This window comes from Cyanistes caeruleus, chromosome 4 (assembly GCF_971803275.1).
Source record: "Cyanistes caeruleus chromosome 4, bCyaCae1.hap1.1, whole genome shotgun sequence".
Classification (NCBI taxonomy): Eukaryota; Metazoa; Chordata; class Aves; order Passeriformes; family Paridae; genus Cyanistes; species Cyanistes caeruleus.
This window is the reverse complement of record NC_141704.1, coordinates 57,942,012-58,061,252: the sequence shown is the minus strand read 5'-3', so window position 1 is coordinate 58,061,252 and position 119,241 is coordinate 57,942,012. Positions and strand designations below refer to the sequence as shown.

Sequence of the window (119,241 nt, the reverse complement as noted above, 5' to 3'; positions counted from 1 at the left end):
CAAGATAGAGGTATGCATAAAACACAAAAAAAAAGGTGCTAATTCTTGGAATGAACCTTGAACTCCAACAATCTTGGAATGAAAACTTCTTTGAATGATTGTACAAGACCAACCTTCATCCAGGACACGGAGCACCAGGATCCAGGCTTATAAAGACCCTGATCCAGGCTCTTTATGCACCAGACTCCCTCCTGATATTATCAGCACAGTGATCAATGCCAAATAGTTCATAAATTCAGTTCCTCAAATCCCTGTTATGAGAAAGCCTGGATGTTGGATGGAAAACTGTCCCATGAGAATTGGAAAGACCTTTTTTAATATCTAAAAGAATAAACTTATTTTCTGCACCTGATTCCATCACAGAGCATTTTTCACACAATTTTCATCACTGAAATAAAAGTTCAAAAGCTGCACCAGGTGTGCGTGTTCAGTCTTGCATTCCGTCAGAAGCAGCTGGAGGAAAAAATACTTCATATTAGGAAAAGAAAAATCAAATACTTTTAAGCCATTAAGATAATCTGGGAAGCTATTTTGGATCCATTAGAACGATCATGAAAAGCTGCTGATGAAAGTGGAAGGAGATGTCAAGACAGTTGAAGAGGTTAAGTCACTTAAGAGCAATTTTGTCAGATCTTCATTATGGTTAGATTGTTGCCCTGACAAGACAGACAGTTCCAGGCACCATAGTTCTCACTAAGGTATAAAATAAGTGAATGATTAAATGTGTTCTGTATGATTGTGCATGTCCCTAGGAGGTCTTCTGGATACTGGCAGCCTTGAAGCAAGCTTCAAAAACAGAGAAACACCAATGAGCAAATCTAACTACTGTAAACAGACTGTTAGAAATCAGGTACATAGGGAAAGGAAAGCACTGTCCCATGGTGCACATGACAGAGTGACAAAAGTAATGTGGAGTTTCCCATTTCCTTAATGCCTCTGGCAGTGATGCCCCTGAGAGAGGAAAGGTTTCAGGGGAGATGTTAACTCTAGGAATCACTCAGAAAGAAAAATGCCAGGGTGGCCGTAGGGCCCAGCTCCCAGCGGGCAGTAGGAATCTGCCATGGCAATTTCTTTGTTCCCAGCCGCTCCCATTTTCCTCAGGAACCTGTTTAATATTAACTTCTACTTCTGAGGCCTGGAGGGGGAAGCACCAGCAGCATGCTCCAGGTCACGGGCAGGCAGACAGGACTGGAAAGGCAGCTAACACTGCAGCAGGCAGAGGAGTGAGTTATACACTGCCCCACACTTTCTTACAAACCTGTCCCCAGCTCTTCTCCAGGGCTTTCTCTCTTGCCAGTCACCTACTGGCTGCTTCCAAACCCCATCATCACTATTGTCAGCCATATATGACACTGCAGAAGCCTGCTGGGAGCAATTCCAGAGCTGGGATATGCACAAGACTGCAGTAATGCCCTTGGAGACCTGTTTGACCTGCCTCATTTTGTCTCAGAGACCCACAAGTTCATGCTGGAAAGCTGAGTTAAAAATCCAACAGGCTGATTTTCTAGTGGGTTTAAGGAAAAGAAATGAGAAATCAAGCAAAACATCCTTACCCCTGACTTACCTAAAATGACAGGCTGGACTTGGGTGCCCACTGTGTAAGATCACCTTGAGATGATGTTGATAATTGGAAACTGAATGACCAGCTTGGTTACTAACCCATCTTGCCTGACAGTATATCAAAACCTTGATGGTCCAGATGGATTCCTACAATATGCAGTCCTTCCAAATAGATTTAATGGAAAATAAGATTATGTCAATATGATTTGTGTGTATTTTTTAAAAATGCTATTTTACCTACACATTTTCTTTCAGTACAACTGGGTCTTTCAGTACCCATCCTCCCAGGAAAAAGATACTGTTCACAAAATCTTCAGCATCCATTTATGGTATCGGAGGATGGAATCTATCATTCCTGCAATTAAATTCCCTCCAGACTGGGTAGCAGAAGTCAGAGGCAGATTGTCTTTGTAACTCAGCAAGCTTTGTTTGAAGTTTCCTTGGACGTGTTTAGTTGAAGAGATTGGAAGGATGTAGAAAGTGAGACACAATTTGTTACTGCTGAGTTAAACAAAAGTTGCGAGAAATTTCTTTTGAAAGGGATGAGTGTAAAGTGCAAATACTGCTTTAACAACCTACGTTTTACAATTTCCTGATTAATGGATTGCAGTAAAATCAGTTCCCTGACACTAATTACTTCAGCCAGTTTTATGTTGTGCATGGAAGCTGCACAGAATCATGCCTGTCTTTTAACCTGTAAATCAGTTCCTTCATGACCATCTAACTCTCAACTCTGATATTTTCTGCAGAATATAAAACTGAAACATGTACAATACCAATGCAATAGATATCAAAGTATCATGGTTATATTAGGAGGGGACAAACATTAATTTCACAGTCCTTGTTCAAAGATGCCCTTGAGTTGCTAGACTGGATTGTCTTTATAGGAGGAGACTACAATAGATTTTGTTGTGACCTCAGCCCATGTTCTTGGTGTAGCCAGGTGTCTGCACCGTAAAAAACATAGCCACAGCTGTCTTTAGACATACAGCTTTCCTTGCTGGAGAGGCCAAGAGCTGAGTAGAGCTCTCGCCCTGGGAAGAAAGAGCTTTAACAGCTGCATTTGGCAAAGTTGTGGGGGAGGCATGAATGTGATTCCTCTGCTTTTTAGGAATAAGCACAAAGGGGCTCAGTCTGCAAAGGCATTGTTTTACGGAGCAAGGAATTCACCGATTTAAAAAAAAAAAATCTAATAGGAAAGGAATCTGTAAAATGAGAGAAGTCTTTTAAAGACCAAGGGGAAAATCTGGCTCTGCGTGAACAAAAATAATCACAGAAGCTTTCCTGGCCCTGCCATGAAGCGGCCCCCTGCACCCTGGGCAGGGAGCAGTTGTGGAGCTCAGCTGTGCCTGTGGTTAATAATAAATAGACTCTCTTGGCCAGGAGTTCTGGCCAGAGCACCCCCTCCTCCGCCTCCTCCCAGGGCTGCCCAGGCACTGCTCCAGTACCCACCCAGCCTCCCTCCATGAGACGGACAGCCAGAGGTAAGAGACATCAGGCCATCGCTCCATGAGCTCGGATACGCCGGACGGGGCACAGGGGAGGTGGGAGGAGAGCAGGTCCATGCTCGAGCTGCCTGAAACGTGCACTATGAATGTGCAAAGTTTGGTTACAAGGCAAAAGGTCATACGGGTCTTGCAGCAAAACTTGCCAAGCTTCAAAAATCCTTGAGCCAGCTCAGGATGAATGTTGGCCGAGCTTCCCGTGAATATCAGCTTAGCCCTGCTGTGTTTCAGGTGGTGACCAGCTGGTTTTTACCCACTGGCCAGTACAGCTTGGGCACTCCTTGGTGTTGTGCTTCAGAGTTTGGGGCGTTGTTAAAATTCAGAGCACAACTCGAGCAGCTCAAGCGATCCCTGGCGTAACCCTGCTGGCTTAATGAATTTATTCTGAAACTGACTTTACCCCAGAGAGCGAGGGGCGTGGAGGCACACACACAGCCATACCAGAACATTTGCACGAACCCATGAGCAGCTCAAGCTGCTGAGCTTAGCATGAAAAGGATTTGCAAAGTGGAAAATCCTAGTGTTTCAGTCAGGTGTGTATTGTGTCTTGTTGATTCAGTCCCACATTTCTTAAATTACACAGCCCAAGCTGTCCTGTATAGTCGAAGTCTTTAGATTTGGATAAATACACTCTCCCTGGGTATAAGAATTTTCTATATTGCTGAAGTGCCACACACTGGGTACTGAGACCAGAGCCATGTTCTTCGAAGTGTAACATGAACACAGCACTGTATTTTAATTAATTTGCCATCTGAATTAACAATAGGCACAAAGGACTGAGGAAGGGAATCCTTTCTTCCTAGTGAAGGGGTGAGGAACAGGGAGACTGGAGGGCTATGGCCAAAAGCCCAGGGAAAGTATGTGAAGCAGCCAGGCATTGAGTGAAACTGCCCTGAGGCCCAGACCAGACCACTCTCTTAACATTTACAGCTCTCTCCCCCTCTTTCTCTGTTCGGGAATGAATTTAATTAGAGTGAAAAGGAGTTGCTAAGAGACCAGAGGAGTTCTGGAGTTTGTTGCTGGGGCTGAATTGCCACTCTGCTTCCAAGGCACTGTGCTAAGAAGGATGATGTAACATGAGCCTGCATAAAGCACTCCCGGCTCTAGGGAAAGCTGCTCTCTGCTCCTTGCAGTTCCAGTCTGGTTTGTCAGTTCTCGGCTCCTTTTTGAGCTGCTTATTTTCTTCTAAACACCAGCAAAAAACAGGTTCATATCCCTGTTGCACTGTTCTGCCTTGTAGATTCCTCCTCGTGACCCTTCACGTTGAAGGTGGCAGTGGATGGGCCTGACATCTATCATGAGCAGGTTACTTTGGAATTTAAAAGGTGTTCTGCTTCAGAATTCTCCCTAGTTTGCTACTCCTCATCCTTTCCTCTGCTCCACCACGATTTCAGCCCAGCATTGATAGTGGGCCAGGTGACCCCTTCCAGCTCCATTTCTGCAGCTGAACATTTTGTTTTGACACCCTGGCTCATGCGTGAAACACCAGGAGATTCCAGGCAGTCTCTTAGGCAAGGGCTGTCTACCTTCCAAGGTCTGATGTGAAGCTGATGTGTTCAGCTTCTCAGGCTTACATCACTGCTGCATTACATCCTTCCTTTTCACCTGACTTCTGTTATCTCAGGCCCATCCACACCCACAAGATGATTAGGAAGATAACCTTCAGCCTGGCAAGACACGTGTCCTCCATGGCTCGTGGGACTACCCAGGTGAGAAGACTTCTGCATGGTGAGTAGTGCATTCTGCAACAGTTCCTGAGTGGAAAGCATTTTCCTCATCTGAATTCAGCAGAGACCTTGCTGGCAGTGTTCTTGGAGCACAGCAAAGAGCCACAATAGTCTTGGTGTGTGGTAGTCTTAAAATATATTGAGTTACTATGGTATCCTTGGTGCTTCCACTCTTTTAAACGTATTTCCATCTTTAGGTGTGGTTGCAGGGCTCAGTTTATTCACAATAATGTTGAAGTAATGTTAGTGGAGCCAGTAACCATACAGTTGCAAAAATTGTGGCAGAGGATCCTTCAGTGATGGTGATGAGGATTATAATTCATCTTAACACAATGTTTTGCACACATTTCACTTACATAAAACACAGCTCTAGTCTTCTTAAAGTTACTTGTAAATTCACCCCAAAGGACAGCTGAAGAGGGGGATAAATTTGTTGTGATGACGACAATTTGCTTTTTATAAAACAGCTCAGCAGTTACTGCAAATACCCACACAAATAACTCACTCTTCTGTGTTTATTCCCAGGTGGTTATGTCAGGATTCATCCCTCTGTACAGGAAGCTCTGGTGGAGGGGAGACCCGTTGTAGCCTTGGAAAGCACCATTATTACACATGGAATGGCCTATCCTCTGAATTTGAGGTGGTGGATTTTGATGTTCCTCATTCAGTGAAGTTGTAAGAATGAAGCACATAATTTACTGGATTGGTATCGGTATTCTTGGTCAAGCCAAAGCTGTTGCAAGAGCAAAAGGAAATGTCAGGTTGCTAGGCATGCAGACTGTGAGCTCAAGTGTAAAACAATTGTATTTGGACTTCTAAAGACAAATACGGAGAGCTTCGGTTATCTCCTTATCCAACACCTTAAATTTCTGGCTTTCTTTAAAATGGAGCAGCAGATAATGTCACTTGTTCTAAAAGAGAGCTATCAGCCTTTTCAGCTGCATAGTTTGTAGAGACATTGAAAACACTCTGCACCTTCTTTTCCTGTATCTTTTGTAATGCAAAAAGGATTGAAACACAATAGTGAAATCTGTTCCTTAGCCCACTCAGAGCAGCTACTGTGAGAGCTCCTGGTCCCTTTCCACTGTCTTCTGTACCCTGCACAGAACCCCCCACGTCTACTCTTTATTTATCAGTTTTCAGTAGATGTGTGTTTCATCTACTTTTGAGTTTGAGTTGCAGTGCCAGAAATCGTTGCACTCTTCCCTCCGTCCTTGCTTCCAGAGAGCACAGAAAGGTTTTTGGTATTGATTTTCCATCTTGCTTTTTACCTGGCCAATCTCTCTGACATTCTGTCTTGAAATGAAGCTCTAAAAACTCGATTTTGGGGAAGAGGTAGTTTCTGCAATTAAAGATTGCCAAGCATATGTCCAGATAGCTCAGAAATGGAGAAGAAGCTGCTCCTAAAAAAGATAGTGTATAAATTATTCAAGTACAAAATCTGCTAAACCTAGGCTTAGTCTGCAGCCCTGGAGTACCCTAAGGCAGCAGATTTTTGGCACTGTTGTTACTCTATATCTCACTGACTGTATTATGAAAAATAAATCCTGGTCATTTGAGCAGGACTTGGACTACCTGGGGTTTCTGTGGATGTCTATGATGTCAGAGAAATAACAGGGAAAAGACAAGAAAAGTCTTACTTTGAGAAGATCCCTATTTTGAGTAGCATATTGTACAACCAGATTTACTTGTAGTGATTTTTCTCAAAAATGAAGCACAGAGCTTGGACGTTATCATCCTTGAAGATGGGACTTCTGCAAGTTCAAGTGCAACAATTTCTGCCATGAGGCAGGTACAAGAAGAGCAGGATGTAGCTGAAATCACAAGAACTGTAGAACTGTGAATGATGGCCATCAAACATGACACTTTTCTTGCTTGATTGTTTCCATCTCTAATTTTGTGATTGTTGTTTTGTTTATCTTATTTCAGCATGGCCAGAGAGGTGGAAGAAATTGTAAGAACAAATGGAGCAGTGCCAGCCACTGTAGGTATTTTAAGGGGCCAAATCCATGTGGGACTCACAGACGAGGAACTTGAGTTCTTGGCAAGCAGTAAAAATGCAGTTAAAGTGTCTCGCAGAGATTTTCCTTTCATCCTCAGCCAGGTATGGTGTGCAAACTTTTAGTGTGGTCTTTCCTAGTAAAGTATAGTTGCTTTTCTAGCAACAGCATAGTGCTCTCCAGCTTCAAGCCAGGTGGCTTTTAAACCTCTCAAAAACACCATGGAAAGTGGTATCTTATTGGTAAACACAAAAGTGTCCCTAACTAGAGTCAAAATACAAGAGTAAGGGAATGGCATAGATGAAATAGGGCTCCTGAAATGTCATTCTGGTTCTGCTGGCAAGCCATGGGCACTTGGCTAAGAATATTCTTATTGGCATGATAGGACATTATCACATTGCATGTAAACTATGTGACACTTTGGCCATCCCAGGCTTAAAGTGACAGCTAAAGGTGCCACTAGCTGCCTGTGCAACACCCTGGACAACAAAGGCCTCTGCTTTCAGGGCAGGAACAGCTCATACAGCAGGGATGAAAGATGATTTGCAGAATCACAGAATATTCTGAGTTGGAAGGGACCCACAAGGATTACAGAGTCCAGCTCCTAAGTGAATTCCTCTGCCTTTTTGGCTAAAAGAGTATTTGTGTTAGAATTTCACTGGTCAGCTGCTCACACTGCTGTGTGGCAGACCACAGCTTCTCCATGTCACCCTGGGGGCTGAGTGTGACTGGTTGTTCCCTGACAGGGCCTGTCCGGTGGCACTACCGTGTCTGGAACAATGATCGCGGCACACAAAGCAGGAATTCCTGTGTTTGTGACGGGTGGCATAGGAGGTGTCCATCGGGATGGGGAGAACAGTAAGAACATCAACACATTCTACTTTTCCCTCTGTTGCTACAGTTTTATTCAATTCCTTCTTTTTCCTCTTTCCCAGCCTGTCCTACAGTGACTGCCTGGTCAGAAGAATAAAGTTAACATTCTTCTTGATCAAACTGTGGTTGCTTTCTCCCTGATGTCCCCTTTCCAGAAGCCTCAAAATGTTCCTCTTGAGCCCTGGACAGTTGTTAAGGGGGTGGAAATTTCTCTTTATCCCTTGTTTACACGGGGTTATATTGATGTTGTTTGCTGGTGCAACAGGAGATGACTGCACCTCTCCCTCTTTGTAAGGGCTGGAAACCTGATACTGGCTGCCAAGCACAGTGTTGTTATCAGCTCTCTCAGCTGAGGAGAAGAAGAGCCTTGCCACAATAGAGCGTGCTCTGTGTTAGAGGTGTGTGTCTGTGCCCGGTCTTGGTTGTACAGTTTGTGGCTTTTAAATGCTTTCTCTCTTCTCAGCCATATATATTTCCAGCACAGCCCAAGTGCAGTGCCCTATTGTATGCCATCCCTTTCAGATGTGGTGTAAATCTAGAGCAGGGAGTTTCCTGAGGTCAGCTCCTTTTTTTTTTGCAAGCACTGTCAGTTCCAAACTCAAAGTCTACTTCAGTGATATTGCATCTCCTTGAACCTTGTCCTTGCCATACAACACCTTTTTCTTTCTCTTCTACCAAATTTTTGCATGCTCTTCATCAATGTGATTGAAGAGCTGAGAGTACAAGGCTGCACACCTGCCCTTAGCCATGTAACTTCTTTTTGTCAATATCTCTTTCAATGTCAACACCTAAAGACATGATCTAAACCTTTAATATTTGCTTGTGGATCTGAGCAGTTTTAAAGTCAGGCAGTGGCATCCTGGGCATATGTGGTTTTTTAGGAGGTCAGATCTCATCAGCTTGGAGCACAACACAATCCCCACCACCGTGCTGCTTGTCCCTTAACAGCTCTGGATGTGAGTGCTGACTTGACAGAGCTAGGACGAACTCCGGTTGCTGTTGTATGTGCAGGAGCCAAGTCTATCCTTGATATTGGCAGGACACTGGAATATCTGGTAGGTAGCATGGGCTGTGGTGTCTGAAAGCAGATAACGTTGTTCTTTGTGCACAGAGTACCCGGTGGCATTGGGATGGGTCCTAAGCCAAAGATTTTCAGAAATTGCTACTGAGAGGATGTGAAGCCATATTTACACTCCTGTAGTCCTGGGGCTTTACAAGCACTTGGCTGCACCCTCACATAAATCTATCCATGTCCAAGGGGCTGTTCCAGCAGCTGCTCCAACTGAGGTCAAAGGTAATGCTAGCCATGTCCTTTTTCTTTGGCATTAGATTTGCTTTTCTGGGATGATGCTCCCAGAAGCTGATGGATCAAGAAAGCTAGATCCATCAAACACTAAAAATCAGAATTAAAAAGGAAATCCAGATAATTTTCAGTAGTCTCCTTTTAAGGCTTGGCATGTTGGAAACCACCAGGGACAGCACTTCAGGTGACAGTCAACGTCAATGTTTCTCAATAGTAAGCGGAACTCATTTATATCATGTCAGTTCATGACATGTCTTCAGATCCCAGGGTGTTATCTTGGACCCAGGATGGTGCCAATGACAGCTGCATGGCTTTGGATCAGCCCTGAGCACACACAGAGGATGCCCATGCCTCCCCTGCCTCAGTGAGCCGGAGCTGATCTAGCCACTTACCATGTCTGGCTCTTGGTGAGAGTATAGGATAGAATGGGATGTACAAAGATAACCATGTCCTGTGCCAAAGAAAGGCAGTTTCTTTCTGGGTGGAAGGAAAATGTCCCATTCTTTAGTTGGTTCCCCTTTCTCTCCACTGATCACCTGACTGTCTCACCTCCACTGCTGCAGGAGACTCAGGGTGTGTGCGTGGCTGCCTTTGGAGAATCAAGAGAGTTCCCGGCCTTCTTCTCACGCCAGAGTGGCTTCCAAGCACCATATCATGTCCGGGATGAAGAGGAGGCAGCTAAACTCATTGGTGTGTGGAAATGGCCATGTAAGGTCTTGGAAAGGAGGGACACAAGAATTACCCTGGATGAGGCACTTTATTTAAGTCTGCAGAAAAATTTGCCCTGAAAAATATGTCATCCCACCTCCCCCATTCCTGCATCAAAACTGCTTTGAAAATACAGTAGCAGAGAAGTCCAGTCTTTACAGCAAGTAAAACTGCAAGCCAGCTGCAGCCAGTTGGCATGCTCATTCATGTTTTATTCTACCTGGTGGAGGCAACACATAATAATATATCAACAAAAACAACTTCTGGGCCTTTAGAAGGGAAATCATTTTAAAATGAAAAAAAAAAAAGCCTTTGCCCCTTTTACTGTACAGGCAGACTCAAAAGAAACAGGCAGTTGTGAACTGGTTGGTGGCTGGAAAAGATCCTGATCTTTGGTCAGCTAAGAACTGGAGCTTGGCCTCTGAGGCCTCCTACACCTTGTGCCCACTGTTCTCTGTCCTTTTCCTGCAGCACCTGACTTCTCCAAGGATTGCCACTAACAATATTCCCATCCTCTCCCAGACAGTGCTCTGGGGCTGGGCCTGAGCAGTGGGGTGCTGATAGCAGTGCCCTGTCCCCAGGAGCGAGCTGCCGAGGGCCAGGCCATGGAGGAGGCCATCCAGCAAGCTCTCAGCCAAGCCAGGTGAGAAGCAACCTGAGCCTTTGCCTTTACTCTTGGTCTTGGGGGAGTAAACAAATGCAGGGACACTGCTGCAGGAGCCTTAGCACAGCTTAGCCCTGGGCATGGGTGAGCCCACAACTTATTTTCAACTGTACCTTTATCTAACCAAAGCTTGTTTACAGGACTTGTTATGGTATGTGGTTATGGAGATAAAGTATCTGCTGGCAACAGTGCTTCTCCTCTGATGCCATTTCAGCTCATCTGTGGGCATTTTCTTTATATTTGCAGGTTCAAAGGAATCACAGGCAAAGAAGTGACCCCCTTTTTGTTACAGAAGCTCACAGAATTAACTGATGGGAAATCATTGGACTCCAGTATCCTCTTAGTAAATGGGGGAAAAAGAAAGTACTCAGTGTATTTCCTGTCTCTTCTGATAATGCCTGGTAGGAAACACTGTCACTTTATTGATGGTCTAGCAAGGAGCAAACACTTCAGTGTCTGCAAACAGAGGAAAGTTTAGCACCTGCATCCTGATTTTTCAGGAACTTCCTTACTGCCTTCATCCCGTTTTACATTAAAAATTGGAGGGCAGCACAGATGGCAGATGGTCCAGAGCCCAAAGAAATCCCTCACATCTGACCCTGGGGCTTGCCTGTAATCTCTGGATACTGTTGTCTCTGCTGGGGCTGCACACTGGAAGGTCCCTGGGCTTCCCAGAGGACTGTGCTGTACATCACATTGCCTTATCTAACATTCCCTGTGGGTACAGAGAGAGAGACTTGGAGGACAAACACCCCTGGGCAAGCAGGAATCCTACTGCACAGCCAGGAGAAAGCAGAGTTACTGGCTGGGATGCCAGGGTAGGATCTGGGAGAGCCAGATTCACATCCAGGCTCTGCTGCCAGCCCTCTAGGAGACCTGAGCCATCAGGGCAGAATGGTAAAGGCATTTTTGGATGTAAGAGCTATATGCAGCCGCAAAGTAGGGCTTTCAAAGCCTCTGATACTCTGCTCCCAGTGCAATTTGCTAAAAAAAATTGCTTATAGTGACTTGGCAAAATCTCAGCAGGTATGTCTTTCTGGAGAGGCTGACCAAGATCCTCTAAGGTTTTTAGGCTCTCTGCTGTAATTTAAGTACTTTGCCTTCTCTTTTCTCTGTGAAGCCTTTGCTTCTGTGCCCCACCTGTCAAAGACAGGTTTCCTCTCTGTGGATACTGCAGGAGGAAGGTGAACAAAACAAACAAACAAAAAACCAACAAACAAACAAACAAAATTTAAATATTTTTATATTTAAAAGGATTATGGTTTGGGAGATCAAACCTATCAAGTCTCAGCCTGTATTTCCTGCTTTCTCCCTCTAAACAGCTCCTACATAAGCTTCTAACAGGTCAGACTTGCTGGTGTTTTTAATTTTCCTCAAACAAATGCCAATCAGACCTTGCACTGATCCAGAACAATGCCAGAGTGGGCAGCTGCATTGCAGTGGCCCTGAACAAGCTACAGAAAGCCAGAAGGAAGAGGAACCAGCCTGGGCGAGAGGACATGACCACGCCCCAACCAGTGAGTCCTCTGCTGGCCTCCATATGATGCCTCTCTGCTGACAGCACGAGATAAATTTATATCTGTTCCCAAAAGTAAAAGATGACTCAGCCAGGGACCAATCATTCTCCTTCACACTCTCAGACATTCTCCCTTTAGTTTCCCTTGTTATTCTTGAAAGATAAGTGTCTTCTCCTCCTCCCCCTATCCACATTTACAAGGAATAGACACTGACAACTGCCTAATCTCATTAAACCTTAGACCATTAGGGCCATTAAAACTTTAATCACCTTTTCACCTTTTACTATGCCCTTATGTACAGCTTCAGCTCCACAGCTCTTAGTACCAGGGAACTTGTGACTACAGGAGTAGACCTGGAAGAGAGTGGGGAGAGATATTTTGAGCTGCTGAGCCATAAATGTTTATAAATATCTCTTTTTGTTGGCCTCCTGCTCATGATTGACAAAATCACAAGAGTTACTGCACATTCTGAACAAGATCTACTATAACCCTAATACTCTTCACTCTCTTGGATTTTGCCTGTGCCATGTAATTTGCAGGAAATCTATTTTAGATGGTCTTTAGAGACATGAAAGATTTTCTAAAACCCATTTGCAATAAGATTTGTCAACATAAAAAAGGCCAGTGACTCCAGAGACAACAATCCAGCATTTGATGAGAAAAAACAGCTGTATGTCCCCAAAGAATCTGGAAACTTCCTGTTTGTGGAGCTGAACTGCTTATTCTGGCTTTGTAGGACAATAAAAGAAGTGGTCTGTACAGTGTCACTGGGTATGGCAATTTCTCCTGTGAGCTTGCAAGAAATTACTGCATTTTTCTGCCCACTTTATCCCATTTTCTTTGCTTTTTTACACACCAGTGCTTGAATGTTTCTAAGGCCTGGTGTATCACAGAGAGAAACCATCAGCATCCCTGTGTGTCCACTGTAACATCCCACCTGCCATGCTGGGGCTTCCTGTCAGCAGGCATAATTCACAAAGCAGCAAAGAGCAGAGATTTTGATTCTTTCTGATTGGGATTGCACAGACTTGTCTCTAGCTATTCAAAATAAGCACTGGGCCTTACACTGTAAGTGAGAGAGCTTTCAAGAGGGTGGGAGAAGTGACTAGGCAAAGCAAAGAAATTTGGAAACCTTTTCCTGAAGTCCTTCCAATCACTTTTTACCTTTCTTCCCCCTTAAAGGTGGTGATTGGCGGTATCAACGTTGACTTTATAGCCAAGGCACAGAACCCTGACATCCTGGTACTGTATCTGCAGCAGTTTTTCTTATCACCAATGTATTTCCAGCTACTTTTACAGGAGTGCCAAGCCAAAGGGGCTGGGGAGAATGTGGTGTCCACGTGTGATACCCACACGTGTGCATGCACACACTTGGGGGTGTAGTGCTGCATGTTTGGTAAGTTGTTTAGGTGGATAATGGAGTGACATATACTGACCTACTCTGTCCCCATGGTGAAAATCACCATCCCTGACACTCAAGAGAGGGACAAAGCAATGTGTCATCCATGCAATGTCCCCACAGGGGGGAAATCCCCAGGTAAGAGCCATCTCTGGCTGTCTGAGACTGCCTTAATATGGGAAGCAGCACAAATAGGAGCAAGAGTCTCTGTGCAGAGTAGTCATGGAAGATTTGAGTCTCACACACAAAAAAAAAAAAAAGAAAAAAAAAAGAGATGGCTTTAAAAAGTAGAACATTCAAGTGTTACCAGACTCCCTTTGTCTCAATTTGGGTTGAACAAGAAGCAAACAAGAAGCTAAAGTGGACCAAACTTGGGACTCCCCCATGCAAATGACAGCAATTTGCATGGCCTGTACAATTTCTGTCGTGCCGTACAAAGTACTGCGTACTGAGGTGGTGAAGCTTGGCCAGAAATTGTTCAGTGTCTCAAATTACTCTGTGATGACAGCCAAGGCAAGGAGCTTCTGCCATCAGATGGGACAGCCTGTGAAGACCTCTCAGTCAGATAGGGAAAATGTGCTGGGGAAGCTGTCTGAAAGGAATTTGGCTATTTAATGATACAGGGGCTAAACAATGTTATAATGGTCAAGGGTAAAGTATTGCTGTGGCATCAGTTATGAAAGCTTGCAAAAGCAAAAGTTCAGCTGCTTCAGCTGTGATGTAACCAATACCATACACGGTCCACACTCAGCCATCAGGACAAGGAGCTGAGCTGTGTCCAAGGAAGGATAGGCACGCCTTGGCATGACAGACAGATCCCTGTCTTGGCATGTCCAGATCCCTGGACCACCTACAGCATGGTGAGGGGGCCCAGGACCAGTGTAGGTCCTGCTGGGAACAGCTGATGAGGGAAAAAGGGGGCTTTTAATGTTGAATAAAAAAGTGAGGCGTCAGCTGCCCTTCTGCCTTCAGCGAGCCCTGGAGCTCTTGCTGTATCGTAGCTGGTACCCAAGTTCCAAGCTGCAGGAGGATTTGGGAACTGCCAGCCAGAAGGCTTCTGCTGACATCTGCTGTGGTTAGGCACAGAGGAAAAGCCCCTCTCAGTATCATTGTGTTGGCTTTCTAAAGACAGGTTTTTTTTCAAAGTGCTTGACACCCAGCAGAGCCCACCTTTATGCCTGCTGGATTTGTTGCAGAGCACTGGGTACCACTCAGCCCCCGTCTCAGCAGGAAAAGCAGCTGTATTCTGACCTGGTTGTGATTCCCACATAGCTTTCAAGACTACCCAGGAGCTAAATGCTTAATATGTAACTATCTGACCTGCTGAGAAGGATGAACTATTTTGCTCAGACAAAGTTGCTGGGAAAAGCATTATGGTCATCATTCTCTCAGGATACCCAGAAGTTGAGCAGAGTCTCATTTTTACATTAAGAATTCAAACCTCTTAGGACATGGAAGAAGGTTCCAGAGACTTTCTCAGTTCTCTGAAACTCTGCCAGAAAGCATCAGCCCAGCCTCATTTCAGATCACATTTAGCAAACCCATTTTCACCTAAATTCTTTAATCTGAGCCAGCCCCACCCAAACCCAAGAAGAGATATTTGAATATCGCTCAGACTTGGAGTTACAACTGAGTTGGCAAAATGTGATGAGAGCCACTCATTTAATTTCTTTAAAAGCCAGCTGCTGGTTTCTGTCTCACTGTACCCACCTGCTGCTTTAAAGAGAGATTTAGCATCTTCATTTTTTTAGGCCCTGTGGGGTTGTACAACAGGAGAGGTCACACACAGCTGGATCCCTGAGCAAGAGGCTGCTACATCTGCTCTTAGGGCAAGGCTTGGCATAAAAAAGACACCCAGAAACTCTGTCTCTGTGGCATATGGGGAACTAAAAGAGAGGATCAGGCAGCAAAAGGAGCTGATGAGTATTTTCACCATTCCTGCAGGCATCAGTTTTCAAACACAGATAATGGAATTACATAAACTGCAGTTTGTGCTTATTGCTGATGTCAGCTAGCACCTTCTTTTAAGACTGAAATAGGGACCAGTGTTCAAAGCCATGTTGTTTGATTTGCCTAGAAAAACACCCTTGCTCTGTATTTTGGGGTGTTGGGGTTTGGGGTTTTTCCCCCTTGGCTGCCTATGTTACAGAGAGTGAGCTTCAGAATCAAAATAGCCAAACTCACTTTGCTTTTGAACTCTGAGGCTCTCAACAGGATCCAGTTGCAGATGGAAATATCCTCATTCCCAACAGTACCGGTGGCAATTCCCAGGGAGCACAAGCAAAGGCAAGGGAGGGACATTTGTGTTAATGAGGAGTGACAAGCAGTGCAAAGATGAACAAAGGCCATAGGTTACTTATATACAGGCAGTTCTGCTCAGGCAGCCTGATCACTTTAGGACTTGGAGAACTGCCAGGCAGAAAAGCAAAGGTATCAAAAATTAGCACCAAGTCTTACAGACTACAGAACTGGGGAGAGTCAGAGCTAAGAAAAAGAGCCTGAAGATCGGATGAGAGAAATAAAAGATCATATTTAGATGTGAGAGCAGCCTCTCACAGGGCTGGATGCAGGAGAAAGCACTGTGTGCAAAGGACAGATGTACAGCTTCATGGAGGGGGAAAAGAATCCTTGGGAAGCTTCAGAATGAATTTTGAGAATGCCCAAGCACAGGAAAGGGTTGGGGACAGAATATTCCTTACAGTGAGATGTCAAGACATTTTCTTGGTTAGAATAGACAGTGGTGTTTACAAGCAAGAAAAATGTCATGTGCAGGGGTGTTCTTGTGGTCCTGGGTTGGTGTAGGGCAGAGGGGCTGGGTCAGGAGCTTCTGCACACAGGAATTAGGATTGCCAGTGACAAGCTGTCTTCAGAGATGGAGAACAGTTTTCAGAATTTTATGGAACAAGAGCTCTAAAACCATTTGATAGTCAGATGAAGCCCAAATTGATCTGAGCACTTACTGATGTAATTCTTCTGGCAGAAGAATTAGAATGAGATGGGTGAGCGACTGCCTGTGTTCTGACTATTTGTCTGTGACAGAGAGGGAGATGGACACAGGAATGGAAGGCAGATGTGAAAGAAAAGAAATTGGTAGAAGAAAGTGGAGAAGGTTATTTTTAATGAGGGAGATGTTTGGGAAGCATTGGGTGAGGGAAAAACTCTTCAGTCTCTGAAACAGATCCTGCCATGTATAAAGTACAGAGGCAGTACAGGCAAAGATAACAAATCTCATTTTACATTCAAAGAGGGAAACAAACAAACAAACAAAAATAAATTAAATAACTCCCACAAGCTTCTTAAGGTGGGAGCTAAGTGGCCTGTAAGGCAGAGCCCAAGCAACTTTGGAGTCCCAGGTCGTTGTGAGCAGGTGAATTCGGAGGGCTGCTCACAGTGGCTGAAACACTCATTAGCCATTCTAGGAGGTCTTGGTCTATCAAGTACGACCAAACTAGCAATTCATGGGGAGATCAAGTGGGTCTCCCCTCCTTGAAAGCAGGCTTTTTTCTTAGAGACTGAAGTCAGCAGCTGGCTCTAGAAGTTTGTATTGCCCTCAGTCTGTGAGCTGGATGCCCTCTGCTCCCTCTGATTGCTGATCTATATTTTAGCAATATCAGCTTCACGTGATAATGGAGAAGTAGCAACTATGCCAAGCAGCCCTCTCAATTTTGCCAATTAACAGTTCTTTCTTCCAGGGCGGTGGGCAAACAAATGCTGGAAGAGTGAGACGAACCTTTGGTGGTGTTGGAAGGAACTTGGCAGGTGCCTGGTGCTGGGGTTTGGCTGTGGGTGCATGCCAGCTGTGATTTGCCCTTTGGTGTTCCTTCAACAGTGGGAGAGGGTGAATGTTGACAAGATTTGGGGCACATTAGGCAATATGCTAGTGGGCAGACTGCATATTATATACTGCATATACTCCATATACTGCAACTGGGAAAAGAAATAAGAGGGGAGGGAGTTGAGATTAGGAAAAGGAAGGTCCACAAATATGAAGCTGACTAGCACATGGTGCAGTAGCCCTGAATCAAAGTAAATAGCATCAGTATCTCCAGTGACTAGTGAGCAGCCTCAGATTTAATTAATGCCAGCACACAGACACAGTAGAAGTATGCTTAGAGCAAGAAGCTGAAAGGAATAATCAGAGCTCCAAACTGATAAACCACATACCCTGGGCAAAAGGAGCTGGGGTACAGGAGTTACTGTAGAGGAAGAAAGGCTGCAGTCCTGTCAATGGGAAAAGAGCACACATTGCCTTTGTGGCTCCACCACAAGCAGCAATAGACCAGTATTCTTGTACTGAAATTAACAGGGAACAGATTACAGAAAGATTTTAGGATTATTCCAGCTTTTAGACATTTTCCAACCTCCTAACACGTATCTACTGTCACTTCAGATCATTAATGAAGAAACTTGAGTGGGAAAAATCCCCAAAAATACCCACGCCGCCCACGGAGGTACAATCTGTGGTGACTTGAAAGGAGAGGAGGAAAGGTTTCCCATTAATGCATTGAGATTCAGTGGTTCTAGTAAGATATCATGGTGGGAACAGCAGTGTGGGAGGGCCAGCAGCAGAAAATGCTGTGCTCAGAAGCAGCGTGGGAAAACCCACGTGCCTGTGATGGTAAAGGAGATGACGCCAGAAAAGAGCAGAATTTACTTCCCCCTCTTTTCCTCCACTCCCAGATGTTCCAAATAATCCTAAATTTCAGGGTGCTGGTTCAGCTCTCTGTAGGACACCTCACTCAGCCCTAAGCACTCATTTGCAGCAGCTACAGCTCAATTTCATGTTGAACATCCTTCTAGGCAAGGACTGATGAGCATTAAGTTTTTCAGGAGAGGGCTTTCCTAGAGACACCCATGCTGCACTGGCTGTCACTGTGTTCACAGTACTCTGGTGGCTTTGTCAATACTTTTTGTTTCCATTTGGTTTTTTAGACTGTTTAAGCCGTCTTGGACAAGCTCCTCTCCTTTTATCAGCTGTGGGGAAGGATGAGCATTTAGAGTCTGTCCTGCACTACTGCCACCACATGGTACGTTGCACGGAAGTGGCACCCCAAAAACACACAGGAGATGACATCACGTAGAGAGAAAATTCTTCCCAACCCTGGCAGACATCAGAGCCATCTTCCATCAGGCTAAGAGTAGGAATAATGCAATTCTTCTTTAGCTACAGGCAATTAGAAGGCAAGGAACCACCTCTAAAACACAGGCTGGGTTTATTTTGGAGTCTGAACCATGGGCTCTGAATTCAGCTACAGAAAATGGTGCTTGAAGGAGATAGAGGTAAATCAGGAGCAACCACGTACAATTCTAGTGATGGTGAAACACAGCAAGAAATATGCTAACCTTGAACCTGAGGACACACAAAGCATTGCCAAGATTGACCTGGTTTAGTTAAAGCCCAAGAGAGAGAAAATGTGAAACTGGAATTGCAGGTTGGACACCTCCCAAGCTCAGAGGAGCAGGATCCTCTACAGAGCTGCAAACACCACTTACCTGTGTTTAGGGGAATACTGGACTTCAGCAGCAGCTTGTCCACAGGTCAGGGAGCTGGAGCAGCAGGAGCTTCCCTGGACAGCAAGGCACAGTATCACCACCCTGGCAGGGAGCAAAAACAGCCAGGAGAGCAGCTCTAACCTAGGCTGTCAGGCAACTCCAGGGAGAAAAGGCAGGACTGAAGGCAAGGCAGGGTGTGAGTGCTGGGCCAGGGTCACTGACTACTATTAGTGCCTTGTGGCCCTGGGATCCAAACAGAGCCCATGGGGCCTTGGTTCTGGCTACCTGAGCAACGTGGCAAATGAAGAAATGAGAGCATGAGCTCTATTTTGGGTTATTAAGGCTTCTCCATGGCTGGTCTATAATCTCTTCTCTACACAGCACAGTTTGTGCCATCCAAGCGAGCAGTCTCCCAAGGGAAGGGGGACTTGCTGGCCAGCCACCAAGCACTCCATGCCTGTAACAAAGTTCATTCCCACCAGTGTTGGAGAGAGGAGCCTTTCCCTAAAAACTCCGGTGTCCCTGTCAGCTCCTGAGATAGATACATTTCTCCATCCACGTGTTCCTTCTGAGATATGCCCTGTGCTCCCTAAGCAGATCATTCCCAGGAGCCACAAAGGAAGGACACCCCACAGCTCTCTGCCCCACTGCTGCAGAAATGGCTCCAGGGTGTGCTCAGAATCAGGCTGGGCAGTCAGTGAGGTGTCCAGCATAAGTCACAGCTGTCTGCAGAGTGCCACCAAGAGATGCTGTCCCACACAAGCTATGAGAAGGGGTGACTGGAGCAGGCAGGGCTGCAGACCACTTCTGTTACAGGAGACAAAACCTGTGGAACTGCACGGCAGAGACCTGCCACTCATTTACTAAAGGATTGCTTTAACCTGCAGCATTTGTTGCATTGCAAATATTAACAAATAGCCACGTGCCAGCATTGTCTAGGCTGAGATACTCCTGACAGGGCTGCTTATCCCAAGGGAGAGCAGTGAGCTGGGCTGGAGAGCGGGTGGGCACAGAAAGAGTGAGCTGAGCGTGGCAGGGAAGAGAGGAACACGCTCAGTGTGTAATTGTCCTCCCTGTTTCAGGACATGAGCGGCGTCCTTCAGCTGGAGGGGAAGAGCACAGCCACTTACTGTGCCGTGATCACCAGTGCTGGGGAGCTCAGCGTTGGCTTGGGAGACATGGACATCCACCACCAGATAACAGAGCAATATGTATGCACTCCCTCAGATTCGTCAGCTTTTCTTATGAGAAAGAGTGTGGGCCTGTGACAAATGGCATCTGGTGACGTTTGTACCAGGAGGGAATGGGTGTGCAGAGGGCATGGGAGATGCTAAGGTTAACCCTGGCCACTGGCACAGCAGCATAACAAGTCACCAGAACCCTCTATTACTGCTGACCCAGATGGGGTTTCTATCTGTTTCTGGTTTATAAATACCACCACTACCCTCATCTATGATATGTAGGCCAGAATCCTCTTCATTAACTTGTCCAAGCTAACTTATAATTTCACATCTTAAAGCCAACAGGAGATCAACCTGATTATAACCCTAACCCTATTCCTAATGCATATTTCTCCCTTTAGGGAAAAGCAGGGGAAAAAGTGGACAGAACACTGGTTAAAGCAAGTTTTCCTGTTCCCCCCTCCCTAGTATCCCTGCTGTTTCTACAAGCTGAGTTGTATCAACAGAAACTGTTGCTCAGCACATCCAAACATTCAAAAACATCAGGGAAGCATAATGGCAGCAGTGATTAAGGAGTGATTCAGTGAAAGCCCCATCACTGCACCCTCCTTTCCTACTCAACCTTTTATTGACAGAACAAAAGCCTGTGCTTCATGACTGACAGCAACATGGAAGTTAAGTGCAATATACTTACCAGTGGCATCTCTGTGAAGTAGAGCCTTCCTAGAGAAAAATCTGGTCATTACTCCCACTTCCATCCCCACTCTGCCTCCCCCAAGCCTTGGCACAGAAAACCACTACATGAGGGATTAATTCTCCTGAGCTTTACAAAGCAGCTGTGATCAGTGGAAAATCTGAACCGGTCTTGTGCTGCAAAGTGGATTTTGGCAGCCCCTCTTTCCAGCAGGGCTGGCAGAGACACGGGGGATGCTGCTCAAGTGCCCACAGCACTGGCCTGGCAACCCCAGCAAGTGGCTGTGCAGCCTCAGAGAGCCAAAGGAGAGAACAGCAGCTCTCTACTCCACTGCTGCACTCTACCCCATCCCTACGGGATTCAGTGGGGCCCAGGAGTAAAACACACTGCTGAACATCCTGTCTTAGGAAACACTGTGCAGAGAGGACATCCAAATGATGTGCACAGCGAGCAGAGGTGGAGCCAAGCCAGGCATGGCCCAGGGAATCCTACAGTGGCATTAAACAGCAGCATTCCATTTCCCTGCAGTGGTCCAGTGAAGACCAGCAATTATCTTTCTCTGCTGGAGGGGCCCTGCCAGTTGAGCCCAGCTCTTGATGATGGCCAGGAGTAGAGGAAGGAGAAAGGGAGGACATGAGGCAAATGGAAAAATCCATTTTCCTTTGGGAATCACTCTTTTAGACTCATGCCTGCACCAAAAGGCTGGAATACAAGTCAAAATCCTACATCAAGTCTGACTAGCAATGATTTCGTACCTCTGCAATGACTCAGGCTGTCTCTCCTGTGTGTCCTGGATTTTAACTAGGTGTCCCAGTTCAAGGAGAACCTGTGTCAGGCCCCGCTTGTTTGCATTGATGGAAATGTGCCTCTCTCCACTATTCAGTACGTCTGCCAGCTAGCTAGAGAGCACCAGCTAGCAGGTAAGGAGAACTTGCCCTCACAGAATGTGTGCCAAGACAGTCCAGGCACATCCCTGCTGCTTGCTGGAGATGCCCACTTGCTGTCTGACACGCTGGGTTATTCAGCACCCCTTTCTGTACTCTGCCACTCTGCTTCAAATGGATAAAACACTTCAGATTTCCCTGGAGTTTTCCTCTTTCTACAGCTGAACCACATTTCCCGAGGCATAGTTGGTGAAGCCCTTGAGCACTGCCAGAAGGCCAGGGAATGCTGCTCTCTGAGCCTTTTAATCTCAGTGCGAGTGGCAGCTTGAGCACTTCTGCCAGTTTCAGCAGCAATATAGTTTGCTTCTCAGAAAAAACACTAAAGTATTTTTTGAGAGGAATTCTCTTCCATTCCTGTAAAATAAATTCCCCCCTCCACTGGTAAGCTGGGGACCTTTCACAAGGCTTCCTAAACCTTTGGAGTTACACCTTTCTTTTTAAAAGCAAATACCAAAGAAGGATGTGGTGATCTAAAAACCTGGCAGAGGCTCCAAAACCAGCTAACTGGAGTAACAAAAAATGGGGTCTGGTTATATCCAACAGCCAGAAGCAGCTGTCTCATTGCTGAACCCTGAGAAGGAAACCTTGAGAGACCTTGCCCCAAGTTTGGGGGAAGTAGTATTTAAGTGTCTCATAATTTAAAAGTGTAACTCTAATTGTGCAGATTATGCTAAGTGCTCTACACTGACTGTTGTGACACAGAGATAAACCACTAATTAATTACTTAACTAACCAACTGCGTTGTTGTTTTGAAGTGTGCTATGAGCCAACAGATGAGAACAAGGCCTCCAAGCCGTTCCTCTCAGACAGCTGGAAAGCACTCACATACATTTCTCCCAACATGCAAGAGCTGAGAGCAATAAATCGGACCCTCGGGAACCCTCTGCCAGCAGGTACTGAATACTCAGAAGAGTCAGTCAGACTTTTAGATAACCTAGAACCTGGAGAAGAGCATTTTCTGCTTCAGCCTCTATTACAGGCAAATTGGGTTATAACATAGTGGGGATTCATAAGTGCTCATGGTATCTTGCACCTTACTGCCATCTCTGTGTGGGCTGTATGGACTGATGGCCTATCAGAGACCACAGTAGGCCTGGGATGGCTCCTTGCCCAAAACTAGAGGTGCCATTTGCCTCACTTCATCACCTAAACAGGAGTAATACCTGGTTTGTCAGCATGCCCCTGAAGCACGATGCTCAGAGGACACCTGTCCCAGAAGTACCACCCTTTGCAGAAATGACGTGCCCCACCAAATGCAGATGGAAATCCAACAGCATTGAGGCAAGGAAGTCATGCTCCAAGACAGCTTTTTGATCTCTACAGGCATATGCTCAGTCCCTTGAGAGCTGGGTTCCTCAGCACAGAAGTACAGTGTGGAAGTCTAGCTCTGGAGAATTCCATGTTTCCCATAATATAAAGAAAAAAAAATGTTGCCAACCACATTTCAGAAGTGCCCATAAATAGTAGTAGAGGTGCTCATAAATAGGCTGTCAGCCCCCAGAAAGGCTGGTTGAGGACCTTTGGAGTTAGAGCCCGTTTTCCCCTCCCCTCTCTCCCTAGAGCTGCCATCCAGGCTGGAGGATGCTGTCCGGACTGCAGTGGCCCTGGCCAGCCCTTTGCTGGCCCACCTGCACTGCGTGGTGGTGACCCTCGGCGCTCACGGCGTCCTCCTGTGCGGCAGGAGCCTGGGAGGGAGCATCTCCCTGTATCCAGGAGCTCATGAACAGGTAAGGGCATGGAAAACCAACTCTGAGCTCTCGGTTCCTTCTTTCCTGGACCATATGGCGCTGTTGCTATTTCTGGTGTCATGGCAGCAGTCCTGGGAAACAGCATCGCTGCTGGAGAATGTATGTGTTTGGGGGGGTGCAATACACAGCTCTGAAAGAAAATCAAGTTGTCTGTCCCTATACTGCTGGCTCCTAGCAGCAGTGTTTAGAATCAGCTAGAATTACATGAGCTCATGTGAATATTCATGAGTGAGAGCTTCATTTGCAGGAAGCTTCATTTAAACGATCGAAGTGTGAAAAAAGATTATTGCCTTTTTTTCAGCCTTTTCTCTTTTTTGGTTTTTTTTTTTGTCACCCATGGGGATCTGGCATCAGGCACATCAGGCTTTATCAGCTTGGGCAATTCCCACTAAACTTCGCTTTCCTTCCCCCACAGACGGCTGCTGCTGGCAGGCTCTGTGCTGCCCACTACCCCGCCATCCCCATCAGCAGGGAGGAGATAGTCAACGTCTCAGGAGCTGGTGACAGGTACATCTCTCGCTGCTTTGTCCTCTCCAGCTCCATGTGAAAGGGCCGTAATCGGATTCCTTTGAAATTCCACTGGAAAGCCACGACACCCTGCTGCTTGAGGAAGAGACACTGTGGATGTGGGAAAAGCGCTGGTTACAGTGATTCCTTGCAAGGCTTGCTAAAAATGTCCCCCGAAGCATCTTGGAAGCCGGGCTTGCCATTATTAGTTTTGCTTTTCTCCAAGATCCAAGCCTTTCCTGGCAATCTAAGAATTGTGAATTACTCCGGGCTGAGCCGCTAAAAGCAATCCACCTTACATCAAAGCTGTCTTACTAACTGCCTTACTTCCACACTTCTGCAATGGAAGTGGAACTGCCACTCAAGAGCTAAAATGGCCCTGTAAAAGCGTATCATCAGGTTCTGCATTTGCCTCTGGCAATTTTAAAGCTCTTGCTTCAAAAGAGTCGGCTGTATAATTTGCCTGGCTGTTCACACAATGCCGTACATAGAAGTGGGAAATGACAGCTATTATTCCTAGCCCCAGTGATCAATTCTCAGTCTGTCAGAGTAATATTTTATTATGCTTCTTGTTAACTTGACAAACTATATGTAGCAGTCAGGTTGTTTTTTTCTTCTTGCTTCATAGGCTGCAGTAATTGATTCTGTCCTTTCACTGCCTTGGGCTAGGCCAAAAGCCTGATATTTCCTTTTCCCTTTCTACTCTTACCTAGCAATAACTCAACATAGCAGCACTTATTTTTTTCTCTTATCAGTGTGCAGAATGAAAAGGTTTTCATGGGATTTTTGGATTTTTTTTTTTTTTTTCATTTTTTAACATAGGGAGTCTTCAGTATTTTACTTAAAATCAATCAACAACTTCTTGCCAAGCTGGTGAGACTGCTCAACACCAGGACATGCTGTTTGTGTCCCAGATCATCTCTAAGATGAGCTGACTGCAACTGCAAGCTGTTCTTCTCCAAAGAAGACCAAATGGTTGTTTGAAGCAATAGGTGTAATAACAGGAGAGGAATGAGGGCTGGAGGAACATGGTGGGGTCAGCCTGACCTGAGGAAAGCTCAGCTTTGCTCACTACCTCAGGCAGCTGTCCCCAGCCAGCCCCTCCAGAGACACAGCCTCCCCTATGCACCATCTGCTTAAAACACAAGTACTCCTTATTGCAGGACAAGGGGATTTTCCTAGAGGCTAATGTAAATGAAATGTGTTTTGTAGGGGTTTCTTTCCCTTTTTAAAATTCAAGGGAAGATCAAAGGTGAGATAAAATGCATCACTGCCAACCACCTCCACTGAGTTACACTGGGGAACTTGCAAGTTTGTTTTTCCTTTCAAGCCCATCTTGGTTTGGATAAGCTTGGGGCCCATTACTGCTCCCATTCCTGAAGTAATATTGGTGTGGAAATTCCTCTCCCCAGAGTCCCCAAGGCCACGTGGGGGAATTTTCATTGTCGCCTTGTTCATCCAGAGTTTTTCTTCCAACCCCATGAACTCTGGAAATCCCTGTTCTACAGAGTAAGAGTGCCAAAGCAGACTGGAAATGCCAGGACACTGCAATGCCATCTCCACAGCATATAAACTGGTTACGTGTCCCAGGCCCAGCCTGGTGGCACTTTCAGAGGACTATTGTAAACACAGAATGGTTTGGGTTGGGAGGGACCTTTAGTGGCCATCCTAGTTTGAACCCTTCTGCAATGAGCTGGGACATCCTCAACTCGATCAGAGCTCCATCCAACCAGGAATGGGGCACCCACTGCATCTCTGGGCAAAGTGTTCGTGTTTCAGCATTCTCATTGAAAAGAGCTTTTCCCTAATATCTAAAATGTAACTCTTTCCCAGCTTAGCCTCCGTGAACCTTCACACTTTAGAAGCACTGGTCAGGGGACAGTGCAATCCAGAAACAGTGACCCAGGGCACTTCATGCCTCCCCTCCACCCTGAGGCTCTTCTACATCTCCAGAGATCTGCCCATGAGCTGAGCATGTGTGTGCTGTCTGTTTGCTCCTTGCCCCCCGCTGCCATGACAACGTAACACCACATGCCCACACATGGCATTGCTAGGGGATGCTCCCCCAAATATTTACTCTCAGCTCCTGGGGCTGTTGAGAGATTGAACACTTTGTGGAAGTCAGTCTTCTGTGCCTTTGTTATGGATAAAAAAATGTTGATGTAATTAAGTGGAGTGCAAAAAAAGGGCTCCTTTTACCTCCCCTATGGATGTGCTTGATTAATCCTCCCTGCCATCACATTTTCCTGTCTGTGCTTCTTCCTCTAAAATGTGATTGTCTCCTCCTTCCCTTCTCCTTTGTCCTTTCCTAGCTTCTGAACATTCATACCGTAGTTGCTGTGAATAGAGCATTTGCTCCCAATCTATCCCAAACACTGCACTCACATCACTTTTACTGGGAGATCTCAAATGAAAAACCAGAGCAAATGTTTCCCAAAAATCCGACTTTCCAATGTAATTTCAGCTTTGGATTTCTTTTTCCAGCTGTGCCTATTGTCCCTCTCACAAAGATAGGGAAACTATCTCTCACCCCATCCAATCCTTTGGGGAGAGGAGGCACCAATATAATGAGGACATAATGAAGTACCAAAGAGCAGAGAAGTGACAAAATAACTAGAGAGCAGGGGAAAATTAGATAATTCCCTTCTTAGGCTCCTTTCTTTTCTCCTGCCTCACCTGGAAAACAGAATAGAAAACATGGTATGAGAGGAAGTACCCCTCAGCTTCTCAGATGAGAAGAACAAAAAATGCAAATAAAAATTACACCATTTGATACTCTAAAAATAGATATAGAAAAAGAAAAACCCATTCATTGTAACCTCAGCCTTCCTGTACAACATATTCTGCTGCTCTAAGCGCTGGTTGGGGTCCAAATGAAAGCTCTTGCAAATGAACAGCCACATTCCTGGGTTCAAAGCTGTTCCTCCCATGTTCAAAACCATCTTTCCTTCTCTCCACAGCTTAATGGCAGGAATCCTTGCAGGGATGCTTGCTAAACATGACACAGGCACGTGTGTCCGGATGGGTCTGCTGGCTGCCAGCTTGTCTCTCCGTTCCTATGAGCCCATTTCCCCAGAAATCAGCACTTCCAGTGTCAGCCAGGAGCAAGTCAAGAGCAGGAGCTGGCCAGAGGCGACTGTATGGAAGATGGACTAGAACACTGTGGCTTTCTCATCTATCATCTCATTGCACTCACAGCATTCCTATTTCCAGGAACTGGACTGTGTTTTGAGCTTTGGGAACAGTCATCTGCTTCAGTCCTGAGTAAACCCTCAGGAAAGGAGGCCCCAGCCCAGGGGACTTCTGTGGAATAGAAAGCTGATTTCTGGTCTTTCAGACCTCCTGGTTTTCTGACCTCCAGGCCTTCTAGATACTCTACTGAGGGAATTTTCTCTTCCTCCACCTTGTGCCACTGCTGTCCATTATCATGGTAGCTCCTCTGTCATTGACTCCTGGATCTTCAGGACCATGTCTCTTCAGCTGGGCCCAGCAGCAACATCTGCTCTAGCTGCTTACTCTTTCCTATCTTTCCTATCCAAGAGGTCCCATGAATCACAACCTGTGGCAGGGTGCAGCTGGCAGGATAACCCCATCCATCTTCCCAAGCCAGCCAGCACACACCACACCTTATTGCTCTGAATTCCAATGCCCCTTTCTCCAGTTCCAATGGAGAAAGTAAGCAAGACAAAGTAAAGAAGAGTGACCAGGGGCCAGCTGGTGGCCTTTAAAAGATGACAGCCCCTTGTTCCACATGCCTTCCTCTGAACTGGGGGCTTCCTTCCTTCTCTAGTCCCAAGTATCAAGTCAGAAGTGAAAGAGATCAGAGGGAGCCAAGACATCTCCAGTGGAAGCAGTGAGGAAATGTCAGCTCCTCTCTCTAAGCATGCAATGTGCATGGGATGCAGCTGTGGGTGCCAACAAATTGGTGAACACTGAAACTCATTAAAACTGATTTCTAGTAGAGCTGAGTCTTGGTGCTGGCTGTTTCTTGAACCTGACTGATTGTAAACCTGGAGTACAGACTCACCCTCCATTTCATCCAGAGACCACTGTCAGTGAGGCCCCTTGCCTGAGAAGCAGATCCCTGGTGTCTGACACAGCACTGAGGGCAACCAAAGCTTGATCAGGGCAGCTCGAACACCACTCTCCTGGGTGGGTTCTGCTGTTTAATGAGTGAGCTCCCACTGCAATAGATGGAGGCATTAACTGGGTGCCTTTCCTCTACCTAAGACTACTTCCACCGGGCTCGTAGCAACTCCTTCCCTCTGAGCCCACCACCTTTCCATCAGACACACAAACATTTACCATCAGCTCTCCCTTTACCAAGACCTTGCTTGCAAATGTGGTTCAGCTGAAAGATTGTGTGCTCAGATGCCACACACCCAGGTGTGCACCTTGAGCAGGGACACAGCAGTGGCTGTGGCAGAAGGGTGCTGGGATGTTTGGGAACACAAGGGAGAGGGATTGGGGCCCACGTAAGCAGCTGGGTTTGCTCACAGGCTGGGAGGTGGGACACAGCAGGGGCGGGGGAAAAGGGCTGTGCCCCCAAGGTATGTCCCTGCACTATAAAAATTACTTCAGCTGGATCCAGCGTCAGGGGAATAAAGCAGCTTCCACCTCTGCTACTGACTCCAACAGGCTTGTCCAGGCAGAAGGACCCTGAGCAAAGGCAGGACCTGAAGATGAATGTCCAGGCACTGACAGTCACCACACTCTTCCTGGTGCTGCTCTGCTCAGCCCCAGCACCATCTGGGGCACTGGGGAGCCAGGCCAGCAACCTGGAGAGGCAGGCAGGGGCTGGGGGACCTGAAGAAGCCCCTTGGCCACCTGGAGATGGAAGAGACAAGCTGCCTGGGCAGGGCTCAGAGAGGAGCCACCCTCTGGCCAATGCATGGAAAGTGATGAGAGAGGCACAGCCCAGCTCCAGGTCCCCCAGCAAGGCCATGGCCAAAGCCCTCCTGGGCAGTGGGGAGCAGGTTCCCCCTGGCAAGCCCTGGAGGCTCCCGCTGCAGCCCTCCCGCAGCAGGATGACGAGGCTGAGCCACCACCTGAAGGACTACGGGAAGTTCAACAGTGAGAAGGTGAGCACTGCCTGTCCTTGGACAGGGTTTGTGCTGGGGGGGTTGCAGGGTGTCAGGTGAGCAGAGGTAGCAGTCAGGATCAGACAGGACTGAGGGCAGCAGGAGCATGCTGAGCATGCCACGATCCTGCAAACATCAGGTAGAAAAGGTGTTTTTGAGGCCATTCCTCATGAGATGCATTTTAAGGTGCCAGTCACAGCACGGCCTCACAGCACAGCATGGGTCTGGGTGCTGAGAAGGGAGTTGGGCAGTGACACCCCCAGATGCCCAGCTGGTACCTGGCAAGGCTTAGAGCAGAGCTGATGGCTGTGAGCACAGGTGGTGAGCAGCTGAGGAGGAGAGTGCAGGTCTGGCTGCAGTTGTCCCCACGTGCTGCCCTCAGTCCTGCTCCAGCCCCAGCCCCTGCTGTATTCTCCAAAGTCTCGTGTTTCCTCCCTGCAGTGCTAACAAAGCTCTCCACGCTCTGCAATGGGGGCACCGTGCCCTGATGCCCCAATGGGCACAGCTCCTCTCAGCACTGCCCTGAGGGAGGCACAGCCTTTCTCCACCCATGGGAAATGTGCTCCACAGGCTCAGCACAGCATCCCACAAATAACCAACTTCCCCTTTATCAAACCCAAACCTCACTTTGGTGGCACACAAGTGGACCTTGCCTTAACCACAAAGTGCCGGGTGATGCTGTGCCAAATGCCACTCAGCTACCACAGCAAAAGAGCAGAGCACTGGAGGGGTTTGTTGTGGCTGTGGGGGCCAGCTTTGAGTGCTTCCAGCCAAAACCAGTAATGAACTGCCCCTGGATGCACTTCCCTGGGGCCCAGCCTCTCCAGCTCCTTGCAATGAAGCTGCTGCTCCAGACCCTGGTGAGCTGCTTGTCCTGCTACTGCAGAGATGATGCAGCTGTGACTGGGCTGGTCCTGGCTGCCATGGGCATTGCAGCCACTGATTTCCTTCTCTCTGCAGCACTCCTGCCACAGCATCCAGTCCCGGCCCTGCCAGAAGCCCTCTGACTGTGGTGGCTGCCTGGGGCTCTACACCTGCAAACTGCCTGCTGGCACCTGCAACCTGAAATCTGTCTCCAGGCAGAGAGGTGAGCTCTAAGTCTCCTGGCAACTGGCACCAGGGATCCCCACGTGCAGCAAAGTGCAAGCACATCCCCTTGGCTGCAACACTGCAAGCCCAAGTCTGACTGCCCTCTGCACGGCCGGGTCTGGTCTCTTGACTGCCCAGGGCTGGCTGGCTGTCCTGCCAGCAGTAGCTACAGAATGAACAACTGCATGGTGGATGGTACATTCCCAAAAGTTTCTGGAAGGGCTGGGATCTCACAGGTGTCCTGAGCTATCACAGGACACCAATAGCCTGTGTGGAAAACCAAGGAGGGGTACAGAGCTTGGGATTCAGCCAGTAGATTGGGAGTCAGCAAGTGCAGTTCTGCACGTCACGGGCCCTGCAGAGCTGCTCACACTGGTGTGTGAGAGCTGTTTAATTAGGCAGGAACTGTCAGGGAGCAGAGATCACAGCTTTTAATGTTTAACCAGTGTTCTGATTCTCCAGTACTCTTTGGAAAATCCATGCTGCCCCCAGACTGGCCTTTTGCCTCAGCACGTTTGTCTACACCCATGCACACGTGGTCATAGAATAGAAACTCATCCAAGGCTACTAAACACAGAGACCCAGCTCTGGTGCAGGAAACTCCTGGCATGTAGAGTAGGCAAGTTTAATGCTTGTGTACAGTACTCTGTGTGTGTGTGTGTAGGGCATGCCCAGTGTATGTGCTCTGTTCACAGTCTTCTCTGATCACCTGCTGCTGGCAGCTTCCACAGGAGAACACACAGACCCACAGTCAGACCCAGCACAGATGGTTTTACGGCTTTTCCTTACAGGTGGCTTCCTCCAAAGCATACAGAGCCCTTAGATGGAGAGTCAAGCTCATCTCAGAGCAGCACAGCTCAAACTAAAGCTGAAGAGGTTGTCCTGCAGCTGGAGATCAACACTTCCTATCCAAGTTTCTTTTTAAATCCTTAATGACACATTTGTAAATGTTTCTTTCATTGTACTTTTCATGCTGCTGCTTTTTAACACTCCCTTTGGATTTTGTACACTATGTAGGCTTGATTCCCACTTTCCTGAGAGTGGCCAATAAATGCACTGAGTGGTCATGAAGCCCTGTGCTGGCAGAGCCCCCTTGGAGCTCCCCAATGAGACAAACAGGGCTATTTCACAACTCTTTTTAATTTGAGCCTTTAACTGAGGCAAGAAATATCCTTTAATTTGAGGATATTGTAAGTAAAAGCTGCCAGCATGCTCACACACCAATTCAAGCTGAGCTAAATGTTGGGCAAGCTGGGATTCCTCCCCACTCCTTTCCACAGCTCCTGCCAAGGAAGGCCAAGTCCCACACCACTGAAAACATCACTTAAGGAGAGGAAGGTGGAGTCCCCAGGAGCATGGGGAGACCTGCTTCTGAAGGCTGGAGCTGAGCCACAGATCAGCTTTATTTAGCATCCCAGAGAGCTTTGCAGTCATCCTGGCCACCTTTACATGTGTGGAGGTGACCCCAGTTTTGCAAAGCTTCATAATACTTCCAATAGAAACTCCTTCTAAAACAAGAACCAGAGCACAGCATTTGATTCATCTCAAGCCCCACTGCAGTTCCCTTCAGTGAGCCACCACCACCTCCTGGGACTGAAGTGGCACCAGTTTTGTTCAGCATACCCAAGGGGCAGCCCCGCCACACTCCACCTGGTCACCCCTGAGGGACCCTGACCCTGGGTGGGGGCAGGGAGTAAATGCTGCTGGCTTCTCTGAGCCCCTCTATTGTTGCTTCCTCTGCTCCTGCACAGAAGTTGGGGGTCACAGAGCTGCAGGTGCTGCCCGCCTGCCCCCTCCCTGCCTGGTGTGACACCGTGGCTGTCCAGCATTTCCTGTGCTCACCACAGAGCCACAGAGAGGCTGAGGTGGGAAGGGACCTGTGAGGGTCACCTGGGCCATGCCCCTGCTCAAGCAGGGCCACCCTGAGCCATTTTCCCAACCTACCTGGTTGCATGGCTTCAAAAGATTCACAGAGCAGCACTGGAGCCACTGCTCTGCTCTGGTGTGGGATGGAGATGAGGTCCTCTGAACCCCACTTTCTGATGGTCAGAAAGGTCCTCTCACCTGGCAAAACCCATGGACCATAGGGATCATTTTCAAAGCCTCTGGGAGTCCTGTGCAGCCCAGCGCAGCACAGCTGCAGACAAGGTACCCATATGCAGCTTTCACCCTGCAACCCCACAGCAGCTGGGAAAGAGACTCTCCTCCAAAGCGCAGACTCAAGGATGCTCCAGGTACTCTTGTCCTCACAAGCAGTGCAAGTGTTAACAGCTTTCACACCAGCAGCAGACACTGCCCTTGTCCCTTTCCCACTGTGCTTCCCAGCAGCAACACCCATGACAGGAGAGGAGAGCCCATCTGACCTTTGGGAAGCAGGTCTCCCAGATGAGATCCTGCAGGTGAACTCCACCTTGGGCTCCCCTGGCAAGCTGCCAGGTGAGGGATCGAGGCCACCCGGCCTCTGGGACTCACAGGGAAGCTGAGGGCCTGCCCAAGTCATGGGTCCAGCTGCTTGATGTCCTTTCTGGCTCATGCTTGGCACTAGGTGGGACGGTGGGAAGACACAGCTCAGTGAAAACACCATGGATCCACACGCCTTTTACACAACTCGCTTTTAATTACACTGCATGAGGAAAGGCCTCTCCTCGTGCCAAGACTCCCTGGTACAGCCATCCAGGGAGCTGGCTGGCCCATCAAGTCCTCAGTAGGTTTAGTGGTTCCCCCTCACCCTTTTCCCTTGCTTGGAAGCTCCTGGTTAGTCCATACCATCCCTGCAGCCCTCAGTGTCCTTGCTTAACAGAGACCTGCCTTCACACATCTCTCTTCTTCTGCTCCAGACCTGAGCTTTGCCTGCTCAGTCCCATGGGAGTCCCGCTTGGGCCTCCTGCAGCACCAGGCAGAGAGGAGGCAGGGCAGGAGTCATTGGTTAATAACTGTTCTAACCTCAATATAAATAGAAAAATACAACCAAATAAAGAATTGACTAGCTAAGAGATCCGATCCGCCGGGATGCCTGCAACGTGCTAGTGCAGAGTTCAGAGGGAGTGCTTGGTCCAGTGCTTGCTACTGTAGACATCCAGAAACCTGTCCCGGCAGCCCTGCAGCCATCCCATCTTCCTGCAGCACCACAGGTCTGTGCAGCACGTCCTGGCCGTGGCCAGCGTGCCGAAGGCTGCTGGCTCCTGGGAGCAGGCTGAATGGGAATGGTTGATAAGTCTGATTTATTGCTGCTAAATGGTAAAGCCATTCTCTTCTGTGGAATGAGGATGTGCTTCGCTCTTACTTTTTGTGGAGGAATTTCATTTTGCTGCCTGAAGAGACAAAGAAAATGGACTCCCCACAGTGACAGATAAAACAAGTCTAATTTCCCACTACCTCCGTCCAATGCAGTGTACTGGCCCTGCTGCCATCCCTGGCTCCTTGTCCACAGCCAGCTGCTCTGTAAAGCTGGAAGCAGGGGCCTGCAGAGCTCTGCCCATTTCCTGGGAGCAGTGCTGCAGGCTGGGACCTTGCAAGCTCACAGGGACACCCTCCAGAGCCCATTTGTCCAGAGCACACCAGCCCCTCATGCTCTTAAGTGGTCAAGAACAGACAAGAGGATCAGGGATGATCTTAACACCTGATCAAACTCAGCCACGGTGTCCAATGACTTATCAAGGACTTCTAACCTCAGTCTGAAGCTCTTGGCTAGTTCCCCTTACGGCAGAAAATAGATTCAATCTTAGAATACTTCTGGGCAGTTCCCACTGCTGATCCCAGAGGGCAAATGAAAGCAATGAAAACTGTGTCAATCCCCCCATCAGGACCTGCATCCACCATCCCCAAGTCACTGGCTGCTCCATTGCCCACCTGTGTCCTTTAGAAGGCAGATCATGGCCCAATCTTTGGTTCTCCACCAGACTCAAGACAAGGAGTGACCAGGGCCTGAGCCAACAGCGTGCCAGCACAGGGATACATGGCCAGGCACTGGATGCCACACAGTCACTGGCCCTGTCACCCTTGGGCAGATACTGTGCTGCCCAGCCTGAAGGCAACAAGAATCCCAGCCCTCCTGAGAAGCCAAAGGTTTTTCTGGTTCCTTACCTAGGCCTTTCAGGAACCTATTGACTCCACTCTGCTCCCCACTGGGAAGTGTTTCCAGGTACTCCTGAGCCCGTACCTCAAACAGACCTGCAGGAAGACAGAAATCAACAGCTTCTATTTTGTATCTCTATAAATCCAAGTAAGAATGCCCACCTGAAAGTGTGCTGTCTCAGCTTACCAACACATTATTGCACAGGAGGGAGAACAACTCACCCCACCTCCGCCATCAGCTGAGGCCAGATTTGGCACAGAAGCTTTGGTCTGCCCCCTCCCTCCCCACTGCAAGGCTGACTGAGCTGCTGTACCTCACTCAGGGTCCAGAATGTACCTCCCTTCATCCTGCTGAGAGCACAGGGAGTGACATCATCTGGAAAATCATCATGCAGCATTTACCTCTTCTACTCAGCCACCTATTCAAGCATCCCCTGCTTATTAATGCTTGGGAGGAAGCTGCTAAGCCAGCACAGAGTAGCAGCAGGGATAAGAAATTCCAGCTGCCAGTAGAGCTGTTGGGACTGTGGGAAAACAGGAGTGAAACCACAGAAGCAGCTCTGGGAAGGAGATGAGCATCCAAGCTTTCTACTAGACAAAAGAACCATGACCATGAATCCAGCCCATTTTTCCTCTAGACACAAGAAGAGGACATGAGGGACTGCAAGAATAAACGTCATTCCAGCAGTGGAATTCAATGTGGCATGGAAGAGGCACACAGGTGGAGGATACTGCCAAGGTGAAAGTTGCCTGTAATCCCAACCCCATGAAGAAACCACCAGAATAATCCCTTCTGGTGCTCCTGCACACACTGCAGCCTCCAGCCACGGAACAGGGGACGGAGGTGGTGGCTGGGGAGGATCTCCCTGCTCTCGTAGGAACAACAGCAGTTTCCACCACAGCAGAGCCCAGTCAGAGCCACTCACCTCTGACCCCCTGCTTCCGCAGCTCCCGCTCCTGAATGAAGCCCCCAAACATCTGTGTCTCCATGAAGACCTCCAGGAAGCGTCGGAGGCTCTTGGAAGAGACGGATTTGCGGAAAGCCTCACGCTGCAGGGTCCGCTCCTCTCGCTCTGCGGGAGTCAGGAAGAGGGAATAGTGGCCCACAATCTCCACAAAGAAACGGACAAAGGCCTCGGACACCACCTCGTTCAAAGGGCTGGTTTCTAAGGGAAAAATCAAGAGGCAGTGGTGAGGATGGTGCTGTAACAATGTGCTAGGAAAATCTCTGGTTAAAAATTCCCTGGCTTTTTTCAGATCCAGCCTGAGAAGAAAAGGCTGCTCAAGGGAGGCAGCATTCTAGGAAGTGCTTGTCATGGAAGTAGACCAAATTGCTACTAATTTGTAAGATACCAAGCTTTGTTTTGGTGCTCACTTCACTCTGATGGGATGGGGGAGACAATCAGAAGAGTAAAGGTGAGAAAATTTATGGGCTAAGATAAAGAGAGTTTAATGGATGAATCTAAAACTGTTCATGAAAGCAAAGCAAAATAATTGATTTATTCAGCAGCTCCCATGGGCAGGCAGGTGTTCAGCAAAGCAGGGCTCCAGAACACGTGCCTTGGGAAGACAAAATGCCCTATTTCCAAATGTCCCCCCATTTCCTCCTCCTTCCTGCAGCTTCATATGCAGAGCATAACTCCATGAACATCACTCCATGTGGAACATCTCTTTGGTCATCTGGGGTCAGCTGTCCTGGCTGTGTTCCCTCTCCTCTCCTTGTGGGCCCTCAGCCCACTCACTGGTGGGGTGGGATGAGAGGCAGAAAGGTGTTGGCTCAGTGTGAGCTCTGCTCAGCAGCAGCTAAAACATCCCTGTATTATCAACACCATTTCCAGCACAAATCCAAAACACAGCCCCATACTAGCTATGGAGAAAATGAACTCTGTCCTAGGCAAAACCAGCAAATTCTCCAGGCTCCTCTGCAGCAAGGAGATGCCCATACTGTCCCCCTGAGAGAGCTGTCTCAGCCCAATAACCCATGAGCCACATGGCCATCGCCGAGTCTGCAGCTCTGCAGGTGACTGTTCCCTGGAGGAGCCTGCATCACTCATGGCCAGCAGCAGAGAGAAGAAGCCTATGAAACCCCACCTGAGTACAGGTGTTCACTGGAATTGTAAGGAATTGTAAGCAGAGCTGGTAAGAGATAAGTACTGTTGCACTTCATACAGAGAGCTCTGCCCCCTGTGCACAGGAATATTTCATAGAGCTTAACAAAATCCTGATCAACCTCCAGTACCTGTGGTGCTAAATTCAGTACAAGCCTAGTTCTCCTCTAAGAAGTGACAGAAAAAAAAAGGGGCAGGAGAAGACATGGTTTTAAGCTGAAAGGCACCGTGCCTTACCCTGCTTGCCATTGACAGGGCCCTCCTCCTTGTCACTTGCCAGCTCATTCCTCTGCTCCAAAATGTGCTCTAGGGCAGCCTGCAGCTTGCGGGGCAGGATGGAGTCCTCATCTTCCATCTGTAACAGAGATCCTCCTCATGGACCTGGGCTGGGACAAAAACATCTCCTACCCTGTCCCCAGCACAGCAGGGGGAGCACTAGAAATGAACCGTGAGGAGTGGCAGAAAGCAAATATGTTTGGCACATTCCCAGCCCCACCCAGTGCAGTACTATCAAGAAGCACAAGAGGAAGGAGAAAGCAGGTGTCTTTTCCTAAATGTTCCCCTGTTCTGGAGGAATTTTACATGTCTGACCCAAGAGGTTACCGGGCAGGGCTCACCATCTGCCCACAAGCACTGGCCCCACCACAAAGAGGAGGTGTGTGAACAATGCTGGCACGTGGCCAGGTGAGCAGAGCCCCTGCTCAGGCACCAATCCTCTTACACAGGCATAAGGAATTCCCAGGGAGCAACAGAGCCAAGGAACTGCCAGTGACTGTGCAGAGCTCCCACCAGCCCTGGCTGAGTTGGCTGATTCAGCTTAAGCCTGCAGAAGAGAGGTGCAAGGTAAAGCATTACCCCAGAGCAAAGGCAGCTGGCAGGCGAGGGCTGTGGGAGGGCTTGGCCCTCACCCACACGCTGCTCCCTGCAGCAGGAGGAGCACTCAGCCCGTCTTAGTCACGGCAGAGACCGACACTGCCAGCGCTGCTCACAGAGCTGCCAAAGAGCTCTGGGAAAAAAGAGCTTCCTGGGCCAGGAGTATGTCTGCTCATTTATCCTCTCCCCTTCCTCCTTCCCTTCCCACTCCTCCTCTCCACAACAAAGGGAAGTGAAAATCAGAGGGCAATCTTGCCTGCAGAGCAACACACAGGCTCCCATGTACCACCTTCCCCTTCTGAGCCATCCAGCAAGGACCAGAGTGAGGAACCACAAGCTCCCGAGGCAGTAAGGATTTCAAAAAATCATCGAGGCTCCCTTCCCACTCAGGGAAGAGTATGTGATGGGAGATGAGCTGATAGACACAAGCTGGAAGAACCCAGCAGACAGTGCTGAGCCAAGGCCTTCCAGTTCTGCCCTCTGATTACAGGATGACACTTAAGGATCCACAGCACTCAAGTGCCACCATTTCCCCTCTTAAAAAAAAACAAACAAACAAGCAAACAAAAAACCCAGAAAGAAGTAACTCACAACGATTTAGTCCTCAACACCTGTGGTTTGGGATGCTGATGTTACATATATACACACCAACCCCTATAACGCTGCCAACCACAAGCCCTGCCTCAGTTTTTGAGTGGGGAGAAAGTGATCTATCTTGCCAGGCAGGTCAGCAAACACAGATGGAGATAAGTTATGGAGGAAAAAGGGGAGAAAAAGATATGAATTAGCTTTGTTCACCTGTCTCAGAAACCGATTATTTACAAGGTCAACGACGAGGACCTAAGAATGAAAGAGCAAGAATTAAAAGGGGAAGTAATTATTTCCATTATCAGAGTTTATCTTACTCTGTAACTGCTCTGGAGGGAACACTTCCCTGCTCCTCCTACCCACCACTGCAGCTGCAGGAGGCACCCAGCATGACCCAGGAGCAGAGCCTGTGTTGTGGCTTTCTGGGGATGTCATTGCAAACCACAGCACAGCTTGGACAACAGGAGGCTGTGCTCCAGGCCTGGCCCACTGCTCCTCACTGCATAGTCAGACTCTCATCCTTCCTCCCTGTGTGCTGTGCCGCTGTCTCCTGGGAGGCAGGGAGGGAAATCCCTTCCCAAGCACGTTCAGCCTTGCTGTGCTCACCCCTGTGCACCAGGAATCCAATTCTTAGTTTTTAATTTATTATTTTTTATTTATTATTTAGTTATTAATTATTGCTACCATGAGGCACCTGTGTTAACCCAAGGAGCAGGTATCCTGGCCAGCTGCAGCAATCACACCTAAAGTGACAGGATTTGCAAGCAGCCCTGAGAGAGCACTATGCAGAAACCAGCATAAACTGTACTAAAACCATCTCCTACCCTCAGCAGCCCCACACTGGGAGACTTCCAGCCTTCCCAAGCTGTGGCCAAAGCAGAGCACAGACTTTGTCTCCCCGGGAGAACATCCAGCTCCACCCTTACCCTACACTCACAGCAGCCAGAGGATGAGAGCTCCCTGGCGCTGCCAGAAAACAGCTCAGCCCACAGGAAACAAACCCAAGCAGGGCGCAGTGTGGATGCAGGACTCACCTCCTCCACAGGCAGCTCCTTCAGGCGGGGCAGGGAGCTGGAGAGGAGGCCGATGAGGAAGGGGGTGGGCGAGCACACGATGTCGATCATGGAAGGTGGCAGCACGGGGATGTAGGTGTGCTGCCAGGTGAAGGGGTACAGTAGGGCCACTGTGGCGTGGCAACACTTGGAGAGAGTGCTGGAAGACAAAACACAACAAAGACAATGGTCAGTCAGGAAATGAGGGATGCTTCCTAGAAATCAACTGTTCCCTGATTGCTCTCTAATTACTAGGGGCTTTCCCTCATTTCTGACCCGTTTTTCAGCTTTAGAAGCAATGACTTCTGAAAGATGACCCTATACCACACTCTTATGACACGAGATAGGTCCCACTGAATCGGAGATCTGCTGCTCCAGTGTTCTGATGGAACATATCAGGCAAACACAACACCTTCAATGCCACTGCCTTTCCTAAGAGAAATGAGTCCATTCTCCCACAGCTCTCTGGCAGGAATCAGGCAGAATATCCAGTTAGCAGATACTTGCAACAGGCAGAGCTTGCCACAGGGCACCAGTTATTCATCTGTTCTGGGTCTGGAAGCATTTTTATGTGTCAAGAGAGAGGGAAGGCTAGCTGCTGCAAACCCTGTATATATAACATCATTTGGTTTTACCAGCATCCGGCAGAGGAGAGGAGGGAGAGGAAGGAGACTGGTGCAGCATGCAGGAGTCATGTGGCTACAGAAAGATGCCCAGCTGGCTCCCATTAGACTCTGTGGCAGAATTTATATTCAGCAAGCTGGGTTTATTGCTGACTTGAAGAGGAAGGGGTTCAATGGGTGTGGACTTGAGCTTGCTCTGAGAAGTGAAGCCTGCTTTCCCTCCCCACTCCAGTTAAGTTTGGTGGATGTGCATCCCTGTGCTGTGTCACTAGGGTGGGTGAGCAGAGTGGTGTGGCTGGGGGACAGCTGGCTGCCTTCCATCACAAAAGCTCAGGTTAGCAGAATAAAATTGTAGCTGCTGGGACATCAGTGTGACAGCACAAAGTAATCAGGCAGCAAACATTGTTAAACACATGACACTTTTTGGAGAAAAGGAGATCCCAGTGAAGAGGCTGGAATCTGCTTTAACCTGAAAATTTTATTGCTGACAGCAACAGGTAGGGAACTGGCACTTGGGAAAGATGCCTGGGATTTGTGTTCTGAGGAAGTTTTCACAAAATGGGGATGGTTTCCTCTATCTTCACTCCCAGAGGACTGTCTTTTTTAAGGGGATACTCTAAAAACAGAGGAAGATCCTTCAAGGGCTGTGTTACAGACTGACAGCTTTAAGCCTTTAAATGGGAAAAACCCTTCAGTTCCGAATCCTTGTTTGGGAAGGTGTGAGTGCATCCCCCTCCCTGCATTCACTCCTCCTCTGTGTTGCTGCTCTCCAGCTGTGCTTGCCATCATCAGCAAGCCCACACCTTGCTGTGTCTATCACAAATGCAAGGTAGATAATGAATCTGAGAGAAGCAAAATTAAAGTAATGAGAAAACACAGAGCTAGCAAGAAACAGAAACATTAAAAAAAAAACCCACCCAGAAAAACGGTGGGAATAATATCAAAGTAGATGATTTTTGTTGTATCTTTCATACAAGCTAATCTTGAAAGGAATTGCAACAAAAGTGAATGTGTGGTCTGAGAAGTGCACTCCAAGCTAATGAGATCCTTTAAAAACCATCTCCTTCAAAGCTGGGCTACTCATAGGTTTCAGGTCATGTTAGCAGATACAAAAGCAGGGGCTTCTCTTCCTCTCCATTACTGCAGAGCATATTTTCCACTCCTCAGTTTCTGACTGATAATAGACCTGGTAACAGCAGCAGCAGCATAGTGAAAGCTGAAAGAACTGCACCTTTCATCACTTGTGCACAGCAGTGGGGCACTATCACCACCCACTGTTCCTCTCCTTTGAGGAGAGGGTGAATATGGAAGTGTTAGAAGTTTTACATTTGTCACCAATCCTCTATTTTGAAGGTGTATCCAAATTTTCTGCCTAAACATGGGACCTAAATTTATAGACAGCATGTGAAAACCTATGGAAAACATCTCTGAGTCCAGGTAGCTCCACAGAGGAACAGTGAGCAGCTGAAGTATGTGGTTATTTATGGCATGGTGAGATATTATGGCAAGCTGTCTCCTGCTATATTTATGGTGCTTGTTCTTCCCTCAGCCCAGCTCTCGAGTCCCAGCGAGTACACATGGTACGTGAGAGATTGAGTGGGAGGAGAGATGGCTGAGCTCCAGCGAGTGGAAGTCAAAGACAGAGCTGTGTTAAGTCTGAAATTGTACACACCAGGCAGTGGGAAGTAAAGATAACTTCCCCTTCCACCCTTCCATCTGTGCATGACTCATCGCCTCCAGGGTGAAACCCAGTAATCTCTTGCTCCCAAACATTTCTCACTGTGGAAGACCTTTCCAGGGAACAATACTCGTAGGGTTGAGGTTCTGTGAGCCTCCTTTGTAGGCAGAGCAGTTCAGGGATGGACGCTGAGGTATCTTTTTCACACATCAGACTCGCTCTGCAGGTAGTCTCAGGGAGCTGCAGGTTGCCAGGAGCCCAGGAGAACCAAGGCCTTCTGGAGTGACTCAAACCTAAGCTCTCTCTCTTGCACTTGGCACTGCAACAAGCACTAAGGGACTGCTGATTCACACCAGCCTGCTGAGCCTTGCAAAAAAATCCAGCTTGATAAATCCCTTTTATGCCACCTGTGTGACTGTGTGCTCTTCAGCCAGCAGCCACGTCACTGCAGCGTGCTCTGGGAAGTGCCATGTGCTACCCTCAGGCCACACAGGTTCAGTCCAGCTGATCAAACGGGACACAGACACCACTTTTTAAGACCTTTGGTTTCATGAGCAATCTTTAAAATGCTGCAGGTCTCTGAAAAACACTTTCAAAATGCTAAGCACATTTTCATGGATTCATTCAGCATTCTGCAGGGAATGTGGTTGAGCTGCATGTTGCCCTCCACTGAGACTGAGATGTCAATAGTACAGAGGCTAAAAACGACTGAGGTACACAAAAACCCTCAGAGCTGTCCCTGAAGGGCTGATTTGGACACAGACTGACACACAGATCTCTCTGGGTAAAGCATTCCCTTGGTCAGAACAATGATACTGCAGCAACCTGTGACACTGGTTTCCTTGAACAACAGCCTTCCCATCACACATCACTCTGTGCACAAACCCACCCCAAAGCACCCTGTGCACAAACCCACCCCAAAGCACCCTGTGCACAAATCCACCACACAGCCCCCTGTGAAGCTTCTGCTCCTTGGTAGCCACCTTGAACACAGGCAGTCAATGCAGAAGCTGAACACAACAGCTGCAATTACACAGAATCCCTTCTTCCTCTCCTGGGAAAACTTGCTCCAAGACTAGCTTGACTTGCTCTATAAGGCACCTTGACAAATTGCAATAGCTTCTGTGGAGGGACATTGGCTGCTCAGCCTGGTTGCTTTCCACTCCAAAGGCATGCATATGTGATAAAAAGCCCCCAAAGCTGACACCCTCTTTGGGTTTAGGATACTGCATGATTTCTGAAAAACACCATTGAATCAAACACCCTGCTTTAGTTTAATGCCAGGAAGTCCTGTGGTCCTTGCACTAACCAAACTGCTCAAAATATGCTGGCATTTGGCAATTTAACACTGTTCAAATATGTATATTTAGATTTATTTTTTTTTATAAGCTCTGCCACAGTAGGATTTGTTTTGCAAACACCTTCAGATTTCTGACACTGTGTCACATCTGGATTTACTTATGATGGATTACAGATCTGGTTGACAACATTTAGCAGGCACAGGAGCCTCCAAGCATTGTCCCATGACTTCACACAGCACTGCTGCAAATCCCACCAGGAGGGTGCCAAGTTCCACCAGCTCTCTGGGGACCCTCACTGACTCCCACCAATGTGGCAGGTTTGTGCAGGTGAAGAAATGAATCTTAAGATGATCTGAAGACACAACACCATTATCTGACATCCAAACTTCATCCTTGGGTTTCCTCTTCTCCCTAATCACAGGGCAAAAAGGGAGAAACCCATGAGGCTGGTATTCACAGTCCCAAATTTGTTTTTGTAGCACATGGTAAAGGGTTCTTCCTGATGATTAATTACCTTTTGCTGGGGATGACCACATTTAAAGTGTCTACTCTAATTCTTTCAGATCTGCCTTTGATAACAATGACCACTTTGTGTTGTTGATACAGCTGTGGTTTCTGGCAGAGACAGAGGCAATTGCTTGAGTTGGTCAGATCCACAACAAGCTTTTGAGCTCTGGAAAAAGGACGCCTTGATTTTAAGCCCGTGCAAGCTTTTCTTTTTAAAAAGCCTTCTGAATCACAAAGATCTCCTGGTCAGGCCATTAAAAACTGCCCAGCTCGAGGTACCTTGTGACATCAGGTGATTTCAGCTGAAAGATGCCTTCTAAAAGGTTGGCTGGCAGCGCCTGGAGCTGCATGCCAGGCAACATCCCTCTGAAACAAAAGCAGCTCTCATGTTGCAGTGTCTAACCTGTGCCACTGTCTCCACCGCCCTAGGACTAAAGTTAACAGTGCAGGAATGAACAAAAGCTGGGAAAAGACTACACAGGCCAACACAATTTTAACTAAGTCATTTTCCCGGGTTGCGAGGCAATGTATAACTCTGGTATCCATAGTGACAGAGAAAAAAAAAACCCACCCAAAAACTAATAAACCAAATTCTTTCCTTTTCCGCTGCCAAGCTGTGGATTGACAGGTATTTAAACACTCAATGCTCATTCTAAAGATGGAAAAGACAAAGTATTTCACTTGCTGTACACTTGTTAGATGCATTTTTTGGCTCAGCTTGAAAACATTTCACAGTTCATGCAGTATTTGGCAGGAGACCTTTCAGCCTACTTTTCCCACAGACTGATTTTATAGCAATTAAAGGACGTAAATAAATTGTTCACATAATTTCTCTGTCACTCACACCTTCTCAAACATGGACAGATAGTTATTGATAGTGCCCACATGAAGAACCACAAAGATGAACGATAAACCTAATTTATTGTGCATCTTTCACTCTGTCACCTGCACTCTTCCCATTAATCCATCTCAGCTGGATTATTTCTAGCATTCCTAACCTCTGAGCAGTTTCCAACAGCTGCTTTTATAGTTTTTTTTCCTTCTCTTCAGTTACTTCCAAAAAGTGCTTCTTTTCTTTCCTCTCAAACTGGCATTTTCACTCCTAGAGTGAATACTACACAATACTCATTGAGTTCAATGTGTTCCTGTCCCAGGAAAAATATAATTTGGACAGAAGATCCTGTACCTACAATAGCATCAACTTTCAAAACACAGAAGGTCCATCTATGAGTAAAAGAGACTGCTCGCCTTTGGACAGGCTCACAAAGCCAGTCCATTCAAGTCAATGAACTGGATTAAAATACAGTAGTTACTTAATTTTGAGGGGCATTTTATTTGTTTTCTGCATGTTTCATGCCTTTACATGATAAATTTGGGATAATTTCCAACCTTTTGCTCCACAAAAATGAGCCAGAGAATCTTTGTATTTTGTAAGAGGAAAAGAAAAAGACTATCCTGAAATTGCTCAGAGCAAGGTCTTCTCAGAAACATCAAATACTAAAAGTCTCATAGAGAGTTGCCAAATCTATGGTAAATATTTGAATCTGAGCCCTGTGGTCTAACAGATCTTTTAAACACAACAATTTCTTTTTCACAGGAAAAAAACCAAAACTGTTTATGAGATATTTAGAGATTCTAGAAACTAAGATTCTATAGCTGCTTCCCATTCTCTTTACAGGCCTGTACAGCTGGATTCATTCCTAAGGACTCTAGATATCCTGACAAAAGATACAGGGGTGGGAAAAGAACACCAAAACCCATCAAGGTGTTTCCAGTTAGAGATATCACACCTCATACTCAGAATACATGGTATTGTATTCTGTAAAGATGTAAAGATGTGATAGCAAAAGATTTGTTAAATGTTCCTTCTAAAGTGATGTCTCAACCCTCCCCCCACAAAGAAGTTCCCTGCCATTTCCTGATACCACCCAGCTCTCATGTAGAGATTACAATGTCAATCTGCGTCCTTAAAAAATTTTCTCCGAATGCAAAATTTATCCTACAGAGAAAGAGAAAAATATTTGAGAGCCTGTGATCATAGATTATGTCATAAATCATATATGTTTCACAGAGATCTAGTGTTAGAATGAATACTCTCACTTTCAATTCAAATCTAAATGCTCTGCACGAAATGTGTGGTTTAAGTATCCAGAATACGAAGTCTCTACACACATAATGTATCGGTGATTATAAAGAGGCAAATTTTCCCCTTTCTGAACCAAAACAGCTGCCAAAACTTGCAAGCAGACAGTGCTACGGCTTCCCTCTCCCCAGCCTTTCTATTCCTGTGATGAGACTGCCTGAGCTCTGCCCACAGAGAGCCCTGGATCCATGTAGAACAAAGTTTTCCCCTTCATTTTCCTCTAGAAGGGGCCTCTCCATTCTTTGCCCCAGTGCTCAGTCCCAGAGCTGCAGGCTGCTGCCTGGAAGTTGTGAAAACAGACAGCTTAGGGGCATTGTACACTCCTGAAACCTGAGCGTGCTCCTAAGTGTCATTACTCATCCAGGCAGCTTTTCTTTCCCCAGCCTTGGCGAACTTTCCTCCCTGAATCCTCAAGTGCTTCAAGAGCTGGAGAGCTGCCAGCCACCAGCTGCACAAGATCTTAAAGAAATCCGGACCCATTTTCGTAATTTAGGAGAGCAAACAAATACATTTTTAAAAGAGCAAATTGAACATATTCAAAACAGAAGGGGGAAGTCCTCTGTCTCATTGCCCCTTGCCCTCCTTTACTTTCATCCTCATAAGAAAAAAGAAGTTGTTAGAAACTGATACGAAAATACAAGCTGAAAAATTAAGAAAATTTTGTGACATCAGGGAAAAACTCAGAAGGGACAGTGTGAGATCTGCACAAGGCTTGATCCCTGGAAACCCAAGCACAGCTCAGCCAGGAACACTGCAGCATCGTGGAGCAAAAGGAGGGGTTTTGCTTAGCACCAGGAATCTGCTCCGAAACTGTCTGGAGGAAGTGGAGCTTGCTTCTCCCTGGGGATGAGAAGCAGCACTTTTTGCAAGCTGCAAAATGAAATTATGGTTCATGGCCTAAGTTCCCCATTCCTGGGAAGAACAGCTCTGTTCACATTGTTACGAGGCTGGAAAAGGGCAGAGAAGAAAAAGAACAAAGCAGAGAGATCTGTCACTGCAGCCTTCCCAGACTCCCTTCCTTGCCAGCATTTTCTTTAGGGAAATGCAAGAGGGTACCTGAGCTTGTCTGCAATAAAGATCACCCTCCTTTCCAGCAGCAAGGAGGCAAAGACTCTGCTCAGGTGCCGCACGCTGAGGGAGGTGAATAAGGACTCGAAATCAACATGCTCCAGCCTGGAGTCAAGCGGCCGCCGCAGCTCGATGACCTGGTGGGGACAAAAAGAGCACAGGTGAGCTCTTGCTGCCCTCCCAGAGTGTGCCAAGCAAGGACCCAGCAGGTATTGTCACAGCCAGCACTGACTGCACTGAGCACCACACAGCAGTAAGTTCTCCAATACAGTCCTTCCAAAGGCCTCCCAGAAATCCTTCTCCCGGATGAAGACGATACAGAGTCCAGTCCAACAGGCACAGCATGAGATCAACCACAAGTTCTTCCCACTGGACTGAGGACAGGGAGCTCTTCAGAAGGAGAAAAACTATTTTGTGTCCAGCTAGAAGTGGTTTTCAGGCTTTCTGGTATTCAAACAGCAAAATGTCATGGAGCCTTTCAAATCTACACTCTGACTTTTACGGTTACAATTTTTTTTTTTGTTTTACTGCAAGAATCTGGATGCCTAACCTCCTGACTGTATTTTTTATAACAGTTACAGACAAGAGTAGACTGTGGATATTTTTCTTTGTTCATATCTACTTAAATAATGCCTGTCATAGCACCTTAGCACTTCATACTCCTTATCTTAGACAGATGCTTATCTAAATTGATTTTGAAAGCCTCCAACACCACACATTTCATAAATCCCACAAGAAAATTACTCTAGTTCTGAACTAGCCTCACCAACACCAAGCCTGCAGCTGAAACATGTCAGTGGCAAATTACTTCAATTACTTGTTTTCTTACTTTCAGTATCCACTCAGAACAACTGGTCACATTCCTCTCTGTAGGAAACTTCTTGTGTATTGAAAGGTTATCACATGTCTTCCTTTGTCTTTTGTTTTCTTTATTAAGTAAACAATTTCTCAAGATTTGCCTGTATTCTCTAGGTCACTTAGTAAGCAGAACTGCCCTTCTGGGGCTTTCTCCTAGTGGTTGCATGTTTTGGAAAATGATGCTCTAAATAAAATTCCATCAGTACTGGAAAGTAGAAAAGTTGCTTTCCTTTATTATTCATCCCTTCACTTGCTATTGCAATGAAGGATTTTATCTAAATAATACCACACGGTTACTTTTGCTCACGTTATGGCCCACTGTACCACTGGATCCTTCTCTGAAGTACCGTTGCTCACTCAGTTACTTTCATGTTCTATTAGACTATTCCTTTCTTCCTCTCAGAATTTTGCTCTTGTCCATATTGATTTTCACACCAAATCTTCAACTGACAGAATCATAGAATCATTTAGACTGGAAAAGATCCCTAAGATCATTGAGTCCAATGGATCTCCACCATGACACCAAGACCACAGTGCCACATCCAGTCATTTCTTGAACACTTGAATGTGTTTCTTGAATTTAGGGCACTAAATTGAATTGAATTGAGTGGCGCACTTTGAACTTTTAATCCCTCGCTCTCCAAAGTGCCTGCCCCCATCCCAGTGCTGTACTGTGCACATATGAAGTTTATGCCATCAATCAGATAATTAATGAACAGAATCCCAGACACAAACCAGCCACAACCTTCTCACAGCACACCACTGGGACTTTGCTCCTCCAGCACACATTTTTAACCAGCTTTGCTTGTTCTCTGCAGTAATGTCATTTAGTTGGGACTGTTTTCAGTTGGGTTGAGGAGAATGTGCTCATGTAGTGGTCTGCTGAAAGCCCACAGACACAACTTTATCAACTTTTTCACTTTCCTCTCTCTCACATTCAAGGCATACCATGCCCTGCAGCAAATATGGCCAAAACTACATTCAATTTGTCTCCCTCCATCCTCCCACAGTCCTTCATTGCTACACCCTAAAGCTCTGCAATCTTAAAACTCTCCCGCTGTCCTCACACCACATCATGTGAGATGCAGCACAGATTCTCACCTCCACTCTGTGAAAATGCCATTCTCAAAGGCTGCAACATTAGCTTGGTGAGGTTTTAAGGATTTTTTGACCTGATCCACACAAGCAGAGGTTCTGTAATAAGGATGCTGGAGCACGCTGTACAAACCTGTCGTTAGGATGTTGAGTGTGGTGTCTTTGAGCAGATCCAAGGTCATATGCTGGGCAGCACAGGACCTGCTGTCTGTGCCTCCTGGCCTCAAGGCCAGTGTCCCATTTCCTTTTGCTATATTAGTCTGTGTGCTTACATTCATTTTCACCATAGGATTTCCATTTTGATTCTGAGGTCACTGAAGTCTCCATTCCATCTCCTCTGCTCCCCTGTTTTATTCCGCAGCTTCCCCCACAGCTGACAGATCATCTGTTCTTGAAAACCCCCAGAGCTATGCCATGGTCCCAACTTCCAGTTGCTAGTCCTGCACCATTTGCTGGCATGCTTCCCTCTCTCTAGGAAGTGTCTTTACCTCTGTTCCTGAGCCTGGCAGGAAATTTTTGACTGTAATTGTCCTGCCCAGAGCTGGGAAAGGTGCCTCCATGACACTCCTCATGAGAGGCTGCACCAGGGCTGGGGAAATGCCCCGTCTCTTCTCAACCTCATCCAAGATCTGAAATAAAAGCATGAAGACACAAAGACATGCAAATCAGGAGGAGGGAGATAACACCAGGATAACACCTATCTATGTCTTCTCCTTAATCCAGTACTGAGATGGAGCTTTGTATCAAAAGAAAGAAGGCAAAAGGTGCACCTGAAGACCCTTGATTTCACTTATCAGGGGAAGCACGGTTCCACTGAGCTCACTGTAAAGCTGAAAATTTGCAAACTACCCACTACACTCAGAGTCAGGACTCCACCTTTTAACCTGTCTTGCATTCTGGGAGTTCTGCTGAAGGAAGAAGGCAAGAGCTGACAATCTAGTTTTCCTATTAACTGTGCTTTTGCTGCGTTCTGGAATTAGCATGTGGTTGCCTCACAAACACCATTTCAGATCCTTTCTTCAGCTATCAGCTTCCCTAATCCTCATTCATTCAGATGCTGGCTTCACTTTCAGGTCCCTCTTGACCTACAGCAGAAATTCCCTCTCTTTCTCCCCCCTCACCTTAGAGAAGAGATTGAAGCATCCAAGGCGACTCACAATGCAGTAAACTTCTGGGAGACGCTTCCCTTTTCCACTGGGCTTTCAGGACAAACACAAACACACAGACAAAAAACACCAAGGAAATGTCAGAGTTGTAACTACTGCAAAGGAAGAGTGACTGGTCCCTCAGTTCTCACTGGTTGACATAGAAACTGGCATGCATTTGATAGCATGGTGATGATGACAACCTGGCTCAAACCCTGGCACACCAGAAACTGAGGAGAAATGGCCACATCCACAGTAAGGTCCCAGCTTACCCCAATCAAATGACAAAGGCAGAGCAGACTGATCTACAGAGACAGCTCTGAACCTACAGGACCAGCACAGGTTTAGACAACTGTTTAATAGTTATCCAAATCTAAAGAGGATAAACCCTGTCTTTGGCTCAGGGATGAAACAACAGTCCATGGTCATGGTAAAGTGCTGGTGCAAGGAAAATGCAAGGGAGTTATGTCTGGAGTGGAGGATGGGATGCAGAGAGGGACTTCGGCAATGAAAAAAAGAGAGCAAAGCTGCTCTGTTGCCTCTCTTTCCATTCCACATTGAAAGAGAGGAGCAGCAGCTATCCACTTTTCAGAATGGGTGCTAGTAACACCAACCCCACAGAAGGCTGCACCACTAGGAAAAGAGAAAAACTCAGGGATAATTACCAGCAGCCTCCTACAATACCCAAATCTCCTGCTTCCATCTTCCCCCGTCAGGACAAATGAGAATGTCTCACTGCAGAAAGAGAAACCAGAATGACAAGATACCCATCAGCCACATTACCAGTCTCAGACACACAAACCCAGTTAACCCCCAGTATTTCTGCATTTCCCATACACCCCTCTCAGAGCTCTGCCCAATCTTCTACCATAAAAGCTCTTGTACTTAATTAGCTTGATATAGAAAACTGTTTCTCATGAATCAGGATACAAAGTACAGTACTTACCTGGCAAACTGATGGATGGGGGCCCAGTCTTTTGCATCAGGGAAGCAAAACTGGGGAATAGCTTTCAACTGATCTTCTGCCTCACGCATGAATTTGAACGAGCGCTCAAGCTAGCAGAATAGAGAGAAGGAATGTTTCCAATTAGTCATGAGGGGATGGAATGACTTCAAATATTTTTCCTGTGACAAATGAAGAGGTGATGACAGAAGCTAAGCTTCTGCCTGGAAGATATTAAAATTTCCATGATTCTGGCTCACTTAATCTCTAGATATCTCAAGGTAACTCTGTGCTCCCAATTCCACCAAGCCTGGCCTCTGCAACACCTGCCTCTGCTAAATTGTGCCTCTAATCTGGGACACAACTCCAGGCAAGGGGCAAGAGAACTGAAGTCTGAGAGGAGCTCTGGTCACATCCCATTTACAAACTCTCTGTCACACTGGCTCCGTGTTTCTTCAACTCTTCCTTCCCCATTTTGAGCTAGGCTGTCACCAAAAGCTGATCCTTCCCTTTCAGAACAAGTATTTTCTCCCAGACTTCAGTTTTCTTTAAAGAGGAAAGGGGAAGAAAGGGAATAACTACATAAAAGCCATAGCCAAGTGCAGCAAAAGATCTAAATCAGCTGCTCTTTCAGAAGTGAGCGATACCATGACAATTCTCAGGCAGTGACTGAAGCCCTCCCACTATCTTCAGTCTCCCTCAATAGTGACACAGCAGAGGGGTCAGCGATACAACGTGTGGTCAGCAGAGAAGCTGCAGCTCCTCCAGCTGTCCAAGTGCACCACTCGATCCAAGACAGGTCAGGCAGACCTTCAGTGGGAACTGCTGGGTGACCTCAGGGATGTAGGCAGCCCCAGCCTGCTTCTTGTGCAGTGACACCACGACGAAGTACTCGAAGAGCTGCCTCTCCTGGTACTCGATCAGGTCCCGCTCCAAGGTCTGGTACCGCGGGGCTTGCTTCAGCCGGGATTTCACGTGCACCAGGCGCTGGCTGTGAGCTATGGAAACAAGGAGAGATTCTGACTTAGTCTGGCTCTTTGCAAGGAGCATCAACAGTGCTCTGCAGAGCTGAGGGACAAACCTGAAATCACCTCATTGCAGTGGTTCTGTCGGCATCTGACTAAGAGGTGGGAACCACTTGGAAGCTGCAGATAAATATTGACAGAGATGGGCCATAATCTTGTGCTATCACCCTGAAGAACTCTGGCAGCAGAAGGATTTCATGGATAGCTTTTACAGCTGAAGCAGCCCAAGATGAGATATGGGACATGATGTAACAGAATGTCCAGGCATTCAACCTAGCACTCATTTATGCATTTTTCAAAGCCAGCACAGTGAGGTGACTGACCACCATTGTTCAGAGAAGGCTGTGGGCAGCAATCCCCACGATTTTACAAGACCAGCACTTGGGTCAGGCCAGGGCTCTGCTGTCTGAGTAATGCTGGGGACTCCCAGCTCCAGCACACAGGCTGGGCTGTAGGCCAACAACAAAATACTGTGAAAAGAGGTGCCAGTGAAAAATGCTGGCTCATGCCAGTTCTTCCTGTGCCCAAAACTAATCTCTCAGTGCCACGCTTCTACAAGTTCACCCAAGACAATGGGAAAACAAGAAAAATTGCCAAGCAAGCTGTAACTGTAACACACACATGAGCCACGGGACAATAAACATTCCAGCATGGAAAGTAATGAAAAGTTGCCTGCTGAGAAGAGACCAGATGAGGTTCCCTGAGACCACCCCCCCGCTTCATTTTACAGTTGCATCCCAAATTAAATCTCCATGATGTCTCCCTTATCCCTGCTACAAAAGAAAGAAAGAATTAACTACAAGCAGAGACTACAGCATTCTCACAGCTTTGCTTTTTCGGAAGGTGGGTGGCAATGCAACTTTTTGACAGAAATAACAACCAGAGACACTATAGGAACTCAAATACATAAGATATCTGCTTGGGAGACAGAACTTCCTGAGAGATGGAATATACTTGTTGATCTTTTGTCTGGTAAAGCTGTGCCACTCACGGACTATTCCAGACAATGCAATTTAAAGCAATCTTGAGGTGCCTCTCAAACCAGAAAGTGTAACAAACCCTGGACAGGTAAAGCCCTGGAAAGATGGCTGGCTTAGACTCCTTTCTCTTGTCACCTACTATGTTAATTGCTCTAGGGCTGTAAAGCTTTCAGAAGTGGTTCCTGTTTCACCAGGGACTTGAAAAGGAGCAGTGTCACAGCAATGCTGAGTGCTTCTGAAAACCTTGCTCAAGATCTTCGCTGTTTATATTCTAAAGATACCAGAATTTTACTGCTGTCATCATGGCAGAGTTTGTCTTCCAAGATTTTTCCTTTCTGAAGGTCAGCACTTCCAGCCCTGACATACAGCCTTATGATTTACTGAGTCTCAGATCATGTACAGTGACTTGCAAGCAGAGGCAGCTGGCTGGTGTGATTGATATGTAACACAAAATGTACAAAGTCCCAAAGACAAAAGACTTGCTAAATTATCTCACTTTCCTATTTAAAAATAGGGACGTCAACAGTTCAACAAGGCATCAAACAAAATACAGGTGTAGTTAGAGCAAACAGCAAGTGGCAGAGCTCCTGTTCACACTTAGGCAGATTTGCATAGTCACTCAGACCCAGGTCTGGATCTGGATATTGTTCAGAGCCCAGGGCTGCTGGATTTGAGGTGACTTCATATGATCTCCATCATCCTCTCTCTAGGGAGTTCTGAGCTGCAGTTACAGAGAAACACAGGATGATGCACATGATTCACTATGGCAACCAGCAGCAGACGAGTTCAAGTCTTCCTGGCCACATCTACACATCAGCCTTTCTCAGCTGAATCTGAACATGGTCTGTATTTCACGGCACCACATTTCAGGAGGGTTGTGAATGGAATTTCTGCACCATCCTGGTAAAAACCCTCTCTCCTGCCTCCAGGCTAGTCTTAGAAAAGGTAGGCAGTGGCAGCAATTTTCAGCTTGATCTTGCTACCATACCAATACAGATAAAAGATTTCAATGCAGATGAAAGCAAGAGCATACAGTAGTTCTTGAGTGGGAAGCTCTGCTCACAAGAGGGAACTCATTCTGAGCTTTCACTTCTAAAAACCTGGAAGAAGGTGAGAACAAGCACTCCCACTCACAATGCAGTGTGGCTGACACACAGCCCAACTGCTGCTCATGCCTGTCCTTTCAGCTGGGAACTGAACTGACCTGCTATCCAGATTTGATGTGCATGTGAGTCAGGAAACTTTGGAATGTGAGGGAGTTTCCATCTTGCATTCTAACTCTGCCAGCACTTTGAATTTGCCACACAAATTCCCAAAAGACAGCAACATCCCCAGAATGTCCAGGGGTTAATTATCAGTACAAGGCTTCAGGAGAGTATTTTGGAGACCGGTACACTGCATAATTCTACAAGAGTGAAGAAAGAAATGCAGTGCTTTATCCCAACCTATACAGTGCAGGAGAGTTTAACCAGCAATAAATCACATAGAGCAAACTCTGTTTTCCTAGCTAGCCAGTCTGGCTGGTGGCTTTTCTCCCATAGTAAGCAGGTGGTGAGGTGTCTGGACATCCAGTGCCATGCAACACTGCTTCTACCAGTCTGGTCACACATTTCTGACTCTGCACTTAGAGAAATCTCACTGTATTTCCTCAGTGTCCAATACTCCTCCTGGGAAAGTCAGTCAACAAAGAGCTTTGATGGGAGCTGGAAGAGATGTTTGTTTTGGGCTCCCATAGCCCTTTGCCCATAGATTTTCTCCTGCAGTATTGAGATCTCTGTCTTCTATGCAGAAATAAGGTCCTTCTCCAAAGGCAAAACACAAAGGAGAGATCTTGTCCTAGGTGCTCAGAGCAGGGTTTATCAGGAGCCATTGCCTTACCTTTCAGCTTCTCTTCAGTGTCACTGTCTGATTCACTGTTTTCATCTGTAACTAGGAAAAAAAAAAAAGAAAGAAGATGAATTAAGGAAAGTCTGTTTACAGCTCTGCATTTCTTGTCACTGGCATGAGAAAGCTGGGCCTGGCAACTTCAGGGGGAAGCAGTTTAAGTCCCAAGGGCCTTGTTCTTTTCAAGGATGCACATGCCCACAGATATTCAGCTTACCAACCCAGGTATCTTCCCATTCATTCAGGGGAAAAAAAAATCCAAACAAACAACAAAACAAATTTTGCACAGAGTTGCATAAAGAATAAAATGCCAGAACGGTATTTTATCCAAGTCTGTATAAGCACAATGCCAAGGCAAAATACTCATTAATATGCAGTAGTTTGTGAGACATGGGATAAAATCAAGAAAAGAAGTAAAGAAACAAACAAAAAAAAAGTCAGGCTGAATCAGATTCAAGGTCTATATGGTCCAGTAATCTATTTCTCTGAATGATGCTTTAGGGAGGGATATAAAAAGTCTGGGATGCTTCCCCTAAAAGTTCATACAAACACACTCATCCACCCTGTGGCTGTCTGTGCTTTATGAAATAGAATAAACAGTAACAAATAATTGTGGGAAACAAATAGAGGTGGTTGCCTTTTGCTGGAAATTAAAGTGTTTTGGAAGAAAATCCTGTGTTGGAAAGACACAATCATTATTTTTACAGAGATGAGATGCTTAAAAATAATTGTTCTGAAGTGTCTGAATGCTTTGGGCAGACTGTTAATTGACAATGGGAGGCTGAAAGTCTCCATCCTGCTATGATGGAGATGGTCCTACAGTCAGTTGTAGAAACCCTGATTCCCAACTGAGGCTATTTGTTTATTGGGATGGTGAAAGAACCAGGGCTGTTCCAAAATCTCCTGTCTTCCATTGGACAGTTCACTGAAGCAACACATTCCCACAAAATATTTTGATCTCAACAAATCAGAGTTTTTGGACAGAACATTCCTCTCCACAGCTTCCAGCATGTTCCAGAAATAAACATCAAAAAGAGGGGACATGTTTGGTGTGACCTGTAAGGTTATCATGCAAAGCCATGGAATGAAAATGAAGCAAGAAAAACAGAAAACTTCCATTTTAACCAAAGTCTTTTGGGGCAGAGGAACAGCCCTTATCTTACCAAAAAAAAGAGTGGAAACCCCAACTGAACCTTAGTTCGGGCTGGAAGAAGTGCTAGAAAGTGTCACATAAACCACTAAGGCAGTCTAAAGTGCCAGGCAAGTCCTCAGAAAGTCTTAGATGCAGGATGATTTGAAGCTCCTTTACCTTTCCCTGAATTGCTCTCTGTAGACTGTGACAGTCTCTTGACACGTTTCTTTCCCCTCCGTGCCTCGTAAATGGCATTGATTTTCAACACAAGCTGCTCAGCAAACACACAAACAAACAAGGTTAATTTCTTCCCCAGGCAAGAAATCAAGTTAGAATTTCATGCAAAGCGCTCTTTATCCCAACCCTGGCCATACTGAAACTCTTCACTTGATGGTGCAGGATACACAAGTCCCAGGATCTGTGCTGGTACACTCTGGTACAGCAGGAGCCCAGGTAACAAACCCTGATGAAAGGCCACACCTTAATGCACTTCCACGCTGTGCAGCTGTATTAGCTTGATAGAGTCCATCTCTCCACACCATGATCCATGCTCCAGGGAGCACCAGAGGGTCCCTTGACAACCTGTCCTGGTCTGCAGGTTTGGAAGTAGAAAACTGGCTGGAGGATGACTGAATACATTGAGAAGGGTGGAGGCCAGTGATACTGAAGTATTTCACACCAGCGGTTTCCTTTGCAAATCCTGTAATCCCTGTGCTCCCAGCTGACCAAGAGGGAGGACATTTCAGTGTTGGGCAATGCTGGCCTTAGTGGCTCATTCAGTGCCCCTGGTCTCCCTGAGCATTCCTGAAGGGGAGGGGAATTGCAGCAGAGCCATGCCAGGCTTCCTGCTTGAGCAGACCTGCCTCCTCCTCAAGGTCTCAGGCAGGAGCAGCAGGATAGGGCCAGAGCATTCAGATTTATTCCATAAATAATTGGAATAAATTCGGATTCCAGATTTACTTCCACATGTCTTGCGAGCTCAAGGTAAGACAGGCCCAGCACCTACTTGGTCAGGCAACTCTGAATACAAATATTTAAGTGGGAGGCAGGATGCTGTGACGTGAAGTGCAGCCTTCACCCAGATGCCCAGCTCAAGCCTCAGGGAATGCAAACCTTAATTCTGAGCTGGCCCTGAAAGACTGCTGAGTGGCACACTGTGGGGTAAATAAATACTTGGAATCCTCTCTTCAACTGACATAAAAGTATGTGTGAATACTCTGACAGAGCTCAAGCCCATGCACAGATGTGAAGACATAGTGGGAAAGAAACCCTAAACATTTATAGTCTTTGGCTAATTCCTGAAAGGCCGAGGCACACAGAGAGCATTCAAAAATCAGATATACAAACATGAACACAGATCTGGCAACCAGGAAACAAAGAAGATACACAAACACATCCCTTTTTCCCCAAATGCAAACTGTGGGTTTGGAAAAAAAGTCACCACAGACCGTCCCTGGTAGCCTTTGCTTGTCCTGCAAAGACCGGGATAAGCAACTGTGTTTTTGAAACATTCAATAGATAGACTGCTGCCAAACCTCATTTGGACCAAATACACATCCTGACAGATCTGAAAGAAAATAAAATTTAAGCCCAGTAATGCTGTATCCAAGTAAGAAATAGGAAATGTTGCTGCACAAAATACTCATAACTGCAGACAAGTCCTTTCTGTCACTTAATTGTCATTATGTTCATTGCTCTCCTACAATCACACCTTCCCTTAAATTATAAACAGCCAGTGCACCAATCAGAGTGAGCAAAGAACAACAGATTTCTGGGGGGAAACAAACACACAACACACAGACAATTTCTGACTGTCCCATCCAGGAAGCACAGAAAGAAGTATGATGGGATACATCTTTTGCAAAATATGAACTGCTTTCTTCCCCTCCGACATACTTCTACCCCAAAAATTACAATGCTTTTTTTTTTTTTTTTTCCTTACTATGAAATCTCAGATGGAAAAATAACTCCTTTGAAAAGTGCAGACATGTTTGTGTGTCTTCTCCTTCAGGCAGAAAGGGAACTAAACACAAGTCAAGTCAACAGCCAGGACAGCAGCTGTCTTGCAGGGGTGCCACACACTGGAAACTAAAGAAAACCTGGTCTCATACTCACATTCCTGCCTGGAAGAAGCCAAACAGAAAAGACAAAGATTTACCTTGGGAATCTTCCTTCTCCTCTTGCCATTCTGAGAGTCTCCCAAGGAGAAGAAGGTGTCATCTGGACTGCTGGGGGTCGAGGGAGGGCTGATTCTGGATGGTGACCCAGTCCCATCACGGCTCAGTTTCCGTATGTCTGGCAGTTTGAAACTCCGCCGCTCTGAGTTTTGCCGGAAAAACATGGGTTTGGAAAGCAGCTGGAAATGAAGGAGAAGGAATGAATGACCACAGTACCTCATGTATTTTTACTCTGTCATATCAGTAAATCCAGGGGGGCAGCCACAGCACTCAGTTGTCAAAACAGCCTGAGAGAGCCCACGGATTTCAGCATGTGTAAGAAACCCATGGAGCTGCCAGGCTACAACTCGACCAGCAATTTAGTGTCCCGTTTTCATTCCAGAACAGAAGGCAAGCTCAGGGGCTGGCCAAGAAGACCTTGCTCCAGGGTGCAAAAAAATCTCCCAGGATTTGGGTAATCCAGAGGCTGGGATTGTGAACAGGACAAGACCAACCAACCACAAGCATTTGGGATAAAGAGCAGCTAGCCAGGAGGAACAGAGAAGCAGTGAGAGGAGGCAAAAAGCACTGTCAGCATGGCTGCCTTTGATAGGAGCCAGAATCAGATATTTCAAAGGGTACAAGAGATGCTGCTAGACAATTATGGAAACTGCTTTCCTCCTAAACTCATTAGCAAGTTTGGTGGGAGTACAACAGAAGATGTTTTAGTAGCAGAATAAAGTTCCTAAAGTCTCTGACCCAAAATAACATCAGAGAAGTAGAAAGCTCAGCTCCAGATAAAGAGGGGCAAACTACTTCTCACCAGAAAGATGCTCAATAAGAACATTTTTAATCTTCTCCTACAGAATTTCCCAGTAGTTATGACAAGGTAAATTGCACCTTTTGTGGGAACAGTATCTGCACTGCCAGAGGACGTATCTGGCATGAAGAAGTGTGGGGGAGAGCTATCCAGCCTAGTTCTGAATAATTCACAGCAGCACCGTGACTGTAGCTGAGGCAGCACCACCATCTGCCTCCATCAGCAGATATACTCAGCAGTTATTAATTAGACCAATTAATCCATTCAGGTTAGCTCAGGTGTCTCTGGATTCGGCAGAGGATGCTCAGGTCACAAAAACGTTTGCCACCTATAGAGAAGCCATGAAAAAAGGAGGGCCTAAGGAGTCTTTGCACTGAAGAATCTCATTCTGCAGCAGGGATATGAGCTAGTACTTAGATAGTAGTCCTGAGAGTCTGTCCAGACCCATTCCCCATCACTGCAGCCCAGTCAGGCTCTCCAGCAGGATGAAGGCTGCAGGTGCAAACCCATTAGCTGCCAAGAGACCCGCAGCAGCATTTTTGCACTTTTCTGACCGATGCAGACCCCAGCTTTTAGATGGCAAAGCACTGTAGAGTAACATAATTTCTGCTGTTCAGCTCTCCTGCTGGAAACAGTATCTCTGGGGAAAGGCATTCCCCTGCAGCACCGAAGCCCCTTTTCCATAGCGCACACAGTGGGAAATCTGGGTGCAGGGGTGATGCAAATCTCTCTGAGGGAGATCAACCTCATCCCAACACTCAAATACATGGCCCCTTGCTGTTTTAGACCTATCCAGCAACAAGGAGAATGGATTGAGAACTACAGAACAATTTTTACTTTCAAGAGCTGAATTATCCAAAGACACCTTAGTTGCTGATTAAGCTGGTTGGAAAAGAGCAGCATGTTAAGGAATACTGCACATAAAACTTCTGAAAATGTTGGATGAAGGCTCTAATAATAGTTGTTACTTGGAAAGCATGAGAAAACCCTTTGGTCAGGAAAGCTGTGTTTAGATCCCTGCTATCCACTCCAAACCCATTTATTGCTAAGATGACTTTGGCTGTCATGCTGTCCCTGCTATCCCAGGCTTGGATTATTTAAACAGGCAACATGAATCAACCAAAGAAGCTTGGGAGGCTGAGAGAGCAGGGCTGGCCTTGGTAAACCCTGAACTCTGCGCAAGAGGAGCCAACCAAAGTTTTACCTCTTCTTTTGGCTCCATGGACAAGGAGGAAAAATGCAGCAAGCTGTGAGCTGGGCTGTGGTGAGGATGCCTTTCTAGCACTAGCTCTCCAGTCAGGGGACCAGCACTGTGTTACCTGCAAATTGTCTCATGGAAAGAGCAAAAGAGGCTCCTGAGGGGGGTGGGAGGGTGCTGCAGGGGCACCTGGGCACCAGCATGGGCAGACTGCACTGCCACAGACACTGAGACAAGGCTACCGCAGGCCTTGATTATCCAAATACTTCCATGCCCTCTTTGAGAGGAGGAAGGTCTTCCCACACCACCAGGGAAGGCAATCCTGAAGTGAAAAAAAAGTGAAAGCAAACAAACAATTTAAAGGGAATGCTGTATTGTTTTCACCTCACTGAAGGGCAGTAAATCCCCTCGTATCACACTGTATTCTGTGGCAAAAGACATAAAGGAAAAATCCCTAACATGATGAAGGTGTCCACTTTTTCCACAAAAGAACCTAGACTTTACCCAAAAACTTCCTGGAGCAGAAGAGGTGGCCACTTGAATAAAAGTACCTTTGTGGGGGTCCCTGGTACAGAGGAGGTGGGGGATGCTGGGAAGGTCAGGACACATTTCTTCCCCAAACAGCGGCTGTTGGTCTCAATGTCTTCATAAGGGTTTTCCTTTGATGGTGGATCTGCAGCAAAAAACCAAAAGCAAAAGATTTAAGTGCAGAATATTTCTGAGGTTTGCCATTAAAATCTGTTTAGGGATCTGGCAGTCTTCTCCCACCTCCCACACCAGACCTGTTCTCAAGCATTCCTGCAATGGCTGCATCCTTTCCATGGCCCTAGAGGTCCAGCTGCTTGCTGGACAGTGTCCAAACCCTGACACAGACAAATGCAGCCATAGAAACATATCACAGATACTACAGATGGGAAAGACCCTGCGAGCCCTCAAGTTCATTCTCCTGTGTCCAGAAGAGCTGTGATGTTCTCATGCACAAGTTCATAACTATATTTCCTAATTTCCAGTCCTCTGCTTGGAGGTGCTCAATGAAACTGTGAGCTGAGGCCTAGCATGAAGGTCTTCTCTCTATTTAAAGCCTCACATTTAGGGGTATGATATCTGGTCATTACTTACTTGGGGCTGAAGTGATGCCCTGCTCTTGGGCTGACTGCAGGAAGATTGAATCCATGCTCTGAGCATGGATGTCTAGCATGGAATCCAGGATTTGAAACACGTCTACCAATCATGGAGACCTCAGTCTCACACACTGTACTTTAGAAAGAGGGAAGGATTAAGCCACTCAAAGTCAGGATGCTCTTGCCCTGGAGAAGGATGGGGGGGAGGTTACGTGAGACACAATGCACACCTCTGAAGTAGATGTGGGTTCCTTTCTTCCCAGTAATTCTGGAGATGAGGCACACGCTAATTTGAGCTTTAAACACCCAAAATCATATGTAATGAACTTCTTATATCCCTCTCTTCAGCACTACTAGGGAATGTGAGTGTGTTCAAAAAGAGCACAACTCTGACAAAGCAGGTTGTGACATCTCCATCCAAGCTTCTAAGAAACCACTGACAAAGGCTTAGCCCAAGCATCTGCACAGGCAAATGACATGTTATGAGCCTTGTCTCTTCACTGCCCTCATTTCATGCCAGATCCCTGTGGACAGCTGGGACTTGAAGCAACTGCCTTTCTCTTACTGTCACATAATGCTTGGCTGAGAACAAAGACTGGAAGTCAGTGGTGCTGCAGGACTCTGTAATGGCTCTGGGATCTGTTTAACCAGTGCACTCCCACCTACCTGCCCAGCTGGGGAAGGAGTGCAGCTGAACTCTTCAGACAAGGGCAGAAACCCAAGCCTTTCCCAGCCCTGTCCTCTCCAGTAGCTGGTGACACCCAGTGCTCCAGCAGGGAATCCAAATTCACCATGAGAAGGCAAGTGGATGTGACACAGCAAAGCAAGGCTGCACTAACACTTGGTCAACAAGCATTCTGCTGTCCCTGAAACTGGCTCCACTTTCAAATTTCAACAGCCTCCTCAGTACTGAAAATATACTTCAGCTGTATGCAACTGGAAGATTGGAGAGAAAAAAAGAACCAGCTTGGATTCTGTTGCCTGTCCCATCCTCAAACTGCTAAACAAGTCAAATTAGCTTCAGTCTAAAAGAAAGAATACCATTTCCCTCTTTTTCACAAATAAACCTTGTCATCCATGGGCTAGCTTCCAATATTCCAGGAAAGCAATAATGTACAGGGGAAAAAAGGGTGCATGAAGGAAATCAGTGTGACTTGCTGGGAGCTGGAACCATTATCCCACCAGCAGCTGAACCCCCACCAAGTCACACATATGAGTGTGTGTATGTGTGTGTTTGCACGTCCTGATGAGCACACGTGATTGTCCGTGGGCCAGCAGCAGTGTCCTGTGGCTGAAATCTTGGTTCCCCCTCCACTGGTGAGGTTTTCACATGTTGTTTGTTTTGTGGATTAAACTTGTCTGTGGTCTTGTGAAAAAAAACCAAAAACTGCAGCTTTTTATTTTGAGTTATCCCTGTCCACCTCTTTTTCCAAGCTTCCATGGTAACACCACCAGGATTACAGGAACCAATTAAAGATCACTGACTCCAGGCAAAGCCTTAACATGCAGCAAGAAAACAAAAAAACAAACATGCTCTATTAGCTGACAATTACCTATAACTTTGTTTTCTTCTAATCATTGCAACTAAAAGCTGGAGGGGAGAGGAACTGATATTTGAGTTCCCTGCACACTTGGGACATGGGGGTGTGCTTGTGTTTGACTAGATGGATTTGCCTTCACAGCCACTCTGTAATGCTATCCATGTTATTCCAGCTGACAAGGTGACCCTTACTCAGTGGTTTCTGAGACCTCCCATCATGCCCCAATACAAAAACCCCACAGCAGCTGCTTAGACACTCCCTGTTCCTTTGGCCCCTCAAGTAAGGAGAAGGAAAAAAAGCAAACACAAGGCCCTTAGCTGCACAAATGAGGCCGACAGCTTCAAAAATGTCAGAGAGGATGGATTAGAACTGCCTTGTCTGCCATCAGTCCCAAAGGAACATGATTCCTTTAAGAGTCCCTTCTCTTCAAGTATGATCAGATTTTATTTGTATCAAAATAATAATGCCTGGCCTGCTCCTGAGAAAGTGCAGCTCCTCCTATGCTGAACAACATAGGCACCTTTGTAGGATTACAGCAGTATGGCAAGAGCTGATGCAGCTATTCCCTTCCTAATCTGCTGACCTTAGCCAAGAGATTCATACAGCACCAGCCTAGAGCTACTAAAACTCATCAAGGCTTTTTCAAGGGGGCACTTCTATTCTATGTTCCATCAAAGGCCACCTAACTCACAATATTAAAAAACACGATATGAGTGGAGAGAGTTACAGGAAATAATCTTCAAAATGGCACTGATCTGACACTGGAGTTAGAGAGCTAAGTAAAACACAATTTCAAAGATTGTGGGACCCAGTTTCTTAATTGCAATGGTACCTGAAGCCATACACAATCCTATTCCTGAGCCGTGGGACTGACTTCAAGGCTATGTTTTCAGGCTGTTCGCATTATCTCGGCAGTGACAAAATCACCACAATGGACAGATCAGAGCTGTGAGAATTAATCCACAGGACAAAGCGAAGGCAGAGGAGATTTGCCAGCAAAAAAATAAAAGCTGCTTCCCATATGCCTTAGGTTTATCTTTTGAAGCTGATGAGCTTTGAAGTACCCCATCCGTTTTTCTTATTACTTGCCAATAATATGCGCAAAACGCGTCCTGGTTTACATTTGGATAATAAACACTCTTTATTCAGCACCTCTGCTGAATGCCTGCTACTCAGGACTGGCAGCAAGCTCCCTTCCCTGTGCTGAGCTCCTACCCAGGATGTCTTCATAGACGTTCTCCTCAGATAAAGTGCGTGTGAGGGCCAGCTTGGTCTGCGCGTACCAATCCACGCGGCCGTGCTCGGATGACGACTGCAGCAAGTCTTCAAACTCATACGATTTCCTGCACCATGGAGTGGGGGGAGGAGGAGCAGAGAGGACAGTGATGCAGTTAACCAGCATTTATAACCAAATTACAGCTAATTCACTTCTCCAACCGGCAACGCAGCTGGCAAAATAAATTACTTGAGAACATTTCACTGCCTCATCCCATATAAAGCATGAAAAAGCAATACTGAGATTGGCTGTTTTTATCAGCCCCGCAAATAAAGGCATTTGGGGGTGCCACAGATAATCTGGGTTGTCATGGCAATAGCACACTGAAGATGCAAGTGTTAAATGGCACATCCTGGAACACTGCACAGAACCTTAGGACATGAGAGGTCCCATTTACAGCACAGATCCCACCCGTGAAAAGAGTAAGAGGGCCCCAAAATCTGCTCCGAGCAGCACAGAAAAACAAAATTTGCTTGCAGAATGGTAGGAAGGGTAAAACTATGCCCTCCAAGAGCAAACCTAGCAAGTTTTTATTTCCTTTCTGCAACAGAGCCAGGAATTTTTAAGCAACAATTTATCCAGAGGGCACTAGAAAAGCTGTGTATTTTATGTCCCCCACCCCAAAAATGTGTGACAATCGTGTGGGAGAAGATATAAGGCAAACAAGCAAGCATACCAGAAGAATATATGCACATGAGATTCACTGAGGTTTACTATGGACAGTGAAAATGCTGCAGTAGAGACTAAAGATTATCATTCCAAACACTGTTCCAGACCAGCTGTGGTCATTTTGTAATTAAGCGGAGTTTCTGCTAAGAAAACCAAAACAAAACCCCAAATCCCTCAATTTTGGGCTTGAAGGTTAAACCATGTAATACAGTGACCTTAAATCTGCCATAACTTATCCCTCCAGTTACCCTGTGGAGTAGTGCTGGCCACTCATACATTCTCAGAGAGATGACTGAGTGCTGATTATGCTGGAGATTCTGAGCAAAAAGGGAGGATTTGTTCCTCTCAGAGAAAGATGATTAGGTGGGACTCCAACATGAAGACCAACAGCTTCACGAAACACAGCCCCAATACCTGTGGTCAGCGTTGTTCTTGTGCTTCCCGCTCCAGAGCCTCCTGCTGACAGCTGATGGAGGAGGAGAGGAGGGCAGAGGAGGGGGAGGAATGGATGGCAGAGGGGGCAAGTTTCTTTTATTCCTAGCTGCTGGCACCCAGTCCTCTTCCCCCTCATGTTTGAAAGTCCGCCGGGGCTTGGGCAGTGGGTTGATGAAGGGCTTCTTCTCTGGCACCCCCGGCTCTGTGTACACATTCTCCACTGTGCAGTGCTTGGATTTCACATGAGAAGTTCTTATCTCCTCGAGAGTCCCAAAAATTGGCTCACTGATTTCAGAGTCCATGCCAAGAAGCCTTTTGTTGAGCTCAGCCCCACATACGCCCTCGTAGCCCTCAGGAGAGGTGTGCCCTTGTGCCGCCTTCTCCTGCAAGCACTGTGGGGAATAGTAAGTACCCGGCAACTGTGGCTGCAGCTCTGCTGAGCCATCTTTCATAGCCTGCTCTAGCTTCTTGACCTGACTAAGCACTGAAAGATTCTCCTTCTGGACCTCCCACTTCCCACCTTTCACCTCTTTGCATTTTCCAGGGCTGAACTCCATTTCCTCATCCTTCTGCGTTTCCCCTTTTCGCTCTGCTGCTTGCCCTGTGCCTTTCTGAGTTCCCGCTTTCCGCTCATTCTCTTTGCCTGCCCCTTTGCACTCCAGTTCCCAGCTCATAAGTCTCTTGGTCTCCGTTTTCCGAGTCACCAGTGCTTCCCCTCTCATCTTCTCAGTTCCACAAGGCACCTTGTGCTCCTCTTTAACTCCTGGCTCCTCCTCTCTGCGAGGAGCAGACTGTGTTTCCTTTTTCCCTTCCCATTCTGAAATTTTGTCCTTGATGCTGAAGGACTTATTCCTCAAGCCAATTTTTCCAGGTGACCGTATATTCTGAGTGCCTCCTATCTGTCTCCTGATGATTTTATTGTTTTCTTTGACATTCAGATCCACAGACGGGTCACTGATGATCATTTTAGGACTAAGCATGTTCTGCTGAAAGCAGTCGAGCCTTGGATCCAGCATCAAGTTCTCCAAGGCTCCCAGTGGGTTCTTCACCACAGAAGAAACTGGTTCAGCTCCAGGTGTTAAACCTAGGGCAACAGAGGAACCTTCAGAACATTTCTCACTCAACAATCCACACAAAGGTTTTTCTAATTCCTTCACAGCTGCTGTATTGTTTTTATCTGCAAGCTTGATCCTGCATATCAAAGACAAAAAGGAAAGAAACATTCACTGCCATTGCTCATCTTCGGTTTAGTTCATCAGCCCCTCAAACTTTAGCCATAAAGCTGATGACAGATGATGCTCAAACCAAGCACTTGACATGGGCTTAGAGGGGAGGATGCTCAGGGAAAGGTCCTTCTAGCTAGAACATACTGCCCTTCTCTCCTTAAAACCAAGATGAGGTTTGAAATGGAACCTTTCTCTGTGGAAGAAGTAGGCTGCAGGTGAGAGAGGTATTTTTTGTACATCAGACATGCTGACACCAACGAAAGCCTCTCCAATGTGCGTGTACGGGTGTGCAGAAGTGCAGCAGAGCTTTGGACATCATCAGGCATTAAGCAAACAAATGCAAAATGGACCACTTGCAAACAACAGCAGAAGTACTGCTGTTTCACAGAGGAGAAAGCACATGGTGCAGCTGGTGAGAGGATCTCTCAGTCCATCCTAATGTTCCCCAAATGCATACTGATGCCCGAAGACTGCACTTTTATTACTCTGCTTCTATGGGCTCTAGCACCCCAGTCCACATGTGCAGCCAGGCACACTCCCACAGCACCCAGAAACCAGACCCAACATTCTCAGATTAAACATCCTCACTGTTTGGGTCCAAAGTGCAAAAAAAATTCCAAATATCTTTAGCCTAGAGATTTCCAAGTGTGTGATATCACACTTGGGATATGGGATGGGACCCATGGGCTGTGTTTTAATGTGGGAGGAGAGAGGGACAGTGCCCAGCCGAGAGAAGACTTCCTTCCTTCGGTTTTCTTTGTGTTGAGGATAATAAACACAAGCAAAACACACTGGTACTGGAAGATGGAAAACTCTCACCTCTCAACAGAATTGCAGACAGCTCCCCCAGACTTGCTGCTCACATCGGCGGCCTTGCTTGCTGTCATCATGTCAGCACACAGCAGGGCAGCAGGTCACCTGCAGACAGACACAAGGAAGAAGCATTGCTCTCCACTCAGCATCCTTCTCTTTTCCTTCTACACACACATACACATTTCTCGTTGAAATCCAGGAGAGGAGCTGAAGCAAGACATGACAGCTTTCTGAGGACAGCCCAGGCTTCCTCCCTGGCAAAATAGGAAGAGGGGTGACAGCAGTACCCCTCAGAAGCCCAGTGAGGAGTTGACAGTTTTTGAGGGCAAAGATTGTCTTGGACTCAGCATCAATTGCTACACCTTGAATTAAATATGGAACACATTCCAAGATGGCTTTTATTGCTGTCAAAATCTCCTCAGATTTAGACTTTTTTCCCCTTGCAGAAGACTAAACCAAAACCAATTTTATAACAACCTGTGTTAAGGCCGCAAGTCAGAAGTGGTTGTTGGGCATATAACACTGTCACAACATTAGAAACTTGGGATAAGAAAACATTTTAGCCTGAAGAGACACTGCACTGCAGCCATTGATCTTCTCTCTGGTGGCCCATGTTAGCCTGCTACTGATCTTATTTCAGAGGACAGCTCCTTGTGGGGATAAGATAAATCATTCACATAAATGAATTCTGTTTGCCTCATGATTTCTAGCACTCTTGGAATGACTGTCCCTCTCTTTGAGTGCCACTGCTACCCAGTCAATGCAACAGACTCCATCTCCATTTTATTGTGCTGCAATGCTCTTTTTTGCTAAATAAAAAATAGAAGAATTACTCTGTTACTCTGCAGCACCATCTCTGCTCACTTATCAGGGTGGTCTGCCTGCCCTAAAGCACTGCAATGACAACAGGCTCACCATCTTGTAGGCAATACTTGGAAAAGTCTCTCAGGTCTCTCCACCAGCGGGTCTGCCAGAGGCTGTCCTGCCATGCCTGCCATTTGACCAAGTGCCTCTCGCCATAAAAAAGAATACAGCCCACCACACCAGAAACAGTAAAGAACAAAAGGATCTCTAATTTCCACAGTTCAAGTTTTTGGGTAGAGGAAGGAAAAAGGGGGGCAGGGGGGAAAATCAGTTTTGTTTGTTCACAGTTTTCTCTCCCTCCTTTCATTCCACATTGGCAATGTTCCTGAGGCAAGGAGTGAACTCTGGGTCAACTCAGTGTGTACACACTCAGGGAAGCTCACTGCTAACCATTTAGCAGACTCTCTTTTCCCAGACAATAAACCCCCTTGGTTTCTCTCCCTCATTAGTAACTGGAACAAGCACCCACTTCACTTCTAGACACAGAGCAGACTTGCAACACTGTCAGGAAAATTTACCAGCCCAAGGAACAAAATCTATTCATCCATCCGTTAACTGTTATGGATTGAATATAATGAAAAACTAACCATACTTGTGGCCTTGGCCAAAGAATGACTCACCCAGGCAGCCAAAGCAGATTCCTGCAAAGCTGCAACAGAGTCTGCTCTGCACTTGGTTTACAACATCCCTAGAGCAGGGACAGTTTCCTCACTCAGCACTCATTTGGTACCTTGCAGCTCCTCATCACTGCCTTTAGCGGTGAGAAATACAACATTTCTTGTCTGAAACAACATGTCTGAAACATGACTGAGATGATTCTCCATCAGCAAACTCTATCTCTCAGCCTTTTCCAGCAGCCCGCTAACAAACCCTGCCTTGAAAACAAACATCTGGGTACAAGCAGACATGGCCTCCTGTGGGAAAGGCCAAAAAGAAGATGATACAGAATAAGAAGTGCACTTGTTTCTTCTTCTGTGGTGGATGGGACAGACTCCATCAGCCTTGATTTGCAGAAGCGAGTCACAAAGCAGCTGCAGGAGTCTCATGGGAAAGGTGCCCTCAGCATCACCTAGAGAATTATTGCAGCACACCAGCTGGTTCTGCTCAAAAGAGTAAATATTTACCCAAACATGTCAGAAGACACACGAGGGGAAAAAAAGAGTCACCTCTGGAATAAACCAGCAGAAAATATTAAGACACCTCTCAATAAGCCCAAGAGTCAAACAATTTCCTGGGACCAAGCACCAGCCAGTGAGCTTCAGAGGTGATATGATCATCTCTTCCAAGAATAAGTTCACTAGAAATAACTCGCAGGCCTGACCCACAGGCATTGCCAGCACCTGACCAGAGGAACTGCGATGGCAATGATGGAAAATTGCCTCCAGTAGACAGACAACATCTACCTTTGTTTTCCAAGTTTTGGCTCCACAAGGCACCCAAAGCTAACACGACAGTTTATTGTGAAAGGCAAAGGGAACTATTGTCCCTCCTGACTGCCCTCATCTCTCCTAAAATCAACCACACACTACGCTGTGTACTGGCTCAGGCCCTTTGGAGCATCTCTAAGACCTGCTACAGCTCAGTAAGAGTTTCTGACAAAGCAGGATGTGACCCCACACAACTGCTCTATAAACTGCCTAGAAGAAACAAACGGGGCTGAGCTCAGCAGGAGACCCAAGGAGGACATACACACACCCATCACGCTGGTACTAATTGACAGGTTGCTGCTTTTTCCAAAAGCCACACAAGAACTTTCTACTAGCAATGGGAGGCACAGCCCCGTAGAACCGAGCCTGAGGCCACTGCACCTGGCACGTACATCCTGGAGCAGAACATCAAGGCCATGAAAGGGGAGAGAAGATACTGAGCCCCATTTGGAGAACCTTGCCACTGCAATTTACTCCCTGCCATTGTTTGGGGGAACAAAGCAGTCATCTGATAGTGTTTCAAAATTAAACGGGGAAAGGAAGGACAGGGGAGGAGATGGGAGGAAAGAGGGAGGGGAAGGAGCTCTCAAACCTGTTGGCTGGACCCTGGGAAGGATGTGAAGTCTCCCAGCAGAAGCCTCTCGGCGTATCTCCCACATGCACCCGGCCTCACAATTCCCAGGGCCATGTGATAGGGGCTTCCTGCTACCAAGTGAAGTGAGACCTACCCCGACCTCTCTCTTCCAAACAGAGTTCCTGCCTGCTTTGTGTTCGCAAAGAGGCGTTTGTTTACTGATCTATCATTGGCATGCAGGAAACAGCCTTGACATGAGCTGTAATCATCTGTCTCCAGCAATAGCTGTTTGGCTTTCTTCTAATTTAAGTTTTCCTCCCGCCCCCCTTCCCCAGTGCCCTCTTCCCCGCTTCCGATGCAAACGCTTTTGGGAGTATGCACATCTGGTTCAGGGCACGGGATACTACACGATGTTTCCAGAGCAACCAGTGAATAAAAACGAGGCACACTCCCAGCCCCAAGGGCAGAGAAGGCTTCCAGAGGAACACCTCCAGGGAGAGGAAGACACCAGCTTTGCCCAGCACACTCGGTGCAGTCACCAGACAACGACAGAAGGCAGGGGAGCGCAAAGGTCCCGTGGTGGATATTATCAGAAATGCACACAGGTCACACACTGGGAGCCTCGTCTCTGAGAAGGTCAGGCAGTGATGGCAGCAAGCCTCCCAGGCCTCCATTCTTTGAAGATTTGTTTGTGGGGAATAAACCAAGCACAAGGTGGTTTGGCGGATGGGTATTACCCTTGCTGTGTGCTGGAGGCCATATCTCAAGATTTCCTTTGCGCCTCCCAAAAATTTCATCCACGTCCACAAGTGGATGCTAGCCACTTGCCACATATGCACAGCATGGCTTCAGAGCAACAGGAGCAATCTGGGGCTGGTCCAACTCTCCTCCAAGAAGAAAAAGGACATGTTGTGTTTCTTCTCGGTGCTCGAAACCTGAGTAACTCCGAGCAGCCAAAGCCTACAAGTCGCGCCTCCCTTCTCCTTTATGCAACAAAGGGTGCAGCATAGAGACAGCAACAAGGAGGCAACAATATGTAACATATATACACATATAACGAACAGGAAGGATGCCAAGAAGACAAAACACTAACAGGAAAAACATGAGTAAGGGGAAGCCAACAGTTAAAGCCTTCAAGGCTCCCTCCCCCAGCCCTTGCTCTGTTTGGAGCCTGTTTTCCTCTGGGGGAAGAAGCAGGCATGAGGATGCGTGCCTGTGCTCACACACTCACACACACACACACACACACACACACACACACACACACACACACAGAGCCACTGCGTGGTCCCTGTGCACAGCCCCAGCAGCAGGCAGTGTCCATGTTCCCAGCACAAACACGCTGCCTTCCTGAGGTCCCTGGCAGAGTGTAACCTCAGGGAGTGAGCCTGTGCCTAGCAGGGAGGACAAGAGCCAAGCCAGGATGCAGCCAGAGCTGAGAAGGGCAACAAGACCCAGGAGAGGCTCCCTTGGTGAAACAAGATGCTTACAGCAGAGGAGTCCCTGACTTGAGGTGCCCAACACCAACCCAGCAGCAAGGCATGGGTTTTCTCAAACTTGAGCTCCACAACACGTGCCATGAGCCCTCTTTTGCTGACAGCCCAAACAGTTTCTCCTCAGACAACTTACACAAAGTCCTCTTCTTTCCTCTCCTGGTCAGTCCTGCAGATGGGCCGCCTCCACAGCAGCAGGGCTTCTCAGTGCACCCCATGAAAGCATCAATCAGCTCACTCATGAGGAAAAACCTGTTTACCAAGAAGGTGACCAAGACCAGAGAGAGAGTGGAAGCTCTTCCCCTGGAGATATCCAGTACTCAACTGGACAATGTCCCAAACAAGCTGCTCTACATGACCACACTGTGAGTATGGTGCTGTACTCGCCACCTCCAGAGGTGCCTTCCCACCTCAGCTCCTCTGCTACCCTGTGCTGGGCACAGTCAGCTTAGGGCAAGGTGACCTCTTTGCAGACACTGATTGTCCTGGCTATGTGAATCTCATGAAGACTGAAGACACCAACAGCAGGATTGCTCAGTTCATCACACACATAATGGGATCCTAATTGTAGACAATTCTAGATAATCAGGGCCAAGTAATTTGTTAAAGACAAAAAAAGCAGGATAAACTTACGCAAAACGTATCGATGAAGAACCAGTGACTGGGAAGTGACATGCTCCTACAATATCTTTTAGAGCCAGATCCCACACAGCCTCCTACTCCCCTCACCCCACTCCATCCTAACTTTTCCCTTTGATCTATCATGTCTTACACCACAGGGCTTACAAGGGGGCCAAGGGAACCTGTGTGTCAGAACAATCAGTATTTTCAAAAACCCCAAGTGGAATTGATGTATCACAACCTCTGCCTTTGTGCAAGCACCCAACATCAGGGGAACAACTCTGCAATGCCAGGAATGCAGGAATGTGCCGTGTCCAGCAGAGCTGTGCTGGGTGTTATGACATACCTTTAATTTTGTGATATAATTCAGTCTACTGACCTTCTCCCTCTCTAAGCACACAGAACAAACTCTGCCTGCTTATATGTATTTAACCTAACTGAAAGGATGGTTCAAGGCCTGCCCTGCTCCTCCTTTGTTTGTGAGCAAGGTGGTTCCATCCCTGCCCTTGGTAAAAGACATGCCTGATCACATCTGATGGTTGCCATTGACTAAGGGTGCGCCTACTTTTTTCTTCCCTTCTTGCTTTTGCTTTGTATCAGCTCCAATGCTCGTAAAGCCCTTCCAAGATAGGACTCACAAGCTGCCTGGTTTGACCTCCTAAACCAGCAAAGAAATAAAAGGCAGGGGAAGCAGAAAGTTTTCTGCTCAGATAGCAACATCAGTCACCTGTCTGGGAGAACCTAATGAGCACTGAAGCACATGGAAGGAATCATAGAATGATTTGGGCTGGAAGGGGCCTTGAAGATCATTGAATTCCAATCCCCCTTGCCAGGGCTGGCAACAAGACTCTGCTTGTAAAGAAGTTAACCCTCAGCAGTGAGAAGAGGGAGCCAGCAGGACCTGCTGAGGGCAGTATTAGGGGGTCATGCCGGGTCTCAACTTCATCCTGAGACCATCCTTATTTTGTACTAAAGCAGATGGACCCTTGAGAAACTACACTCATCTCTTGTCCACTACTTCCCTCCACCGACCATCTTCTGCTGAAGGTTGTAGGTCAAGCTCCACAGGGACACCACCAGCATCACCTGCCTGACACTGGGAGCTGGAAGGACAGCACATCTGGTAACAAGGCAGCTCTAAAAACCTCTGCTGACCATGTGCCAGCTGAAACTTTCTTCCCACAGAGCCCTGGAAAAGTTGGGGTAGAGATGACTCAGGAAAGGACAAATTCCTGATCCAAACAGCACTTTTGTTTCAAAGTGTAAGACACGTTTTAGCAAAATAAAAGCCTCATTTTTCTTTTTAAACCCAGAGGAAGCAGCAACAATTTTCTCCCCAAGCTTCACACTGAAACAGCTGAACCATTTTGGCTAAAGGCTTTCAAAAGTAATTCAGCCAGAGGCAATGCTCAGCATGGAAAAGTGCAGACAGAAACAAAAATAAAATCTTGACCTGAAGACAGTAATCAAAAACAGGGTCTCACAATGTGAATTGTCTTCTGTTAAAGGTGGGGCTCGTTGCACCCACTATTATTAAGATTGTTCCACATTTCCCATTGTCTTGTTTTCTCTTTGTTCTTCCCTCTAAACACATAACAAACAGTAAAAAACAACTCAAAGGGTATTCGACTTCAGTTTCCTTCAGGCAGACACACCCTCAGCTGAAAAACACAGCATTTTCAGGGTTAGCAGTAGGATGTTTCATGACCCTGTCAAAAAAACCAGAAACACTCTTTTTCTAATTTACTGCCCCCAGTCACAGGTTTAGTCCTGCATGCATAGAAGGTAAATACTGCTTTTCATCCTGGTGGCAAGTATGACTGCTTAGAGACACGATGAGTCTTAACTCCTGCAGATAGGTTAACAAATAGTAAGAAAAAATTCACATGGTAAGGAAGAGAATGATTCAGTATTTTCCAATCTGGCTGCTAAAATGATTGCAATGCTTAATGGAATTATGTGTTTCAGGCTATGCTTTCTACAAGGAAGCAATGAAAAAAGATTGAAAACCCCTGTGATTCCAGATGAGGAAAGCAAGACCCTGGGAAGTGAAGGCAGAATTGGAGGACAACCCTTCTGGGCCAGTTCCTGACATTACTAGATCATCTCCCCGTCTTTAAGGTCTTGTGTGAGCATATGTGTGCACACAGTGGGGTTGCTCATCCCTTTTGAAGGGGTGATAATGTTTGCTTCTGCTTTGCAGCCTAATGAATGAAAATTCAGTTACTTGAAGACAAGGCTGAAGAAGACACTGGTGGTGTATTCTTGCCTGCAGATTACATCACTGGAGATGGTGATCTGTACCTGGTTTGCTTGGCTTTGAAACTACCCACAGAGAAGATGACTGTGGTCAATACAGAATAAAACAAAAGACATACGGACCAGATTCATACAAGCACACATCTGCCAGCAGAATCCTCTATCAGCCACACAGAGAGACAGGATTCCAGCAGATGCAGTGGAACTGGCTTCAGGTTCCAACAAAGTCAAAAATAAATTGGCAAATACTCACTTCTACCACAGCTGATGTGGGTGCATTTCCCTCCTCTAATAGGAGTGTTGTGTTACAAACATACCAGTCCTACTATACCAGTAAATCACTTCTAGCATTAAAGAATCGGAAAGAATTCAGGGTTATTATGCTTATAAGAAACCCAGACATTTGACAGCATAGGAAACAACCTGTCACTAAAAAACAGTGTTCAGCTCATGAACCACACCGAAATTAATTTTTGATGTGGTGAGATAATCTCTGCTATTCTAACATAAATGGGACCCAAAGAGGTCCCTTCAAGGAGGAACTCTGAAAAGAGTTTCCTGGCAGGAAGACAAATTGTCTCACATTCAGAAAGGAAATGAGAGCATTAAAATGAAGGACCTCAACTTCTTCCAAAATAAGTTATCATCAGGGAGATAAATGGAGCCTCAGCAAATCTCTCCTTTGGTGGCCTTCACCCTGCAGGATGCTGACTCTTGTCCCTTGTGATGAGGATTTAGCACACAGCTTCCTGAAGTGTCCATCACCACAACCTTGGGGCAGCATCTGCATGCTCCATGAGACCTTCCTGTGCCCACTCCAGGTCCGTGACCTCCCACTACAGCCTGTCTCTATCAAGCATCACCTTCTGAGCTCAGGCAGTCACCCACAGATTGCTTTTCGCTTCAGGAGACCCCGCTTCCCTCTGTCTCGTTCAACCTACTCTTTGCCCTTACCCTCCCTCTCCCACACATCTTGGCCATCACAAAGGCAGAATCTGTTCATTGCTGACCTTATTATTTATGGAATTCTCCCAACCACATCATGCCCTCGCCCAGCCTTCCCGAGCGGAGAGCAGGGCCAGGCAGCACGTGTGCTGCCCAAGGTTCAGCTGTCACGAGGAGGAAGCTCACACAGCTCCAAGGAGGAATAAACCTCTGGGCTTGCATTTATTTATTTTTCCAGGAGGAAAGCTGCTCTCGGTGGGTGTGTGCGTGCGTGTGTGCGAGTGTTTGTGTCAGAACAATGGGAAAAAGGACAGCGGAGCGGAGCTGCCAGGAAACAGTCGGCCATCTGCCCGTGCAGAGAGCAGTTTTTCCTTTCCTTTTGTATTGAGAGGAATGTAGCCGAGAGCCGCCATCCATCCGCCCGTGCTGGGAGGAAATCTGAGCAACTTCGCCTTGCCAGGGAGAGGAAGCGAGGGGGAGGGAGCCAGCCTGGCCCCTGTGGTTAGGCGGTCATTGCACTCACGTCCAATAAAAGCCCTACCAAAACCCCCAGATCCCAGGGAAAAATCACTCTTCCTCTTCCTCCTCCAGCCTTTCACATGCGGTTTGATTCTTTCCCCCTGGCAAGGTGATCCCAAGCACAGGACGGGGTTTGGAGGGCGATGGCCCGGGGAGAGCAGCACAAGGGTTCCCCAGCACTGACAACCCAGACAAGAAAGTGACACAGAGAGAAAATCAACTCACATCACTGTGTTGCTTGTCCGCCCACACCCTCTCCATAAGCAGGAATTTGGCAACCTGAGCACAAAACAATGCCAGGAGCGACCCTTTGCTCTCACAAGGCTCCCCAACCCCAGCAAAGGGCAGAGCACAGAGAGCCAGCCCGTTGCAGGTAACCATCCATACATTATCAATTAACAAGCCATACATTATGCCCCAGAGGCTTCCATACAGCTTCTCATCATAAAACTTGGTAAGAGAGGGCAGGAAAGATCTGATCTCCTGGTACGGTCAGGCAAAAATGCTGGTAAAACATTGTGATGGCTTGGTGGCACATTCCTCTGCCGCTTTTTTGTGGTAGAAAAGCCCCAGGGAAAGAAAGAAAGAAGTAAAATAGGAAGGGTAAAATTTTCAAAAGTGACAACATGACTTTGAAGTTTAAGACCCATTTTCACAACCGAGGATCAGATTTTTTTTTTAAACAAACATTTCTACTAGGCTTGCACTTACACTTGCAATTCCATCTCTTTATTTTAACTCCCAAATAAGTCCCAGCTTTGACTGAATTAGCTCCACACTGTATTCATGTGGCGCTTAGGGACACGGTGTGGTGGTGGACTTGGCAGCTTTAGGTTAATGGTTGGACTCCATGATCTTGGAGGTCTCTGCCAATCTAAATGATTCTGTGACTGGAGAAGCAGCTTACAATTTTCGAAGAATTGTAATCACACATTCCTTTTTCGCTGACTGCAACAGGAGACGGGTCTAGGTACGGCTGGGAAAATCAAGAGCACATTTCTGTGCACCTTCGTGCACCTACGCAAACTCTGCTGCTCACCAGGTGCCAGATCCATCTTCAGAGAGCTGGCAGAGCTTGCTAACGTGGGAGATGTCTCAGATAACAGATCACAGTCCTGAAAAGGGAACTTCCAGAAGAAATAATTAAACTACAGATGTCTAAAGAACTTCTTCACATCTGGCAGCTTGGAGGACAGACTGACACAGTGATGCTGTAAACCTCAGCATGTCCAGGTCAGATCTGAAATGACACGTGTATGCCCAGGCCCTTTCAGAGACATGACACAGGTTTCCGCATTCTGTTGTGACTTTTTAATATATATATCCTTTTTAGTTTTCTCATAAAAAAACCAAAACATTGGTGTAGCATGGTGTGTGACCTGAAGCAAATTCCTTGGTTGTTTCTCTCTTGGTGGGATGAGAGACAAAATGAGAGGGAACACAGAGACTTGATGAAAATCTTTTTTTCACTATGACAGTGAAAGAGCTCTTTTCACCATGAGGAAAACAGAGCTCTGGAACACCCCTGTGGTTTTCAAGACCCAACCAAAGCCCTGAGCAATCTGGTCTGAGCTCAAACCTGAACCTATTTGAGAAGGAGGCTGGAGTACAGGACTCCTGTAATCCCTCCAACCCTGGATTATCCTATCATAACAGATCATGAATTATTGTAAAAGTGAGTAATCACTCTCATTTTCTCTATGGAAAATAACAAAAAATCCCTTTCAAAACATTATAACTAGATATTTTCCTCCCCAAGTGATACTTTTTTGCCTTCCTCCAACTGATCAGCAAGGAAGCAGTAAAAAATAGCTGCCAAAACAAGATACAAAATTATGCTATCCCTAACACATTTCCACTGTCTTTTGTCCCTAGTCATTCTGCAGTGCCTAACAAACCTCAACAGCTCCACAGACGCTATTAGGGAAACTGTGAATCCACCAATGAGGCTGCCTTGGCAAATACTGATGAGTGCTGTAAATTTTCACTCTTATAAAAGGAAAATATTTTCTTCCCAATTTCATTCCACTTTCAGAGAGATCAGGGTACAAATTTTTGAAAAGCTTAAAGTTATTTCATAACTAAATTAAAAACTAACCAACCAACCACTAAACAAAAGTGGGAAATATTGAAAGCATTTATTTGGGAGATTTGTTTTTTTTCCTTTGCTGAAGCATTCCTTTGGGCTTCTTGCAGCAGAAAACCTGGAAACTGGAGAGTTATCAAACAAGCACATGTTCACTGCTCTCTTCCAAGGGATGTGCTAAAGCCAATACATACATAAAGGACTTTAATTTCCATTGTTTACTTTCTTTGACATACATCACACTGCAGGATAATGGAGCAAAAGCAGAGGACCCATGTACAATTGTCTCCATCAGTCCTTATCTCACAAGTGAAACAGAGTTATTTGTACATAAGCTTCCAACCCAGAGAATGTGCATCCAAGTTTTGTATTCCAGGGTAACCACCAGGGCATACTCCACCCAAATGTTTGGATGTTGTGCTGGACTGGGCCTTGATACTGTTTATTGTGCACAGGAAAAACTCATTACTACAAAGCAGCCAGCACTGACTGCGTTTCACAAGGGGCACATTTTATAAGACCCAGAACAAAATATCAGAGCAGGAATCTTTTGGAGTCAATCCCTTTGCAGAAGCCCCATTCCCTGAACTGTTCAATAAACCTCATCATCCCCTTTCATCTAAAATGCTCATAAAGATGCCATTTCCAGTCCAGTGCAAGGGGAAATCCCAGCTGCACCAAAGGTGATTGCAGTGATTATGGTGTGGCTTCCATTTCGCCCTCCACATTCACCTCATTCTGGCTCAGCCCCAACACAGATGTACCTACAGAGACATAGCCCCCTCTGCTCAAGTCCATAAAACCTCTTTGGATGGGGTGGGACAACTCTTACAGGTTCTCCTATGATGTTAAAAGAATAGAAAGGTTTCCTGCAGGGCAAGAGATGAGGTCTCCCACGGCAGAGGGCCAGCACTAGAGTGACCCACCTGGTATAGCACCCTGATGATTTGCAAGTTCCTCTGTGAAATTTCCACCCCCACTGTCCCAAAACGTCAGTGTTGCACACTCAGCTTTGGAGATCTGGCTCAGGAAAGAGGCAGTCCGTAAATGTTTAATTTTTTTCCCCTCTGTAGAAGATGGCCATTGCAGCAAATGCACATTTTCCATAGATTAAATACTCTGTGAACAGTCCAGTTAGATCACAGAATGCGTTGGGTTGGAAGGAACCCTAAGGACCATCTGCAGTGGACAAGGACAACTTTCACTAGATCAGGCTGCCTGAAGCCCATCCAGCCTGGTCTTGAGCATTTCCAGGTACAGGGCACCCACAATGTCCAGGGACAGGGAACCCTGCTGCAGTGCCTCACCAGCCTCACAATAAGGAATTTCCTCCTGACATTTAATCTAAATCTCCCCTCTTTTAGATTACATTTTTTAAGATGTCCCTCACCAGAACCACATTCTTTATACAAAGGTAGAAGCTGCCCAGTGCTGCCTCAGTTATCTGCAGTTGAATACAATGTGATATTTGATAACAATTGTATTTTCTTTACTGAAAACAGAATGTCTACAGACATAACTGGAAAATTAAACCTAAACTTGGTTTTTAGGGGAAATTCCCCAAACATTTTCTTCTATTTGAAGATGAACAAGAAGAGCTTAAGTAATACTGTACTTGATTTACTTCTTGCTTGGTAAGAAAAATGTTTGGCATTCAAGTAGGCATTCTTCTTGCCATCTCTTTTGCATGTAATAACTCAAATGTTCAGACTGTACAGCATCCACTTAATAAAAATCTTCCCTAAGTGGGTTCATTGAATTAATATTAAAATGATAAGTAAGTCACAGGAGAAATTTCAGCCCTGGAAATAGGTTAGCAAGAAGCTACCTTTGCTTATACGCCTTCCCAAGCACGAAGAATATTAGAGATGCACGGTGTTTGCAAATATAGTTATCATATAAAACTAGGAATACTCCCAAGAGGTGATCTGTGCTCTAAAAGTACTCTCTCCTCCTGAAGCAGCATCTCACAAGCTCTGAATCACAGTGTAAAAGTGCTTGTTTCTCTTACCTGATCAGAAATGCTCCAGAAAATAATTTATCTGGTCAAGATGCACTCACATACCTGAAATGCAGCTGCATGGTCTCAGCAATTCAATTTGCATGAATCACAAACAGGTTTGAGTGTTGCTGGATGAGTAAATTACTTGTGGTTTCTGACTAACTTAAATAATTTTTGCCAAGTTTGATCTAAATTCAGTATGCCCCCGTAAAACCCCAAACCCAACAGAGAGAAACTTCCAAGAAAACATTTAAGGTAATCTGAAGGAAGCTTACAAGAGTCAGGTTCTTTACTGTGAATGACATTACTTACCAAAATTTAGCTAAACTGAGGGGGTGTGTGTTAAACCCTTCATCTACAAGGAGCTGAAACACTATTTAGGCTTTCTCTCCTTCTTATTTATTTTACTGAAGGGAAAAAGGAAGGGAAGAAAATAGATGGGGCTACCCTGCCACCTTTCTCCAAGTAGTTAAATATATTTTTTTATTCAACCATGAAACTGAAAAACCAATATCATAAAATTCCTTCCAAAGCATAAAAAACCTCCTAACTTCACTTTGAGGCCATTGCTCAGCTTAAGTTAATGGAGCAATGGCAGGGATTATCACCTTGTTCTTCTGGGTAACCTCATCCACACAGGTCTTTCTGTGCTTCATCACTGTATCACCAAGTCATGCTGAACCTGTCAAACTACTGCTTAAGAAAAGGTGCATTATACATTCTTCTGCTTAATTCTGCATTCAAGGATTTCAAAGCAAATCACACCAAAATCTACATTAAAAATACCCCATTGTTTACATGTTAAAAAAATAAAAAATTTACACATGCAATAGAGACAGTGAAACAGCTGAATCTGCTTAAGTCTGTCAGGAAAAAAAGAATGGGTTGGTTATTACCTGTTTGCAGGGAAAGAGAGAAAGAGGCAGAGAAAACAAACTCAATGTAATCCAAGGTCAGGCTTGATTTTTCAAAAAGCAGATCTTGATCACTAGCCTGAAGAAAAAATAAAACACCCCTCAAGGCTCTCTACAGCTTCCTGAGGAGGGGAAGTGCACAGCAAGATTCTCAGCCACTCTCTCTGCTACCCAGTGATAGTACATGTGGGAATGGCTCAAATCTGCAGCAGGGGAGGTTCACACTGGACATTTGGAGGCATTTCTTTACCCAGAGGGTGGCCAAACATTGGAACAGATTTCCAAGAGAAGTGGTCAGTGTCCCATGTCTGTCAGTGTGTAAAAGGCATTTGGTCAATGACCTAAATAACATGCTTTAACTTCTGCCCTGAAGCAGTCAGGCAGCTGGGCAAGATGATCACTGTGGGTCCCTTCCAAACTCAGTCTTGTCTAGTTGATTTTGTTAATAATAAAATAATAGTAATAATAGTAAAATTCTAATGTAAGGCTGTCTTGAATATGAATGGTGAGAGGGACTGGGTTAGACATCTGGGAACACTGGTTTGAAGGACAGAAAAAGATTGAATTGGTATTCCTGCAGTGGTTGCTGGTCAGCTAGAGTCCTTGACTGCTCTAAAACATCAAGTTCCTGTTTCTGATAATGTTTTGGATGAGAAAAATGATTTTACCCCATGCAAATAAACATTAAGCAAGTGGGACTGAAGCAATATATTTATTACATGTCAGAATAAACTATGAAAAAACCCCAAGCAACCAAAAAATCACCTCAACAAATTCTGACATTTTATGAAATTTGTGCCTTTTAGAGGTGATCCTAATTTTCCTTGAAACATACTCAAAATTGTCTTTGACTAATGGAGTAATTTATGAATTTAACAGGGGCAAAACCTTGGTTTCCCACTGAATTTGAGTAAGCTAAATCATTCTATAAGGAAAGTTTCCTGCTGTGCAAACAAGAGGACACTGATGGGGCAAGTTTTAGCACAAACTAAGAAGCAATAGCTGTCAGTATCCTTCACCACCACAAGTACAGGGCTGTTATGTGAGAGGTGACACCATGGCAAAACTTCAACCTGGAGTCACTCACAGTTATCTCAGGGGACAGAGACAGAAATCTGATGCAAAAACAGTTACCGTGTGTTGGTTTCCCAGTAGAAAATCTCTCAGGCTTCTCTCTAGAGTTTGACAAAGCTGAGAAACAAGAGCCAGATAGATCAGGGCTTCTGACATCATCTGGAAAAAGCTCAATATCTTACACATTTCCTTACAGTAACAAATTGTCTTGTAGAATTTGACTGGGGATTGCTATACATGCAGCCTAGCATGTCAAGGTAGGGAAAACCAAATTCTGAGTTATTTAATCCCAAACTCTCTGAATTCAAGGAAAAAGCTCTCATGGACCAGTAGATTGTGGAGGATGCTCCAGGGTCTGGTTTTGGCTGAATGCTACTTTTTGAAGTGCTACATGTGCTGGTACAAAGACTTCTGTCTCAGTTTTAGTAAGGGGCATTTATTTCTCTTTGCTACTAAGCCGCTCTGAGCTCTGGATAACTCAAGACTCAACTCTTACCCAAAAGCCCTGTGAAGCCTTTGGGATCACAGCATCCTTTGCAGCTGAAACACATTGTATTTTTGCATGTAGAAAACACACATCTTCTGCAGGAGCTTAATGCTTTTTAAGAGAAATCTCCAATAGTCTGAAAAGTCTCTGGAAGCTCTTTCCTTTTTAATTTAGAAAGGTGGCATTTGGCTGACACCGGCAAGCAAACTTGTATTTATGAAGTGCCCTCTCAGTGTCCCGTGAAATTTGCCATTTCCCTCCATGACAGTCAGCACCATCTATCATGAGGACATAATCCCCTGGGATAGGAGAGCTGAGCCCCTTTGCTGCTCTCCTCTGCAAACAGATGTGTGCACGTTCCCCAGCTCTGAAAGTCACGGCCGCCTTTTGGCAGAGAGCTGCAGCAGCTGCACATCTGCAGAGGGGAAAAGCTTTCAGCAAAAACTAGAGCGGGATCTCATCCTCCCCCCTCGCCTGCAAAGCAAGCTCAGCATTTGTTCCTCTCCAGATGACACCCCGATGGGTTGATTTAATCATTCACACATGCATGCCTATCCACAATGCTGCCAAAATACCAGGCCTGTGACAGCATCTCACCTGAACTGCTCACAGCAACAGGGCTTATCAGCAAGCACTTGGCAAGGGCCTTGCAGGGTAAGAAGAGAAAATCCACGTTCAAGGGCACTGCTAAAACAAAATGATTCTACAGAATACACGTGGGTGAGTGGGAGACCTCTTGTGATGAGGAGAACACTTAAGCACACGCTTAATTTTAAGTCTATGCTCAAAGCATATTGCTAGCTCCAATTAGGCTGCGTGAAGTCCGGTTCCAAACTTCCCAGAGTAGGAATGATGTCCTGCACTGGGAGCCAAAGCACTTGGATGGGTGGATTTAAGCATGCACCGAGACCTACATGTCTGCCTAAACGATTTGCCAGAATGGGGGCACAGTACAGAATATTTAAATGCGGCAGGATCGCAGAAACACTTCACCACTTTTATTCCCAAAGGGAAATCTAATTAAAACACAGAGCATCTAGCCATTTAAAGTGGCTCTGATTACAAAGAACAGCAAGTCCTTGCCCCCTGAAACAGTCTCTCCAGTGGACTGCCAGAGTCCCCAAGTAAGTTTCTGGAAACACAACTTATGTGCCTGAACTTGGTCAGGAGCCATCTGCTCTCTGGGATCTGTAGGATCAGGAGTCTCAAGGTCTGGCAGGGTCTCATCCAGAATTCCTTCAACCACTTCCAAGTGAGGTGGCACCTTTCCCCACTCAAGCTTCCCTTAAACATCATCAGCTCATGACATTTTAAGTGTCTGTGCCAGATTTTCAAATGAGCTCAGAGTAAAGCTTTTGTGAGTGCTTCTCCCAAGACCAGCTTTTCTGCCAGGCACAGTCTCCTGCACAGATATCCTACCATGGCAAAGCCTTTCCAAGCAAGGTCAGCACTTCATATGCTGAACTGTTCAGCCAATCTGATTACTTACCATGACGCCTGATGAGAAGGGCATCGGAAAATACAGCACCTCCTGGCAGAACCTGTATTTACACCAGGCTCCATTCAGATCAATAGCTCTGTGCTGCACATATTCTAGAGGGAATGAGAGCAGTGGAACAAACCTCCACCAGCATCAGCAGTGCTATTTTATAGGGGAGGCAAGACTGGCCACAGTTAAAGGATGCCACACTTGAAAACAAAGCAGTGCTCCTACAATGGCTCACATGGCAGCACCTGCCTTATTAGTGGCACAGCACTAGTAGCAGCGAGTCCCAGAGTCCACTTCAGGCATCACCATCAGAGAGGGCTGAACCACAGCTGGCTTACCTGTCTAGCTTCCCTCCTTTTGCCTTTTACTCTGATCATCCATCACACATCTCAAAGTGGTCCAGGCCCCTCACTTAGGCTTCTAGGTGAGGTCTTGTCAGCACTGCATGTGGAACCAACTGCATGAAGAACCCAGTGGATGGCCAGGGCCATCTGTTACAGGCTTTCCTCTATGTGAGCTGGTGCTTTTATTTTAACTCACTCTGCTTCTGGGCCCCTCTTCATCTCTCGCTCCTCCCATCTCCCTCTCTCAACTCATGAGGACAGAGTTTCCATCCTGGCCCTGGGCCAGCACATGTATGGGCAAAAGCAGAGCTCAGGAAAAGCCATCTTCTGCTCCCTTTCATCACGTAAACACTGCCAGTTCCCAGCCCAGGAGCACAGGGCTGAGCCAGAGCTCTGCCTGCAGTGCAGAGGGACTGAGGACCAGCAGCTCCTGCCCAGGCTGGACACAGGAGCTTGGCTGCAGTGCAAACATCTCCCCTCCTGGCCCTCCTGCTCCCAGTGAGCAGCCTGAGCCTTTACCCCAGCCAAGGAATTGCTTGTTAGAAGGCAGACACAGATGCATCTCACATTCAGCAAAGGTCATGTGTAACAGCTCATGCAGGTAAAACAGTCAAGCCAAATTCTTGTTTGCACCAGACATTAAAAACAAGAGAACCAGAAGACCCCAAGCAAACCTAACTGGCAGTGCCCCAGCACTGGGATGACAATCCTGCCCTAAGAAGGCCTCAGAGACATATCAGCTCCGAACAAGTTTAATCAGTAAAAACTGACCTTAAATCACCACTAAGTCTTGCATCTGCTTTCCTGAATCCTTGAAAGTAACACTATGCCAGCTGCAGCTGGTTTCCCCAACCTGGGGAGGGGAAAAAGCACTGAAGCAAAGAATGAAGATTACACCAGCACTCACAGCATTCATTCCAGTACGACATTACTCTTTCAAGCCTCTGCCCTTCTAACTGTGCTTGACTTCCTTCAGCTTTACCATGGGACAGTACTATTTTCAAAAAAATAGAAATTATGTCCTCAATATCTGTTATCAGCATAAAAGAAAGGAGTCACAGTGTTTCAAACTTCTTGCAAGGAAGATTTCCCATGAGCTCCCTTTTGGGGTTTTTGTTGCACACACACAGGACCCCACATCTGCCCAGAAAATGTTTAGGCAATGTATTTACTACAAAGCAGTGCAAACTCAGGGGAGTTGTATTCCTATATTTCAGCACAGGAACACCCCAGCCATCATGCCAGGATTATCCCAAGAACACAGCCTCTGTGAGCAACTGCAAGGATGACGGGCTGGAACCGCATCATAGGGTTCAGAGCGGCTCAGAGCTGTCTCAGCACAGCAGGGACTGGACCATCCTGATGGCAGAGCCCCAGAGGTGGGTGTCTTGCTGCCATGAGTTCCCACTGAGCTCCCAGCTCACTGAAAGACATGAACTGGTGAAAACTCACACGAGTGGCAGGTAAGTATCCACTGCTTTGATCAAGAAAGGCCTGGGGAATTATGACTTTCACCTCATCAGTGCCATGCCCACAGACACAGAGCACTTTGACCCAACTGAACCATGAAAAGGCTGTGAGAGATCTTGCATAGGACCAGCCTATAGAACCTCAAATATTTATTTAAAACAGTGATGATGCCTTTTAGCGCTTTATATACAGAGACCTTGAATTGATTCTCAGCCTGCTCAGTGCTAGCCTTCCACCAAAGGACACAGGCCTCAGTTGAAATCCCAGGATGTAGAGGTCAGAGACTCCAGGGACTCTAGATTGTCTCAGGCACCCACTTCAAGGTCAACCAAGGCCCCTGCAGAAGCTGCATTTCAAAAGCACATGAAGCTGGGAGTTCAGTCATGTGGTCATCTTCACTAAAACCTGGGCTAAAGCCATCCCCAAATGTCATGCAGATCCTCACATTTCAGCCTCTGCTTCAGTTTCCAGGAGCTGATAAAGCATCTCCAAGGTGAAGACCAGAAAAAAAATCCCGTTAGCAAGATCAACATGCTACTGCCTTTTCCATTGCACTTCAGAGCGACAGTCAAGAAAACACTGTCTCTTTTCCTGGTTTGTGCTGTAAAAAGGTGCTTACAGATACCTCAGATACAGTGTTATTTGAGCTGTGTCTAAGCAAAGCCAGGATCACTCATTTACTGTCCAGACTTGAATGAAACAAGAAATTTCTTTCCAGCTCTATTCCATCCCTCCTTCCCTCTGGAGAGTCTTCTCAGCCTGTAAGGAACTGCTATGCAAGTGCATTAAAAGTCCTATTTCAGCATTTCTTTCACAGTAGAGGCCTCTTCCAGCCAGCTCTTGGGATCCTGCCAACAGACATATCAGCCACTAGTACTTAAATCCTTCCGCTAAAAAATGCTTCCCGAAAGAGCTTACGCCCCAGTTCTGAAGGCCTTAGATCATCACAATTAACCAGCTTCAACAAGAGTTTAAGAGAGGTTCTTCTCCACTCTCTTGGGCTTAATGGTGTACTACACTGCCTTTTCTCCCCTTGGTCTGGCCTCCACTTAGGAAGGAGCAGCTTCCACACAGTTCCAGCCAGGAAATAAATGTCAGGTGTTACAAAAGGAAGGGAGAACCAGCTGCTTTGAATGATGCATTCAGGGGATCCAAAAGGACACAGCACTTATCAGACACTTCTGAAATGCCCAGCACCTCTCCATCTTTCAGAGACTGTTGTGTGATGATTTAATCAATAATTTCTTAAGCCTGGGGAAGGACTGAGCTTGCTTCTGTGCTCCCAGAGCGCCCAGCAAAATAGAGATTTTAAGTCCTTTCTGTATGAATTAGTTGTTATGGCTGATATTAAGAACAACTCGTTGAAAAAGCTACTCCTGGATTAAGATCATCTCTGAAAAACACAGCTTACGTGGTCTTTATTGATTGTCTCCTTGTCAAAAGGAACATTTCTAATATGTAAATACACCAAGCATGGGAGAAAGATAAGCCTAATCTAAGTGTCTGACAAAGGATCTAAATGCTCTTCTTGTTTCTCAGGAACAGAGAGCACACACAGAGGTTGTCTTTGCAGACAAAATGTCCTAAAAGCTTTCCCAAGGCAGCGAGCTGGGGGCAGTACTGAAAGCAGAGCTTTGGGACACTCCACATGCACTTGTGGTCTACAAGGAGCACTGCACTTGGGATCTGAGCTGATGAACAGGGAGGATCTTCTGCATGGACTGCTAGGACACGGATGTGCCGAAGGCCAAGCCAGGCTTCAGTGCACAACCTTCTCACCCATGCAGCAGAGAGTGGTCCCAGCAGAGCCATAAATCTTTACTCTGCTTTTTACATCCCCAGCCACTCCAGCGCCCTTCGTTTTCAGTGCTTTCTCTTCCGTTTTCTCAAAAAGGCGCCTTACTACCCTGGGAAATCCTGTGGCTTTCCTCTCATTTCCATACTTAGCGTTTTCAGTTGTTTCCAAGCCTGACCCAACATAGTAGTTATCCATTTTCACAGGCTGAAACACTGCCTGGATTATTTTAAAACCCCAAACAACACCCAAACAAAACCCCTCAAACCAAACATGCACCAAACCCCACGAACACTACCGCAATGACAACAATTCAGAATTCAAGGGTGGAGGAAATGCATTCTTTTCCAGGATGCAATAACAACTCCCTTTTTGGTGGTGCAGAAAACAGAGCCAGTACACATTACTGGACCTCACTACCGCACACCAAAAACCAGTGGTCAGTAAGGTGGCAGCCAACACAGAAAACAGCTTTTTAATCCACCACCAACACCAGCAGCTCCCCTCACAGTAGCAAATAAAAGCCCCATGGAAATCCCTCTGGTCATCCCAGCTTTATCCTCCCAGCTGAGTTTCAGGTTGGAGATGCTCTTCTCCAAAAACAACAAACTTAAACAGCTACTTAAATGGCAAGAGCAGAGGTGGCTGGGAATAACTCAGGGTCAGGAACAACTTGCTGACCTGTCTTGGAAAAAAGAGGTGTTCTCGTAAAGAGCAGAATTAAGGGCCCATGTTTAGCACTTAGTCCCCGCTCTTGTGAGGAGGCTCCAGTGCAGACCCAAGCAGTCAGAAAGCCTCAGTCCCCTATTACCATCACTCCTCCTGCACCAAGCGTCAAGACACATGCTTACTGGACACTCGAAAAGCCAAAACCTCTGAAAGTGTCCCAAATACCGCTGACATGGTTTTACCTCCCAGTTTGCATTTGACACCTTGGGATCACGGCAGCAGCCAGCTGTAACTTACTTCTTCCTTGTTCCCTTCTCAAACAACATTCCCCTCCGATAACTCCATCCCTAACCCATTAGCGCCCATCATCCCTGGGTAGGAGAGCGGTAAGGCAAGAAAGCGTTTTTCTCCCCAGGACAGGTGAACACTCCCACCGATCCCCACCGGGAGGGAGACGTGCCACCCTGATAAGCCACAGGCTGCACACAACTGCAGGAACTCCTTCAGCCGAAGGCAAAGTAAGAGGAAAGCAGAGAGAGAGAGGGAGAGAGAGAAGTACAGGACTAATATCACAGGGGGATTCAAGGTTTTGCCGAACCGAGAACACAAGCTGTTTGCTCCAGCAGAGCCCGGGCTTCCTCCAAAGAATGTGTTTAGCGTGTCCTTCTCTATTTTGTGCTAGAGACCGAGGCAGGGTTGAGTTCACTCAGGGGCCCCGTGTTGGGTGGCGGGGCTGCCGCTGCTTCTCCGCCCCGCCGCTCCCGACTCTTTCAGCACTCTTTCTCGACTCTTTCCAGGGTCGACTTTTCAGCAGCTCCCCAGGTTGGCTCGCCCCTCTCCCCCCGGCCGAGCCCCGCTCCAGCAGCGGGCCCGGCCCTCCGGCGCCCGGCGGGAGCAGCAGCCTCCCCGTCCCGGCGGGAAAGCGGCGGCGCCCGGGAGCGCGGGGGGATTCGGCTGCCGGCCCCCGCTTTCCCTCTCTGCAGCCGGGGATGAAGAAAAGCCAGCTGGGGGCCGGAAAGGAAGAGGGAATTAAGAGGCTTTTTTTTTGGAGCGGCACCTCTGCCCGCTCTCCCGCCTTAGCGTCCCCTCGGCGCCTCCCTACCTTCCCCGGCAGCAGCAGCGGAGCAGGGGGGCCGTGTCCCGGCATGACGGCGGCGGCGCCCGGCGCCGGGCTGGCGGCTGCGGACCCGCGGCTGGGGGCTCCCCGCCCGCCCCCGCCGCCACCGGCCCCGGCCCCGGCCGCCCTCCGGCGGGAGCGCCGCCCCGTCCCGCCCCGGCCCGTCCCGCCCCGCCGCCGAGGCGGCCGCGCCCGCCCCTCGCTCCGGGCATGGAGCGTCCTGTGCTGCCCGCCCGGGGAAGCGGGGTGCCCGAGGGAGGCGGCGGGGCTGCTGGTGTCGAGGCTCGCAGGGCAAAGCGGAGCTGAGTGACAATCTGGCTGCGGACTGAAAGATTTCCGGGGAAACGTAGAAAGTCCTGACTTGCTGTCACTGTCCAGTAGCTGTCACTGGCACGGCTTCCCGAGGCTGATCGGGTCACAGGCTCATCGCGGGAGAGCACCTGGCCAGGAATGCCTTAAACCTGCAACACGGCTTCCATCCCCTGATCTGACACTGGGTATTAGGGAAAGGTTTTTTCATCCGGGGGGGTCAGGCACTGGAACAGGCTCCCCAGGACAGTGGTCACAGCACCAAGCCTGACAGAGCTCGATAAGCGTTTGGACAACGCTCTCAGGCCCGTGGGGTGACCCTTGGGGTGTCCTGTGCGGGGCCGGGAGCTGGACGCCATGATCCCGACGGGTCCCTTCCAGCTCAGGATATTCAGTGTTTCTACGATTCAAAACAGATGGAGGTGTGAAGGTTCCCGGCCCAAGCGCGGCCCCTTCCCGCCTGTCCCCGTCCACTGCAGCCCGGTTCCGAGGGGACGCTCCCGGTGCTGAGGGGACAGCTCGGGCACGCGCCTCCCTCACGGCGCTCGGGTGCCGCCCGCGTGCCCGCGCGCGAGCTCCCGCCAGGCTCTCGCTGCTGGCCCTTTAAGGGGCGGGGCTTTTCCGCGCGCCGGGGCGCCGATTGGCTGGGCGCGGCCCCCTTCCGCCCCCTGCCCCCGGCGGGGCCGGAGCGGGAGGCGGGTGCGCGCGCGGTGGTGGCGGGAGCGCGCGCGATGGTGGCAGGCGGCGCCGCGCGGCTGCTCCCGCTCCCGCTGCTCGCGCGCGCCGCCGCGGCCAGGATCCGGCCGACGCTGCCCGGGCGGGCGGGCGCGGGGCGCTCCGGGCCGCTCGCCGGGCGCTGGGGCTCCCTGGCCTTGGCCGTGCCCGCGGCCGTGCCCGCCGGCACCGGCTGGAAGGAGAGGCCGGGACAGCGCGGCCCGGCGTGGGCGGCGGTGCGCGGCGCGGAGCGGCCGCCCCGCGGGCTGCTGCGGCGCTTGGCGCTGGTGCTGCGGCTGGGTGTCCGCGCCTGCGGGCTCCTGCTGCGCTTCGGGCCGCTGCTGCTGCTCTACCCGCTGAGCCGGCTGTGGCCCGGCGTGGGAGCGCGGTGGCTGCGGCTGCTGCGCAGGGCGGCCGAGGCCGCCGGCCCCACGTGTGTCAAGCTGGGCCAGTGGGCCAGCACCCGCAGGGACCTCTTCTCGGAGGCCTTCTGTGATGAGTTTTCCAAGCTGCACGTCGAGGTGAGCCCGCACCCGTGGGGCCACACCGACGAGCTCTTGCGGAAGGCCTTCGGTGAGGAGTGGAGGGGCGTCCTCAGGTTCCCGAGCCGGGAGCCGGTGGGCTCGGGCTGCGTTGCCCAGGTGTATAAAGCCTATGCCGACCTCGCTGCCATTGCCGGCTCCAGGGCCAAGGAGCTGGAGCCACGCTCGGAGTTCAGGTCCGCCTTTGAAGCGTGGGAAGTGTCAGGCTTTAGAGGCCTCCTCGGGTGGCTGAGAAGGAGGAAGAGCAAGGAGATACGGGATGAGAGGAGCAGGGAGGAACTGAGTTCTGCAGACTGCTCCCAGGGAAGTCCCGTGAGCAGGATGTCCCTTATGGAGCAGGGGGCCAAGCCGCTGCTGAATGCAAATCCGTCACCAGCCAGACACCTCGTGCCTGTAGCCATTAAAGTAAGTCTTGTGCCTGAATGGTAGATGTGTGGGAATGGAGCGTGCTGGATGAGGTCCGTCACATTCTAACTCCCGTGGAGAGGACTAGCTGGCTAGGCCCAGGTAGAGCAAGAAGGGATGCTGTCTCTCTCGGTGCTCTTTTGTTCCAGCCAGCCACAATCCACTTGCGGTGGCCCCAGCTCTTCCCGGACGCAGAGCTCAAGATTCGATGTGGCACGTGGGTACAAAGAATGCCTCCAAGGGCCCAATTTACACTAAAAGAATCAGTATTAAGGTTGATTGCACCTTCCAGACAGCAAACCTCCTTCTCTGCTCACATGAAGAAATCTGGAACACAAAAGTGTGTTCCAGCAAAGTTTATTTAAAGAAACCTTATATTTGAGCAGCTTCAAATACTAATCAGGGACAGGGCGAGACTGAAAGTGGTGAAGAATGTCTTTGGGCGCGACTGTAGTCTCCAGCACAGATACACTGAATTTGACAATGATACAATATTTCTCTATAATCTAATCAATGGCAAAATGTGGGTTCTTCTGAGGACTAGCCAAGGAAAGTGGTTGGCTCCCATTCTAATAAAGCTGGGTTCTGTATATTTGAGATGTATCACTTGAGCTGATGGAAGTTGAGAGTCTGGGGGATTGATGTTGCTACTGCTCATTCCCGTGCAGGTATTGCACCCTGGGCTGGTCCACCAAGTCCAGATGGATCTGTTTCTCATGAAGATGGGCAGCCGCATCATTGGACTTCTCCCTGGGTTCAAGTGGCTCAGTCTGACAGAGATTGTGGAGGAGTTTGAGAAGCTTATGATGCAGCAGGTATGCACCAGGCCATGGTCCCCAGCTACTGAAACAAAACTGCTCTTTGTCTTGCTGCTGGCTGGCTCTAGCTCTGTTCACACCACTGCATTTTAAATGGTCAGATGAAGGCTGGCTTGTTCTTTATTTCTGTTCTTTAGTCTAATCAAATCACATAACGTTACTGTCAGAGAGCTTATATGCTCACAAAGTAGCAAAGCAATGAAAAAACATCTTTATTAGATCTAAAATTATTTTTTAAACTTTGAAAATGATGTTTAGACTTTGAATGTGTTTTCTAGTGGACAGCCTGAACAGCTAGCTAGTCATAGTCACAATCCTTTTTGCAGCATTGTGAAAAGTGAACGCTGGTGAGATTCCTTAGAAAAGAATTTCTCCAAGCAAGTGCTCAGGCATGTGGATTTTTTTCTATGGTTTTACATGTATGTTTGCAGTCTGTACTCACTAATCATGTTTTTTAGCACTGAGATAGATAGATATAGGCATAAATAATGTTTTCACAGAAGTTAATAACACATTCTACTTTGTATTATCATCAGACTCACAGTGTCAGTAAAATTTTGCAAACAGATTTGAAAGCATCCTGATTTACTAATGTCTTCTAAAGACACAGTCCTGAAATATTGCTACTATCAAACTGACAAAAGATCTCACTGCAGGCTTAATTAGGCTTATGTTTCTATAAAATGAGCCATTATCTGCTAATTTCATTTTTGTATCTAGATTGCAGTGTCTGAAGTCTGTAACAAGCTTTTGAAAACCTTAATTATTTTCTACAATTGCAAAACCTCTACACAGGAAATCCATGCTGGGAACTGTTGACTGTAGTCAGATGTGACTCGAGGTCATTTGTACCAGTTTGGCAGAGCTTGGGTGGATGTGCAGAAGAAAGAGGGTTAGGAGAACATCTGATAGGCTCATTGTAGCTTTTTCCCTTTGAATGAACAAGAAGTATCCCCCACTGCCAGACAAGAGAGGTGAGGCAAGGTTATCCTGCCTCCTTGAGCAGTAGCAGACAGTAGGAGAGATGCCCTTGTGTCAAGACACTGGCTCACTGAAGAACCAGGGCCTGGACTTGGCATAGTGGATTATTTTGTATGTGTTACATTAAATTTCTTCCTGATGTGGCTGCCTATCCATCAAGTGAGGCTGGGGCTGCAGTTCTTCTATCTTGTCTGCCTGCCTTGCATTTGGACAGCAAGCTTTGGTTCAGGATAGATTCAGTTTAGGATCTTGTTGTATTTTTGAATTTAGCATGGTCCTGGTCTATTTTGAGACACCATGCCTCTAGTAAGGCACCCGTATTTTGAAGGTGCTTGGCTGTGGACCATCCATTACCTGGTCTGCTCCTCTTCCATCAGGGCAGCTATGAGCACGCAAGAAGCACCACTCTTATTTTGTTTCCATTCTGGCTTTCTGACTAGTTGTGTTGGTATTGAGTATTCAATACTCAATTGAGCAACTCACACGGGATCCTGAAGATCTAATCCTAGTTGAATCTAATTTCCAGCCTGCTTTTCTGTTTCTCCCTTGAGATTGACTTACGCTACGAAGCCAGAAATCTGGAGCGCTTCCGACAAAATTTCCTAGATGTCGATTTTGTGAAGTTTCCAACCCCGCTTTGGCCCTTGGTAACAGCAGATGTTTTGGTGGAAACATTTGAGGTAAGAATTGCAGGGTCTGGGTGCGATGGTAGCAGTGAGAAGGCCCCAAGGAGAACATGTCAAGGAGATGTTTCTTTCTGAGAGGGAAGGATCAGAGGCAGAAGGATGCATTTTTCTTATTTTCTTAAGGAGATTGATGTCCTTCCTTAGAGTCTCTTCCACTCTTTTTGTTTGCAGTCAGTGCATCCCTGAAGACAGATAGCAGACAACTGCATATAGAAGTGAACACTTGGACTGAAACCAAGCAGACCAGCAGTGTGTCCAGCCGCCATGTGCCTGTGCTTTGCAAACCACCACACTTAACCTCTCCTCTGTGGTGGGTCAAAGAAAGGAGCTCAGCAATCTGACACTTTCTGATCCTTGATTCACTTCCCTTGTGGGAGTGAACTCCCTGTTTGAGTCACAGACCAAAGCTGCTCTCAGGCTTAGTTTTCCTGCATGTGGCCCTGGCAAGGGTGTTTCTGTCCCTGGAATACCATCTGTCTTTCCAAGGAACAAACCCTTGGTTCTCTCACGTTCTCCATCACACTAGGTACAGCCTCTTTCCTTGCCCAAAGGCAAGTCCTTTCTAGGCTATTATCATCACCTTCCCCCAACTTGTGGCACCCAGGTAAAGGTGTATTTGAAGGTGGGATGCAGCAGGTGTTGGACTCAGCTCTGTCTCTGTTTCAGGAGAGTGAGCCCATTTCACGCTACCTGCATGTGGAGATTGACACGGAGCTGCGGCAGAGACTGGCCAAGATGGGCATGGACATGCTGCTGAAGATGGTAGGCACTTGGCTGGGGCTGCAAGTGAAGATTGTTTTCCTGCAGAACTATTCAGTTTGGGTAACAAGACAGTATGCTTCCTACCTGTACCCTGTGTGGGTAAAGCCTGGGCTGGACACCCCTGTTTAGGCTCTGAGACAGGGCTGTGCCACTGCAGAGGGACCATCTGCCTGCACACAGCAGGACTGGCCTGTGCACCTCGGTCAGCCTTTGCTTAGGACACCACTCATCCATTCAATGAATTTTGCCTAAATACCTTAAAGTGCAACATTATTAGCAAATGTCACATGCTCTGCAGGGATTGTGGATGTGATTAAGGGAAAACTGCTTTCTTCATTTATGAACTCCTCTAAAACTGCCTTTTTTGTTAGGGAGAACTAAATCTGGAGTAAAGACAAACAAACCTGGCCAGATTCAGCTTCTGGCTAACTACTTGTTCTGTAGCTGAAGTAATCCCAAATTATCTGTAAAGGAGCGTTGAGAGAGTGGTACAAGTGTCTTGTGAGGAGCCACGAGAACCAGCAGGGAAGAGTTGCAAAAGCTCCTGACAGTACTGAGTGTGTGGGCAGTGTGTGTCAGATGAAATGCTCCTGCTAACTGCAGCATTGTGCTAGGGCAATAGTGAAACTCCAGTTCTGGTTCCAGGTAGTATGACAGGCTCTGAAATAGCTTTTACCACTCAGAAAAGCAATGCTGGAACCAGAGTAGTTTTATGCTAAGATTGGTTTCAAAATGTAAGAATAGAAAAAAATTAAAGAGCGAAGAAACAACATTATGTCTGTACGTAAAACAGATACCTCTTTCTTGAGTACTCTGCAGCTCTAGTCCCTTGCTGTCCTGGACTCTCCATTTCAAGGGCTGTAGTAGAACTAGAAGAGGTGCAGAAGAAGGCAGATAGGATGATTACTCGTGTGGAATGGCTTCCATACCAGAATGGTGAAATAATTTGGACTCTTAACTGTGGAAAGAAGACAGATGAGTAGCTTATGACAGAGATTAGGTAGTCATGAGTGCACAAGAATGAATATGGGTCTATTGTGTAGGGTTTCTCAATAAGGAGGACATAAAATTAGCAGAAGTCATTCTTTCCAGGAAACACCGTATTTTTTCACAGAGCTCTAATTATTTAGATGGCAGTTGAACAAATTCATAGGAGAAATCCATGAGCTACAAAGATAATCTCCTTGGGGCAGGAAGGCCCAGGTTGCCAGGAGGGTTGTGGGGGTGTGGGAATTACTTTTTTGTTCTTGTCCTTTTGCCAGTCCTTTCTGGTGCTAATTGCTAGCAGAGTCAGAGAAGAGCTACACAGATTTATTTCCTCTTCTCTTGTTTTCCTTACTTTTCAATACACTTGCAATGTGGGTTGGTGTCCTGCACTAGACAAACTTAACCATTCACTATAACCTTTGCCACTGAATGGCAAACGGCCTATTCTCACTGCTTTACTCTTTGCTAAGGCCCACCAGTGTGCCCCAATTTAGGGCTGATTGCCAAGGGGCACTGCCATTCCCTGCTGGGGCTCCTGGCTGTCCTACCTGACCTCCAGGAAACACTGGATTTCTTCACACAGCTCTGAGTACCAGCGAGTACCAGAGCTGGTCTCCAGCAGAAGCCACCTGCTGTGGTGCCGCCAAGGGTGGTGGTGCCCCGTCATGGTAACGGTGGAGAACAGGCCACAAACAACCCTGAGCCGTTTGCCTGGGGGCTTTGGTGTGACCAGGTTTGCTTGGAACGAGCTGCTCTCACACTTACCTGTCCTCCAGATCTTTGTTGACAACTTTGTCCACGCCGACCTGCACCCCGGGAACATCCTGGTTCAAGGCACGGCCCGGCCGGAGCAGGCGGGTCTGAGTGAGTCCCTGGCGCTGGAAGCGCGGCCGCCCCCGCGGCAGCTGCGCCTGGTGCTGCTGGATGCAGGGATCGTGGCGGAGCTGCAGAGCGCCGACATGCAGAACTTCCGCGCCGTGTTCACAGCTGTGGTCCAGGGACAGGTGAGGCCCCTCTCTGGCATGGGGCTGGCAAGCTGAGGCTGGGGAAGGGAGATGGCTGCGGATGGCCAAAGGGAGAGTTTCCTATTTTGCCTTAAAATGGTAAGAGGGACGAGAAGCCTTGCTAGCATCTTATCCCCAGACACAGGGAGAAGCTGCTCAGCTGCAGCAAGGAGGCTGCCAGAGTGCAGCAATTTCAGGGCCCCAGGAACTAGAAGGGGCTAAATGGGAAGCACTGGCTGCCCCTTCCTGGTTAGGAGTTCTTTGACTGTTAATGCCATTTCTGACTTAACTAACTTAAATTAAAATTAAATTCTGACTGCCAAGTTAGAATCTGTAAGGTTTTGCTAGAGAAGAAGAAGGAATGGGTTTACATCTGCCACACGTTCCCCTCCCCAGCCTTGCTGCTGGAAGGCCTATATGCCTTCCTCCTTGTTGCTGTTGTCAGCATCTGTAGAGGAGAGGAAGGGAAACAGGTGTGTGTGTGGAGGGGTCTGACCTCTGCTAGGCTCCTCCATATCAGGGCAACTACATTATCCTCCTCCCTCCTTGAAACTCACTGTTAGATGGACTAGAGAACCCAGGTCTGGTGTCTCCTGTTCATTCTGAGAATAAGCATTGTGCTCCCAGTTGCCTGTTGCTGTCTCTCAGAGCTGCAGGGTGGAGGGCTCACTGACACACCTCAAAGAGGGACACATTTTGTCTTGGTCTGCCAAAGCATGCTGAAGAATCCATGCTAAACTCTGTATCCAGGCCCATTCTGTGCTGCCAGGGGCACTTCTCAGCAACCAAAAGCAGTAACTGCAAGCATCTGATTGCAAGTCCCTGGTGATCAGGTTCTGATTGTGCTGCTGAACTTGTTTCTCAGGGGGAGAGGGTGGCAGAGCTGATCCTCCACCATGCCCGTGCCAATCAGTGCCAGGACATCGAGCGCTTCAAGGCTGAGATGGCAGAACTTGTGACCAAGGTCCGGGGCAACACCATTGCCTTGGGAAAGGCAAGTGCACCATGTCACTGTCTCACTTCCCTGCAATTCAGTGCAGCTTGGCACTGAAAACTGCAACAAAAAGGTTTTTTTGATCAGCTGTTAAATTCTCCGTGTGTATTCCAGCTTCAGGTGGGAAATCTCCTCTCAAGTGTCTTCAAACTATTGATGACCCATAAGGTGAGGTCCTGTCCCTGTATGCCTTTAATAGCTGGAAGTTCATCTGGAGAGGGAGAACTGCTGGGAACATGAAGGGCTGACAGGGATGGGGACTGACTTCTGAAACAAACTTCTAGGAGAGGAACCACAGGAATGCATCCAAGTGTTGCAGGCATGCTGTTTCTCAGGTCTTATACACACTCTGCCATTTAATGGTTGATATTGTTTACTAAAAGAGTATTTTTGTAACACATAGTTTTTCCTGCCTTTTTTATAGCCCCTTAGACTGTAGATACCTCCTTATAACTGATTATTTGGGGGACAGTTTCCACAGCTGCAAACAACTTTGGAAATCAAAAGACATATGGTGGTTTGAACTAGGGGTGGTTTGAACCAGGGCTGTCAGCCACAGGACTGCACAGTCCAACTGGTGGAGCTGCCTTGTTGTTTCAGGTGTGCAAATGCTCTCCCCCAGCTTCTTCCCTTCCCACTCACCTTAGGCAGAGCTGGTACTTTGGTTTAAGGTGTACAGAAGAAAATAATGTCCACTGAACCATTCAGTCTGTTGTGGTTCTAGGTGAAGCTCGAGAGCAATTTTGCTTCCATCATCTTTGCCATCATGGTCCTGGAAGGATTGGGACGTTCACTGGACCCTGAACTGGACATCCTGGAGGCAGCTAAGCCACTGCTCATCAAAACTGCAGCTTCTGCCCTCAAATAGACTCCAGTGGCTGCTGCCCTCCCCCTGTGGGGGTTACCTCTGCTGCCTGTGAGCTGACACAGAGCGAAGCTGAAGGTGAGAAGTCACGTGTGCCCCAGGGATGCGGTGTGTAGTGGCTGCTCTCCTCTAACGCTGCCTTCAGTCATTTCAGCCAAGGCATGGGAAGATCAGAAGGTCTATCCCAGAAAGCAGGAAGAATTTGCACAATTGGACATTTCCCCCTCATTGCACAGTTCTAAGAGCTGATGTGCTCTGGTAGTTTTTAAAAACCTCTTCAAAAATATGTTTATTGATCAAGTCTGTTTTAAAATACATCAGGTTAAACATTTAATTTGCTGATTTACCTGTCACTGTGGTATGAGAAATGATGTTCTAGCATCACCTAAGCAACACATTCAGGCTGAAAAAAGCCAGTAAAACTGTTTGTCTTTTGTACTTTTAACTTCTACTTTTATTGTAGAAGTATCCTAACATCCTGCATGTAGCAGTCTGTTCTTTGTCATTTTGGATGACAAAAGCAGACTATTTCAATTTTTTTTCAGACTCCTGTACTCTAGTACATTATAGTAGGAGTTTGGATTATAAACAGCATAATAAAATATTTACCTAGGCAGAAAACCTAATTCCGTAATAAAAAGCAACTTCTGGGAATATTTGTCCTGGTCTTAATTTTTCTGTTTCTGAAACTTAAAGAGGTTTTTTTTTTGTAAAAAAAATCTGTATGATTTTCTCTACTACCCTCCCTGGTGCTCCCCTGGTTTCACTCTACTCAAAACCTTAACTGATATGCAGATACTTAAGGTTTTTTTCCCAGCAGGTTTCAAACCAGAGTCCAAGCATTTTCCTGATGGATCAAAACCACATTGTGAATGCTTAAAATTAAATAAAGCCAGGAGAAGAGCTGGATTACACGTGGCATTTACAGTCAGTTACTTTAATAGCAGTATTAAAATGTTTTTATGGCTGCATTTTAATAGTGAGAAATACAGTCCATGAATGATTGGAAATAGTGTGGTACTGAATATATTCCCAGATGTACCCTGTGTGAAATAGCAGTAGAGCAGGGTCTCTGCAGTGGTCTGTTCTCAGGTGGTTAAGCAATGAAGAGAAAGGACATAAGCAGACAATCTGCTGTTTTATGGTGTTTATAAAGTAATGATTAATAGCACATAAATGAAGTCTGAAAAATAAGTTTAGATTCAGCTCAGTACATTTCATGTACTTCCCTTTAATCACTGCATATTCCATTTCCAAGTACAAAAGGATAAAAGCAGGAGTACAGTTTTACACCTTGTAAGTTCTAGGCTTTTTTCTTTAAATCTAGTTAGAGTCATAAGCAGGCAGAGATTTGTCCTAACTAGCACATGATTTTATGTAAAAGAGAACTCCAACAAGAGGAGAAGCAAGCAATCCCCAAACACTGCCCTAAAGAAAATCTTCATGTGCCAGCAGCACCCATGTTCCCTGTCAGCAGGGTGTGTGCCAGGCCTGGGGCACAACCATCCATGTTCTTGCTGAGCAAATTCCAGCCAACTTTTCCAGACTGACAACAGAGTGGAAACTGTTCCAAATGATGGCATTTCACATCTAAAATGTAAAACTGTGCCTCACATGTAGTTTCCATGATATGAAGCAAGTTATATTTTTTTTCAGACCTTAACTTTGATATTTTGTTTGTGAAAGCCTTCACCTATTTAAGTTCATCTATCCTCTTCCCTCTTTTTTATTTTTTTTTTTAAGCAAAAATCTGAGGATGGCTCATGCACATTTTGGATCCTGAAGTTTAAAAATACCCATTTTAGCTATTAAGGCCTCAGAGTAGTTTGTAAACATCTGGATGAGAGACTTTGTCTTTTTAGGGAAAAGCTGAAGGCATAGCCTCTCCATTATCCGTGGAGGAATGCAGTCTGACACTTACTGCTAGGAAACTGCTGGCCATTCAGAAGATCTGGCAGGATTTCAAAGGAGCTCCCTTTAAGTTTTCTTAATTTTACTTTTTTTTTTTTTTTTTTTTTTTTTTTAAGACACTGCCATTGTAACTGGTGCTGTATTCTAGTAAGAGGCATAAATTTTTATAATGCTCCAGAAAACGTGTATCATGTTTCTAAGTGTACACAGAATGTCAGGCCAAAGCTAAATTTTATATCTAGTTTGGTTCTAGGCATTATTTGAAACAAGGTATCACACATACTGTATTCATTTTAGCATAATTCTGTGTAAAATAAAGATATTTCACATAGCTCTGACTGTTTCAGCAGATAAATTGTGCCATGTCCATTCTCCTTTCCTAAAAACCCATCTGAAATTTCTGGTTACCCAGAGGCGATCAGTGCATTCCCTGTGGCACAGCCACAGCGAATTTTGTACCTCGGATGATGTGAGGGAACACTTCAGGATGTGACCAGCTTAACCTCCTCCTCCTCTTCTCCTTTGGCACTCCACTCACCACAGTGCAATGCACTGGAAAACCCCTCCTTTCTGATGGAGCAAAGGGCCTCTAGATGTGCCCTGCTGCTCCCTCTCGGGGAGGCCAGTGACCCCAGAGAGAAAGGCAGGAAAAGGACAGAGCAGCGGAAGCGCACTCTGGCTGCAGTGAAAGGGAGATGAAACACGTCTCCAGGAATCCTACTGCCACCTGTCACAACTCTGCTCTGGCACACTGACACAGCTGACAAGACACAACAGGCCTGTGAACTGCTCCAGGCCCTGCTCCTGACCCACTGTGCCGCTTCCTTATGCGAGCAGGGATGCCCGGAGCAGCAGAAGGTTCTGTTCCCTGAGGTACTGCTGGAGAGCATGGAGTTTTTTGCCTTCTTTTTCCATCTTCCGATGAGAACTCTCTCTCCTCTGGAACACTCTCACTTTGGCAGCCTGGTGCTGGTTTTGCTGTTTGTCCTGCTCCTGGGATTCTTGTTCTAGTGCTTCCTGCCGGGACTGCATTCTGCTCCTCAGGAACTCCTACATAAAGACATTCAAAACTGTACAGTCAGCCCTCATGCCAAATTTCATCCTCACTTTTCATCTCTGTCCAGCTCTGGGGCCCTCAGCATAAGAAGGAGATGGACCTGCTGGAGTCCAGAGGAGGATCACAAAGATGCTCAGAGGACTGGAGCACCTCTGCTATGGAACCAGGCTGAGAGAACTGGGGTTTTTCAGCCTGGAGAAGAGAAGGCTCTGGAGAGACCTTAGAGCTCATTCCAATGCCTAAAGGGGCTAGAGGAGCTGGAGAGGGACCTTTTACAAGGGCATGGAGTGATAGGACAAGGGAGAATGGCTTTAAACTGAAAAAGAGTAGGTTTAGGTTAGGGATTAGGAAGACATTCTTTCCTGTGAGGGTGGAGAGGCACTAGCACAGGTTGCCCAGAGAAGCTGTGCACGCTCCATCCCTGGCAGGTTGGACTGGGGGTTCTGAGCAGCCTGGTCTAGCGGATGATGTCCTGCCCATGGCAGCGGGGGTCAGAACTACATGAATACAATCCAAATCATCCCACAGTACTAGGATTCTCACTAGTAGAAGTCAGAAATGGATATAATCTATGGCAATTCATTCCTTGCATGCAGAAAGACTCATTTTATGGCACAGATAAGGAATTTTACTTTCCACCTTTCAACGTTATACACATGCCAAAAAAATGTTACCCTTTTTATCTCCAAATGATATAGTTATATTGGATGTAAAACAGGTGAAATATACAAATACTCCAGATACTGACACTGCTGGAAACACGGCAGAAGAAAAAAATAACTTCTGAAAGTGCCCTTACCAGCCTTTCTTTCTCTTTCTCACAGCTGCTTTTGTTGCTTTCTGCCTGCAACTCCTCTCTCTTCAAATGCTGTGTCTTTAAGAACTGAAGCCTCTGCCTTGCCTTCCTCTCCTCCTCCTCTCGAAAGAAGGATTCCTTCCTGCTCCTCTCAGCCCCAGCAGCCTGGAGCAGTGCCATGTGCTGCAAAGCTCTCTCTTTGTGCTCCAGCTGTTTCTCCAGCACTTGCAATGTTCTCTGACGCAATTGTTGCCTGTTTCCAAAACAAAATTTCTCAAATTTCCCATAAAGAAAGAGCAATAAAAAGGAGAGACAGTGCATAAGACACAAAGCAGATATTTTGGCAATCCTTGTTCAGTTAATAGTCCAGGACTCTTTGTTCGGTTATGAGGATTAAGCCTGTGTCCAGAACAGAGGTAGCAAAAGCCCCAAATGGGCTGGTGCCTGATGTCAGCACTTCTGGTCTGAGAGCAGGACTGAAAGAACTTGCCCTTGGAGATAATGTACCCACTCCCTCACACCTCAAGCACCAATTTTATTACCAGTAAGGAAGCACTGTGACCCCTCTGCAGTGTCCAGCAAAAAGCACAATATGGGATGTGCAGGGACTGAAGGAGAGCAGCAGGGAGCAGATGTTACCAACCTTCCAACATTTAGCACAAAAAGCAGTCAGTTCCCAGCATCACCTCTGGCTGTCCCGGCGCAGCTGGCGTCGGATGCCATCTGCCGCTTGCTGCTGCTCCCTCTTCAGCTGCCTCTGTTCCTCTTGCCACCTTTTGTGCTCAATCTTGGCTCTGCTGAAGTCCAGTTCTTTCCACCTCTGCTGAGATGCACCACTAAGGATTGATTTATTCTAAGAGGAAAAAAGCAAGCTGAACCCTTAGTCCCAACAGTATGTTTTTCTAATGCAAACTGTAAACACACAAAACCAGAACAGCCCAGTTTTAATGTCACTCCTGGGACCTAGGAGCTACAAAGGCTCACAAATACTGCAGTGTTGATTCCCATCCATTAAAACAGAGGATGATGCTAAAACTGTAGAAAACATTAGGCTTAATCAACAAAGAGGTGCCTGAAAATCCAGTCTTAAGAGTTCTCCATAGGTCAGTAGGCTGTGCTGTCCCAGTGTTGAGCCAATGCTTGAAACTCCCCAGTCTTTGGGTCAGCCTCTGGATTGGATGGAAAACCCAGGTTCTAACAACAAAACATATATATTCCTTACTAGATTTTATTAGCAAGAGAAATATCTGCCCCCCTCTGGCCAAACCCAGAACATTCCTGGAGTTCTCTGCAGGTGTTTCAACTTCTCACCTCTTGCTGTCTGAGGCTTCTACCTATGCTCAAGCAGTCTTTGTGTCTTCTTCAGTAGTAGCTTCATTTCAATGCTGTGGTGTTGCTGATTTGTTTTTAAATGCACTGTGCTGTGTACAGAGATGAAGGAGCACCTCAAGGCCTCTGTTCACAGTCATATGAAGTATTTATTTTTGTACTCCTTACAGTGCCCTTTATGAAGTAAGTGCAAGTAAACACCACCAAACCTTTAGACAGGTATCGCAGTTTACATTGCTAGAGCTGTTAGGGGCTGGAACAGAGTTCCCCCAAAGCATTTTCCTCTGTCAAATGCATCCTCATTCCTCCTATTCCAGGTGCAGTTAGCTTGCTCCTGCTGTCAGCTGCTCCTCTCCAAACAGAATGTATCCTTCCAGCACTTTCCTGGGGACAACTCAAATACCACAAGCTGGAAAATATTACAGGACTTCCAAGTAATGTTCCTGCCAGTCTTACATAGCATTTTGACTGGTTTCCCTTAACACATTGATCTGTATGGATTCCCAGGGGCTGTAAACAGCTCTGTTCTTCAGTGTATTGCTATTCTTAAAAAAAGAAAAAGGTACCTTGTGAGTGTTTGTGTTTACTGATACACACAAGGAGAGATCAAAGAAAGAATCAGAAGTGTTTTATAGGTGGGATGTGAACAAATGATGTTTTCCAACAGGTAAAGTACCAGCTTAAGGATGAGGAGACTTCTAGTTCCACTCCTGCCCTAACATGAACTCTGCTGTGGGCATCAGATGACTGCCTAAACTTCCTCTTTTTTGCTTTCAGTATCTGTAAAAGAGGAGTATTTATTCTGCTATGTAGTACAGCTGGCTGAGAAGCTTATTTAGAAGATATTAGATCTAACATTAGACCTAACAAAAACATTTTATCAAAAGTGCTGAGCAAAAATACCACAAGTGCCCTGTCCTGCACAATGTGGGTTCCCAAGTGGAGTCCTTAAGTTTCTAATTATGCATAATCATTATTCTACACAGGCATAATTTTTGTTGCTGCAAAAACCTTTGTGAAAGATCAAAGGAGAGAACATTCTCACACAACAAAAACAAATCTCCTCATCCTAAGAACTAAACCTGGTTTGAACCAAATACTCACATTGATGTTTTTGTCTTTTAGAAGACTTGGGGGATGTGTGGATCTCCCAGCCAGCAGGTTGGTGGCACTGTGTGGTCTCTGCACACAAAGGGCTGATCTGATGGTCAGGCTGTCTTTCTCCAGCGATTGATTCACTTGGGCAAAGAAGCTCTGGCACCTGAAGGGAAGCAGAGCACTGCTTCCCAGGGAAGGGCTCCCTTGGGAATGCTGGACTGGAGCTTCTGCCTCTCTGGACTCAAAAAGGCCTTTCAAATAAATTAGGGCAAGGACATATGAGAATATAGGAAACTTATAAAAAGAAAGCAAATTAAAAGAACAAAAGGTCTGCTCATATGAAATATATTCAAGCAAGGATTTTATAACATTTTCCTCTGAGGAAGTGGGACAGTTTTTAGTCTCCACAAAAGAGGCTCCAGCTTTTCAGAAACAAGTTTGTCATTGCATTTAGGCAAGAGTTTTGCCTGGGAAACTGAGTTTTGCCTGGCCCTTCTTACAGCTACTCAGGCTAAAGGATTGTTTACATATCTCACAGACAGGCATGAGCTGCTCTGAGTAAAGATGATAAATCTTTTGACAGGGCAAAGCCTGATGTCTACATCCTGCTGAGAGACAGGAGACATGAGCATGGGCACAACCCTGCTAACACAGCTTTTGAGTAACTGAGAACATGAGCAGAGTTTGCTCACACCTTTCTGCTAAGGACAGGACAGACCTGAGTGGCAGGTGTTGCATGGAATGATGCTGGAATGCCAGCTGGGAGGAAATCTGCACTCCTGTTTGACTTTTCATTCTCCCTCTTCCAGCAGTGTCATAAAGCAGTCACAGAGAAAGCTTTATGCTTTCAGAATCCTCTCTTAGATAGATGCACGCAATTGTCACAAAGCTGACAAGAGCAACAAACTGATCAAAATCACGATCCAGCCTCTTTTGGCCCTTCAGGGAACAAAATTCTACTCAGTGATATTATAAAGCAGTAATTTTCAGCACAGATAAGAGGATTGCTCTGCAGAACAGTCCTGGTGAAATCTTGTTACTATACACAGTCACAGTTAATGTTACATATTAATTTTTAAAGTAAGGAAATTTTAATTTATACTGAGTTCTATATATAGGTTAAAAAACTCCAAAAGCTGCAGTAGCTGAGCTGCAAAAGCCAAAAAAAAATCTTGACTTCCACCTGAAAATTCTTTTACCTTGAGAGAAGATGAGCAACTTGTCAAGCCACAGCACCATTAATACCTATATATAAAGATGACATTATGGTATTTTCTTGGGAAGCACCAAGAATTTTGGTGCCAGATCTTATACATGATGCCATCCTGCACTGATATTATGTGCTAAGTCTTATGTTTGGATAAAGGAGTTATAGTTTCAATACCATGCTCATGTTCAAAATTAGCTTCAGTTTCAGCATCCTGCTGTCTGCTCTCTGCTTCTTCTTTGTGATCTGTCTCCATTAACCAGCTGTCTGTGTTGACAGCAGCATCAACCACAGCATGAGCCATCTCCCTCTGAGGGCCCTAGAAATAACAAGAAATGCAATCATAATCCAGACCTAATAAGGAAAAATATAGGTTTATTTAATGAATTTGCAGCATTAAGATCTTAAGTTGTAACTGAAGCTTAAGAGAGAATGAAAAAAAAACAAATTCTGTGGGAGTTCTTTACTAAAGAAACAACTCATAGGAAATTTCTGATCACTTCCTGAGTTTCCCTATGTTTCCAAGTGACTTAAAGTACTTTTGCCTGAAGGGTCCAAACTGGTACAAAAGAGATCAGGCCAGAGGAGCTCTGGCTGAAAGACAGCCCTGCTTCTGGCACGTGCCAGAATTTGGATTCTAATCCTTGCAGAGCAATAGAGGTAAGCGTGGCAGCAGCTGGTGCATGTGAACCTCCTCCTTACTGATCCTCACCCAGAGCCCTGCTCACAAGCACCAAATCAGCTGCTGAGCACTACATAAGTCTCTTGTGGTCCTTGACTGGGAGAGGGAGAGGGGACACCTCTAACAGAGTGAAGAAGTATGTTAAAAGAATCAATCAAGAGACTGCCTTGGTATGGAACAATCCCATCGGTAATCCTGATCCAGTGTCAAGTCTTCTGACACTTTTTCCTTTTTTTGCCTTTACCTCCTTCACACAGAAGCAGAATGCAGAGGGACTGGGCTATGCAACACTTCTCATATTCTGCATCCATGGAAGAGGTTCTAGAAGCCTGCTCTAGCCAGGGACAATGGCATTATAGCTCTTACCCCAGTCAAAGGAAGACAGTGTAGAGTCCCTCCATTCTTTAGCAGGCAGGCATAAGGACCAGGCCTTAAACCACTAATAATTGCTTACTACCAAGGGTAGTAAACTTGAAGTAACAAAGCAGATATTTATACAAATAACAGACCATATATTAACAGAAGAGCCAGGGTGAAGGACTTTATACCTTCTCAGTTTCTATAACCTCATGATCCTCTTCCAAACAACACCTAACATATTTTGGAATGTTTTCCATCTCCAATCTCTTCTCTTCCTTTTTCTCTTCCTCTCTGGAAACACTTTCTGAAGATGCAATCCTCAATTCAGACAGTTCCTGTTCTATTTTCTTGCTGAGGTTTTCTTCAGCCAAGCTTGCCCGTGGGATGAAGGCATTTTCCTGCTGCACTTTGCCCTCTGCAGGCCGTGTGGGATCCCAGGCTCCAAGGCAGCACTGAGGAAGGGAGGTACACCCCCAGCTGCACTTTGCACAGGGATGTGTGGAACACAGAGCCCCTGGGCAGCAATCCAGGTCCAGGTGACCCTGTCTGTGGTGCCCTGAGGCTCTGTATCCTGGTGCCACAAGATAGGGGTAATCCAAGCTTGAATCTACCACCATCTGCCTGGCTGCTAAAGGCATCTGCAGCTCCAGGATGATGCGTTCGCTTAGGGGCAGGGGAATCCGCAGAGCTTGGACAGAAGACACCTCCTTAGTCTGCCCATTCCAGAAACTCACAAGCACTCCCCTTTCATTGTGTTCTGTGCATGTTGGGGGGAAGAAAATCCAAACAAGTAATGTATTAGCAGCATGTCAAACTGTGTGATTTATCTCCTAGAAAGTAGGAGGTAAAAATATTGACTTGTGTTTCAGACAATTCTGTAACAAATTTTATTATTTTATTCTTACAGGTTTAAAATTTGCTTTTCCTCTGAATTTCCTGTGCGGAGACAGCAAGTATAAAAAAATCTCAGTTGTCACAGGTGGGATTTTACCCAGAAATAGCTGGAAAGTAGACTTACAGATAATCAGGTGACCCTAAGGAGGGTCAATAATGTTTTTTGCTTTGTGTTGGGAGGATGCCACCCCCAACCCCTCAGTTTTTTAGCAAGTTTTCACCCACAGGATAAAGCAAAGGCAAATCCCGTGAGCTGCATTAATTCTGACCCTGCAAAAAGGGCTTAGTACCAACAATAAAAACACGAAGATGAGAACCCAAGCAGCAGCAAGTGAATTCTCTGTGCTGGAGCCTGTTCTCTTCCCTACACAGTGATCAGCACCCATGGCAAGCCCAGCGCTGCTAAGGAAACCGAAACACCCAGTACCTAAAGGTGCCTTTGTGTTCTCCACAACCCTGAGCACAGTGCCAGGGCCAAAACGTTTGGCTGGAGCCTCCCATGGTGCCAAGACCCTGTCCCCTGGAGCAAGAGGCTGTCGCCGGGCGTCTTCGTAGTGGAGAATGTCATAGACAGGCGTTTCCTGCTGGCCATGCTGGACCTTGCCCTTCAGAGCATGACTTTGGTCAAACTCAATTAAAAAGCCTTCCCTGGAGCCCTGCAAGAGTTAAACATGTGGTTTGCAAGGCAATTTGCAAGGTCCAGTTAACAGCCAAGCTTGAGTGCTAAGAGGGAAGTAGCAGAAACCCCAGGAAGTGGAATGTGATCTGGGAATGCAGCTTTCCTCTCCTACCAGGGTTTCACTGTACTGTGTCCATACCACTTTAAAAGTAAACAAAAAGCTGGGGCTTAAAGGGCTGACAGATTTTTTCTTCCTTTCACTTTGGACTTAGATTTTAGTAAGAACACAGTTAGCAGGCTAAGGGAGAACTCTACCAGGAAAACCTCCCACCAGAAAGAGAGCAGCAAAAATAAACTGTGTATGACGCAGCTCACAACAATCAGAAGGATAACAAACAATCCTTCAGCAATCAGAAGGGTAAAAAAAGCAGTAAAAAGTCACAATTCTCATAAATTTAAATGCTTTAATTGAAACCTTTAGCAGTGAGGGCAAGATCTACTGCCAGAATCTCAGCCTTCTCTGCAGATCTTTGAGTGCACTTACACAAATAATACCGTAAGCTCCTACTCCAGCTGATGTCACTTGTGCCTATAGCTGTCCCAGTCTGTTCTACCCCAATCTCTCCTACCCAGCACTGAAGCTTACAGACATCCTCACCCATACTAGCACCAAAATTCATTTAACTAACCTGCAAAATGCAAAATGAACTGGACTTTAAAAGAAAACCTGCAGGGAGGATTTTCCATCTGGCATCCAAAAGCATCTTGCAATTCCCAGAAACACAGATGGAAAAGAGTGAGGAAAGGTCTCAGCTTGGTAAAGAGGAAGTGGACCCTGGAGACAAACATTTTGGATTACTAGTTGCTGCTTTACTAACCAAGTCTGCTGCTAGGCTGGGCAAAATTAGACAATAGGTATAAGAGACCTGTTTTGTCTGTCTCTGAATAAAAACTCATTGTAACTACAAAAACGGATTTATCTCCAGGCTGTTCTTACTTGCAGGGCTCCTCACAGCAAACAGCCAGACAGCACCAGGTAACAGATGAAATGAGAGTGTGGGGAGGCAACAGTGGCTATGAAGTGCACTGTAGCACTGGAGGGCCACCCCACAGCAAGGACTTGGGAGTGGCGAGGTATGGGAAGAACAGAGAAAAAACGATACATAGTCTTACAGCCAAGTTCCCAATAAATAGTCACCTTCACCTCCTGGACAATGTGGCCCAGGTAGTAATAGCCATCAGTTTCTCTCCTTGCCAACACACGAGCTCCCCTCAGGACACGGGAAGCCTCTGAGGACAAACCAATGAAATTCCTTTTGGCAGAGAGTATCAAGGGCATGCCAAAGGGACCTGGGCTCCATGCACAAACAGGACAGCTGTGGAAAACAAAAATACAAGAAGCAATGAAAATCTTGGCAACAGATACTCTGCAACTTACTGCAGTGCAAACAAACTAAATCGATGTGGAATGAAACCCCCACCCTGCAATAACTGTCTTCATTCCCCAGCTCTTTGTTCTCTGCTTTTCCAGTGACCCACCTACAGATTATGAGCTTACTGTGTTATTGGGCATCCTGGCAGCAGAGAGCTACAGGAATCTTTATTAGTTGTGTGGCAGCACTGGACATGTGAGATGGATGTGGAGCTTGCCTGGAAGGGGGAAGGAGGAGATGGAAACAGAAAACGAGCATGATTTTTGAACACTTAAATTCTTAAACAGAAATATTGTCTACAAAGTTTAAATTTACTTTCACTTTATTACTTTATTATAAGTAAGAATCACTTACTAATTCTTCCACCATGTCTTGTGGTACTATGCTGCTTATCTGTAAATTCATCACAAATGGTTTTGATTTTGAGAAATCAAGTTTGGAAAGAAGGAATATTGAAAAAAACCCTCTAAGAACTAGATGATAACCCCCCTCTTGCACCTGGTTTCTATTCAGCTGCTAGGTGTGTAGCAGGGGTGGGCAGCCAGTGACCACATGTGCGTTGCTGCTGCTGCTGTTTACACAGCTTCCAAGCTCCCCTGGCAAGCAAAGCTTAAAGGTCAATGAAAGGACCTGAAGTTAAGGAAGAGTGAAAAAAGTGGGGCTTCAGTCTAGGGGAACAAAGTTGCCTCTGCAGGTCAAAGCCAGCAGTGGAGACATCTGGCCAAGAGCAAGACGGGAAACAAGGGCACAGGGAACAGGATGCCAAGGACTGAAGAAAGGCAGAAAACCAAAATATAAGGCAGTTGGAAGGCAGAACTGGCAATAAAACGATGAAGTTTGTATCAAAGCATTCAGTTTTTATGGAAAAACATAAATTTGGTATAGAGCACGCTGCAAGGTTGCAATATGTTGCACATGGAAAGTAAAAACAGTGGTTGAAAAGTTTGCTGCAATTCCCTGTAAACTGCTGCTGAAAATGCATTAGGGATGCTACAAGGCTCAGAGGAGCAGGGAAACTAAAATTCCCTAACTACACGGCTATCCACTGCTGTTTTAGCTGAGGATATCAGGTGTTTGGGGTGTTAACAGATGGAAAAGATATTATTACTTATTTAAAATACCTTCAGGAGGCTCACAGAAACTCTTCTCCAGCCCTTTGTAGAGTGTTATCTGATAAAGATTCAGGAGGAGCTACAAGTGTGGATTAATCTTATATTGGCATCATACCTTGTCAGGAGGAGCAGGGGAGTGCTGGATTCCTTGAAAGGACTCCCCTGATAGTCTGCCTGCTTTCTCCATTATTTTTTGCTTGCTTCTTCCGTGATCACCTCAATGTCCCAGAAGGCACACCAGGTGCACTACTGCATGCAACTGGTTTTCCACAAGCAGTTGGCAGAATTCCTCTGACCCTTGCTCTGGCATATACTGGTGAACAGACCCACCCACCGGCAGAATGGGTTTTGCATCATCCTCAAAGTGTCGGGACTGAAACCAGGCTGCAGCTCCAGGAGCACTGCCGAGCAGGCAAAACAGGCGCACCGCTGGAAGGCTTGCGGGAGAGGAAAAAAGAGAAAGAACAAAATTCTTAGACACTCAGGTGGGAATTCTGTGCTGGGGATTTCTATGCCGAGGTGTCGCCCCTCCGACAACCAGCCCAGAGAGCGGGAACAGGCTCCGCACCAGCTGCTTCCTTCGCGACACCCCGGCCCCAGGGCGAGACCCGCATCCCGGCCCCAGGGCGAGACCCGCATCCCGGCCCTCAGAGCGAGACCCGCATCCCGGCCCCAGGGCGAGACCCGCATCCCGGCCCCCAGGGCGAGACCCGCATCCCGGCCCCAGGGCGAGACCCGCATCCCGGCCCTCAGAGCGAGACCCGCATCCCGGCCCTCAGGGCGAGACCCGCATCCCGGCCCTCAGGGCGAGACCCGCATCCCGGCCCTCAGGGCGAGACCCGCACCCCGGCCCCAGGGCGAGACCCGCATCCCGGCCCTCAGGGCGAGACCCGCATCCCAGCCCTCAGGGCGAGACCCGCATCCCAGCCCTCAGGGCGAGACCCGCATCCCAGCCCTCAGGGCGAGACCCGCATCCCGGCCCTCAGGGCGAGACCCGCACCCCGGCCCCGTTGCTAAACCACCGGACTGCTCGGGCTGGACAGCCGGGCCGCCCAGGCTTGGACAGAGGGACGCGCTGCTCATTCCGCCCCGTCCTTAAACACCAGCAGCTGAAGCCGTCCTCACCCCCCGGCCCTCCAAAGAGGAGCGGCTTGGCTGGGGAGGTCGCCCCGCTCTGCGCACCCCGTGGGCGACGCCAACTTTTGGGGGAACCCACGGAGAACCCGCCCTTGGTGCCTCCCCAGCGCTCCCGGGTGCTGTGGGGAGCGAGGGGACAGATGTGCGGGGGCAGTGCGTGCTGTCTCCGTGCCCCGGGATACCTCCGTGCCCCGAGGCGAGCTGTCCCCGCGCCGCGGGCTCCTTCGCTTTCCCGGGATACCTCGGTGCCCGGGCTGTCTCCGTTTCCCGGGGTACCTCGGTGCCGGGGCTGCCTCCGTTTCCCGGGATACCTCGGTGCCGGGGCTGTCTCCGCCCCGGAAGGCAGCCGCGCCAATCGGCGGGGCTGTTGCTGGGTGCTGCGGGTGACATTGGGCACGGCCATGGTGGTGGTGGCGCTGGGCCGGGCGGCGGGGCGGCTGCTGCGGGCCGGGGCCGCCGTGCCCGGGCGGCGGCGGTGAGCGGGGCGGGCCGGGCAGTGGGGCGGGCGGGCCGGGGCCGGGGCCGGGGCCGGGGCCGGGGCCGGCGGAGCCCGGAGTGAAGCGGGGCCGTGCTGTGTTGCAGCGCGAGCGGCGGGGTGCACATCCCGCCGCGGTACCGGCAATTCCCGGAGCTGACGCGGGCGCAGGTGATTCGAGGCGAGGTGCTCAGCGGCATCATGTGGTTCTGGATCCTCTGGCACTTCTGGCACAACTCGGACATGGTGCTGGTGAGGCCGGCGCGGCGGGCGGGGGCGGGGGGCGGGGGCCGGGCCCCGGCCGCGCTCTGACGGGCCTCTCTCCCAGGGACACTTCCCGTATCCCGACGCTTCGGCCTGGACGGACGAGGAGCTCGGCATCCCTCCGGACGATGAGGAATAGCAGCACACCGGTACGGCTCCCGTGGCCCCTCCTCACACGGGCCCGGCTCGGGTGCAGCCCCGGGCTCCGTGCCCGGCTCTGCCGCTGCGGGGCCCTGCTCTCAGCAGGTGTTTGTGCATTGCCCAGGGGGAACTTGCCCAGCCTCTGTGCTACAGGAGGCAGCGTCCGCACTGCTCATTGCCTTCATACACGTGTCTCGGGTGCCTGAGACCAGGTGGTCCTGGTTTTAGCAATATTAGCCTGCAGTGTAACAACTGACTTGGTTATGAGTTGAAGCTTACCTTGTACCAGTTCTAAATTATTCTCTTCATGGTGTTCTGTAGACCCAGCATTATCTAACTTCAAAGACACTCTGTTTCTAGAGAGATCTGTCCAGATGTCCCCCTTAAACGTCTGAGGCTTTTGCTTGTTTCCAGTTCTTTAATTACCAAGTCTTTTTTAAGCTGTTGTGTCACACATTACAGCTCAAAACCGAAAGCTTCTACTACTGCTGAAGGTAGCATTGAGGAGGTCCTTCTGCTCTGCCTGCTGGGAAAAGGATGAATGAAAATGTTCTCAGGTTTTTCTTCTGTTACTTTCAGGTTCCTGGAACTAAATGAGGCCCCTAGAACCAAATCTTTGTCTCCTGGGTCCTTGTGTCAATAAAACTGTAAACAAAGTTGAAGCTGAACTGTATTATTTTGTATTTTAAGTAGAATTTTTGGAAAATGACCATGACAGCTTTAAAGCTGCAGTACTTGAGTACACATGAGCTTCTGTAATGCTTGCTTGATAGAGAATGTGTTTGCCCCAAGAAATAAGGTCCATGAGTGTATGGCAGGTAACAGGCTTATCAGTAAAGGCTCTGCCAAATAACCAATGAGGAGGTGAGGGGTAATTGCCACAGAAGCAGGAGAATTTACTCAGAAGAGAACCCAGTCCAGTTGGTCCAGGCTTTTCTCAGGATGAAGGAGAATTCCCCTTTGATATATAAAAGTTCAGAATAATCAAGGTAAAAATGCCTTAGGGCTCAGCACAGCAGTCAAGGAGGCAGTGATGCAGCTTAAGGAAAATGAAGGGAGTGGGGTCTGTAGAAGTCCCTTGATTTTTTTTTTTTTTCCTTCTCTTTCCCTTCCAGAGTTATACCCTAAAGTAACTTTTTCACTCCCTTTAACCACCTGAGTTGCACCCCTCCAGCTTCATGGAGTCATGCATGACACAATCAACAATCTCCTTGAGACTTTTCCATGCAGTCAATCTTTATTATAGCAGTATTCTCATATTCACATCAAGTACATAGAACTTTTTGCCTTTCATATAATACAGAGTTCTTTAAATAACTTTACACTGAAATAGTTTTCTTCAATCTGAATTCAGCTATCAAATTTTAATATGTTTTAAGTCTCCATGCTCTCTAACCAAACTGGACAATATTTCCCATTGTACAAATTTACATGAGAAAAACTCCAAAGTACAAATGAAGGGACAACAAAAGTAAAGGGAGAAGGAACAAACAAGAAAAATAAGTTGTATTGGCAATTACAAGGGAAACTTGAGAAGGAACGAAGGGGAGTTGCCATGACCTACATAATAGGAAACCAAAAATAAACATTTTGTTATGAATTAAAAAATAAATACAAGTTTCAAAACAGTTACTCCATTGTAGATTTTAAAAAGCAGCTATGGAAATCTAATAACACAATGGGTTTGTTTTTTTTTAAGTAACCAGACTGGACCTTCTACTTTGCAGTCATAAGCCCCTTGCAAACCTCTGGTGGTCAAAAAAAAAAAAAAAAAAAAAAAAAGAATACAGCTGAAAGGAATGTGTTAGCACAGAGTTTAAAGTGGTGGGACATACATTTCATTGCACTAAGGAACAAACAAACAAACAGAAGAAATCAAATCTGTATATAAATTTCCCTTTCCTCTCCTTACTACATACTTTGCCTCTCATAAACAAGCCTCTGTATTATGAGGTAATGCCATTGTCTTGACTATATATAAAAATAATAAAGTTTAAAGGATACAGATCCAGGTATCTATAAACTTTAAACAAGCCAGTCCTATCTTGCTCTCCCAGAGGGTCCAGCCAGTGAGTGCTATGCCTTCTGTCACTGCTCAATGCATCGTGCTCTCCTGGGAAGCCCAGGAGATCTGTGCCCCTTTCCTAATCCAGGAAAAGCAGCCTGTGCTCAAGTAAGAAAGAGAAACAGTGCCAGTAATGCACAAGTTACACACACCTACACCTGCTCCTGCAAAACAAGGCAGAGTCACAGAAGGCAACAGTGGCCAGCCTGCACTGTGTTGGGGCAGGGAAAGAGGGATCCGGTTAGGCAGCTGGTGGCTGATTCCTTTTGCAATTGCTGAAGAATAATGTCACTGCCCAGCCCGGGGAGACCCTTCACTACCCCCGGGGTGAGGTGGGGAGGAGGGGTGCACCTGGAGAATGGAGGGCCAGGAGGAGCTCTGCACTTGCAGTCACGATGACCACAGAGCAGATGGGCTGGCTCATGCATCCCAGGCGCTGGCAGACCCTGCTCTAGAGGCACAGGGCAGTACTGGATCCCAAAAAGATTTCAAGAGTGGAAAAGAAGTATGGGGCAGGACTTTCTCCAATCCCAACAATGAGATCAGAACAGCAATGTTAATTTGGGTTGCCAACACATGCAAGTTGGCCACTGTCAGGTATCTGTCAGTTGAGAAGTGTGGAGAAGGGGAGGCAGGTAGGACACAAGGCTCATGAAAGAAGGATGTGCTTTTTTTTTTGGTTGATTTTTTTTCTGTTTTTTTCTGTTTTTTTTTCCTAAAGGTTCACAGCTTAGAATAAAAAAGCACATTTATTGCACTTACACTTTATTTTAGACAGAGTTAATTTATGCCCTCGCAACCCCCCACCATCCCCAAATAACTCAACACCTAAGTTTGGTCCATTTTTCCCTAGATCAAACATCCATGCCCAGATGATGGGCTTCATTTCTTCCTAATGTTCCACTGAACTCCCAAACACACAGATGGATTTTCTCTTCAATAAGGGTGAATACACAAATGCAACACAGAATGACATTTATCAAAACAAAACCTTACCAGTTTCCAAATCCAAATAAACAACAAAAAAAGAAAACATAGTTATTTTTGTGGTTTACTTGCTCAAAAGTAAATGTCACACAAGGCTTATTCTAAAGTACAGCTGCTGCAAACATGACAAACTAGACAAAATGACCAGACAGGCCACTGTTGGCTCTTGAGGACGCTGGGTGAGCTGAACACGCTGCTGCTGGATGCTATGAAGCAAATACTAGGTAGTTTAGAAGTTCCTAAACAAAACAAAAACCCAACAAAAAACACTCCCCACCCCCCCCCCCCAAAAAAAAAAAAAAAAAAAAAAAAGACAAAATAACCATCACATGTACTTTTAGTGCAGAATTTGGGGTAGGTAGAAGGATTCCAGATTGTTCCTGGAACATAAAAAAAACATTTTTACATGTTGTTTTCTAAAAGGAACAAATCCAAATTAAAACTGGTCTGCTATTTCATATGAACTGTGTATTTAGACATAACTTCGTAAGTAACAATTATGCCAAAATCCTGCCCCAAGGAACAAAAGGAAAAGATCTGAAAAAGCACTAACATCCAAACCTATTATTTTGTCCTTCATGGACAAATATGACACTGATATGTAGGTACTGCCAGAAGTCTATGTAACCAGTCTGAAATTTGAACAAATCAAATTCACACCTACTGGTTGCCCCTCAGCTGACAAAGCACCTACCATCTCCCACAGTTAATGTGCAATAACAGGATGTGGTCACTGAACTGCAAGAGGCCCAGGGAAGAAGCGAGGAAACTGCTGACATTCCAGAAACAAAACTTACTGCGTTTTCTGGGACAAGGAACTAATTGTATGATATATGTGAACCCTTACAAGTGCTAGCCATCAGTTGCTCCTCATCTAGCTCTCATTCTCCATCTACCATCTCATTCCAAGATGCTATCAGAGTGTAACTTCAGGCCTCTGGAGCTTTCTTTAACAAGATCTCTACGTCTTTGGCAGGGGAGGAAGGCTTACTTGTTTTTAAGTTAAATGAACCTCATTACAAGTTGCTAAGAGTAGATTTCAAGCAGCAGGTTTACTGTAACTAAATCCGGTATCCTTCTGTTCTTAGCTTTGAAATGCTAATAGGTATTTTGAGGAATGCTCTCCTTGCTCTTTTACAGGAGTTGACTAACTCCAAACCACCTACTTATAGGGATAGCTATATACAAAACTACTGCAGCAGATGTAAACCAAAGATACTGCTCTAGTTAAAAAGCACCTGGTTTACATTCTGTTGTACTTTTTAAGGTTGCAAAGGCACATGATCATTTGGCAAACTACAAAAACTGTTTTGGGGGATCCCTATGTAAACCACTCAGAACACCTCAGAACAGAGGGTCTTGGTAGCTCTCTTTTCTAAACAAAAGAGAAGTTAGTTTTCACCTGAATTCACTCTTGGTGTAGTCTGTATTCTGCAGCTTTTAAAGCTTCCTCTTTCCACAGGTTCATAGTTACTGCTGTTATGGTGCTGACTTAGTAGCTTCTGTGATAGCATCCTTGAAACTTAAATGCAAACTTACATTTTAACAACCTGGCTCTGCTCTTCTATAGTTTATTAGGTAAGAATCACAGCATCATAGAATATGCCGAGTTGGAAGGGACCCACAAGGGCCATCAAAGTCCAACTCCCTGCACAGGACACCCCAAGAATGACCCCATGTGCCCAAGAGCGTTGTCCAAATGCTTCTTGAACTCTGTCAGGCTTGGTGCTGTGACCACTGCTCTGGGGAGCCTGTTCCAGTGTCTGACCACCCCCTGGATGAAGAACCTTTCCCTAATATCCAACCTAAACATCCCCTGCCACAGCTTCAGGCCATTCCCCTGGCTCCTGTCCCTGGTCACAGAGAGCAGAGATCAGTGCCTGCCCCTCCTCTTCCCCTCACAGGAAGCTGGAACTGCACTGAGGCCTCCCCTCCGTCTCCTCCAGGCCGAGCACACCGAGAGACCTCAGTTCCTCCTCATGTGCAGCTTTCCCTCCACACCATTCACCATCCTCGTGGCCCTCCTCTGGACACTCTCTAATAGTTTATTAGTAATGGTCTAATAGTCTGACACTGTGGCACCCAGAAGTGCTCCCAGCACTGGAGGTGAGGCCTCCCCAGCCCAGAGCAGAGGGGACAATCCCCTCCCTTGCCCGGCTGGCCGTGCTGGGCCTGATACCCCCAGGACAGGGCTGGCCCTGCTGGCTGCCAGGGCACTGCTGGCTCCTGTTCAACTTTGTATTAACCAGGAGCCCCAGGTCCCTTTCTTCTCTCCAGCCTCTCATCCCCCAGTCTATACACACAACCAGGGTTCCCCATCCCAGGTGCAGAATCCAGTACTTGCCCTGGCTCAACTTCATATGGTGGGTATGAAGTTGGTATGAAGTAATGAAGCAGTGGAAAAAGGTATTTCAAATGCATACCAAAACAAACACCAAGTGCAAATACCCAGTAACAAGGCTGCTGTAAACAAAGCTGGTTTCATAAACTTCTACATAAAATGCACCACAGAAAACCAGAACACTCAGCACCTTCAGAATGACACCCTAAGAGCCCACTCACGCAGCTGCTTTTTAACTTGACTGTACCTAGAAGCTTTGCCTGTCCCACTGTGCTAGTGGTGACACATTTTATCAACAGAGGACGCGTTGTCTACAGTACTATGAAGAGTTTGTGCTACTCACACTGCACTCGCAGTCAAGAAGAGGATAAAATCTAGAGGCTGCAAAGTGTGAAATGTCTACACGCTTCTTCCCTAAATTTAGCCCCTCCAGATATCAAAGCTTCAATTCGTATTCAATTCAATTCAATTTGTGAGGTGTCTGGGGATTTTCCCTCAGCCTTCTGTGAAATGCTGGATGCATTTACACAATCAGACAAACACAGAAGAAAAACTATGTGAGATCTTGAGGGTACTTTCCCTCCAGTCTGGGCATTTATGGAAAGACATGTATTTATCAACAATCAAAATTTCACTCGTTTTATATCACAAAAGCCAAATTCTGCCTCTAATGAGCACATACTAATCCAAGTGATGCTAAGATGCCATGGTAAAATGGCAGTATTTGCTCTCAAACACTCTGCATCATCATCAGCTGCTAGAGCGTTTAAGTACAAGAAAAGATTATTTTTGGTAAACATAAAAACCAGAAGCAGATTCATTTAATGACCTGTATGAGTTTAGCAAAAAAAGAAATGACTGGGCTAATTGTATCTGGGACCATGTAGGACTTAGCTGACAGAGAAATTACTTTCAAAGTAACCTGGCCTCTATATTCCTGCCATTTGGTTTGAGCTCCACCACAATGCTGCAGGTCTGGCAAACGTGCCAGGGGAAACAATCACACACTGAGCAGGAAGGTGTAAGAGGTAACAGGCCTCTGTTTCCTGTATGGAAAAGGAAAGGCAGAGGGGAAGGTCTGTGCCTGGTTGATGAAGACATGAATAGCTGGGGCTGGATACCGGTAGTTTTGCAAATGATTATGAAATACAAGATACTATAGAGCTAACAGAAGCAGTATGACTCTCTAGGTGTTTGTCCCAGCATGCACACATGAAGCATGTACTCACATACTGTGACACATGCCTGTGGCTGGGATACCACAAAGAAGCTTAAGGAATTTGGGGTAACAGGCATGAATGTATTGGTCATTTCAGTTTACCTCCTTCATCCCACTGCTACAGAAAGCAGTTATTTCTCATCTATTCTTGTTTCCCCATTCACTAAACATCTACAGGGCATCTTTAAGTCTGGTTCTGATGGCATGCAAGACATCCAGAGAAACTCCTGAAGGAAAAGATAAAACCAAAAATAATCCCAATTACTTACAAACCACATTTCTTCCAAAGTTTTGCATGAGCATTACCTGGAAACTCTTTACAGACAAACACACATTACTACAGCTATCTGGAGGGAAACAAACAAACAAGAAAACCAGTAGAAACGCATCCTGAAAGGACTTCTCTAAACAGCAGCCAAACAATTTGCACATTCCTCAGGGAAAAAAAAAAAAAAAATCAGAAATGAAAAAGAAAAACTACAAACAAACAAATTCCAATAAAAACCCCCCAGAGATCATGTGTTACTTATAAAGTGCTTTGCATGGACAAGGATAGCAGTTTTCCTTGTGCTT

The 119,241-nt window shown here is 46.8% G+C and overlaps 5 protein-coding genes across 23 annotated transcripts; 3 read left to right on the top strand and 2 right to left on the bottom strand.

Annotated features, from left to right (window-relative positions):
* Window positions 1-1,625: 1,625 nt before the first annotated feature.
* LOC111936907 (uncharacterized) lies at window positions 1,626-30,871 on the top strand. Of its 3 annotated transcripts, XM_086884949.1 has the most exons (21): window positions 2,942-3,044; window positions 4,690-4,793; window positions 5,318-5,432; window positions 6,722-6,896; window positions 7,539-7,650; window positions 8,614-8,720; window positions 9,532-9,658; window positions 10,199-10,319; window positions 10,587-10,672; window positions 11,733-11,857; window positions 13,040-13,099; window positions 16,949-17,015; window positions 18,189-18,283; window positions 19,832-19,960; window positions 21,430-21,544; window positions 22,324-22,461; window positions 23,129-23,295; window positions 23,732-23,823; window positions 26,784-26,961; window positions 29,865-29,991; window positions 30,785-30,871. In XM_086884949.1, exons 2-21 carry the CDS (start codon window positions 4,709-4,711, stop codon window positions 30,814-30,816), a joined length of 2,253 nt encoding a protein of 750 aa, XP_086741075.1. In that variant the 5' UTR covers window positions 2,942-3,044; window positions 4,690-4,708; the 3' UTR covers window positions 30,817-30,871. The 3 variants fall into 3 exon arrangements, with proteins under 3 accessions (XP_023793825.2, XP_086741075.1, XP_023793816.2); XM_023938057.2 differs by lacking the exons at window positions 29,865-29,991; window positions 30,785-30,871 and having other exon boundaries at window positions 1,626-3,044; window positions 4,690-4,774; window positions 26,784-27,786; XM_023938048.2 differs by lacking the exons at window positions 29,865-29,991; window positions 30,785-30,871 and having other exon boundaries at window positions 2,943-3,044; window positions 26,784-27,786.
* Window positions 30,872-32,590: 1,719 nt separating this feature from the next.
* DENND2A (DENN domain containing 2A) lies at window positions 32,591-97,448 on the bottom strand. 6 transcript variants are annotated; one of them, XM_086884933.1, is made up of 21 exons: window positions 95,444-97,448; window positions 94,489-94,649; window positions 66,332-66,430; window positions 64,266-65,477; window positions 63,122-63,249; window positions 59,796-59,917; window positions 57,229-57,426; window positions 55,248-55,341; window positions 53,933-53,983; window positions 50,860-51,047; window positions 50,053-50,162; window positions 49,772-49,841; window positions 49,083-49,160; window positions 48,450-48,590; window positions 45,997-46,145; window positions 38,671-38,848; window positions 37,847-37,888; window positions 36,413-36,530; window positions 34,994-35,233; window positions 34,077-34,163; window positions 32,591-33,304 (listed from the first exon to the last, which is right to left on the bottom strand). In XM_086884933.1, the coding sequence occupies exons 3-21, from the start codon at window positions 66,400-66,402 to the stop codon at window positions 33,273-33,275; spliced, it is 3,309 nt and encodes a 1,102-aa protein (XP_086741059.1). In that variant the 5' UTR covers window positions 66,403-66,430; window positions 94,489-94,649; window positions 95,444-97,448; the 3' UTR covers window positions 32,591-33,272. The 6 variants fall into 6 exon arrangements, with proteins under 6 accessions (XP_086741059.1, XP_086741054.1, XP_086741057.1 ...); XM_086884928.1 differs by lacking the exon at window positions 95,444-97,448 and adding an exon at window positions 95,227-95,379; XM_086884931.1 differs by lacking the exon at window positions 95,444-97,448 and adding an exon at window positions 95,232-95,379 and having other exon boundaries at window positions 94,489-94,560.
* Window positions 89,515-98,450, top strand: ADCK2 (aarF domain containing kinase 2). Its single transcript, XM_023929989.2, has 8 exons — window positions 89,515-90,444; window positions 91,113-91,259; window positions 92,795-92,923; window positions 93,596-93,691; window positions 95,455-95,682; window positions 96,548-96,676; window positions 96,791-96,844; window positions 97,401-98,450. Exons 1-8 carry the CDS (start codon window positions 89,515-89,517, stop codon window positions 97,542-97,544), a joined length of 1,857 nt encoding a protein of 618 aa, XP_023785757.2. The 3' UTR covers window positions 97,545-98,450.
* Window positions 98,451-98,673: 223 nt separating this feature from the next.
* LOC111936854 (uncharacterized) lies at window positions 98,674-111,587 on the bottom strand. Of its 10 annotated transcripts, none has more exons than XM_086884941.1 (12): window positions 111,488-111,587; window positions 111,359-111,452; window positions 110,155-110,476; window positions 109,053-109,144; window positions 108,693-108,870; window positions 107,303-107,531; window positions 106,170-106,738; window positions 105,117-105,258; window positions 103,739-103,983; window positions 101,992-102,158; window positions 101,309-101,558; window positions 98,674-100,502 (listed from the first exon to the last, which is right to left on the bottom strand). In XM_086884941.1, the coding sequence occupies exons 3-12, from the start codon at window positions 110,224-110,226 to the stop codon at window positions 100,278-100,280; spliced, it is 2,169 nt and encodes a 722-aa protein (XP_086741067.1). In that variant the 5' UTR covers window positions 110,227-110,476; window positions 111,359-111,452; window positions 111,488-111,587; the 3' UTR covers window positions 98,674-100,277. The 10 variants fall into 10 exon arrangements, with proteins under 10 accessions (XP_086741067.1, XP_086741074.1, XP_086741066.1 ...); XM_086884948.1 differs by adding an exon at window positions 108,184-108,329 and having other exon boundaries at window positions 111,359-111,505; XM_086884940.1 differs by having other exon boundaries at window positions 111,359-111,520.
* Window positions 111,524-112,718, top strand: NDUFB2 (NADH:ubiquinone oxidoreductase subunit B2). 3 transcript variants are annotated; one of them, XM_086884962.1, is made up of 5 exons: window positions 111,524-111,651; window positions 111,759-111,903; window positions 111,980-112,064; window positions 112,519-112,550; window positions 112,636-112,718. In XM_086884962.1, the coding sequence occupies exons 1-3, from the start codon at window positions 111,578-111,580 to the stop codon at window positions 112,052-112,054; spliced, it is 294 nt and encodes a 97-aa protein (XP_086741088.1). In that variant the 5' UTR covers window positions 111,524-111,577; the 3' UTR covers window positions 112,055-112,064; window positions 112,519-112,550; window positions 112,636-112,718. The 3 variants fall into 3 exon arrangements, with proteins under 3 accessions (XP_086741088.1, XP_086741087.1, XP_086741086.1); XM_086884961.1 differs by lacking the exon at window positions 112,519-112,550; XM_086884960.1 differs by having other exon boundaries at window positions 112,519-112,718.
* Window positions 112,719-119,241: the final 6,523 nt, after the last annotated feature.

What these genes read in the sequence shown, in the direction of transcription:
- ADCK2 (XM_023929989.2), top strand. Translation starts at nt 89,515, where the DNA reads ATGGTGGCAGGCGGCGCCGCGCGGCTGCTCCCGCTCCCGCTGCTCGCG. An exon ending in TGGACATGCTGCTGAAGATG is followed by an intron (nt 93,692 to 95,454) that starts GTAGGCACTTGG and finishes CCTGTCCTCCAG; the next exon opens with ATCTTTGTTGACAACTTTGT. An exon ending in ACACCATTGCCTTGGGAAAG is followed by an intron (nt 96,677 to 96,790) that starts GCAAGTGCACCA and finishes TGTGTATTCCAG; the next exon opens with CTTCAGGTGGGAAATCTCCT.
- NDUFB2 (XM_086884961.1), top strand. Translation starts at nt 111,578, where the DNA reads ATGGTGGTGGTGGCGCTGGGCCGGGCGGCGGGGCGGCTGCTGCGGGCC. An exon ending in GCCGTGCCCGGGCGGCGGCG is followed by an intron (nt 111,652 to 111,758) that starts GTGAGCGGGGCG and finishes GCTGTGTTGCAG; the next exon opens with CGCGAGCGGCGGGGTGCACA. An exon ending in ACAACTCGGACATGGTGCTG is followed by an intron (nt 111,904 to 111,979) that starts GTGAGGCCGGCG and finishes CCTCTCTCCCAG; the next exon opens with GGACACTTCCCGTATCCCGA.
- LOC111936854 (XM_086884941.1), bottom strand. Translation starts at nt 110,226, where the DNA reads ATGGAGAAAGCAGGCAGACTATCAGGGGAGTCCTTTCAAGGAATCCAG. An exon ending in CCCCTGCTCCTCCTGACAAG is followed by an intron (nt 109,145 to 110,154) that starts GTATGATGCCAA and finishes TCCCCCTTCCAG; the next exon opens with GCAAGCTCCACATCCATCTC. An exon ending in AGGTTATAGAAACTGAGAAG is followed by an intron (nt 105,259 to 106,169) that starts GTATAAAGTCCT and finishes TGTTATTTCTAG; the next exon opens with GGCCCTCAGAGGGAGATGGC.
- LOC111936907 (XM_086884949.1), top strand. Translation starts at nt 4,709, where the DNA reads ATGATTAGGAAGATAACCTTCAGCCTGGCAAGACACGTGTCCTCCATG. An exon ending in CGGGAACCCTCTGCCAGCAG is followed by an intron (nt 22,462 to 23,128) that starts GTACTGAATACT and finishes CTCTCTCCCTAG; the next exon opens with AGCTGCCATCCAGGCTGGAG. An exon ending in ATCCAGGAGCTCATGAACAG is followed by an intron (nt 23,296 to 23,731) that starts GTAAGGGCATGG and finishes CTTCCCCCACAG; the next exon opens with ACGGCTGCTGCTGGCAGGCT.
- DENND2A (XM_086884933.1), bottom strand. Translation starts at nt 66,402, where the DNA reads ATGATGACAGCAAGCAAGGCCGCCGATGTGAGCAGCAAGTCTGGGGGA. An exon ending in CCCATCCATCAGTTTGCCAG is followed by an intron (nt 49,842 to 50,052) that starts GTAAGTACTGTA and finishes CTCTTTCTGCAG; the next exon opens with TGAGACATTCTCATTTGTCC. An exon ending in GCTTCAATCTCTTCTCTAAG is followed by an intron (nt 48,591 to 49,082) that starts GTGAGGGGGGAG and finishes CTTTTATTTCAG; the next exon opens with ATCTTGGATGAGGTTGAGAA.